This window comes from Pelodiscus sinensis, chromosome 6 (assembly GCF_049634645.1).
Source record: "Pelodiscus sinensis isolate JC-2024 chromosome 6, ASM4963464v1, whole genome shotgun sequence".
NCBI lineage: Eukaryota > Metazoa > Chordata > Testudines > Trionychidae > Pelodiscus > Pelodiscus sinensis.
The window spans coordinates 111,514,620-111,658,798 of NC_134716.1; positions in this window are offsets into that span (position 1 = coordinate 111,514,620).

Here is a 144,179-nt window from a genome sequence, read left to right on the forward strand (position 1 = left end):
GTATCAAGTAAGGTTACTTTGCAGGAAAGTGGCAGGGCCAGAATGAAGGAACAGGCTCTTTCTAATTTTGTATTTTGAAGGACCATTCCCCAGTCTGAAGGAGGGCGGAAAGCCAAGTGAAAGTACGTGTAAGGGGCACATCCTACCACCTTTAACTCATGTTCATAAGCACTTTATTCTGCATGTTCGTTCCATTGATGTCAATGACACTGCTTGTGGAATAAAGTATTACTAATGTGAATAAGGGTAGTAAAACTGAGCTGTTGAGGCAGTTAATTAGCAGATTCCATAGATAATTAGAAGGATTTTTCAGTCAAACGTATTAAAAAGCAATTATCTATGAAAGTTATCTATGAAAAAGTGCTCCTCCTGTTCCTCCCATCCCAAGTATGAAACACTGGTGGAAGATAGGGGAGGAATGGTTGGGATCTTCCATCCCAAGAAGGGAATGGTTGTGATCCTGGTGTTGGGAGAGAGGAAAGTTTTCCGGGGTAACTACTTAACTTTTACAAGTTGGAATATTCATAAAAAATAAAGTGCAAAGAAAGACTCTGTTGAGTGTCTTAATTGGATCCTTGGAAAAGATTCTGTATTTCCACTGATTAAGGCAATTAAAGGTGCAGATACTGTTGCCCAAAGCTGACATCTTCAGGTGTCTCATAACAAAAAATTAATACCACTGCTAGCTGTGCCACCTAGTCATGCTGTAAAGTAAATTAATTACCGCAACAGAACTAATAACAACAGTTCAGGCAGAATTGTAGCAATCTTATGGTTTACCATCAGAGACTGTGCCGAGACTTTTGCCTCTCTGCTGCCCATGAGTGCAACCCAGCAATTGCTGACTGTAACATTTCTATTGTATAGTTTATGCTAAATATGCATATCTTAATTGCATTAGTCAAAATAATTAGCTAATATATTTTTGCATAATGACGAGGTAAGCAAATATCACCATAGCTCAGTGCTTCTTGCATGAGTAAATTTGGAAAATTAATAGACTCCCAATTTCCTAATTATCTGTCTTTTATTCCAAACTCAAACAATGAAATGCTATTGCACACTCCTGGGCATCTTGTAATTTAGTTTGCACCTTGAAAATTTTAAAGCATCTTTTTTTTTTTTCCTGGAAGAAGAATGTGAACTATCCATTCTTTCCCTTGAATGCTTTTTGAATGAAGCTACTATACATAAAACAGAGGATCTTACTAGCTTCTTAATTTCTGTACACAGTTGGGAAAAGGAATTAGAATAAAAACAGTTTGTGCTTTAAAAAGTATAATTAAATTAAAAGGTATTAAAAAGTTAATTCTTCAGGCAGAGAAAATGAGCAATAATATTCATAAAACCTGGATGCAGTTAAGAAATCTGAGCAGAGACTGTTTTTAAATGTGTGTTTGCAGTATTGCCAAAATTGAGCATTCAAAAAACAATTCATCAGCCTTCCCCTACCCCAAATCATGGCAATAGGTGAAAAAACAAGATTTAAAAAAAATACCCTTTCAGGTTGTTTGTCTTCTGATGCTGTCCATGGATGCAGGGTTCACATTACCAAGTTTTTTTCTGCCACCACAAGAGCCTGGGGTGTCCTTTTTTTTTTTTTTTTTTTTAAATCAAGGCTGAGTTTCTTATATGATTGCAGGATCTAGGTCTTTAAGAAAAAACCCCATCAAATACCTCCTGAAGACTGGTGGATATGATTGTGAGAATTAGCCACAGTGTATTTGTACAGCACCGCATACAAGAGGGCCCCAATCCTGATTCTCTATTGCAGTTTAAATGATGAATTACAATAAAGGCATAGATAATACTTTACATCTTGACCGGAATGGGATACCCTCATCTCCCCAGTAACTCAAGTTGTAGGGGAATATGGTTTGTGCAAGGCTGGTGGAATACAAAATGCAAGTGTTCTTCTGGAAAGTGGGGCTATGGGCAGCTAGCTCCAGGGGATGCAAGCACCACTGAATAAACACTCTGGCTGCATTTAACTTTCTTGATTGGTCTCACTCCTTTGTATACCCTTGATGTTACTGTATTCACTGGTGAATGTGTTTTAAAGGTCCTCCTTGATGTCTGCTCCACAGATGATATGAATCTATAAGAATCACAGAGAGCTGTAGTTTAAGTGACAGGAGCTCTGAGGGTCTCTGGTTCAGTCCCCACTGTTCTGACCAATATGGTAGCCATCATGCTAGAGTGTGCATCTTGCTCTGGAATAAGTGAACACGGGATTACCTGTCCGTAACCTGCCCAGTATTTCTCTCTCAGTATCTTAACATAATAAACAAATTGTCAAGGGAAAAAGAGGTCTACCCAGCAAGAAATTCTAGCAATATTCTTATATAAGGCCTCATCCACTTGCGAATGGATCCGTTAAGAGACCCATGGATGTCAGTCAGAATTGGATTGGGCCATCAGATCTGATGATCACTGGCTGATTTAAAAGCATTCTCCCTTCATCATAGATTTAAAGTTTTAATCCTTTGAAAAATTGATTTCCAATTGCCCCTTTAATGGAGCACATGCAGGGACCTGCCACATGTTCATGAGAACATCATGCCATTAGTGGCTATTTCCACACACACACAAACTTACATAGTGCTGAACAGCCAAAAAAGGGTTCCCACCGGTTCCCAAATATAGTCAGATAGTCTGTGGTGTAAGGAAAGAAATTCAGAATCTGATAGAGAGTTCTCTGCTATGGGCTTTCACCCCCACCGAAGTCTTGTCAGATTGATCCCTGAGCTGATGAAGCAATGTTATTGATCCAGCACTGAAAGAAGTTGAGCTGCTTATCCATAAAGTATTTCTGAGTTGGAGTACCCAGAGCACCATTTCAGCTTCAGCAGCCTCAGAAACTACATGAACCTCTATAATAACATGCAAATTAAAACTTTATGGAACAGGGTGCATGTGTAAAGCTTGTAAATGAATAAACATAGATCATTTAAAAAACCCTTTGCAATGGCTAAGTGCTCCCTCAGTTTAACCTGTAGATAATATATAAGTATGAAACAGAGAGCCTCTCTAAGCACAAAATATAGCACACGTCAGCTAACCTGATTTTGCTGGAATGTTTTCATCACTGGCCTACAAACCAGTGGTTCTAGACAAAAAGCATGATGAAATCTCAACAAGGTGTCACCGGCATTCAGAAGAGGGATAATAAATAAAAAAGGGGGTTATTCTTTGTCTCCCTGCCATCAGGAAACAAGAGTCTTTCCCATGCCACAAACCAGTAAGTACACAGACACACCGTGACAGGTCCCATACACTTTAGAGTAGGTCATTTATGGCCTCAGATGCCTCAAAGTCACTGGATGTTGAGGATACTCTGGAGAACTGACCAAACAAGTTGAACATAACAGAGCAAATTCCATGCAAATGGGAAAGAGGAGCCTCACTCATCAGTGCTTTACACAGACATATCGCTGCATGAATGCTGTACTCTCATTCAAATGGCATGTGACTGTTGTCTTTACAAAAGGTGTTCCCAGAGAGTGAAGGCCTCTGTTTTGCCTACGGAACAGGAAGAGCAAGGGCAGAATTTTCATGGATGATTCCCCATGTTGTCTCACCTATACTTCCTCACCTCCTAGAACCAAGACAGGAGATACAAGGTCAGTCTTAGCCACGTTCCCATGACCTCATCAAAACTATTCTCCACCATAATCACACCTCTATGCACAAAGCTGGATGGAGGGTTCCCACATTCCCCAAATGTAACTGACTGCATTTTACTTAAGAACAATGGATCCGGGGTGCAGAATTACAGGTTTGTTTTCCCCCTTTGCTACTGTTGGAAAAATTAAGGCCTTCAGTGCAGGCAAATATGGAGTTGGCAAAGGATATACATGAGACGGATAGCTGAAGGCCCACAGTGAGTAGCTGACATGTGACGGGGGGGGTGGGGTGGGAGACTACTTTTTGTTTCGTGGCTACACTCTTATGATATGGGTCTGAGCTGCAAAAGGTAGTAATGCCCCTGTAATGTGGCAAGGATCAATACCCACTAATTCTAGTGGTTAGTATTAAGCAGGGAAATTATTGTTATTTTGTAGCTCCTGGCAATCTGCTGATAGGGTCCTTGCTGCCACAAATTTAGGCAAACCTGGTTAATTACACAACATGGTATTGAAAAACAGGAGGTGGCCTGGATCTGCATGTAACATGGGTGTATAGTAGCAGACCCTGTAGAACTTTATGATTTGATCAAAAGCCCAATCAAGCCAATGGGAAATTCCCATTGCCTTCAGTTGTGCCTTAGATCAGGTCCATAATGTGGCTTTTGTGCATATGAGGCAGTTTCTGGGAAGTGTCTTTCTTGGAGGACTTTATTCCTTTCCCACACTCAGTGCTCACACAAGATGGATTTCATAATGTTAACAGAAGTTGGTACATACGCAGCACTTTGATTGTAAAGCTCTTCATTATTATTATAATTTGCCCTGGTGTTATTAGAAGTGTCTCCATTTATAGACATAGACCTCTGGTATCATTAGATCTTTCTCATTTAAGAAGGGTGACACTAGAAAATATTGGCTCTGTAGAGATTTATAGAGTGAAATGTAATCATTTAGTGGGTTTACTCTTACATCAGATATTAATTAAAACTGGTCTTCAGAGCACATTATTACCAGTACAGCAGGGTGTATCTCTGTATGTTTCTCAGTATAATCATGACAGCCTTTTTTTCTTTCTTTTATTCTCCATGGTTATAGTTTTACAGAATAATTTATTTTGGAAGGAAGGAGGTACCATGTGCAAGTTCCCAGCTTAAGAGTGGTTTTCTTTTAAAAAATAAAATGAAGTGAAAAGTTTATCATCATTTTTCAGTTTTTTCTTGAATTTATGAAAAGTTTTCATAGCACTTTTCCCTTGTAAAACAGGGGCTAACTTTCTACTGAAAATATGTATTGATAATTTAGAGAGGAAAGAATAACCTCAATAGAATTACTTATTTAAAAACAAGAAGGATATGATTTTCAGAAGTGTAGAAAAACTTTCCACCCTAAATTCTGAATACCAGGACATTCAAATACATGTGAATACTTGTGACTTATCAGAACCCAGAAATGGAGAAATTGCCTGAATCAATCAAAGAAGTGCTCCTTAATTCAGAATCCTGTCTCTGAAAAGATAAGTAACAGATTCTTCAAAAAGAGGTACAAGAAACCCTGCATTAATGGAATAATCTGTCCATGGGGAAATTTTTTTCCTTGCCCAATAAGTTAGATGTTAATTTATTCATAGAAGTACGGGAGGTTTTTAAATCTTTACATTTGTTAGTAGAACTTGGAATCAGTGGGCCATTGGACAGAAGCAAAACTTTGTGATCTGCCTTTCATGTGTCTCCCTTTATATTAATATTCAATGCTAGGTATACAAAAAATAACCAAAAGCTATGTCCGCTGTCCTGAAGAGCTCTGTGTCATGTTGTCCATGTTCACATCCTCGGTAAATACCATCTTCAGTGCTAAAGGACTGAGAACCCTCAACTCATATAGCATTAAAAGTAACAAAGGGCGCTTAGCACCACTCAGGAGGATTTTTTCCAGAAAAATAATGTTATCAAGATAGTTGGGGCAAAAATTGCTAGAATTGTGCACAGTTCAGCTCTGGCCTAGAAATTAGTTATATGCATAACAGAGGACATGATGCTTGGCCAGCATGTCTCTGTAACTATCTTCCATAGCTGCATCATAAAACCAAGTGCCATTCTTATTTTATGCATGTTATAACTTCTAATTACAGACAGGCAGTGATCATAGTGAGTTTAACCTATGTTTAGTGTATCACTGTCAGTAACTGTTTTGTGCAACTTCTGCAATTTATATGAACCAGCTGGTATTAGAGGAAGTGTGAAGATCTTTTTTTCTTTAGGGGAAGGGGTGGGAGTGAGGGTTTGTGGGTGTATTTAAAGGTCTGTTGCATGAAACTGATAGATTTTGTTGTTAATATGTTTTTAGTTGAGCTAGATGGAATTTTTTTCTCTCTAAAGTGCCTCATGAAATCTGCTGATATCATGGCACCTATTTGGTTGGCAGCTGTTATTAAACCTTGTGGCATATTGTAAACCTTCACAACTGGGAATGCCAGTGGGAAAAGGGAGTTACACCACGGAGTATGTTCCTGTCTTCCTTCTCTTTGAGTGTGAGCGAGTGAGCTCGTGTGTTCAGTAGATATGCTGGGGATTTATCAGTGTTCCACAAAAGCTCAATAAAAGTGATCATTTGGAGCATGGAGGGCCAGTCTAGTTGTTAGCTGGGTGCACAGTACTTATGGGGGCTGGAGGGAAGCATTTAGACTGTCTGTTCACGTAGGGGGCAAGGATAAATTGCTGTCCCTATTCTAATAGGAGCACCCTAAAAAAACAAGATCAAGGCCCTGCACCCTGCAGATGGGTAACAGGGGAGGGATCATGTGAGGATTACCTGTTGTGTTCCCTCCATCTGGGGCATCTGGTATTGGCCACTATCGGCAGACAGAATATTGGGCTAGATGGACTGTTGGTCTGACTCAGTATGGCCGTTCTTATGTTCACCCTATACATTGACCCACTGAGCATAACTGGCACACAGAGGAATATAGCACTCGATAAAGATGTGTAAAGCAGATGTATTCCCTAATTCCTGACGGTTGGTCACTGTCCCGCTATCTTTCCCTCTTGCCATTTCCTCATATCAGTCCCAGTTTCCTTGTCCTAATCTCCCCCTCAGGGTTATCTATCCAAATCCCAGTCTTAATCTTATTCCAGCTCCCAGTCTATCCCCCTGTCCCCCGGGCTATGTATCCCAGCACCACTTCCAGGCTAATTGCCACTGTTTCTGTGCCCAGCCAGTCCTATTTCGTCCACTGACCTCTTTCCATCTCCCACTGGCACTCAGTTCCAGTCTCCTGGTCCAGACAGTCCTTGTCTCTCCCCATCAAATCCCAGTCCCAAGTTGTGCCCTTCACACCTGCTGCTTGTCCCCATCTAATCAAATGTCCCCATTTGCTTAGTTTGTTTAGTTTAGAAAAGAGAAGATCGAGGGGGGACATGATAGCCGTTTTCAGAGATCTAAAAGGGTATCATAAGGAAGAGGGAGAAAACTTGTTCATCTTGGCCTCTGAGGATAGAACGAGAAGCAATGGGCTTAAACTGCAGCAAGGGAGGTTTAGGTTGGACATTAAGAAAAAGTTCCTAACTGTCAGGGTAGTTAAACACTGGAATAAATTGCCCAGGGAGGTTGTGGAATCCCCATCTCTGGAGATATTTAAGAGTAGGTTAGATAAATGTTTATCAGGGATGGTCTAGACAGTATTTGGTCCTGCCATGAGGGCAGGGGACTGGACTCGATGACCTCTCGAGGTCCCTTCCAGTCCTAGTATTCTATGATTCTATGATTCTATCTCCACCTCCACACTCTCTGACCCAATCTATTCCCTCTGCTGTCCCCTTTCTACCTCACGTCTGGCTCTTTTCTCCTCTGCCTTTGAGTCAAGCTATTCTCTGCTCTGTGTTGCCTGGGTGCCAGCCTTCCTGTCTGTCTGTGTTCAGTTCCTGTGCCCAGTGGCCTAGTGGACAAATTGCTGGGAGAAGTTTGCTCATCCTCTGCAATGCTGGGCTGGAGTGTACTTAGCACAGATGGAAACTTCTGATAATTCAGTTGCTAAGCTCTGGGCAAGTCTCTATTGCATGTGCCAACTCAGATTTTTCAAAGGCCAATAATCTGCCCCAAATTGAATGTTTTTTTTATAAGGTCAGCAAAAGGCATATGCATGGCAACCCCCCTCTCAAATTTCTCACTGAAATAGTTATTGTGTTTACATAACAATGGCTACATCTAGACTGCAGGCTTCTTTTGGAAGAAGCTTTTCCGGAAGAGATCTGCTTGAAAAACTGAGAGAGAGTAAAAACACAGCAAAAGTGCATCAAAAAAGAGATCTGCTTTTTCGAAAGACAGTGTCCACACTATTTAAGCTGTGATTACTGTGGATGGAGTGGCCACCAGGGCACCTGTGATTTTTTTCTCTTTCCTCTTCTTTCGAAAGAACTCCCTATTGCCCATCCACATACCCCTTTTTCCAAAAGAGCTCTCTCAGAAAAAAGCTTCTTTCTCGTAGAAAGAGGTTTACCAATGTCAGAAAAATCCCTTTGTTCATTTGATTTTTTTTCCAAAAGAACGTGATTGCACTGTGGATGTAAGTGACTGTGACGGATCGGGCTGAGTCTGGGTGCAGCTGGGGGTGTCTGCTCTGGGAAAAATGCTCAAATTCAGGGCTCCTTACAGCCCCCAGACGGGAGGCCTTCCCAAACAGGCCACAAACCAGTCCCACAGAGTGCTTCAGCTGCCTGCCTGAAGCCTCACGAGCAAAACCACTCCGACATCCCAGCAATATCTGTGCCCCAGATGGTCCCGGGCCTCATGCACAGGTGAAGGGTTTTAGAGCCCAATCTCACCTTCCCCAAACAAGTTCTGTCCGGTTCCAAGAAACCAGCCACAGATCTCAGGTCAATTTACTCTCTGGACCTTACCCAGAAATCACTCTGAGCCAGTCCTTTAGAATCTAAAATCTAAAGGTTCATTACTACAAGAAAGAAAAGCACGAGAGGAAGATTGTTAAAGTATCATATATTACATGCATCAAATCTCCCAGTTCTTGATGCAGGCTCACAGCAGAGATGTTATAACTGCTGGCTTAAAAGTCTTTGGTGAACATCCTACATCAAGATGGGTCCACAGCTCTTTCCGGCTCTTCGATCCCTGCACTGCTGCCCCTGGGATGAAGGGCTGAGCTGAGCACCAAGATGGAGTCGGCCACATGGCATATTTATACCTTCTTCTCCTGTCTCTTAGCTGCAGCAGGTCACCTGGCCAGTGCCTATCCCTGTGTTCCCTGTTGGTAGCCCTTAGGTATCAGTTCCCATTCTTGAGGTGTATCCTTGGCCTGTGGAGGGCTATTGTTCCATAGAGACTTGCTCATTTGCATGTCCTTAGGCCGAACTCTGCCCATTGCTCAACCATATACAGAGAAACATTCAGTACCCATACGAAGTACATGCTTATAACTTCACACACAGACATTATACAATTACATGAATAGCATATATAGAATCAGAAGAAAGTAAGCTTCTATTTGACACCTCACATGGCTCGCTTTGTACCACTCTGGCTGGTTCCCTAAAATTCAGTGACGTGACAGAGACTTTTTTTGAAAAATGACTGCTTTTCTGAAAAAACTCTGCAGTGTAGACAAACTCAATGAAATTTTTCTTAGTCTCATTCTCAGAATCAACAGAACTGTTTTAACTGGAACTTTGTAAAAGAAAAGCCAGCTGGCAGACACTCAGCTTGGAAAATGACAGCTTCAAGGGTTAATGTTTGGCACTGTTATAAACAATGGAAAATAGGGTGTTATAAAGGGAAGTGTCAGGCAAACTTAACTAGGTGTTGCTACTAGTTTTGCGTATAATAAAGCATATGTTTGAAAACAGGTAAATGCCTGCCAGAAGAGACAGCAATATTCATACCATACACTCATGGTTAAAAATAAAGAAAGTAATTTAATTTCCCATAAGAACACTTGCTAATTCTTTGGAATGTTTTACTGAAGATGTCAGTGCTTGTTAGCTCATTCTGGTTGGCCATAGTGATACAAAATAGTAAGAAATCAAGGGATCTTAAACCTCATGTGCAGTACAACAGAGCTAACATTTTCAAATGTGGTTGCCTAGCGTTAGGCAACTAAATCCAAACTTCGGCACAGACATTTTCAAACGTGCCAAAAATTGAGGCTTAATTTTCAAAAGTGCTAAATAATCATAATTCTCACTGGAGTGTCTGGCATGTTGATTGTATGTCTTATAAACAATCTTCTATGAAAAGGCCTGGTCTACACTTAAAGGGAAGGTCAACTTAATATATGCAACTCCACCTAAATTAATTACATAGCTGGAGTTGATGTATCATAAATCGTGTTTTTATGCTGTCCACTCAGCGGGAGGTCGATGGGAGCAAATGCTTGTCAGCTTCCCTTACTCTTCATGAGGAGCAGGAGTACTGGTTCCGAAGGGGGAGCTCCCTTAGTTCAAATTAGTGGGTCTTCACTAGACCAGCTAATTCAAACCGTAGAAGGTTGATTGATGCAGCATTGCTCTTCCACATAGTGTAGACATGTCCCAAATGATTTATCTAGCCAGAAGAACCAGATTTATTACTACATAAAGGCAAATTCTCCACACTGAAATACAACCTATTGGACGTCAGCACAATCCCATTGATTTCAGCTGTGGCTTCACATGTGAATTGCAAAACAGAATTGGAGCTATAGCTTGTATCAAAAATAAAATGTATTTCTTATTAAGTTGATAGTATAGCTTATGCTCTTATGAAATATCATCACCAACAGATAACCTTTGCATGTTTGTTCTTTCAGGTAGGGGCAAACAGAAGTGTAGTTATGAGAATGAATAATAGCTCTCTGATGGTGAGACAGTCACTGAATGGGAGGAGAAGCATAAGTGCTATTTGTATGGGATTGCTCCTGCTATTTGTTATTATGTACTTCTCATTAAACACATTTGCCATTTTCTTCTCCTTCCTTTCAGACTCTTCAGAAGTTTGCACAAGAGACATTACCCCCAGGTAGTGGACTTTGGCCAGGACATTTGAACCCTTTCATTTCAAATCCAAGACAGATAGGTAATAAACAAAAGTTGTTTCCATCTCACACTTCTCAATGGCCTGTTAGAAATGAACTGATGATCACAGCACAGTTCCTGACTGCCAATAGGCCAATATCACAAAAGCCACAATCTAAATAGGAGCTCTAAATCAATGATCCTCAATCGAGGATACGTGCACTCCTGGGGACACACGTAGATCTTCCAGAGGTTTACCAACTCATCTAGGTATTTCCCTGGTTTTACAATAGGCTACATAAAAGCACTAGCAAAGTCAGTAGAAATTAAAATTTCATACAGAAAATAATTTGTCTCTGTATGGCGCACACTGAAATATACCTACTATATTCTAATTGATTTATTTTATAATTTTATGGTAAAAAGGAGAAAGTAAGCAATTTTTGAGAAATGGTGTGCTTTGACACTTTTGTATTTTGATTTAAAAAAAGCTTAAAAAGAAGTGATTCTGTAGTACCTTAGGGTATGTCTACACTACAAAGTTAGTTCGAACTAACGGATGTTAGTTCGAACTAACTTTCATAGGCGCTACACTAGCGCTCCGTTAGTTTGAATTTAATTCGAACTAACGGAGCGCTTAGTTCAAACTAGGTAATCCTCATTCCACGAGGATTAAGCCTAGTTCGAACTAGCTAGTTCGAATTAAGGGGTGTGTAGCCCCTTAATTCGAACTAGTGGGAGGCTAGCCCTCCCCAGGTTTCCCTGGTGGCCACTCTGGCCAACACCAGGGAAACTCTATTGCCCCCCTCCCGGCCCCGGACCACTTAAAGGGGCACGGGCTGGCTACGGTGCCCGTGCCAGGTGCAAGCCTGCCAGCACCCAGCCAGCAGACCCTGCACCTGGCACGGCTCGAGCCAGCCACCCGATGCCCCCCAGCCCTCCCCCTCTTCCCAGGACCAGGCTGGCGGCTCCCGGGAGCTTGCCCAGGACCGCAAGAGGCGGGCACCCGCCTGGGCTAGTGCGGACATCGTGGACCTCGTCCACGATCTCCACACTAGGCACAGGAAAGTGGCCGGCTTGGGCAGGAGAGCTGCCAGCCTGGCCACCCAGGAGCAGGTGTGCAAGAGAATCAAGGGGGTCTACTGAGACCCCCGACCCTGAGTCCTGACCTTACAATGGCCGTCCTGGGTCAGACCAAAGGTCCATCTAGCCCAGTAGCCTGTCTGCCGACAGCGGCCATCCCTAGGGACCCTGGAGGGAATGGACTGAAGACAGTGACCAAGCCATTTGTCTCATGCCATCCCTCTCCAGCCTTCCACAAACCTTGGGCAGGGACACCACTCCTACCCCCTGGCTAATAGCACTCCATGGACCCAACCTCCATGACTTGATCTTACTTCCCTTTAAACTCTGTTCCAGTTCCAGCCTTCACAGCCTCCTGCAGCAAGAAGTTCCACAAGTTGACTCTTTGCTTTGTGAAGAACAACTTTCTGTTACTAGTTTGAAGCCTGCTACCCATTCCTTTCCTTTGGTGTCCTCTAGTCCTTCTTTATGGGAACTAATGAAGAACTTTTCTGTATGCACTGTCTCCACCCAACTCCTGCTTTTAGAGACCTCTATCCTGTCCCCCCTCAGTCTCCTCTTTTCTAAGCTGAAAAGTCCCAGTCTCTTTAGCCTCTCTTCATATGGGACCTGTTCCCAACCCCTGATCATTTTAGTTGCCCTCTCCTCTCCCAGCCTCTCTCTTCCTCTCTCCCACCTCCTTTTCCCAGTCTCCCCCAGTTTTGTTCAATAAAGACAGATTCCATTTTGGAAGACACGTTATCTTTATTTTGTACATCAAGAAGAGGGGCTAGGGAAGGGTAAGTGGAAGGAGGTGAGGGAGGAATGGGGCACAAGCCCCCGATGGGGAGTACTGGGCTGGCTCTGCAGGCTTCTGGGGGTGGAAGCTCTCCTGCAGCCCCCCAATTGCCCCTTCTCCCCAGATGGCAGCTTGCGGCAAGTACAGCCGGGCTGATGGCCGAGTGCTGTGATGTGCCCAGTGTGGGCACTCAGGGCACTCCAAGCCAGGACTGCTTTGCAAGCGGGGCACCCCTGAGAACTGTCTGTCCAGGGTGGGGTCGGGACCCTTTAAGCACAGCCCTCGGCTAGCCGGAGACAGCATCTCCACGCTCTAAGTCCTCCTCTGATGCCCTGCCGGCACTGCTTCCGGCCATCCTTAAGCCTGGTTCAGGGTCCACTTAATGTGGACGCGCTTGTTCGAATTAGCAAAACGCTAATTCGAACTAGTTTTTAGTTCTAGAGGCGTTAGTTCGAATTAGCTTAGTTCGAATTAGCTAATTTGAACTAAGTTCGAATTAAGGTTGTAGTGTAGACGTACCCTTAGAGACTAAGAAAAAATATAAATAGTATCATGAGTTTTCTTGGTCACAAGTGATCAGCAGATGTGATCTGAAGAAAAGGGTTGTGCCCACGAAAGCTTCTGATACTATTTATATTTTTTCTTAGTCTCTAAGGTTCTACAAGAATACTCATTTTTTAGGCTTTTTTTTTAAAGTTACAGAATAACACAGCTACCTCTCTGAGACTTATACGTTGATGTCTGATTTTATAAGCAAGTAGTTTTTATCTGAGGTCACACTTGGGGGTACAAAAGACAAATCAAACTCCTGAAAGAGATACATTTATCTGGAAAGGCTGAGAGTCACTACTCTAAATGGCAGTCATAGTAGAGAGATCCAATAGTGTATGGGTATAAAAAATGAACTACCAACTTTCTCTCCTATGTGTGGTCAGAGGCAAAGGTGCTGACAGAGTTGCTATGCCCCTGGGCAAAGTGTGTGTGTTGGGAGGGGGTGGAGGGGAGAAGGCTTGGCTCCATGTTCCTGGAAGGGGAAGTGCTGGGGTAGCTAGACCTCAGTGCCACCTGAAGCGCACTGGACCCCACCTGGCCCCAGGCAGCCCTCAGCCACCAATTTAAAGGACCAGGGGCCCTGTCTGCTGCCACTTTTGGTCGCACTGGCAGCAGCTTGGAGCCCCAGGCCCTTTTGAATCACCTGGAACTGGGACAACTGCTCCTTTGCCTCTCCTGTCAGTAGGCCTGCTCAGAGCTGCCTAAGGCATGCTGGCAGAGTGGGATGGAGGGAGAAGATGGTGCTGTCAGTGACTGTTCTGTGGAACTTCACTGTCCAGATTTCCTACAATGACACTGTTCCTGAGCACTGACTGGTGATACAAAATCTGTTTTGGGTTAGTGTAAATATCTTTCTGAAGATGTGCTGATCCACTGTATCCAGGCAGTAACTCTAAACAGCAAAGAGGGTATGGAGTGGCTGGCAAATGATAGCATTCTTCAGAGTAGGCTTGTGCCCTATACTAACAAATTTCTTCAGATCTCAGTTCCACAATCCCAGCAGCGCTTTGCCCAGTTTAGAGACAGCTGTTACATTTTCTCAGAGGTGAAAATTGTACCGTCAGCAATATCACAAAAGCGATTTCTTTATCAAAGGTCATTACCAATTATTTTATAAAGAACTGACGCTTCAGTAATTACTTGATTTTATCTTTTTTTTATGTAGGTCATTTATATTTTATTATTGTCGTGTTATGTCCTATCTACTTGCAAAGAGGCATATATTAAACCCGGCAACTTAACCTTAGTCTCAGAATTATTGCCTAATCTTTCATTTGAAATTGTATCTACTATTCTGGAGGAGATCGTAGCCTGTTAGTACTCTACACACAGACACCCAGAGGTACACACATGCATGTTCTCCTCCCAACAGTTTCACTATGTTTTCGTTTGCTTCTACAGATTGAACGGTAAAAATATTTTAATCTATTTTTATTTTTGAATGCAGTTGATGACAGGGCTCCTAATTCAACTCTCTTGGCTATTGTTAACATCACTGTGTAAGACGAAGCCACTGTGTAAGACGAAGCCACAAGGGAGTGCCTGTGATGGCAATTTTTTGGTCCTTTCCTCATAAATCAAAAGGACAGCAATATCTTGCTTCTGCCTGGCTTGCATATGGCACTGCAGCTCTACCTCTAACCCCCCTTCCCCACACTTATGACCCCTCTGTAGGGGCCAGGCATAATTACAGTCCTGGTGCTTGGAGGATGCAGGGACTGCTGCTTCTGTGCTCCCCTAGGTACCTAGTATCCCAAAGGAGGCAAGGAGCCGTCAGGAAGATGTGGGGCTGTGTTCCTTTCCTCTGCTCACCAGCTGGCTGTGGGGCACTGGTGCAGCCAGGGAAGTAAACTTTACTCTGCAATGACAGAGAGGAGCATATGCGCTTGCCCTGCAAGCTGGACATCTCATGGAAGGTTTCTACTGCCCAGAAGTCTAATGACATCTCATATTTTCTCTGGAGTAGAGCGGCTTTGCACTTCCTTTATTGTGTGGTAGATAAATAGCATGAGCAGGCCCTTAGATTTTTTTTCTAAAATATCCAAGATTAAAAACCAAACAAAACTCACCCCACAAACACCTTTGCTACTCACCTTTCCCACCACCACCACACGTAAGGTGAAGAAAAATCTTTCCATTAGAGTATTTTCTATCATTTAACAGTAAAACTTTTTGATCTTGATGACCATATTCTTTGTCATTATTGGCAACCCCACTGTAGCAGCTGTGAGCTAATGGACAGGGGCCAGGATATGATATTGATTAGTCTATAGGTGGGTCAAGCACGCCCAGCCGCTCCTCATCCTCTGGAGAGTGGAGACACATTTTCTTATTTCCTTTGTCCTGTCTGGGACAAACCGGCTCTCATCTCTCTCTACTAATCCAGGTTGTGGTTGGGGATTGTTTGGGTGGGTGACTGTCTTCTTCTGTCTCTTCCCGATGCCTTTTTTGGGGGGAGAACTAAATCAGTAGAAAAATCCAAGGCAGGTCCACCAGCAGGGGGGCAAAAGGTGCAACTGCCCTGGGGCCTGGCCATTCAAAGGAACCCATGGCTCCAACCACCAGTACTGTGGCAGCGGCGGTGCTGGAGCCCTGGGCCCTTTAAATCACTACAAAATCCCTGCACCAAAATCCAGGTGGTGCTGAGCGCTGACTGCCCCAGTCCCACCCCTTCTGCCTGAGGCCCCACCCCCTTTGGGGGCCTGGAGTGGGACCCCCATGTTGCCCAGGGGCCCAGCAAGTCTGTTGGCTCTGATCCCAGAGGAAGCTGAATAATCATCATTAGTTGGCTCCTCATGCTGAGATGCAGAATGTTCTCTCTCCTATCCTGCAAAGAGGATTGGGAGTTGATTTTCCAGGCGTGCTCTTATGGCTCCTGGTCCTCTGTCCCTTCCTCTTCTGTTATAACCCATCTCCTACTCGTAAGTGGTTTCAGTTTTGTATTTCCAGACTATGAGCTTCTGTTCTGTCTGAATACGGGCACTACAAGGATACACTTCTTGCAATTCTGCATAGTGGCCAGGGTGCTAGAGAACAAAATGAATGCTGCAGATATCAGTGTTCTTCACAGTGCATGCCTGTTAATGGTGAAAATGGGTCTGATAAAATATTGCCTTTGATACTGGCTTAATAAATGTAGCAGGGCATGGCTGGCAGGGGGTAGCGAGAAAGGAAATGGAGGAGAATGTATCCCCTTGCTGATGACTTTTGTTTATGATATCGGGATTCTGTCCCATTGGATTAGAAGCACATCACTGCTGCCTGTATTGTTTGTAACAGACTGCAAAGGTGTAATTATGGGGGCTCTGAATATGTTGTACTGGTGGAAATTATTCAAGCAAATGTGTGCTAAATTGTTAGAGCTGAGTAAGAAATTTGTCACAAGTAATTGAGCCAATGACATAAGCCTCTTTCTCTAATAACAGAAAACCCATGGATATATCTGGATTGTAAGTTAGTCAAATACATTTTTTAGTTCTGTAGATTGACCATAAACAGTTTTCTGCAAGTATTCAGTATAAATCATCATTCATTTTTGGAAGATGTATTGTTCAGTTGTGATAGGTGAGATAGATCACATGATATTACTTTTATTTCCTGGTTGTATTGAGCTCTCAAGTACTTCAGGGCTGCATGCATACCTAGGAGATTAAAATTTGGTTTCTAAGGGTGTGTCTAGACTACAGAGTTTTGTCGACAAAAGTGGACTTTTGTCGACAAAACTATACCTGCGTCTACACTACCGCTGAGTTCTGTCGACATAACGTCGACAGAACTCAGCAGTTTTGTCGACGCTGGTAAACCTCATTTTACGAGGCATAACACCTTCTGTCGACAGAGTTCTGTCGACAGAAGGTGTTATTGCATGTAAACTGTCCTTGCGTCTACACTGCCATGTCGACAAAGCAACTTGCTTTGTCGACAGAACTGAATGTAGTGTAGAGCCTCATTTGCATATGTTCTTGCACAAGCTTGGGCAGTGTAGACGTAGCCTAAGGTTTGTACTAATAAAACTACTTTGGTAAAATAATCACACTTTAGACCAGTCCTGAAAAACGATGTGTGAATTTTTGTAGTCATTTTTACCACTATTGAGAGAGTGCAAAGTGGGTATAAAAAGCTACCAGATCAGAGCATTACTGTTTAATACCCCCTCTCCAGTGAAATGGCCAAATGAGATACACAGAAACAGCAGACCAGGTCCATTCAGTTTAATTAGGCAGCTAGCTATCAATAAACCACTCCTTTGGCTCCTTTCATGTTTCATGGGATACTTAGTACAGGCAGTCCCCGGGTTACGTACAAGATAGGGACTGTAGGTCTGTTCTTAAGTTGAATCTGTATGTAAGTCGGAACTGGCGTCCAGATTCAGCCACTGCTGAAACTGACCAGTGGCTGACTACAGGAAGCCCGAGGCAGACTTGCTCTGCCCCCGGCTTCCTGGAATCAGCCTCTGATCAGTTTCAACAGGCTGAATCTGGATGCCAGTTCCGACTTACATACAGATTCAATTTAAGAACCCCAGGCGTCCCCAAGTCAGCTGCTGCTGAAACTGATCAGCGGCTGATTCCAGGAAGCCCGGGGCAGAGCAACTCTGCCTCGGGCTTCCTGTAATCAGCGCTGGTCAGTTTCAGCAGCGGCTGACTTGGGGACGCCTGGGGCAGAGCAGCTGGGGTGCTGCCGGGTTGGTCAGGTAGCGCCCAGAGCGGCGCTGCGGGACCAACTGGCAGCACCCCAACTGCTCTACCACAGGCGTCCGGAGAAAAGCCTGGTCTGCTGGGGGGGGGGGGAGCATACTAGCTGCGCCCCCCCCCCCCCCAGCAGACCAGGGAGATGCGGGCGGCAGACCAAGACGCACCGCGGTCCCACCACCCGGCTCCTCCGCAGCTTTGCTCCCCGTCTCCCTGGTCCCGCTGCCGGTGTCCTCAGAGGCTTTGCTCCCCATTTCAGTAGACCAGGGAGATGGGCAGCAAACCCCATTCGTAACTGCGGATCCGACATAAGTCGGATCCGCGTAACTCGGGGACTGCCTGTACTCACTACAGGCATGCTTATCTGGGTATTAGCTCGTCTATTCCTGTGGTTGTTTGGTCAATTGTCCTAATCCCCCTTTCTAGCACTCAGGGTGGTCTTCTTGGTGACCGGACCTTTGGACCAGATCACTTTATTTCTCCCCTTCCAGGGAATCCATCAATGTCTCTCTCTGGACAAGCTGGTCCTCTGCTGTTCCGGGTTGTCCTCCATTCTATGTGCAAGGCTGTGCCACATTCCCCGTGGTTGGTAGGGCCATCCTCTACTCTCAGTTCCAACTCAGGGACCCTATGTTCTGTAACTACTTCCCCCTCGGCTTCTTCCCAAACCTTGTAATCTCTAAGGGTATGTCTATACTACCCCGCTAGTTCGAACTAGCGGGGTAATGTAGGCATACCGCACTTGCAAATGAAGCCCGGGATTTGAATTTCCTGGGCTTCATTTGCATAAACTGGGCGCTGTGAGGAGTAACGGTAGTTCGGACTAGGAAGCCTAGTCCGAACTACCTAGTTCGTGCCGCGTGTAGCCGCGCGACACGGGGTTCGAACGAGCGGGGATTTAAAAATGGCGGCGCCCAGTTTATGCAAATGAAGCCCGGGAAATTCAAATCCCAGGCTTCATTTGCAAGTGCGGTATGCCTACATTACCCTCCTAGTTCGAACTAGGAGGGTAGTGTAGACATACCCTAACAGACTTCCTTCCTGCTAGGAGCTGAGTGCAGACCACTTGCTCCTGTGGCCCCCTTCTATTCTCAACTTCTCACTTTTATAGAAGCTCTGTCTATTTTGGCCCAGGTAAGCTTCATTCTCAATTAAGAAATATTTATCTCTGGCTCCCTTCCAGGTGCAGCCTATGTGGTTAACTTGCCTATGTAGCCTACCTTGACTCTTTCAGGACTGGGATGGGAGTAGAAGCCCAAATATGTGGTTGTTATTATACCTAATAAAAATGGGTATTATACATTTATAGACAAGCTACATTCACAAATTAATTTATATTCTAAACTGACAATGGTGAACCAAGAAATAACCAACCTTCCTCCCCAATACATTTAGTATATCCTCTTTCGTCCTTGATATTTGTTTTATATTTAAACCATTACTATTTTTGTCTATTTCTTGTGGCACGTGCTTGATTATCACTTCTTTGAAGGGTGATCTAGAGTTTGTGAATTGTTTATAAGTTAATTAGTATTTTAGATCGATGCATAGATGCTGTAGGTGAAGGCTATGCTCAATACTTCATCCTTGAGCTGTGTCTTGTCTGTTATCTGTAGTCACACTTTATATGTCTTTTAGGGTTACCACTGACACACCTTAGCTCACACAGATGTCTGGTGTGATACATGGCTCCTCCTGCACTGGAGGAGGATCACTGAAATCCTAGTTGGGGATTATTCCTTGAGAGTCCATTTGTGGAGTCAATTGTTACCTGGACACGCCTAAGGTAACAGTGTTTCCTAATTGGTCACTAGCCAATCAGCCTGATTAACCTATTGGGAGATTACAGATGCGGACCCTCTCACATATCTATTCACCGTGTAGTCTGTGGAACTGGCACAGAAATAAAAACCTACAATTTGGTTAGTTTTTAAGACCACAGGACTATATTAACGAAGAAATAATAATTGAACATACACTCCTTGGGGAAGTCCCAAAGAGGAAAGAAAACACAAAGTCTTACGGCTCAGGGACGATTGTTGAGGTGCTGGCGACCTACGAGCCTTTCATCCTTTCGGGCCTCAGGTGAGGAACAGCCAGGAGTCCCTCGATGGATGTCTCAGGGTCGAAGCTGGTGACCTCAATCCGTTGGTCCTTCGGGCCTCAGGAGAGGAACAGCCAGGCATCCCACGAAGAGCTGAGAAGAAATGCTGACTTCACCTTCCATGAAGCGCGATTCTTCAGGCTTTTCGGCGCCGCTGGAACAGACGATGGTAGAATCCCTTGGGAGCTGAATCCTTGATAAATCTGTTTTATGCTGTATAGAGATCTCTACAGTGTCAGATCATGAATATCAGAGGGATAACTGTGATAGAAATGTAGCCGTGTTAGTCTGGGGTAGCTGAAGCAAAATGCAGGACAATGTAGCACTTTAAAGACTAACAAGATGGTTTATTAGATGATGAGCTTTCGTGGGCCAGATCTGAGGAAGTGGGTCTGGCCCACGAAAGCTCATCATCTAATAAACCATCTTGTTAGTCTTTAAAGTGCTACATTGTCCTGCATTTTGCTTCAGGGATAATTGTGTTAGTCTGAATCTGCATAAACAATGAGAAGTCCTGTGGCACTTTATAGACTAACAGATTTATTGGAGCATAAGCTTTCGTGGGCAAAGACCCACTTCGTCAGATGCATGTAGTCATGTATCTGACGAAGTTGGTCTTTGCCCATGAAAGCATATGTTTCAATAAATCTTTTAGTCTAAGAACATGAAATTTGCCTTCTTTCTCAATGTAAAGAGAGAGATGCACAGATTCCTTGTCCCTCCCTGCCCGTAGCAATTACTTACACTGGTATTATTAATAAACAAAAGTGGCTTTATTAAATGTAAAAGGTAGGATTAAGTGGTCATAAGACAGCACACAGAACAAAGCAGGTTAATAAGCAAAATAAAACAGAGCATGCAAGCTAAGTTTAATACACTAAAGCACCTAGTTACATGTAATAGCTCACCCTAAAAATTGTTCTAATAACCATCTTCACAGAATAGATAGCCTTCCAGACTGGACCCAGCTCCTTCCGTAGTTCAGTGCTAGTTGTTTCCAGCAGTCACCTTGGGTGAGATAGCTATGGAGAACTGACAACCTTGATTAGGGAGGTTTAGGTTGGAAATTAGGAAAACGTTCCTAACTGTCAGGGTGGCTAAACACTGGAATAAATTGCCTAGGAAGGTTGTGGAATCTCCATCTCTGGAGATATTTAAGATTAGGTTAGATAAATATCTATCATGGATGGTCTAGACAGTACTAGGTCCTGCCACGAGGGTAGGGGACTGGACTCGATGACCTCTCGAGGTCCCTTCTAGTCCTAGTATTCCATGATTGTATGATTACCTCACTCCCCACCCTTCAGTAGGATTTGCATAAGGCAGGAGTCCTTTCTTTCAGGTTGACCTCCCCCCTCAACTTCTCATGGAAAAGTTTCAGAATTTAGGATAGATTCCAGTATCAGATGGTATTGTCGTGTCTCTCTGCAACACCCTTGTCTCTATACTTCACAGGCTGACCCACAGGAAGTTTAAGCTCTATTGTTTTTTGCTAATAGCCATCACAGTCCTGAAGTTAATCAGTGGGAGTGACTCAATACAATGAATATGCAGTTACAAATATATAGTTCAATCTTCCTAATTTTATCTACAAATGAGATACTCATATTCAGTAAATTACAACCTTTCTAATGATATGTTACGAGGCATCTTTCATAAAGCATATCTGAGCAATGACATTCATATCTTAAACATATTTTCATAAATACGCCACAACTGGTGAAACAGTTAAAGGTGCAAGCTGGCATTTATCACCTCTTCTGGAAAAGTCCTCTGCAGGTGAATACAAACATCTTTTGTCTTGGTTATCCAATACACTCGAAGAGCAAATTACTTCACAGAAAGCCTAAATCTTCAGATTAAATTCTATAGGCTAAATCCCAGATGTGGCAGAGCAATGCTCAACATACTTTGGGGAATATCAAGGCTGCACACCACTTTTCTACCCATTTGATCCTGGATGCATGCTGACAGCCAGTGCAAGTTAGAGCAGACTCATGTAACAGCTATGTATGCTGACACATACTGGCTTCCATAAGGCCTTTTTCACTCAATCTTTCCCACTTCTAATATGCCCCTCTCATGTCCCCACCTACCTCAGAATGTTCTCTTCAGTGAGGGTTGGGTGAAGGGGGCTAAAAGAACTCACCTAGGGCTGGCTATGCCAGATCAGGATTCTGCTGCTGCAGGGGAATCCCCAGCTGGTGAATAGAGGGGCTCCAGGTCCCCTTCATATCACTTTACAGCAGGGGTGGGCAATAAAACAGTGGTGATTCACAAGGGTTAGCCCTTGATGGGCCACTGTCGCTATATTTACCTGCACCTCCACAGGTATGGGCGATCGTAGCTCCCATTTGCTGGGAATGGTGATCCGTGGCCAACAGGGCCTGTGATTGCCTTTAGCTGTGGAGGTGCAGGTAAATAGAGCAGTGTGGGGGTCCATCAGGGGCCAGTATTTGCCCACTCCTGCTCTAGAGGCACTAAGGCTTCAGTGAGGCTGTGGATCTAGCCTTATAGACTTCAGCATAATTTCCAGTAGAAACTATCCAATATAGAATTCTTTTAATTTAATGCTTATTAAATTCGAGAGGCCTTTTCCCATAGATACCATTTTTTAGTTTACAATTTGGCTTCCTAATGTATAATAGAAGAGAGGGTACATCTACACTGCAAAGTTAATTCTAAATAAGAGCTGTTATTTCGAATTAACTTTAATAGCGTCTATACATGCAAACCGCTATTTCGAATTTAATTCAAAATAGCGGAGCCCTTAATTTGAATTTGGTAAACCTCATTCTATGAGGAGTAATGCCAAATTCGAAATAGGGAATAGACACTTAATTTGAAATAGGGGGCCTCCAGCCCTTTCCAGGGAGCCCTGGTGGCCACTCTAGGCACAACCAGGAAAACTTACTCTCCTCTCCCCAACCCCAGAGCCATTAAAGGGGTAGACCCTGGCCACAGTGCCTGTGCCAGCTCCAAGCCTCTCAGCCCAGAGCCAGCAGTGGCCACTGGGGCCCCGACCCAGTGGCCCCAAAACATGAGCCAGCAAGCCACTGAAGCCAGACCTCCACCATTCCCCAGGAGCAGTCTGCCAGCTCCCAGGATCTGACAGGGGCTGGAGAAGGTGGACGCTTTCCTGGTCCAGGGTGGAGATCCTGGACCTTATTCAGGTTTGTCAGGGATGCCCCCAACGTCCGTGAGCTCCGCACTAGATGGAGGAATGCGGCCTTCTATGGCAGGATAGCTTCCAACCTGGCCACCAAAGGCCACATGCGAACCCAGGAGCAGGTTAGCATGAAAGTCAAATTGGTCCGGCGAGACCCCCCAACCCTGAGCCCTGAGCTTCCCCTCCCCCTTCTTTCCCTTGCTTCCTCCTTCTAGCTCCCTCCTCCCAGGTTTCCCCCTCCCCTCTCCCACCTTCTTTTCCCAGTCTCCCCAGAGGTTCATTTCTCCCCCCCCCCCAGTTTTGTTCAATAAACGCAGTTTCTATTTTTGAAAATGTGTCTTTTGTTTGACATCAGGAAGGGAGGCTAGGGAGGGGTAAGTGGAAGGACGTGAGAGAGGAATGGGGCACGAGCCCCCGGTGGAGAGGACCGGGGCGGCTCTGAGGGCTCCTCGGGGTGGATGCTCTTCCTCAGGACCTCCCAGATCCTGACAGTCCCCCAATGGACCCCTCGGATGGCAGCCTGCAGCAAGTGCAGCCAGGTTGATGGCAACGACCCCACAAGATGCACCGGCGTGCCCAGGGGCAGCTCTGGCTCCTTGTGGCCGAGTGCTGTAGTGTCCCAAGTTTGGGCACTCAGGGCACTCCAAGACAGGACTGCTTTGCTGTCCCTCATTGAGGTAGACAAGCAAGTGGGGAACCCTGAGAACTGTCTGTTCGGGGTGGGGGTAGGGTCCCTTTAAGCATGGAGCTCAGTTAGTCTCAGGCAGCAGCCCCACACATTAAGTCCTAACCTGCTGCCCTGCCAGCACTGGTTCCGGCCAGCCTTAACTTCGGTTCAGGGTTCACTCAGTGTGGACGTGCTATTTCAAAATACTTTTAGTGTATAGATGCATTATTTCAAATTAGCTTAATTCGAATTAACTATTTTGTTAATTGAAAATAGCGCTGTAGTGTAGACATACCCAGAGAGAGTAATTTTAATCATATTTTTCTTTGTAGAGTTCACATACTCTAGGTTTTCCTGTGTCCACAACTTGTGCGTTCACCTGCCATTTTTGCTGCAAAAATAGTGTCAAATTCAGACACACTTGTAAATCAGCAGGGCTCCTGAGAGAGGAGGGTACTCTTCAGCATGAATAAGACTGGTATAATCTGCTCTATGGTGAATCTCTGCAGGGAGAAAAATCATTAAAAGCTGCTTTTACTGCCATAAATTGTGTAATTTTAACCTGGGGCAAACTGTGGGATATTCATAAGAACTATCCATTTGGTACACCTCTGTTAGGTTTACGTTCCCCAACTCTCTTTACATTGAAATTATGAGCGTGCTGCATGTGAAACGAAAAGTAAATGTGGTGGGCTGATCTTTGGAAAAGAGGTAGCTATATCTCTAGGCATCTTGTTTACATGAAAATTAACAGACATCAATCCAAAGCAAATTTAGTACCATATAAATTGATATAGAACAACTTAAGGTTTCTTATTATTTAAAGAATAACATAACATGCTTTTCATTTCTTAAAAGCATTTATAATGTCCGTACGGAGTGGATGGCTGAGTGGATTAATGCATTGAAAATTTATCTTAGAAAACAGTTGAAATTCAAAAATGAGTAATATGACTAATAAATATTTTAATTGCTTGGCATTAAAGAAGTCCAACAGGAAGGAGTTCTGATCATTTTAACCAAGTTCACACGGTACATGAATCTTGGTTCTTCAGATTAATTTTCATATGGTCCATATCCAAGTGTACAGTTAATTATTGTATACTTTATTGTTGGTAACACCGAAGATGGGAGGATTACAGTCATTTCTATCCATGGCTGGTATTAAAGAAGAACAGTTGTCATCATCAGCAAGATCAGAACTTAGGAAATGAGTGACAAAATTCAAGTAAAAAAAATGTTTTCCACTTTGGGTAATATATTTAGAATCTTTGTTGGGTTCAAGAAGGAAAAAAGAATAAGTAGTTGCTTTCAGCTTTACATAGTCCAAATTCTTGTCCTATAAAACTGTGTTTGGCTGTAGACAGTTGCAGGTGAATGACTAGGTAGAGAAAAGGTGCTAAGCAATAAACTACTGTTAAAAATACAATTTTGCTCTCATTTACACTGGTATAAATCCGTGTTGACTTCAATGGATTTACTCTAGATTAACACAGATATAACCAACAGCAGGTTCTAGTTCATTTTTCTTTCCTTTCTGTTTACTATGTTGTCCCTAAGGACACATGTGGATATGCAAATGAATTTATTTTTTTTATTATTATTATTATTATTAGTAGTATTAATAATAACAATAATTAATTGTGTAGCACCAAAATGTGTACCAGGCACCTTACAGATGAGCTAAAATAGTCATGATCCCTGCCTTGACTGGTTTGAAGTGTGGGGAAAACATAAAGGTGTCTCTGAATCACCCTTCTTTCCTTTCAACCCCAAATTGTAACAGACAGGTTGGGGCAGCTCCGAATAAATTCCATCATCTTCAGGATTAGCCTGATATTTATAACAAAACCTCATTCAGTAGAGGATACTACACTCTCATAGCGTCTCAGTCATTAGCACCTAGCTGTTGTATATTGTCACTGACTACAGAGACTGGCAATGTCGAGTAGCAGAAAAGTGTTGCGTTGTTTAGCCCTCCTCTGTTTTTCAGCTGTTTCTTGCTTTATAGCCTACCAGAATACATAAAAGGAAGGGTGAGTCTGATTCCAGGTAGTAGTTCCACTGAATGACAAATAAAAGGGAAACATTGCTGGCAAGCTAATTCTGAAATGGGGTAGTCTAATGTTTCCTTATTGCTGTCACGGGGCTGGAGTGCCCCATGCCCCTTGGGGGTCAATATGGCTCAGTGACTTGGACTCTGCTACTGCCATTGCCATCAGCACTCTGTCCCCAGGCTTAAAGGTCCTTACCTTGGCTTCCCTATTGTACTGATAGGCCTGCTCCTCCTGGGCTCTTTGCAGATTCTCCTGAGCCAAATGGCCCAACTCTGTGAGGCATTCTCTTAGCTGCACTCCTCTGGCCCCTTCCCCAGAAGTCATTGCTCTCCATCACCAATGCCACTTCTTGCTGTCTAGTCCTCCTTTTGTCCTGACCCCTGTGTCTCTGTCTAGCAATGTTAGAATGGGTAAAGCAGAGCCTCCCTAAGCTGTCAGAAGATTGCTCTGATAAAGAACCTTTGATGGTAGAAGGGGGAGGCAGGAAAGGGAGGCAATGAAAGATAAATTGGATGACCAAAGAAAAAAAAGGAAGATGGATATGGGGATTGGGTCTGCTGGGAGCTGCTCCTACTATTACCATTTTGGCTGCAGACTTCATGACTTCATTGTGACAGTTTTGATCTGACAGCGCCTGGCTGCTTGGGGAACATTATAATGCTGGGAGGTCCTCAAGTGACCCAGACCTACATCACCTGGCCTCATGCAGGAGTACAAACCATAGCGTGCCCCTGTCCTGCTAATAACCAGAGACTGGAATAGCCCCAACTGAGCTAAGGGATTGAATGATCTGAGGGTTGAGGATGCATCTTTCTACCCCCTTCTTATCCTGTACTGAGGACTTACCAGCCACATCTCAGGAGATGGCCCAAATTGCTTTTCATAGAGGCCTACAAGCATTGGGAGCAAGTGTCTTGCTTTTAAAGTGCATCAAAAGAAGCAAAATGCAAACAGCTTCAACAATGTATCTTGACTTGCAAGGACCCATCTCTTGAGTGACATAGGACAGTCAGATTTCCACCTCAGTTCATTTCTTGGCCTTGCTATTAAGACTGCCAACAAGGTAGTTAGCATTGATTATGAGGGGTTTTTTTTCTAAATGAAGAATCATGTGCATGAGGAACAAGACTGAGACCATCCACTTATTTCATACAGGCCACCGGACAGCTGCCAGATGGTAATGAGCCGTAATGATCTACCTTTGTTCTAGTGCAATGCAAATGCATTTATAAGGGTTGGAAAATACGTGTAATCATCATCTTTTGCCAGATGTGCGAGTGAAATTAGCAGCAAGAGACAAGCTGAGAACGAATGCATGTCAGCTCACGGAAGGGCTGAGAAAAAGCAGCCACAGTTCAGGATGGAGAGAGGAGAGGTTACATACTACGTTGTTTCCTGACCTGGTTAAAGCAAGAGCTACAGAAAGGCTGCGGGGTGTGTATAAGTCAGCACAGTCAATCACAGCATGAGGGATGCTCTGTTAAAAAATAAGATGTAGAAATGATTGGTGATCTGACATATGCCAGAGGAAGTTAAGGAAGCAAATCTACAGATGATAGAAACTGTGAGTGTGAACAGAATATGTGAGACACAAGAATGTCTTCAAGAAAGGTGGCAACAGCTCTGAAGTCAGATGAGACACGGAAGGGATGGGGAAAAAAAGGAAGGAAATGTGAAAATATAAACACCAATGATTGACTGTAAATGTAAGAAATAACCAAAGATCATGAAGATCTACAACACTGACAAAGAAATAAAAAAACAAAAGGAAATTGCATAGTGCATATAGCTTTCAATGAGAAAACCCAGCTCAGTTCACCAAAGAGTGATGGGTCATTTCTATGAAATATTTCCTAATTTATTTATAGGCATTTCTATTATGCTCTTTGCTGAATAGGTATCTGTCTGTCTATCATCTCTATTCAAGTTTAAGCCATATCATCATCATATCTGTGTGTCCTGCATCATAATATATATCATTAACCTTTCTTTGCCTTTTGAACTGCAGATAGGTTGTGATAGTTGCTATGCTGTAAGGAACTAGACAATTATTTGGGAAAAGCTATTTTTAATAGATGTATCTTACCAACACTATCTGCTAAAGTTTGGAGCTAGTTTTCAGAAGTTTTAGGCATGATTTGTGCACTTATAGCTTGATTGTCATCTAATTAAAAACCAGTTTTATATTGATTTTCTGTATCATTGCTCCTGATTTACACAAGTGCAAGGGAGAGGAGATTAAGGTTTTTAATTCAGCCTCACAAATAACATGACTGAGAATGTAAACATGCTAATTGTGCATGCAAATGACCAGGTGGAAGCAGAAGGCCAGATTGTAATAATTGATACGACACATTCTGACAAAAGAGGATGTGATCATCCACGTGTCAAAAGGGCCTTTGGTAAGAACACTATTTTTTACCCAGCATTTGGGTGGACTGTATAATAAAAAGAAGGGTGTGCCACAGAAAATTGCTACTCTGCGAAGTGATTTTAATAATATAAAAGCTTTATCTTTTGCTATTTTTGGACAAGATTTCATTCACCTGACCCTTCTGCCAAGAAAGGCATTTCAGTTGCACATACAGCTAGATGTGTGACTATTGGAACTGTTACCATCCAGTTTGTAAACAACAACATATCTTGGGCCAAATTCAGCAAGGGTGAAATTTGCCATTGTATAGAAGACCAATGTGAAGCTTATGGAACTTCAATGGTGCATAGGCTTTTTCCTGGCTTTGAGTGCAGGGTTAAAATCCAGCTTTAAATTTTTTATGCTTGTACTGTAACAGTGCATACTTCAGGGAGAAACTTCCAGGCAAAGACATTTGTGTCTTTAATGAAGGGAGTTGGTAGTAATCCCTGTAACAGAATCTTGTGAGCTTTTCTTTTAGAAGCTATCATGTCTTCACTGCTTGCAAAAAGCCTATTCTATTTAGCAGGAGAAAAATCCTTAGGCTAGTGAAGTATCTTTTCTTTGTCCCATGAAATTCCCATCACTTTTTGCTGAGATATAAACCGTTAAAATGACCAGTTCCTTATTCTTGCTCGAGTTGCTCAGGAAAGTTTTGGCACCCTACAAAAATAACACAGAAATTCTAATGCTAGGCTTAAGTTACTGAAAAAGCTGCAGCAGCACACAATGAGAATCACTAGAGAAATCTTAGATAGACAGAGAACAGGGATGGCTGGGCCCCAGCACCCGCATCCTGGCACATGGTCTCAGGTGCCCATGCCCTCCTCTGAACACAACATAAGGGTTAGGAACACTCAACTTGCTGACATGAGGAAGATAGAGAGAGAAAGCCAGACTGAGTTCTTCCTTGGAAGTCGCCTTAGACTCAGCTCCAGGAGTCTTGTTCCTTTTCCACTGTGGCAATCAATTAGGGCTGGAACTCCCTGGGGCACAAATAGAGCTGAGGCAGAGGTCCCCACAACCATCCCTCCACACCTAGATATGACTGCAGCAGCATATCTTCCTATTTGAACCTCTAGGATAGGAGTTACCTTCCCTCTTGAGTGAGAGAGGGATGAGTGGGTCTCCACTCTGGAATAACAGCCATCTACTGCTGATAGCTAATATAGTATGTCAGGTTGTTTAGTTGGTAACATTTTGGGAATGTCTACACTACGGAGGTTTTTTTTTTGGAAAATGGCCATTTTTCCAAAAAAAGTCACTTACATCCACACTGCAATCGCATTCTTTCGAAAAAAAATTGAGAAGAGGGGGTTTTCTGAAAAGGCGTGTGTGGACGGGGAAGAGGGAGTTCTTTTGAAAGAAGGGGAAAGAGGAAAAAACACAGGTGCCCTGGTGGCCACTCTGTCCATAGCAATCACAAGAGAGTGTCCATTCAGTGTGGACACTGTCTTTTGAAAAAGCAGATCTCTTTTTCAATGAGCTTTGGCAGTGTGGACGCGCTCTTTTGGAAGAAGGTTTTTTTTTTGGAAGATCTCTTCCAGAAAAGCTTCTTGCGAAAGAAGCCTGCAGTTTAGACATAGCCTCAGTGCTAATTCAGTAATGCACGTGACAATGTGGCTGCTAGTTGCACAGAATACAATTTGTTATTGCATATTTGCATAACAAGACAAAAAACCCTTAGGAAATTATATACACATGTGAATATATTAAAAGAATGCTATTCCAGTTCCAAGGTCAAGCACTTGAAAGCTATGGAATGTCAGATTTATAGTTGTCTGGGTAATCTTAATTCTCTGCCCTCGTTCTTCTAAATTATAATGTTGTCTTTAATTTCATGTCCAAAGGCTTCTTCTACAGGATCTTACCTCATCCATTGCACAAAGGGCAGAATTAAGGTTGCACTGGCAACTGTGAATCTGGCATTTTCTAGCTTTGAGGACATTTTTTTGCAGCTGTAGTAGATATCTACTATATATTTAAGAGAGTTTGTCTGTTTGTTCAAGAACTCTTCTTAAACAGCAAGAGCTAGGACCACCAAATTGAGTATGCAGCTTCTCTTATGTCTGAAAGCAACATAAGGGTTTGGTCATGACAGGAAAACAGGATGTCCCTGGAATGGGATTTTCTCTCATAAAAACAAACAGAAATGAGACAGAATCACTAGGCAGGTGAAAGGGGCTGGCTGGGGGCATGCCCTTCCCCTTCTGGGACAGCCTCAGCCCAGAGCTTCCTACTCCCCTGGTGCTGTTTAGGGAGGGGCCTGAAACTTTCCCTTCCCCAATTCGTATAGAGACATTGCTGGCTGTTCCCCTTCATCAGGGAACAAGGGGAAAGTGTGCAGTTTGCTGCCTTCCTCTCTCTAGCTGGGGAGTGCAGGGGGTAGACAAACCTGGACCTGCTCTAGCCAGGGGACATGCACCCCTCTGCCAGCTTGCTGCAGCAGCCATGGAGAGGCACTTCTCACCTGGCCCCAAGCTGCTATGGTGAGAGAGGGCTGGGGTAATCCTCTCTCCCTTGGGCAGCCTGCATACTGAACTCCTCATCCCCTGCCCTAGCCCAGAGCAATGATTTCAATTAAGCATTGTGCATTTTCATTTTATTTTCCAAATCACAAAAATTATTTGAGTTTAGGATCCGAGCAATGCCAGATAAATCTTCTAGTATGATGTATTTTATATACAGTTATATTAAGAAGGTCTTTTGTAATAAACATGACATTTGCCCATTTGACACATATTTATATATATACTTTAATTTAAGGAGTGCACTTATTATGTTATCATGCAAACTTTTTAAATAAAAAAAAGTAATTTTCTTACAAACGGAACCCTTGTTAGATAACTTCACTAAGGAATTTACACAGTTTAATTAAAGAAGCAGTACTGCCTTGATCACCATGTACTATGAAATAAAGCAAATAGCTTTAAAATATTACACTCAATTATACTTATAAATCTTGCACAGGTAATGAACATATTCTTTAGATTGCAGGAAGAGCCGGACACTTATCTTACTCTGTAAGATAAAATACCACATCCATATAATGCATTGCTAAGCTTTCCTTTTCCCATACACATTGCCCAGAATCCCATTTTCCATTAAATAATAATCATTGTAATTAATAGACTAGTTATTTTATCTCCCTAATCTGGTTGCAGTAATTTATCAAAGGTATGTAAATGAATGCGAAAAAAGCAGTTCATTATTATTTTCTAAAGGGTACATGTCTCTTGCTAAAGCATGTAAAATGTAATTCTCTTGAACTTAATAAGATACTTGACTTCATGTAATTCTTGGAAAGAAAACCCATTCACTACTTTACTTTTTTATGTCACACTCAATTTGTTTTACTTACATTTCTCTTGCAGTTAATAATTGCTAATGGGCTGTTTTTCTGCCTGCACTTCTTATGACCATCAAAGATGCCACTGATAGATGGATGGGATATAATTCTTCCCTTTTTATAACATAATCCTCTATGGACCCTGCAGATAAATGAAACACATTGAGGGGATGCCAGCTTGGAGAGGTTGTGATGCTGCGTTCTGCCTTGCAGTATTATCAGTCTTCACCCTTTAAAACAGTGTGGAAAGAAAGAGTTTTAATGTGTGATTCATTAACACATATGCTGCTGGACTTCCCGTCTACTACCGTGCTGAGCTGCTGATTAATAATTGATGTTCCAATGAAATCAACAACGTCTCAGGCTGTAGGAGCTACTCTACAGCTGGCAGCACAGCTCATGTACCTCCTGGTTCATTTGGGAGCAGTTAAAGTACAGGACAAGCAGAGCTGGAACTGATGAGCAATGGGCTTAAACTGTGGCAAGGGAGATTTAAGTTGAACATTAGGAAAAACTTTCTAACGGTCAAGCTGGTTAAACACTGGAATAAATTGCCTAGGGAGGTTGTGAAATTTCCAGCACTGGAGCTATTTAAGAGCAGGTTAGACAGACATCTGTCAGGAAAGACAGTGCTTGGTCCTGCCATGAGAGCAGGGGACTGGACTTCATGACTTCTCGAGGTCCCTTCCAGTCCTAGTAATCCATCATTCTATGATGCCTTTGCCCCTGTTGTTTCCTTTGGCCATATACATCTGCTTTAAAAATGGTAGCACTATAAGGCCTCTTGCATCCATGGATTAAAAGTTATACATTACAATTTCTTGAACTGATCTGGCAAGCTTTACCAGTCAGTGGGACTTTTGCCTGAGCAAGAACTGTGGGTGCTATATGAGTGTCTTGAATGTTTGCATGTATCTTTTTTCCAAACCACTAATTCAAAGCTGGTTTAAAAAAAAAGGGAAAATATTCCATTGTATAATGTGCTTACTAATAGAGGATCTGTAGACACCCAGCTGAAAAGGATCTGATTAATGATAGCACCTGAGATAAGTGGCACTTTAACCAACTTTAACTGTTGATGTATGATGACATAATGTCCCCTCCAATTAATGACAAGGTTATAAAACACCTGTATTTAGCAGAGCAGATGCTGCTTTTATGGTTAAATGCACAGATGAAATTGACTTTTAAAGGTCCGACTATCACTTACTTTTCTACTATTTGTTTCTCTATTTCTTTCATGTTTTATGAGAAGAAAATGAAATCTAACCTCAAATTCCACACCTGTTTCAGTAAGAACTGTGTATACTATCCTGTAGTGGAACTAAGGGTGATATACATAGAAGAACAAGAGGAAGATTACACAGTAGCAAATGATGAATGATTATGACCTGCTACATTTCTATAGTGTCATCTCTCCAGAGGATCCCACAGCACTATGCAAAGTCTACCAAATGGAGTATACCATGGTAAACTTTCGGATAAACATTGGATAACACCTTGTCAGATTGTATGTTACACTTCTTTCTAGGGCTGGACCAGCCTACAACTGTACGTTAAGCAAATAAGGGAGTTTTTCTACTTCAAGTTGTAAAGAGCTGTGCTTTTGTGCTGAAGTTCCTGGTTTATGCTGTTGGACATTCATATACTCACAAATTAGGCATGTTATGCAACTGAGCTACTTTTACTAGAAAGACAAATCCTTCTAATCCTGGACTATGTTCTAATTAGGTTATATATGGGCTATTCATAGCATCCTTTTTCTTTTGGCACAAACCTAGGCTGATGAAAACAAACATATTGTTCCCACAATGCAGGTTTTTTGAGTGCTTGGAGCAGATTTTCTTCCCAAAATAAGATTAATACTTTGCATCGTTACAGTCTCTCTCATATTAGGATTTCAGAGGACTTGACAAACATTAATTATTCATCCACATCTCTCTCTCTCTCTCTCTCTCTCTCTCTCTCACACACACACACACACACACATACACACACACACTGGCAGTACTGTCACACACACATACACATACACACACACACTGGCAGGACTGTTTTATGATATACATTTTTACAGACAAGGAATATAGACATGGTAAGATTAAGAGATTTGACCATGGTTTCACAACAGGGCCTGGATCAAGTACCTAAAAGGGTGTTACAAGGAGGAGGGAGAAAAATTGTTCTCCTTGACCTCATGATAGGGCAAGAAGCAATGGGCTTAAACTGCAGCAAGGGAGGTTTAGGCTTGACATTTGGAAAAAATTCCCTAACTGTCACGGTAGTTAAACACAGGAATAAGTTGCCTAGGGAGGTTGTGGAATCCCCATCACTGGAGATATTTAAGAGCAGGTTTGATAGACATCTATCAGAAATGATCTAGACAGTTCTTGGTCCTGACATGAGGCAGGGGACTGGACTTGATGATCTCTTGAGGTCCCTCCCAGTTCTAGTATTCTATGAATCTATGATCATTGCTCCCCCAATTCCCTGTCTCGTAAACAGATCACATTTCCCAGGTGTGTCGTCTTCTTGGTATCTCATGAGGTTTAAAACACATTAACTGCATGTTGGCTTTATGGTGGTTAAAATCTCAGGTCCTAGAGTCACGTCATGTTACGAGAATCTGGGATTTCCTTTTTTAAACAATACATTTCCAGCCCTCATGGTTGTGGAGAAAATTTTAAAAACATTGCCTCAGTGCATCTAAAAGGTCTAAAAAACAAGAGAGCAAATAAAGAGGAACCCCTGTTTTTCAAAAATCTCATGATTTTTAAGCCAATCTTATACAATTTGGAGGGCCTGACTCTTATATTTAAAGGCTTGGGGTAGCACAACTGGATCCTAACTTAAAAAGCAACAAATAGTCTAGTAGCACGTTAAAGACTAACAAAATACATAGATGGTATCATGAGCTTTTTGTGCATAGTCCACTTCTTCAGATGACCTATTTGGAAGGATCAGAAAAGCAGTGGGAGAAGGTAGAACCCAGTTTTCTAGTGTTGGCAATTTGGAAGAGGGGAGGAGGTAAAGAGGGAAGGTGGAAAGGCGGTAAATGAAATTCATGTAAGGTGTGAATTGGGTATTTGAAAGTTTGGCTGGTGAGGAGAGAGTAACTTTTAGGAAACGTTATATAGGAACAAGCTACAAGATCTGGAAAGAGCCAGCATTTTAAAAGAGAGGGGCACAAGCCAAATAAAGAAGAGGGAGGAATCAAATGAATTCTAACAAATTTTGGAGTTGTGTGCTCAGGCTTATTTTGGGTGGGGTCCTGCAAGATGCAGCCAGAAAATAAACTCAAAAACCCAGTTTGATGTTAAGTACTGAGTCCCGAGAGATTAAAGACATGTGGTAGCCACTGTGGTTATGTCTAGATTGCAGGCTTTTTTTGGAAGAAGCTTTTCCGGAAGAGGTCTTCTGGAAAAACTTCTTTCGAAAGACAATGTCCACATAGCAAAAGCGCATCGAAAAAGTGATGTGCTTCTTCGAAAGATAGGGTCCATATTGATTGGACGCTATCTCACATTTAAGTTTTGATTAGTATGGACGGAGTGGCCGCCAAGGCACCTGTGCTTTTTCCTGGAGGCCTCTTCTTTTGAAAAAACTCCCTCTTCCCCATCCACATATGCCTTTTTCCAAAAGAGCTATTTTGGAAAAAGCCTTCTTCCTCATAGAAAGAGGTTTACCACTGTTGGAAAAACCCCTGGTTCTTTTGACTTTCTGTCAAAAGAACACAACTGCAGTGTGGACGTCTAAGTGTTGTTTTTCCAGAAAAAACAGTAATTTTTCCGGAAAAACTCTGCAGTGTAAACATTCCCTGTGTAGGACACGCACTCTAGCATTCCTGCACACACTCAGGCTATGTCTACACTGCAGGCTTCTTGCACAAGAACTTTTTGCGCAAGAGTTCTTGCAGAAGAGCGCATCTACACTGCCATGTGCTTTTGCACAAGAGCATTCATGGCAGTGTGAACGCTCTCTTGTGCAAGAAAGCTCTGATGGTCATTTTAGCCATAGAGGTTTCTTGTGCAAGAAACCCTTGTTCCCTTCCACACTAGCCTTTTTGCGCAAGAGCTCTTTTTTTGCGCAAAAAGCCCTCTCTTTTGACAATCTACTGTAAACTTTCTTGCACAAGAATGGGCTTGTTGTGTGGATGCTCTGCAAGTTTTTGCACAAGAACGGCCATTCTTGCGCAAGAAGCCTTCAGCGTAGACATAGCCCCACAATATGAAATGTGAACACTTCTTAGTAGCCCCAGATACTAACTGATGAAAATGCCAATAGCAGTGAATTTCTACAAATGAAACCTAAACAGCAGACTGAGCTGTTTTCTTTCCATTTTGTTGCTACCATGATGCAAATGAGCCTGGATGAGATTGAGAAAGGCAAAATGCAAGCTCTGTAATCCTTTCTGCTGTTAAATTGGCAATATCTAATACTACTGACAGAGGTGTAACAAACTATCATTTCTGTTCCTGAGACCAGAAACCTCAATAGTTGAATGTGATATGAGAAAATAATTATTCTGGGCCATGCTGTGCATTGAAATGTTTTCAGGGGATGGAATTAAAATCTAACTCAACGGTAGATATTTATATGACTATCAGTTTTGGATAGGTGCAGAACACAAGTCAGCATTGTGTATAGGTGATGCTTTCTCTCTCGTCATTTATTTCTTTAAGAGTATTTTAAATGTTAAAACATGGCTCAATACAGTAATTATACCTAAAATATGGAGAATAAGAAAATAATTAAAAATAAAAATATAGATATAAAGTCTGAACTTTTTCCTCATGCAAAACTCCCACTGACTTCAGAAACCAGAAAGGTAGTCATCATTTGTCACGTGCTCCAAGGATTCATTCTAGGGCCAGTTTTGTTCAATGTCTTTATTCATGACCTAGATGAGGGGATGGATTGCACCCTCAGCAAGTTTGACACTAAGCTAGGGGGAGAGGTAGATACATTAGAGGGTAGGGATAGGGTCCAGAGTGACCTAGACAAATTGGAGGATTGGACCAAAAGAAATCTCATGATGTTCAACAAGGAAAGTGCAGAGGCCTGCACTTGGGATGGAAGAATCCCAAGCATTGTTACATGCTGGGGACCGACTGGCTAAATAGCAGTTCAGCAGAAAAGGACCTGGGGATTATAGTGGATGAGAAGCTGGATGAGTCAACAATGTGCCCTTGTCGCCAAGAAGGCTAATGGTATATTAGGGTGAATTAGGAGGAGCATTTCCAAGAGATCTAGAGTAGTGATTATCCTACTTTGTTTGGTACCGGTGAGGCCACATCTGGAGTATTATGTCCAGTTCTGGGGCCCCCCCCCCGTTACAGAAAGGATGTTGTAGACACATTGGAAAGGGTGCAGTGGAGGGCAACCAAAATGATTAGGGGGCTGGAGCACATGACTTATGAGGCGAGTCTGAGGAATTTGGCCTTAGTTAGTCTGCAGAAGAGAAGAGTGAGAGGGGATTTGATAGCAGCCTTTAACTACCTTAAGGGAGTTTCCAAAGAGGATGGAGAGAGGCTGTTCTCAGTAGTGACAGATGACAGAACAAGGAGCAATGGTCTCATGTTGAAGTGGGGGAGGTCTAGGTTGGATATTAGGAAAAACTAATTCACTAGGAGGGTGGTGAAGCATTGGAATGGGTTACTTAGGGAGGTGGTAGAATCTCCATCCCTAGAGGTTTTTAAGTTCCAGCTTGACAAAGCCTTGGCTGGGATGATTTAGTTGGGGTTATTCCTGCTTTGGGCAGTGGGCTGGACTCCATGACCTCCTGTGGTCTCTTCCATCCCTATGATTCTATGATTCTATGTTATGTCTTGAATCTGGCCTCAGCCTTCCAATTGACTCTGGTCTATAGCCACCGATTAGCTCCACTGAAGTCCAGGAGATTTCATGTGAGTTAGTTACAAGTGAAACAGAATCTTAGATTGTTACTTCTTAGTCTCAGGGAGTATATCTTCTTTTGTGTCTATATATGGTTGGCATAATAATAATAATTAAATCTGGTCAACAGATTTCCAACTGAACAGTTTCCCAGTAGAAAATGCTGATTGGACAAAATAAAAATGTTTTGTAGGAATGGCAGTGTATGAATTTCATAAAACATTTAGACTAAAAAACATCAAAACAATTTAATTTTGATAAGGTCAAAGCACTTGTTTTCAAAGCTATTATATCATATTATTGTATTTATATTCTATTGGGAGTGAGTTCCTTGGGTAATAGACAGCAGAGAAGAAGATGACACTGGGTGGAGAGAAGACATACTTGTCATTAAAATCAATATATTTGAACACAAATACCTAATGAATATCCGAAATGCCTTTTGAGCTGTGTGGTTCAGTAGTGTTTCCTTGGCCAAATGAAGGATTTTTATAATTTCTTTAAAATCTTGTAGCATTTTCTCAAGAAACCCTGATTAACTTCACTTGCCTTGTGTCACTTTCCCACTGATGGTCCACTCTACACTTCACTCATCTTAGCATTTCTCTGTTTATAAGTTAAAATTTCTTTCTCTCAGTGCTAAATTCAGCCATTCTCTGCACACTGCGCTGCACTTTACTGAGTATTTCTACCAAACTCTATTGGTCTACTCACAGAGTAGGGTGCTATGCAACATAAATCAGGTGGCCCAGAGATAGCAAATGCCTACTATTTGCTGTCACAAGGCATCTTTATGAGGTAAAAGAGGATGAGGCACAAAAGCAAAGTCACACTAAAGCAAATATGCACGGATGGAAAAATAATATCCCAGATATCCTAGGCTTTCAAAAGATTCTAAAATATTGCTTCCGTACATGAGTTTAAGAACTAGAATTACATTCATTGTAATCCCCCTGAGATTAGACAAGTTCAAGTTTCTGTTGTTGATGAATAAAGATTTCCTTAAAGCATTTAACAGCTGCAAAAATAGTGAAGACATCCATTTTCTGCAATCAGTCTTACAGTGGCAGGTGCATGTTAAGGGGCATGGCCTTTAGCAGGACCCAAGGGTTGGCCAGAGCATTGCCAATTAATCATCCAGTTAAATGCACTTGACAGCTTGAAGACGTCTCTGATTCTTTTTCTCATGATTGCATTGCTAATTTTGCGCTTTAAACTTACCAAGAATAGGCAAAACTTAAGAAAAGACTGTCATTTTTTCATATGTATATGTATTTAAGAGGAGGATTTAATAAACTGATTTAGTTGTAGGACATGAGCTACTAATTAAAACATTTCATTCTAAAACATAGGTCTCAAGGTACAACTAATTCTCATTGGTAACAATCAACATCAGCCAATACAAATATTTTGTTAATGGATGTTTCCTACTCTCACCTATCTGCTACCTTGGCTTGCTTGTTTGTCTGATCCACCTGTTATGTCTGGTCTTTTAGATTACGACTTATCTTGGAGAGAAGATTTATATAGTGCCCAGCACATTAAGGCCTCTACTGGGTTTTCCTTTTAAGTGCTACCATGCTATAAATGTTAAATATTAGTATTGCTCCAATTCTGAGAGCTAAGTCATGTGGATAACTTCTGTGCCTTTACAGAGTCTCTGTGATGTCATTTGAGCTTTATGTGGCTGCAGGGGTCTGACTGCTCATGTGAAAGACCATTCAGGATCAGGCCTAAATGTGTAAAATGCCGTCTTTAAAAAGGCTGCTTCAAATAAGGAAGCGGCCTTTATCAGGAAAAGTCTGTACTCTTGTTTTGTTTCCTGTAAATTGTAAATAACTGAACTCTCAGAATCTACTGTACAAGATGGACACTGAATTTATCTCCCTTGGATTTTCTTTCTTATGACAAACTAGAGGGTTGTGCCCGCTGCTTGCTATGCTTGTCAACCCCCCTCTCTCTGGCAGCTTTCATGATCAGAGAGTGTGATGACATCATCAGGAAAAACTTTTATATATATGTCTATACTGCAGAGTTTTTCCAGAAAAACGACCATTTGTCTGGAAAAACTATACTTACATCCACACTGCTATTGTGTTCTTTCAACAGGATGTCAAAAGAACAGAGGGGATTTTTACAACAGCATTAAATCTCTTTCTACGAGGAAGAAGCCTTTTTCCGAAAAAGCTGTTTCGGAAAAAGGTGTCTGTGGACGGAGAAGAGAGTGTTTTTTCGAAAGAAGAGGCCTCCAGGAAAAAAGCACAGGTGCCCTGGTAGCCACTCCATCCACAGTAATCACAACTGAAATGCAATATAGTTTCCAATCAATGTGGATGCTATCTTTCGAAAAAGCAGATCAGTTTTTCGATGCACTTTTGCTGTGTAGATGCTCTATTTCAAAAAAAGTTTTTTTTGTAAAATCTCTTCTGGAAAAGCTTCTTCCAAAAGAAGCCTGTAGTCTAGATGTAGCCATAGAGACAACAAAAGATTTGTAATTTGATATGTGCACTCTGACAAGAAAGAAAGAAAGAAAGAAAGAAAGAAAGAAAGAAAGAAAGATTATGGGATAGAGGGCACCCATCCTCTATTGTACTTTCTGGGCAGTATCAGGACACATTTACAACTGTAGTTCTCTTCTGTATTCCTGACCAGTAGTGCAAGCCACTCAAAAATGGGCAGGGAGTGAACTCTGCTTGTGCGTGTTTGTGTGTGCTTGTGCACGCACATACCTATATACAGTATTAAATTACCTTGTGGAAAAAGTACATAAAGGGAAATCATGACCTTGTGCTTACAGCATTTAGAGAAAAGCACAAGAGTAGCTTTCTATTGTTTACCTGTTTTCTCAAAATAGTCATCTTGTTTGTTTGATGCCAATATCTCATAGACCTAAAAAGCTCAGTGGGGGATTTGGGCATGAGTTGGCACGTGTCACTTCTAGTTTATGTAAGGTTTTACTGCAGTTTCTATTTTTAGCCATGTTAATAAAAAGGATTGTTCATCATTATACCAGCTTAGCAGACACAAATCACATGCCTAGGCAAATCTTAGGGGAAGTAAGGTGATTCATTCCATTAATCCTCTGCTGTACAGAGTCACAGTAAATCCTGGTTCTAATATGTGGGTTGAAGGCAAAGACCTTAGAGTTCTACTGTCTAGCATTTGGCTCAAGTTGCCGTTGGAGTGCTGGATTTTCGTTTTTAATGTTAATTATGTTCTCTAACAAAACTAGTAGAAAACGAGTGTTCACTAGGTTCTCTACCAATACATAAGAATTGTTATTAGCAATGAACAAACCTTAGCAATGTGAATTCCAGATAAGCATCTAAAGTGATCTTGTGTTTTTCAGACCTTGTGTGTGTCTGGAAGTTTTTACAGAAGCATATGAAGATGAACCTGATTTTTTGGTTTTGGAAATTGAGCTAGACATTTTAAAAGATCCAGCATTACTCAGTTGCAGCTGAGCAGGAGATAACATGAAGTGGTATTTTTGTTTTTCCACTTTTAGCCAAAAATTATGGAGTAAAGTGTATGTAAAGTGAAAGAAGTATAGTTTAGAGAAGTAAGTTGTGAACTTAATAGTGGTAAATCAGACCTTTTATGTTTAGATGACCATTCTTGCAAAGAAACTAGAGAAAAATGGCATTAACTGTCTCAGACACTAGGAGCTAAAAATGCCACAAATACCATAAAAGCAAATGAATGGTTTTTATGGAAATGAATGTTTGAAAATCTTTACTATAGTCACTCAGCTCTCACAATGGAGAAAAAACTCTTTAGGTCAAGTAGAGAAATCCTAGCTCCTTAGTTTAACCTCACACTTTGGGGCCAACTCTTCTTTGATATACTGTAATTGTTTAAAGAATTCAGGAAGAAATAGGCAGACAAAGTTGGTTACAAGGTGAAGGGAAGTCCCGTGGGAATGTAATGCTAGCTCCTTATTTGGAAGACTCAGATCTGCTGAGTAGAGAAGTCAAGCAGCACCTTGAATGTCTGCTGAATAGCTTTTTATGCATTAGTGGTATCAGATTTGTCCACACATCTGCCATCTTCTCATGGGAACATCTCCACCCTGTCTCCCACCCTGCCTCTTACTTATGGGTCAACATTATCTAAAGCCACCATGTGCTCTTCTTTCGAGTCTCTCCTCAAGACCCACTTTGCTGCATTTGTCTTCACGCACAAAAATTATACTGCTTAACCTATACTAGAAATTAAAGAGATAGTTGGGGGGCTGCATCCCCTGTTCGCTATGGTCACCAACCCCACTCTCTGTGTGCGTAAGGAGCCCTGGCTCTTCTCCCAGGCTGCTGGGCCAAGGCTGTAGCACAGTAGCCCCGGCTCTCCTCCTCCTCTCTCCTGGCCAGCAGAATGATACACCCCCTAACCAAAATAGTTAAATAGATACAAACAGTGTCAGTAGACCAGTGGTAATGTTTTCAAAAATATCTAACTGTTTTAGGAGCTTAAGCCCATTTTTGAAAGTGATTTAGACATTTAGGAGCCAAAGTCAATGGGACATACACTAGTAAGTTACAGAGCTTTTAAAAATTGTATACTAGACTTGTGAAAACAATTAGCAATAGGTTAAGAGGCAGATGAGGAGAGGTGGCACATCATATCTATTGACTGTAAAAAGCAAAAAAAAGAGGGAAATTATCTTTATGAAAAAAACGCATTTATTTTATTAGATTCCTCTCTATCAATTATTCCTATATATAACTTGTTATCTTGGATTGCAAATGCTGGGGCAAAGCCAATGGGTGAAATCCTCAGCCCATTAAAGATAATGCGAGTATTGAAAGAAATGAAACCAAGATATCACATAGTATTTTTATTTGCGTTTATATAGCACTTAGAAAAAAGAAGCCCTATCCTGATGAAGAACTCTGGCTGTTATTGGAATATAAATTTTAAATGATAATGATGATAAATTTATGCATTATGGACCATTGAGTAAGAGATAACTACACTTCAGCATTCATTGATGTGTATTTACTACACATAGTAGAAAATAACGAGGCTGTTTTAGGCTATTGTCCATGTCTCATTATAATTAAAAATGTTAAAGAAAAAATATGATGAAACTTTTGGAAGATTTTTCTTTGAAGGAACTCTCATAAATTCCTCCCGCTGGCTTCTACACTCCAAACAAACAAACAAAGAACCTCCAAATTTCCCTAATTTCTGCGTGTGTCTTACTTTCAGAATTGAATCTAATAAAGCAAGGAATTTTAGAGTTAAGTCTGATACTCTATCCTTAGCTCACTTAGTAATAATAAAAAGGATCCAGTTATATGAGCTCTGATAGTCAGTTTGGATTCTTCCCTGCTTATTTTTGCTGCTTTTAATTAAGACCATTGTGATTTAGTGAATAAAATGTTATCTTTGGTGTATAACCTTTTTTGTGGTGGGGGAAGGGGGGCGCTGTGTGCTCAAATCACTCATGATCACAAAAAGGAGTTTTGTATGTGTGTCCTTTCTTGCAGAAGTACAAACAACTAGCATCATTGTTTAACGGTGATACATGGCCTTATTCCTTCTTCCCTGCTGCAGATAACAAAGTGATTTTGGGGGGCAGTAAATCTAATAGTGACAGTTCCACAAATCTCTAGTGGCTTTACCCTCCTGACTCTGCACTCACACTTCACAGTGACTGGGTCATTGTCTTCAGCTATCACAAGCAGGGTTTCTGGGGAAAATAATGGCCATGGTTCAGTAATTTGAATTCCCTCGTGGGCTATGCACATCTGCAAGCTATAGAATCTGTCCTGATTGTCAGGTCTCTGCCCCTTGCAGATTTTATATGGATGCAAGAGAGTCAATATCCCTAAATTATGATTAGAGTTCTCAACCTTTCAAAAACAGGGAAAGGATTAACAAAATACAGGCTTTACAGCATTGGGGAAAGAAATGAAAGTAAAGCTGCCAGTCCCTCAGATATCTTGGACTTCAGGGTGATGTAGAAATTTTGAAAAATTAGGAACGTGAAGGATGTTCTGTTTGCAGTACTTTGGCCTAACCATATGGCTAAAATAATCCTAATACATGAAATGTCCCAATACAGCATTGAGAGATCTTGCTAGCCTCATCACTTACTTGCTATAGAAATAAATTTTCCGGGCTTTAAGTGATTCAGGTACGCCATATGATAGAATACCTAAGGGTAACTAACAATAAATCACAGTGACACTTTGCACTTGTAATGGTAAGCAGCGGCACAAAGAAGATGATGTGCCCAGTGTCATCCTGTTGAGTTGTCAAGAGCAGTCCACAATTTCTCCTCATACTTCTGGAAGGAAAATGATGTGGAACTCAGCTGAGTGGCACGTAGAAAGTTGCAGAGACATCTTGTGTGTCTTCCCTGTTTCACCTGTGAAGCACAGGTTCATTTCCACTGCATTTTGGGTGTTGCGTGCACACAGCTTGCATATGTGAGTGTATGTGTAGTAGCCATGGTTTCACTGCTAATACTTAATGTGACAAGGGGTTTGTTGTCCTTATGGAAGATTCTCTGTGTCCTTAATAGATCTCTTCTCATTCTGCTAGTCTTAAAGCCCCATGACACAACACCACAAATCACAGAATCGCTTACTTATGCAAGTTTTAATCATTGTGTCAGCAACGTCTGGGTATGTCTACTCTGCTTCCAAGAGTAAGGCTTCCAGCCTATTTAGATAGACTAATGCTAGCAGGGCTCTAGCTAGCATATGAAAAAAGGCAATGTGCACATTCCGATTCAGACTCCAAGGGGTCCGGTGGGCTTGGGAGTATAAGCTGCTTCCAGAGCCAGAATGTTCACATTGTTATTGTTAGGGTGCTCACTTGAGCACCGACAGCACAAGTTTATTTAGCTAGGCTGAGAGACTTACTCCCAGATGTAGTGTAGACATAGTCACTGAGTTCTTGACCGAGTTCTCTGGTCAGCCTCCATATTAAACAAGGGCCTGACATGAGATTAGAAGCTGTAAATTCTAATATTTTCTCTCTCTCTCTGTCTCTCTCTGTCTCTCTCTCTCTCTCTCTCTCTCTCTCACACACACACACACACACACACACACACACACACACATATACACAGTCTCTCTCTCTTTCACACACACACACACACACACACACACACACACACACACACACACACACACACACATTTCAGCATGGGGCTTGCACTCAGCATACAAATTTCAACCTGAACAGTTAGGCTACGTTTAGACTGGCACGATTTTCCGGAAATGCTTTTAACGGAAAAGTTTTCCGTTAAAAGCATTTTCGGAAAAGAGCGTCTAGATTGGCACGGAAAACACTTTTTGCGGAAAAGCATCCGTGGCCAAACTAGATGCACTTTTCCGCAAAAAAGCCCCGATCGCCATTTTCGCAATGGGGGCTTTTTTGCGGAAAACAAATCTGAGCTGTCTACACTGGCCCTTTTGCGCAAAAGGACTTTTGCCCGAATGGAAGCAGCATAGTATTTCTGCAAGAACACTGACAATCTTACATGAGATCGTCAGTGCTTTTGTGGAAATTCAAGCGGCCAGTGTAGACAGCTGGCGAGTTTTTCTGGAAAAGCGGCTGATTTTCCGGAAAAATTGGCCAGTCTAGAGAAAGCCTTAAAGTTTAGCAAGTGCACATGCAATTGAAAATAGGGACTGTGATGGGGTGACGAAACCCCACACAGCCCCAGATCGGACCCCAGAGGAGGACGGCGGCTGGCCGACTGCCCCCTCCCCCCCACAGCAGGAGAAGGAACGGTGGCGGCTGAAACATGCCAGGCAGATGGCGTGGACACCCCCGCCTTAGGGCCCTGGGCTGGGGCCTGGAGAGAGGGAGGGCCGAGGCCCCCCTCACATCCCTGATACCCTCACGCTCAGGGTAATAGCTTGCTGGGAAGCCATGGCAACTTCCCGGCAGACCAAGGTTTGGCAATACGCAAAAGGGGAGAAGGAAGAGGTTCGGACCCGTTTGGAAGATCGCTCCCCTTCACAGGGACTTATAAAAGAGAGTGATGGACAACCTTAACTATGGGCCACTATTTCCATCAATATTACCAGTGGGCATACTTCATAGCAATGGATCAACACAAACTGATCCAAATATCACAGGCAGACACAACTATACCAATCCTTCCCTTAGGGAAGTCAAATGGGAAAAAAGCATTAAATGTGGCCTGTTGTCTTAAATGGGTTCAAGATTTGGTCTTCAAACCAAGAAATCAACAAAATAGCTTTCCACATGTGGCTTATGCCTGCAGACTTAGTCACACAGAGCATATATCAGCTAGATAAGAGAAGGGGTGACAAGGGCAACTTGAGTAATGATGGTCATAGGATATATGCAGCATTCTCCTGCCAGTGGAGAAACATTGTGCTGTGATCTCCTTTCATATGCAGGACAAGAGATGCCCTGATATTGAGTCCTTAGATGAAGACAGAGTGAGCTTTTTCTATGGTCTTTTTTATTGATCGACCTTGTAAGTCAGATGAACTGCTGTTGAAGGATGGGCTGTTCCCACCCATGGCTGAGTATTCTGCCTCAGCAGTGCTCTAGAGAAACAAGGGAAATGTCCCTATTTATTGTCATTTCAATTTGGTAACCATGGCCAACTTTAGAGGAAGATGAACTGCAGATAACTAAAAATTAGGAGTCATAGCTGGAGAGATACAGTGTCTAAATAGACTTAGTTGCTTAAGCAACTCTCGGACAAAGAATGATTTGCTTTGCTCTGACTCTCTGACTCTTGATCCTATTCACACCCTGGCACGTTCAAATTCAATTAACCCTATGGAACTATTTCCACCAAATCACTGTTTGTGTTTTCTGACACTTCCTTTAAGTAAAAGCAAACAAACGTTCCCCAAGCTCACATTTACATTTGGAGACTACATCTAACCTGTCCTGAAATTGGGGAAAATTCAAATAAGATATGAACCTGAGCGTTGTGACTCAGGACTCCCTAGCATATCAAATCAGAACAATGAATCTAAAACCACCTGATATTTTAAGGAAGACTGGACACTAAGCCATTTCTAGATCCAAATGCTACAACTTAGATCTTTTTGCAATAAAGAAAAAATGGTGACAGTGCAATGGTCGCTAGCATGCAAGAGATGGTGCTCCTAGAGGACTGAAAGCTTTAAACAGACTAGCATTCTCTCCTCTGTGGTTTGCACCATGCCAATGAGTGGTTATTAGTTCCCCTTAGAGTCTTAACATTCTTAATTCTACCCAAAGTGGAACAATAAATAATTAAAGTTTCTAATAATGTCTTATGGTGATGGTATAGTTATGTTAATATTGAAGGTTAGGATTCATCTTGTTGCTGCTACAAAGTTTAGGATAATACTCCAACCTTTTCTGAAATCCAGGTGACTGCTGTTATTAAAATGTCGTTTAAGAAAGTCTGGTGTCTGCCGTCATGTGTATACCAGACCCTTCATTTCAGAACCAATGTTTTATGAATAAGGATATTCCAGTGTGAGTTACTACAGTTCTTTCATTCTTAATTTCCTCTACTGTTTCAGTGGAATACAGTCTAAGCCATATCTTTAGCCTATGTAAATCGGAATGATTCTTTTGACTTCAGTGGAGCCATGCCAGCTAACATCAGGTGAGGATGTGGCCCTATTCTTATTCCCTTTATATTCTAAATTGAATTGTAGAGTTGCTGTGACCTGTTAAAGGGTTGCCATATTTCAACCCAGAAGTGGCTGCAATTTTTAGGTAGTCTGGTTTCATTTAGGTAGGAACACAGCTCTGAAAATTGTGTGCTTTTATAGGACCCAAATTTGGATGATCAAACCAGCATTTTGGCATATCCCCATATGTCAACCTCTCTGTCTCATTACCTTTGATATGAAACGTAACATATTACATGATTAAAATTGATGGCAATGTAATATTAATAAATAACAATAAAATGGCACATTTATTGTCTTACTATCCAGGTTCAACTAAAGGAGAAATATTATCAGCAATTTCTGACTGGTAAATGTAGCACAATTACTAATCATATAATAGTTAAGAAGCCTATGTTAATTCAGGACTGACCTACATTACATGACAAACTAGCAGGAATGTTACACAAGGCTTAAGCAAGTAAAGGTCACATAAAGGTTTTGTTGTCTTTCCCAGGTTTAAGTTCCTCTACATAGAGAGCAGACTCAGTGGAAAACATGGGTTCATATCTGCTTTTGGAAACACAGATGGATGACATAAAAGGCCATGCATCTTTATTAGCAGCCATTGTGTAGCATCTGGAAGTAGAACAGAAAGGAATGAGTAATTATTTTTCAGTATCTGTCCCAGGGACAGGTGTATTGTTCCAGGATGTTTCCATGGTTTGTGTAAGGTTTCCAGAGATTGATGAAAATCATTACACTTCTGTGTAGTCAGCAACCTGACTCCAATGCCATGTGATTCACTGATATTTTTTCAGGGGAACTATACATCAGAAACTTTGCAAAGAACATAGGGGATGTTTTACACACACGTTTTGTAAAGATTTGGTTTATTGCACAGTTTATTATTCTGCAGGCCAGCAGCGCTCAGGCTATGTCTACACTGCACTGCTCTTCTGGAAAAAGTGACGCAAATTGCAAATCGCAATTTGTGTCGCTTTTTCTACTTCTTTTTTTGGAAGAGGCTTTTCTGACATTTGGCCCGTCTACACTGGGCCAAATGTCAGAAAATCCCACTTTTTCAGAACATCCCTTTTTCCTTGTAAAATGAGGTTTACAGGGATGCTAAAAAAGCATGTCTGCTCTTCCGAAAAAAATATTCAGAAGATCAGACATGTTCCCTGAACGCAGCAGAGTTTTTCCAGGATATCAAAGATAAAACTCTGCAATGTAGACATAGCTTCAGAGGCTTCAGAGGGACCCAATATGCATGGACTGTGAAAGACAGTACTTGTTCCAAAGAGCTTAGGGTATGTCTACACTACTCTCCTAGTTCGAAATAGGAGGGTAATATAGGCATACCGCACTTGCAAATGAAGCCCGGGATTTGAATGTCCCGGGCTTCATTTGCATAAGCGGGGAGCCGCCATATTTAAATCCCCGCTTGTTCGAACCCCGTGTAGCGCGGCTACACGGGGCTCGAACTAGGTAGTTCAGAATAGGAATCCTAGTCCGAACTACCTAGTTCGAGCCCCGTGTAGCCACGCTACACGGGGTTCGAACAAGCGGGGATTTAAAAATGGCGGCTCCCCGCTTATGCAAATGAAGCCCGGGAAATTCAAATCCTGGGCTTCATTTGCAAGTGCGGTATGCCTACATTACCCCGCTAGTTCGAACTAGCGGGGTAGTGTAGACATACCCTTACAGTCTGTGCCTCCAGGCATTGGACACCTAAATCCTTTTGAAAATTTCAGTCAAATTTTCAGGCTTGTTTACATGGGTCCACTGAAAAATTAATCTGAATTAGTTTTTACAGTGCCTCAGTCAAACTTCCCTAAACCCCTGTGTGGACCCTCTTATTTAAAATTAGAATGATCTTCATTCAATTTGCATTAATTCATTTCCAAAGTGAATTTACAAATTTAATTAGAATTAACTTTGCTGAGTGCCTCATCTAGATACACACACTAAGACTTCCAAACAGAAACAGAAATAATATTACTGGATTTAGATGGCTTTCAGCCTTCTTTCTATAGACCTCTTTTGAATTCCAAGACTATAAGCAGGACCAGTCTTCAGTCTGTTTGCAAATAATCTGCAAACATTCATAATCATATGGCAGAATTGTTGTGCAATTAATAGAGTGCTTTACAAACTGTCTAGGAGAGCATATCACATAAGAATTATCATGAGACAGATATTTATATGGGTTTGTATTTGTGACAGCTTTGCTTTGCTGTCTATGAACAGCCTTTGGGTAAATTATATGGAATGAATGATTGCTTTTTGCAATCAACAGTATTCTTATCTGTTTGTCTAACTCAGAATTATATAAAGTGTCCGTTTCTATAGTACCTAAATATTGACCAGGTCAATTCAATCTGCATGACATTGCAAAAGCATTGTACTCTTGGAGATGTTTTTTGATGGAACAACGTTCCTTTTAGATGCTAAATAAATGATAAAGAACCTAACACTGTTGATATATAAGACATGTGAACCAGCAACAATTCCATAACTGACTAAAATAGGTACACCTGGCAGCATCAGAATATCACTGGCTGGAATGGTTTCCTCTCCTTTTTGCTTAGGCATGCCATTCAGTTTCACATTTCTGCAATACAACAAAAAGAATCCCATTTGTTGCTGATATCCTGTGAATGTGTAGTCACACACCCTCCACATTTTGCTTTCAGTTCTTAATGAAAACATATTGCACCAGTCATCCAGGTAATGCAGCGTGAGCAGACGGAAGGCTAATAAGGATATTATTGGAGAAAACATATATGATGCCAGAAGACACTTTCCTTTCTCAACATATCAACATACTAGAATGACAAAGATGCCTGCCATTTCCAGATAACTACAGGCAGTGTATCAAATGCAGTGGCATGGACAGTAATGTCATTCCCATGACTAATGTCAGAAGACTATCTAAGGAAATTAGACCTAAAAAAATCTTTTTTAACCTGAAATTTTATCTCCTGTTTCTGTTCTATCATTCAAATGTTCATTTTTCCTAATATAATTTAAAACTTCCTGATAAAATATTATTCACTGTATCTATTAATGAAAACAAAATTACTCAAATGATTCTATTAGGGCCTGACAGAAAATTGCTGAAAGTTTCTAGGATTAGTCTGTTTGGATTCATGTTTCCATTTTTCTTTATTACTGCTGACATTGCCTATCATACTTTGTACATGAGTATGGATGTGGTGCTGTAAAATCTGCCTACTGTGAGGAAGCAGAAGCATATCAGATAATTACCACAAGGATTTAGAGACCTCCTTTGCTCCTGACTTTTTCTTTTAAGTATGTAGCTGGTCTTTCCCTCTGCAGCAGCTTTAGTGCCAAACTTAGTGAACTTTACTCGAGATAGATGAGATCCATCCCCAGAGGACCTATATATCACCTAGGGCTCAGGTGAGACTTCTGCCCACCGATGAATTCCACCCACCTTATTTACACAAATAGTTCCATTTTTCAGAAGCAGTCTATTTTGAAGTGTGCTGCTGATATACAATGGACAGTTCCCAACAGTCTGTGTCAATCACTGCATGAAGCTAAGGGGAACATGATGGCTGCAGCTCATTGGTTAGGATGCATTTGCAGGAGTGGAAATGTTGAAGGTCACATTTTGCTGGAAAAGAATGTTCAATGAAACAAAGTTTTGCAAGATTGTGTGAGCCTCAGAGCTAGAAGGCTTAGGAGGATGGAACTCTCTGGTTCCTGTATAGGGGAATGACTGGTCTGGCCACCTTCATTTACATGAATTATAAAGATGCTAATCCATAGTTCCATATAATGTGCTTAGTTGTTTTAATCAAAGGCTGTGTCTAGACTGGCAAGTTTTTCCGGAAAATCAGCCGCTTTTCTGGAAAAACTTGCCAGCTGTCTACATTGGCCACTTGAATTTCCGCAAAAGCACTGACGATCTCATGTAAGATTGTCAGTGCTTTTCCAGAAATACTATGCTGATCCCGTTTGGGCAAAAGTCTTTTTTCGAAAAACTTTTGCGCAAAAGGGCCAGTGTAGACAGCACAGTACTGTTTTCCACAAAAAAGCCCTGATCGCGAAAATGGCGATCGGGGCTTTTTTGTGGAAAAGAGCGTCTAGATTGGCCACGGACGCTTTTCCACAAAAAGTGCTTTCACGGAAAAGCGTCCTGCCAATCTAGATGCGCTTTTCTGAAAATGCTTTTAACGGAAAACTTTTCCGTTAAAAGCATTTCCGGAAAATCATGCCAGTGTAGACGTAGCCAGAATGTGTCTATGTTCTGATTGAATATACAATACTAGATTATTCTTGTAAAGGGACATAGGCATTGTGCAAGATATATGCTGGAGTAAGTGGGACATCCTGGTTTTACCAATAGACCTTGATTTGGAAATGGGGAGAAGATAAAAGATTCTGTCTGAGTGACTGAACATTCTGTTCTAGGGAGCAGTCACTCTTACCGAGGGTCTTGTTTTGTTCTAGGTTCTCCATCTGGAGATTGTGAACTGTGGGTAGATTGATTCTGTGGGACTGGACCAGCCCAGCCCAGGCTAGACTGTGCTGCAGCAATAGTGGTGACAATGCTGACTTGATGTTGCAATGAAGTCCAACGAGATCAGCAGCAGTGGAGCAGAGTTGGTTTGTAGCAGAAGCCGTTCAACAGTGGCAGAGCTGATGTCATAAAACTAGATCAGATAACTACAAGTAAGAAGAGAACTTACTTGTGCAGATTTTTCTGGACTAGAGACGACAGGAAGAACCACTTCTAGATGCTCCTGACTACCACTAAATCTAACTGGATCTGTAAGTAGGTGGGTGAGGATTGCCTGATGAATATGAGTTTTAGACTGAAACAAGTCATACAGTGAATACTGGGATCTGTGATTTTGACCATACTTTCAATACATGTATTGGGTTTTGCTCATTTTATTCTATGGAAATATATTTATGGCAGTTGTCTTTCTTCTTTCTGTTTTTTCACCCAAATAAAAAGCATATTTGGTTCCAAGTTCCCGAGGACTTCTCAGTACTTGCGAATTGGAGGAGAGCCAACTAGAAAAGCAACCAGGTTATATTATATTTTAATTTCCCATGCGTAGAGTACAACTCTGGGAGGTGGATCAAGCCCTACTTTTATTTATTCTAAAGAAGGACCTAGAAAAAGACTGAAACCAGCCCTTCTTGCTGCTGTTGGCACCTAGCAGAAGGGTTATAGTCATTATTATTAGTTACAGGAAGTTTTACTTCCTTGCTAACTGGAGATTAATTCCTTGAGAATTCTTTAATATCTTCCAGCACTTTTTCTCATGCTGCAGTCCTTGCCAGTTTTCTTCATGTGGCCTACCATTCCCCTATCTTTGTATTCAGCCTGAATATCCTGGTGACCACAGCCCCTACTGCAGTCTGCACATAGGGAGGGGAAACAGAATGGAGTACAGTGTGAGGTGTAAGTCGATAGAGGCCCAAAGAGAATTTTGGAGCAGATACTGTTACATGAAGCTGTACCCTGATTTTTTCTCCTCAGGCCAGCTCTGTTCATGTGATTAGACATAGGTTGCCTTTCCAACTTTATCCTCCCTCCCTTGGATGTGCTCTGTTAAGTTTGTCAGCATCGAGCACTGAACCTCACTTTGATGTAATTACTAGTCAAGAGCTCTGGAAACGTAAAGCCCATGCTTTTGCAGATACATTCAAGGTACATGTCTGCTCTGGACTGTGCTGCCCACATGGTACAAAAGTTGCATGTTCTAGTATAGATTGCTGCACTCTCATTAATAACTGCATGTGTCGTTTCAGGGCCAGATTCACATAGGATCTAATCCTTTTCTGGCAGCATAGGTCCTGGTTCAGATCTTGGGCAGCAAAGGGACTACCAGGGGAGGTTATTGCTTCAGAAAATGATCATCATCTCCCTTCCCTGAGTGGGGTTGGGAGAACTGCATTTGTAGTGTTAGTAATGATTTTAGAACTTCATAGAGAGCCACTCAGTCCAAAAGCACAGTGGTGTTTGCTGTCAGTGACTGTGGTGTGGAGAATTGTGCTTAGTTGTTAGAGCAAGGGTCAGCAGCCAGGAATCAGAGCCCAGGATTAGAACTGGAGTCAGAGACCAGATGTCAGAGTCAAGGGTCAGAGATGAAGACAGGTGCCAGGAATCATAGCCAAGGCACAGAATCAGGATACCTGGAGTGAGCCAAGGCAGGGAAACAGCTGGGGACTAGCAGGCACAGGAGCTATTATATGGTAAATGCTTTGAGCAGCCACTGAATTGCTGTTGCTGATCTTCTGAGCTGTTGTGCTGCTCTTCCCAACCAAGCAGGTGGTGTAGCCAGTTAAGTAGCCTACCACAGGCCATGCATTTGTTAGGTTGCTTGACTCTGATGGGCCCTAAGTCCTGATACTGGCCTGGAAAGTACTGTGGTCAGAGTGACTGGAGAGTGAGCAGCCTGATTGCTTCCTCTGTGTCTCCTTCCAGCAAAGTGTCGGGCCAGCTTCTCCTGAAATTTAAAGGTGCTCTTCTCTGATTCCAGGAGGAGGTGCATGGAAATACAAGTTGATATCCCTCATTGTGAAAGTCCCTTCACCCAAAAAGGATTTGCTATTACAGATGGAGAATTACAATGATCCATTCTGGCCTTAAAATATTTTACTCTATTTTCCCTTGTTTTGTCAAATCTTTTAAGTTCAGAAGCTTCAGTGGGTAGCTGAGTTAGTCTGTACAGGATAAACTTAAAAAACAACAAAAGGTCTGGTAGCACTTTATAGACTAACAAAACATGTAGATGGGATTATGAGCTTTCGTGGGCACAGACCACTTCTTCAGATGACCGGAGTTATGAGTTTAGGATGGTCAAACCCAAAATAAATAGCGGGGGCAGGAAACAAGGATAAGAGGGAATAAAAATATCAAAAGGGAAAAACAAGTAGGCAGAGCTAGTGACATAATCACCTGAAAATTGGATAGCAATTCCTGAAAAAAGGAAGCAGATTAGAATCAAAGAGAATTAACAGAAGAATCCACATAGAGAGCTGTTGGCACCTTCATTGGATGTTAGCAAGCAAATGGTCTGGCAGCACTTTATAGACTAACAAAACATGTAGATGGGATTATGAGCTTTCATGGGCACAGCCCACTTCTTCAGATGATCGGAGTTATGAGTTTAGGATGTGAAGAAGTGGGGCTGTGGCCACGAAAGCTCATGATACCATCTACAGCTACATCTACACTGGCATGATTTTCCGGAAATGCTTTTAATGGAAAAGTTTTCCGTTAAAAGCATTTTTGGAAAAGCTCGTCTAGATTGACAGGACGCTTTTCCGTGAAAGCGCTTTTTGCGGAAAAGCGTCCGTGGCCAATCTAGACGCGCTTTTCCGCAAAAAAGCCCCGATCGCCATTTTTGCGATCGGGGCTTTTTTGCGGAAAACAAATCTTTGCTGTCTACACTGGCCCTTTTGCACAAAAGTTTTTTGGAAAAAGACTTTTGCTTGATCTCTTACATGAGATTGTCAGTGCTTTTGCAGAAATTCAAGCGGCCAGTGTAGACAGCTGGCAAGTTTTTCCGCAAAATCAGCTGATTTTGTGGAAAAACTTGCCAGTCTAGACACAGCCAAGATGTTCTGTTAGTCTAGAAAGTGCTACCAGACCATTTGTTTGCCGTTTTTTCTGTAAGGGTATGTCTACACTGCCACCCTAGTTCGAACTAAGGTGGCTAATGTAGGCATTTGAACTTGCAAATGAAGCCTAAGATTTAAATATCCTCGGCTTCATTTGCATGTTCCCGGCCGCCGCCACTTTTACATGCACTGTAGTTGGAACTACCTGCCCACGGCTACATGTGGCACGGACTAGGTAGTTTGAATTGAAGCTCCTAATTCGAACTACCATTAAACTTCCTTGCAGGAGGAATGGCGGCACCCGGGAACATGCAAATAGTTCGAACTAGGGTGGCAGTGTAGACATACCCTGGGTGTCTCTAGAGAGGTACAGGAACACTGTGGTTAACTCTGTGGGGTGGCCTTGAGGTCTCACAACCCTGAGAGTCCAAAGCCTAGGGTGAAGGCACTTACCCCAGTGCTGCATAATCTAATAGCCAGTCATTATAGAAGCCCTTTGCCACAGGGCAGCATGGCCTAATAGCCAGAGTCAGTATAACACTATCAAACTAGCAGCCCCAGTTGGGTTTCCCAACTCAAAGCGTAGGCAGTGGTAGAGCAATCCACCACTGACTCAGCAGAGAATCCCACTGAACCATGCAGATCTTATTTGGGTGGGAGGCACAACTTGCTCACCCACCCTAGCTCACTTCCTTCCATAGTCAGTGCTATGTCAGTCCATGAAACCTCAGGATCTTCAGATTCTCCAGATGCTCCCTGGTGCTTCATTGGCTGTGGAAGCTTAATCAGGTCCTCTGTGTCCCCTGCTCCTGCTGGGACAGTCTGCAGCTGGTTCTCAGTTGGACATTCACTACACATCCACTCTCAACAGTGTTTCTCCCAGATGGAGCCATGATGCTTCTTTTTATACTGGCCCAGCACTGTGAGCATGTTCAGTATATCCAAAGGGTTGGGACTTCCTCTGCCCAAAGTGTTGTGTTAACCCCTTCTGGCCTAGTGTGGAGTAGACACGCTCTGTGGCACACCCCTTTCCCATCAGGGCACTCTGGCACAGTGCCTATAATACTCTGCATTCTAGAGATCCATGGCATTAGAGAACGCACGTGGTGATCTCCTCTACAACACCTGTGCTATCCTCACTAAAATCCTTTTTTTACTGATGTGAATAGACATTGCTCATTTGTTGAAACTTGCAAGTCATCCTTTTTACTCAGTTCTATCAGTCTGAACATGAACTAGCATTATGGCTGTGCCATTTAAAATTCAGTGAACAACAATAACAAAGGAAAGAAATGGAGCGTTTTAACATGAGTAAATGTTTAGGATTCCATTCTGCCTTCAGCTAGGTGGATAAAATGCACATATTAATTCAAATTAGAATTAATTAAAATCTAACAACATCCATGAGAAGAAGGTAAATATTATTATATCCATTATACAGATTGGGTGCGTCTAGACTGGCAAGATTTTGCACAAAAGCAGCCACTTTTGTGCAAAAACTTGCCAGCTGTCTACACTGGCTGCTTGAATTTGCGCAAGAGCACTGATGTTCTAATGTAAGAATTCAGTGCTTCTTGCGCAAATACTTTGACGCTCCTGCTCAGGGATAAGCCCTCTTGCGCAAGAATACTTGCGCAAGAGGGCCAGTGTAGACAGGCACCTTAATTTTTTGCACAAGAAAGCCCAATGGCTAAAATGGCCGTCTGAGCTTTCTTGCGCAAAAGTGCATCTATACTGGGCACGGATGCTTTTGCGCGTGCAAAAGCATCCATGTCAATCTAGAGGCTCTTTTGCAGAAATACTTTTAAAATACTTTCTGTTAAAAGTATTTCCGCAAAATCATGCCAGTCTAGATGCAGCCATGGACTAATCTAGGCAGATAGGGCATATGGCTACTCAAGGCAACATAAAAAAAACCCCTCTAGAATTCTGTTAGCTTCCAAATAGGCTATGTTGGTGCAGGAAATGTGTATTAAAGACACATTCTGTCAGCTTTTGGGAACTTTTGTGGCAGGTTTTAATGAAACAAACCTCATTTCTTTCCTTTTAAATCTCAAAAACGAAATCAGTATTGTATTCCATAAATCTAAAATAAATGCAATCTAATCACAATATTAGAATAAGGAGTATTATAGAAAATAGCAACCATTGTGCTTTTTTCTTGAACATTGCTTTAAAAGATTTATTTTATATTTCTGATGAGGAGTGAAAATTTGTACTTAAAAAATTAATCAACTGTCGGTGCTAGAGATTTCAATTCTCTAGTCGCTAATGTTTAATAATACCATTATATAATAATACATTAAGAAGCAAAATAAGACAACCCACTTCATTTTGCTTTGGTCTGCCTTGAGGACTGGCACTTGAATCCCACAGATGAAAGGCTAATACTTTTATCCTTTAAACTACTCAGTCAGTCCCTGAAACTAAAGGACTTAAAGAAAAATAATTGGCTTTTTACAGAATAAGAACAGAACAATGTGCTCTTTGCCTCTCAAGCTTTATTCTGCATCTGTCTTCATATTCATTTCTTTGTATAAATAAATTAAATAATGCTACCTAAAGAATTAGATCACAGAAATATTCTCTTTTTACACTTTGTTAGGAATTAATTTCCAGATGGCCATTCTCCTTATGTCCTGACCCACAAGAAGGAAAAGAATTTGGCTGATGTGAACCATGGCTCAGAGTAGTGGAGGGAACTGTCACATCATCTTTGTATATCTTAATTGTAAGGACACTGCAAGCTGATGTCCATATAAACAAATATAATTAGGATAGAGTAGTGTTTGCTTTGAATGTTTTAAATCTGTGATGCTCAGGAAGAAAAGTGGAGGAGTGGAAAGTGGAGACAAAAGTGCAAGTCCTATTTTTATTCATTTCCTAAAACAACATTTTAGAAGTTTTATCTGGGTAATATCTAACTATTATGTAGTATTGTTCATTAATAGATTGGAAGATGCTTTGAAAGGAGGGCAGTTCATTGTTTCCCTTTTAGAGCTGAGGAAACTGGGGCCAGTTTTCCAGTCCAGTATTCTACACACTACTAGGCCATGATGCCTTCCAGTTACATGCTTTCTCCATTTTGCTTTAATAATGATAGCACCAGTGATCTGGTTCTTAACAGTGCTCAGCAAATATCTGTGAAATCTTGATCAAAGCTGAATGCCAGGGACATTTCATACAGTTGAAGCAGGGACTCAGAATATTCATTTGAACTGAAATCACACCTGCTAAGCTCATACATGCATACCCAGCATATTTCTTAAGTAAGCTCTATATTGAGATTTTAATACAGACTGAAGTCGTCCAGTTACTATATGCTGGTCCTCTGCATGGGAATTCAGGCCATATTTTCCCCATACTTTTTTAGTCTTAATTATTTTTCACCTAGTTGTAATGTTAAGTTTTTGCATTTGCTTTAAATAAAGAGTCAGCTATCTTCCTCCACTTGGAAGGTCCGGTGACTGCAGCATCTCAATGAATAAGCTTTGCAGCTGTTTCCTCATTCACCGGTGAATCTCACAATCACCATTGACTTTACCAATGAAGCTTGAAAGTTCTCCCTCCCCCCTTCCTATTTTGTGCAGTTAGTGTATGCTTCGCTAATAGCCTGGCCCTTGGAAGTTGTGAAATCTTTCAGCCAATAAATAGGCACACATGAATAGGGCATCCCTGCTTAGATAACAGCTCTATAGCTGAAGTCCCTGATCCAGCAAAGATGTTAGTAGTCCATTGAAGTCATTAGTACTACTCTCATTCTGGATCCCTTGCTTTCCAGGTACATGTTAGCAGTGTGAAAAAGACAAGACTTGAGCCCATAAGCCATGATTGACTAGGAAGCAGGAAAAGGAGGAACTGGCCCTAGAGTCCTAGATTCATTGTCAGCTACTGGGTTGACTCTAAGCAGTTGATTGATACTAGATGGGTTTGGTAAAAGAAGAACATTGAGGCCAGAACACATGCTGTTACTGGAGGGAGCAGGCCATTTTCAGCCTAAGCCTGGGAAAGGGGATTGGCTTTGGCGAAAGCTGGAGTTACAGCCACAGCTCATCTGAAAGATCAGCCCAGGCCTAGCAGAGGACTCCTGAGAAACACAGTGACCATAGCAGAAAGAGAAAGTCACCACTCTGAAATCACCCGCACCCACGCACCATCACAAGGGACAGGAAGTATCGAATGGGGGGCGAGGTGGAGGGCACTTTGGACTCTTTTCTGGGTTAGTTGTTTTTATTTTGTATTTGTAAATCCTGGGGACTCACTCGCTACATTGCACTTACTACTGAGGTAGTATATGTGAATCTCCACATGGACTATTATACGAATCAAGATTTTGTCCCTACTCAGAAACAAATCATTGGTATTATATCTTTGTACTACATTTGTTTCTGGGGATAATTCCTGCCTCCCCACTAGCTGTGGAAGAAAATCACAAAAGGTTTAGGACTAATGGAAGGCAAGTGTGGTTTTCCACTCCCAGGCACGTGGCTTAGAGTTTGGGGTTCATTTAACAGACTCCTCATGAGAGATGCTATTTTCTGCTTCTGGCATATGGGAAAATGTCTCTCAAATTTTTTTGTTACAGAGTGAGACCAGAATTAAAACAGCGAATTTCTGAAGAGCTGAATTAAAGAAGATAATACACCCACTGATGGTGAATGAAAGCTAAGAACATTTTAAGTATTTGTAATTGTATTTCCTTAAAATATGTTCTCTGGTTCTCACGGCTATAGAAAGTATGGGTAAGTCTTGACTATATTTCAATGGAAAGAGAAGAAGGTATACAATTTTTCAGGTGTTCAGTAGAGAACTATTGTGATGGGGTTTTCCTTCTTTATCAAAAGAAACCTGAATCTTGATTCAAAGTTTACAGAGAAAGATTTGTGATTTCCTGCTACTACATTTGGGTATCTCTGTAGTAAGATTTATTCCTACAACAACCTTTTATGTAATTATAAATGGAACTAAATATCTAATATTAACTCATGCTGCTCTTACACTGCTTCCATCCATTCACATCAGTAGTCTTTCATTCCTAGTTCCAGTCTGTAGACACCACCTCTGAAATACATTTCCAACCAGAGCACAGGATTATGGTCTGTCTTGGGGAGTGGGAAACCAAATTGTGTGCCTGAGGACAGCCTTGAAATCAGGTGTCTAATGTGTCAGCGAATTGCTCTAATAATTTACACCTTGGAGTACCCCAGGAAGATGCACTTATATATTTCAGGTGAGATTTTTTCAAACCTGATTGAGGGATTTGTCCCTCCCGTTTCCCTTAAAATTAATGGGAAAGCAAATTCTCTCGGTGGCTTAGTAAATCCAAACCTTATTTTTTAAAGGGTGGCTCTCAGTTGTTGTAGATGGGCATAGCTTCAATTAATGTCAATAGAATGACCTGGTTTATGCTAGCTGAAGCATTGTCTCTGTGCAGTACAGAAAGAAAAGTAAAGTGGTTAGCTATGTCTACACTAGACACCTTATAGTGTCACAGCTATATTGCTCCGTGCTTATGGGAGTGAGCACTCCATTGACATAATGAAGCTGCTCTCCAACATTCAGCAGTAGCTATGTTATCCAGAGAAGCTCTCCTGCTAACATAGTATTGTCCACACTGATAGTTATGCTGGTATAACATGTGTCTCTTCAGAGGGAGGGGTGTTTTTTCACATCCCCCAGTGACATAAGTTTTGCTGACATAAGTGGTAATCTAGACAAAGTCTTAGGGAACCATAGCAATCCCTATCTACAAAGTTAGGGCTGATCTTCCTATCATTTTTATACCATGTTATTCAATTACTTTCAACAGAGTTACTGATTAATGCCTTGTTTACACATCACAGGACTGGTATCCCAGGGAAGGCGGGTATCAATTTAGTGTCTCGAGTAAAGACTCACTAAATTGACCACTGATTGTGATCCCATCAACTCTAGTACTCCACTGGAGCAACAAGAGTAAGAGGAGTTGATGGGAGAACTTCTCTCATCGACCTCCTCTCAGTGGAGATACTGCAATAACTCGAACTCCAACTACACTATTCACATAGCTAGAGTCACCTACCTTGGTTCAACATTGCCCAATAGTTTAGATCTGATCTTAAATTGACATAAGTGGAAAATCCCTAAAAAGAGGTTAGGACCACTCTACTTCTACACAAAATCCATTTTCTTTTTTGGCTGGAAGTGAAGTGTAACCGGTCCTTTTGGCAAAGAGTCTCTAAACAGGATGCTGGGATAATGCAAGAAGGGTGCATTTTTGTGCCAAGAATCAGAAGAGACAGAAAACAGGCTGTGTGCAACTTCAGAGTATTAACGATCCTCAAGCATTCCAACACCAAGCGTGTCAGGCACCTGGGGAGATTGACATCAAACATCACTGTGAAATTTGTACATTCTTGAGTGCAAATGTTTGTACTTTCCTACACTCCCACAAGGAGTGCCATAGCAATGGGAAGGCCAGCTAGCATTTTTTTCAAATAATTGGTGTAATTTTAGAACATCTGTTATAGGGATTTAACAAAATCAAACTTCTTTGAACAATAAAATATCAAGCCTACTTTAGCTTATTGTTAACAAAGGAACTATAAATATCTATCTACCACTTCTCCAATGATCTCTTTTTGTTGAGGATTCTCTCTGATGCTCTTCAGGCTTCTGGGGCTGCCCCCTTTTGATCTCACTAATACACAACTCTTCAGTGGCTGATGTTATTTTTTACAGATCCATTACAGAAATCCTGAAGAGGCACAGAGCACTCAAATCAGGCCCATTAGCAATAAATGTACTGCCCATATTGGATACATGCAGCTAAATTATGGTGTTCTGCTTAATAGATGGAAGTATGTGCACTTTAGGCTTCAGCTAAAGAAGGCACTGCTCTACACTATACAGTTTGGCTGACATAAGGCTGCTTACATCAACCTAAATCTGGAAGCGTCTATGCTAAAATGCAGCTCCCACTGATTAATTCACCCACTACACTGAGGGTATGTCTACACTACAAAGTTAATTCGAACTAACGGACGTTAGTTCGAATTAACTTTGATAGGCACTACACTAGCGCTCCATTAGTTCGAACTTAATTCGAACTAGCAGAGCGCTTAGTTCGAACTAGGTAAACCTCATTTCACGAGGACTAACGCCTAGTTCGAACTTATTAGTTTGAACTAAGGGCTGTGTAGCCCTTTAGTTCGAACTAGTGGGAGGCTAGCCCTCCCCAGCTTTCCCTGGTGGCCACTCTGGCCAACACCAGGCAAACTCTACTGCCCCCCTTCCGGCCCCGGAGCCCTTAAAGGGGCACGGGTTGGCTACAGTGTTTGTGCCAGTTGCAAGCCTGCCAGCACCGTGCCAGCAGACCCTGCACCTGACACCCCATGAACTAGCCACCCGATGCCCCCCAGCCCTCCCCCTCTTCCCGGGACCAGCCTGACGGCTCCCAGGAGCCTGCCCGGGGACGCAAGAGGAGGGCGCCCGCGTGGTCTAGTGTGGAGATCATGGACCTCATCCAGGTTTGGGGGGAAGCCTCCAATGTCCACGATCTCTGCACTAGCCACAGGAAAGCGGCTGTCTACGGCCGCATGGCTGCCAGCCTGGCCGCCAGAGGTCACCACCGCAGCAGGGAGCAGGTCCGCTGCAAGATAAAGGACCTGTGGCAGTCCTACTCCCGGGCCTGCCTGCCGGGGGCCGACCCGGAGGCCTGCCCCCACTTTCTGGCTCTGGACTGCATCCTGGGGGCTCATGCCGTCCCTGCCCCCTGGGTGGTGATTGACCCCGGGGCAGAGGGACCACTCCCTGACACCGAGAAGGAGGAGGAGGACGCCGAGAGCCAGGAGCCTGCAGGCAGCCTGCCCAGGACCCAGGACCCCTGAGGAACCCCACTGAGCTGCTTGCCTGTGTCGTCCGAGGCCGGGGAGGCCTCCACATGTGAGTACCATCATGCTCCCCTTATGTGTATGGGGGGCTGGGGAGAGAGGGAGCCCAGGGACCATGCGCCTGGGCCTTGCCAGAAGGTGCAGGGTGAGCTCTGGCTCCATGTTGCCACCTGCGGCGGCGGCCCCGAAGGGAAGCACCGACACAGACGGGCACAGAGACCAACGCTTTGCTGTCCCTCGGTGAGGTAGGCAAGCAAGCGGAAAAGCTGAGAACCGGCTGTCCAGGGGGTGTCCCTTTAAGCACGAGCCTCAGATAGCCTCAGACAGCAGCCACACAACGCAACTACTGACCTGATGCCCTGCCGGAACCGGTTTCAGCCGCCCTTAAATGCCACCCAGCATCCAATCAGTGTGGACGCGCTAGTTCGAATTAGCAAAACGCTAAATTTGAACTAGTTTTTAGGTCTAGCTGTGCTAGTTCGAATTAGCTTAGTTCGAATTAACTAATTAGTTGGAATTAGCGCTGTAGTGTAGACATACCCTGACTTAATGTTTCCTCCTCCATGAGTGGCATTGTGCTTAAGTCAATGTAGGCAGGTCAACGCAGTGTCAGTGTAAACACTGTTGCTTATATCAAGCATTGCTGATTTTTGGAAGCCATCCAACAATGCCTCAGACTGACCATTAAATCGATGCAAGTACTCCTGGTGAGGACATGCACTGCCAACACAAGGAGTGTAGTGTGGACATGCAAAAGCAGTTTAATTACTGCAGATGCTGTAAGTCAATATAAATTAGGTTGACATAATTTTGTAGTGTAGACTTTCCCAGAGTTTTCAGAAGTCAGGCTGTACAGACCGTGCTCTGGGGATGTCTACCCCATCAGCAGAATACCAGGCATGTTGGTAGAAAGGCTGCAACTCACTGAACAGAAAAAATGGGTTAGTCACTATCTACCTCATAGTTGTTCTTAAATAAAATAACAGTAGCTGGCAATTCACCAAATATGAACGTTCATCTATTCCCCCAAGTAGGATGATTCTAACTACTGAAGAGGTATAATTTATGTAAAGAGTTGTTTAATAATTTATTAGCAGAAATGTTACTAGTGCCACAGCCCTAATTAAGGGATGGAAAATAAGTTGCATCAGCTCCAGAGAAACATGAAAGATACACAAATCCACTCAGGGTAACCCTTTGGTGGGCTGAAAGCGGAACTGTAATTTAGTGTAGCCCTTCTACATCAGGGGCAAGTAATTTATTTTTCCAACTGCTCTCTCCCCCTCTTAACCCTGAATTGGGGTTCCACAATTTGATCTATGAGGAAGAAGAAAAAGTAAATATTCCCAAATAATCTTCTGGCACTTCTTCAGGGATTTATACAGGACTCATGCCTGAGATCTGGGTAGTCCTAGTATAGTTGCATATTGAGTAATCCTTTGTTCTTCCTACTTCCCTGGGCACCTGCATTAAGGCTAGTTATAATCTAGATCTACAAGAGTGGTCAAAGTACTTGATTTAAAGCTATTAAAAGTGTTGTCTTTGCTTTCAGCAGGAGAAGGATTGGGACATTCAGTGACAAAGGTCAGTAACTAAAAGTTAAATTATGCCTTTGGATCCAGTGGCATTCTTAACTCGTGTAAATTGGAGCTATGCCTAGTCATACTAGATGAACATGTGCACACATTGCTCATTGAAGGCAGTGGGAGTTGTCTGTGTATAAAACAGGATAGAATATGGCCTGAATAATCACCATCAAGTGCAATGATTTTATAGGCACAATATGTCTTTAAATTCGACCTATAATGAGTGCAGGGAATTTTCTGATGTTATAAAATGAGTGGAAACTCAGGTCTCAGATCCAAATTTCTAGAGTTTTAAATCTGAATTCCCTTTTCTCAAATGTTTCTATAATGCTGTATTATTACTTGACTTTTCCAAAGCAATCTGCATATGGAAGTCATTCTTATTTTTACTTTTCTAACCCATTTTAAAAAGGAAGCACAGTCCATTTGCTGTTAGCCCCTGAGCATCTGCTGATTTGTCAGTTTTATTTAGTTAAAATGGATTCACTTTTGCTGCATAGGGGACCATTTAGATAAGCTAGCAAAAGAAAATTAGTTCTACTTTACCAACATTAACTACCCTGATTTTGCATTAATTATGATACGCTTTGTGACGTGAAATATCCTAACACAAAAATTTGAGGAATTAGCAAGTTTGGCAAACTAAAATAAATACCATTTCGTGGCAAAAATATTTCTACACTTTGGGTATGTCTACATAGCAGCGTTATTTCAGAATAACTGACATTATTCCAAAATAATAAAGAGCGTGTCTACACAGAAAGCCGTTCTTTTGAAATAATGTCAAGCTGGGGTACTTCTTAATATGACTCCTGTAACTCTCATTTTATGAGGAATAAGAGAAGTTGAAGGAAGAGTGTTCTTCCTTCAACTTCCTGCTGAGTAGGCAGCACCAACAGGCGAATTAAGCTATTTTGACTTCAGCTATGCAGTTGACATAACTGAAGTTGTGTAGCCTAATAGAACTTTTGTCCTGCTATGTAGATTAGGGATAATCATAGAAATTCCCTCGACCAGTCAATTAGTTGATTACATTAAATTTTAACTGACTAGTTTATTAGTCAATAAGCAGGAGAATTGTAGCAGAGTTAGCTCCCGGCAGGCTCTTAATACATTTAAACGGCTGGTGCTCAGTGCAGGGGACCAGGCACGAGCCAGGAGTCACCTGTCTCAGCTCGCACTGGGTCTTCCATGCTGCACTTCTGCTTTTTAAATGTACTAAGAACCAGCTGGCTTTAATACATTTAAAAAGCAGAGGTGTAGCATCCTGGGACTGGGTGTGAGCTGTGAATCAGCTGATTCCTGGCTCGTGCCTGGTCCCTACTACCTTCTGTTCCCCGCAGAGATGGTGCTGCAGGGAACCAGCTTTTAAGCTGACTTCCCCAGCACTGGCTCCTGCTCCCCCGCAACTTGCTGCCTCTAATAGAGGCAGCAAGGTCAGGGGAGTGACTAGTCAAGAGACTAGTCAACCAGTCACTTACATCCCTAATGTAGATGTGCCCTTTGTGAACAATATCTGCTCTGTTTTTCGCTTTTGCCTTTACATATTGAAAGTTGAAACTTTTAATGACAGGGAGGATAATCTATATAAACAAAAAAACAACAAATATACTAGTATCATCTTAAAGACTAACAAAACATGTAGATGGTATCATGAGCTTTCGTGGGTGCAACACACTTCTTCAGATCACTGGAGTATTAGAAGTCCAGATCCAAAAATAAGTAAGGAAAGGGGGAAGGAGAAAAGGGGGGAGAAAAAAGGAGGGGGACTGAAAAAAGAGAGAGCGCGCCAGGCTACGTCTAGATTACACCTTTCTGTCGACAGAGAGATGTAGATTAGGCACGTCGAAATTGCTAATGAAGCCAGGATTTAAATATCCCATGATTCATTAGTATAAACACGGCCACCACTTTTTTTCGAAACAGAGCTTTTTCAAAAAAAAAACAAGACAAAACGGCAGTCCAGACGCAGATCTGTCGAAAAATAAACCCTTTTTTGAAAGATTCTGTAAACTTCATTTTTTGAGGAATACAGGATCGTTCATAAAAGAGTTTATTTTTGATAGATCCGTGTCTAGAATGCTGTTTTTTTTTAAAAAGCTCCGTTTTGAAAAAAGTGGCGGCCATGTTTATGCCAATGAAGCATGGGATATTTAAATCCCTGCTTCATTAGCAATTTTGACATGCCTAATCTACATCTCTCTGTCGACAGAGAGGTATAGTCTAGACACAGCCCCAGTGAGTAGATGATTCAAATAATTAGAAGAGGCTGATAAGAACAATTAGCACCTCCCTTGGTTGATTGGTTGGGTGAGTAATTAGGATGTGGAAGGTGGTGTGCAAGCCAGCTGATGTCCCTGTTCATGCCATTTGCATAAGAATTAAACTCATAAATTAAGTTAAGTTCCAATCTTTCCTTGTGTATTTGGCTTGTGGAATTGGCCTGAATGGTGACTTGGAGATCCATTAATGAGTGTCCGGCAGATTAAAGTGTTCTCCAACAGGTTTTTGTATATTGCCTTTTTGGATATCTGATTTGTGTCCATTAATTCTTTCCAGTTTGGCCAATATACATGGCAGTGTGGCATTGTTGGCATTTGATAGCATAGAGCTCATTAGTGGATGTGCAGTTAAATGAGCCTCTGATTTGGTGGCTAATGTGGTTGCGTCCAGTGATGAAATTGCTAGTGTAGATGTATGGGCAGAGTTGGCACTGGGGCTGACTGCAGGGGTAGGTTCCTTGATGATTATGATGGAAGTGTGTTGTGTTGTTACTAGAAAGAATTTGTTTGAGGTTAGGGGTTGTCTGTAGGCAAGGACTGGCCTTTCCTCCAAGACCTCTGACAGTGATGAGTCATTTTCCAGGATAGGTTGTAGATTGTTGATAATGCGTTCGAGGGGTTTAAGTTGTGGATTGTAGGTAATGACAAGTGGAATTCTGTTTTCTCTTTTGGGCCTGTCTTGAAGTAATTCATGTCTGGATACTCTTTTGGGTCTGTTGATCTGTTTTTTCACTTCTCCAGGTGGGTATTTCAGTTTTAGGAATGCTCTATATAGATCCTATAGGTGTTTGTCTCTGTCTATGGGATCGGAGCAAATCCAGTTATATCTTAGGGCTTAGCTGTATTCAATAGATTGAGAAATGTGTCTGGGATAGAAGCTAGAGGCATGAAGGTAAGTGTAGCAGCTGGTAGGTTTCCAGTATAGGGTGGTGGAAATTTGTCCAATATTTAATTGTATTGTAGTATCAGAGAAGTGACCATCTCTCATGTGGACTGATCCAGGCTGAGATTGATGGCGGGGTGGAAGTTGTTGAAATCCCTATGAAATTCTTCAAGGCTCGCTTTCCTGTGGGTCCATCTGATGAAGATGTCATCAATGTAGCTTAAGTAGAGTAAGAGTGCTATTTGTTCTACTAATATTCTAATACCCAGGAATCAACAGCTCTCTCCATGTAAAATAACACCCAACCAAACTATTTTGCAGCTTTTTGCTGCAAATAGAGAGAATACTGGGTTGCTGGTTTAGAAAATGCTGGCACCAGTTCACAATAATAAAGAAAACATGGAAGCCCTTGTATAAAAATTATTTTATTTTTTCAACTCTTTTCCCAAAATCATGTACAATATAAAGAAAGGGCCTAGTGCAGGAGCAGCAAATTCACGTGGCTAAGATGTAGCCATGGTGGCTTGTTGAATGGATTTCCTTTAAACAGTCCCTTGCAAGCCTTCTTCCTTCAGCAAAGTTTTATAGGAGGATTTAGGCTTCTCATATCCCTCAGAATTGCATATTCCACCCTCATCCGTGGTTAGCCTCATGTCCTTGGACTTAAATCTATAAACCTTCTGTAACCTTCTGTTGGACATGAACCCAGTCATCTTGTTCTCAACTTGAGCAATGCTGCCAACTTTCCAGACTCGTCTAAGTTGCTCCTTATTTCACACATACAGAATGGAAAATGACTTATAGGAAGGAGCACTGCAGAAAGAGTTCTAGGGGGTCATGGTGGACCACAAACTAAATATGAGTCAACAGTGTGAATATGTTACAAAAAAAGCATACAAAATCCCGGGATGCATTAACAGGAGTGTTGTGAGCAAGACATGAGAAGTCATTCTTCCACTCTATTCTGTGCTGATTTGGCCTCATTTGGAGTATTTGAGTCCAGTTCTGAGAATCCCATTTAAGGAAAGACATGGAGAAATTGGAGAGGATCCAGACAAGAGCAACAAAAATGATTAAATATCTAGAAAACATGCTCTGCAAAGGAAGATTGAAAGAATCAAGTTTGTTTAGTTTGCAAAAGAGAAGACAGAGAGGACATGATAGCAACTTTTAAGTATCTAAAAAAGTGTCACAAGGACAAAAATATTCTCCTTAGCCTCTGATAATAGGACAAGAAGCAATGGGCTTAAATTGTAGCAAGGGTGGTTTATGTAGCATTTCAGGAAAAACTTCTTGTCAGGGTGGTTAAACACTGGAATAAACTGCCTAGGAAGGTTGTGGAATCTTCATCATTGAGATATTTAAGAAGAGGTTAGACAAACATCTATCAGAGATTATCTAGATGGTGCATGGTCCTGTCTTGAAGGCTTGAACTTGATGACCTCTCAAGGTCCCTTCCAGTTCTAGCATTCCATGATTCTGTGATTTGTGACAAAATCAAATCAATGGATGTTAAGAATATGCTGTCAAGTATCAGAGGGGTAGCCGTGTTAGTCTAAATCTGCAAAAGCGGCGAGGAGTCCTGTGGCACCTTATAGACTAACTGAAGTGTAGGAGCATAAGCTTTCGGGGGCAAAGACCAACGTTGTCAGATGCATGAATATAAGAATATGCTGTAACTTTTGACACAAAAAACGGTGAGGAGAGGAAACTACAGTTTTCAAACAGCCACGTTTCTTCCCCAAATAATAGAGTTGTCATTGCTACTGTATAAAACACCTATATCTGAGGGTATGTCTGCACTGCCACCCTAGTTCTAACTAGGGTGGCTAATGTAGGCATTCAAACTTGCAAATGAAGCCCGGGATTTAAATATCACGGGCTTCATTTGCATGTTCCCGGGCAGGCACCATTTTTAAATGCCCATAGTTTGAACTGTCTGCCCGCGGCTACACGCGACAGACTAGGTAGTTTGAATGAAAGCTCCTAATTCAAACTACTGTTATTCCTCCTGCAAGGAGGAATTTTTTGTATGTGAAAGCCCCTTCCCCAGTCCTTCTGCCTGAGGCCCTGCCCCTGGAGCCAAGTGCTGCTCAACCCTAGCCTGATCCCTCCTGGCCACATGGACAGCCAGGGTTGCAGTGCTGCGGACCCAGATCAGCCCTCCCAAGTGGCCTGGGACAAGCTGGGCTGCTGCAACATGGCTGCAGCCCTCCCCAGTGGCTGGGCTACCAAGCCAGGCTGCTGTACCATGTCTCCAGCCTCCTGCGGTGGCCGGGGTAAACTAGGCTGCTGCGCTCTTGTCCCATCCCTCCCCAGTGGCTAGGGAGTCAGGCTGCCACGCTATGGCTCCATGCCTTCCCCAGCAGTGGCCCCATCTCTAGGCACTCAGGCATGTTGGCAGTTTTGGGAAGGCTGTACCTCCCCTTGCCTACATTACCAAGCTTCCATGTTGGCAGGGAATTTGTTTCTATTTTATAGGAGGCATTTATAGGACCTTTGGTTTTTATCACTATTGATTGTTAAATCCCATAGATTCTTCAGTTTTTTGCTGTTCTCCCAGCTTTAGCTGTAGTTGGTTAGTACTTTCTTCAAATAAGACACTATCACCCACATACTCAAGATCCACCAAAGATGAATCTTTAAATTTCACACCTCCTACTTGAGTCTCATTCAGTCTTATCATCGGATGGTCTATTATAACATTAAAAAACACAGATAAGAGAACACATCCCTGACATTCTCCTGATTTTACTGAAAAAGTCCATTTTTGGGGACCCAGTGAACAATGAGTTATTTGCAAGCAATATAAAAAGAGTGATAAACCTTTGAAACATCTGCAGAGCGTTTTCCACATAAAACAAATAGATATAAAGCTTGTAGGGTTATTTTTTTCTTTCTGCGTATTTCTGCTTTTTTACAGAACAGAAAGCCTGACTAGGTAGCTGGCCTTTAAGCATTCAATTAATTGAACAAAGATTTAAAAATTGTTCAATTGGTTTCATTAGGAAGTGTATAATAGAATAATAAAGTAAAACAAATGATATAAAACAGACCCACTAATTAGCTCTACATGATTGATACAGCTTTGGACTAGGCATTTGATCTCAAACAAAATGCAGTTCCTTGTTAAGAGGATTTTTAATTGATGTGCAGAGAGGTATTAGATGATGTTGGAAAATAATTACTCAAAAGCTATTCATGCATTTGGCTGAACATAACAAATGAAGTTTGGGCTCTGGATCTGGCAGAGTGGACACATGCTAATTAATAATGAGGGGAACAAGCATCTTCCAGTAGTTTTTAACCCAGTATTTGCTAGGAGATTGCATAGCAATTATACACCATAATGAGGTTGTCATCTCAACACAATCAACATTACTCAGATGTCAGCTGAGATTGCTAAATGTTACAGCCCATATATATATTCTATTCCTTTTACAGATGGTTATATGGCATTAATCAACCAAAATTGTTGCTAGTTATCCAGCTGCCATTAACACACTGATACAATGGGATATCAACACTTTTACCAATTTCTGATTGTAAGCACTATGGGTATGTCTACACTACCACCCTAGTTCGAACTAGGGTGGTAATGTAGGCAACCGGAGTTGCAAATGAAGCCCGGGATTTGAATTTCCCGGGCTTCATTTGCATATTGCCGGGCGCCGCCATTTTTAAAAGTCCGCTAGTGCGGACTCCGTGCCCCGCGGCTACACGCGGCACGGACTAGGTAGTTTGGATTAGGCTTCTTATTCCGAACTACCGTTACTCCTCATGGAACGAGGAGTAACGGTAGTTCGGAATAGGAAGCCTAATCCGAACTACCTAGTTCGTGCCACGTGTAGCCGTGGGGCACAGAGTCCGCACTAGCGGACATTTAAAAATGGCGGCGCCCGGCAATATGCAAATGAAGCCCAGGAAATTCAAATCCCGGGCTTCATTTGCAACTCCGGTTGCCTACATTGCCACCCTAGTTCGAACTAGGGTGGTAGTGTAAACATACCCTATGTTATTGTAAAGGAGAATAGCAGAGATTCTAAAGTTCAATTTAAAAATCCAAGATATAATTTTTTTCTCAAGTCAAGCATAAGAAATTAAAATAGTTCTTGGCTTTAAACATTTGAGGAGCACCACTATATCCTGCACCTAATGTACTAACAGTGGTCACATACCATGAGTTTGGTCATCTGAGCTCTCTTCCCTTTGGATATGTGTCTGTCTGAAGAATCTATTACTACAGTAAGAATCTTTATCAGTAGTCTCGGCAAAGGCCGGATATAGAACCAAATTGAGAATGTTAGCCTAGACCTCTATACATGATTCTTCCAGACTAGATTTGAGATACAGTGGTGGGAACAGTGTGGGCTAGAAATGCTGCTTCTCTACTGTATCTCTGCTAAAGAGCAAATACAGTAGTCTCTGGGGCTGCCAAACTGGCAGCTTTCCTGAGCACTAAAATCTCATAAATTTAAAAGGAAAATATTAAACCTGATAAGAATGAGTTACAGAGAGGTTAGCCTATTTTTTCTGCAGTAATCTTAACTGTATTTTCTAAACTCCTTACAAGGTTTAAAGGTACACTACAAGGTAAAATTCATTTCCTTTCTGCTAAATCAGTTTCAGTTATAAGGTTACTATGATTGATTCCTTCTATGTTGCCTGGCTCATGATAGTAGTTTATGGAAATGTTTTACATAAGAACTGCCATACTGGGTCATATCAAAGGTCCATCTATCCCAGTATCCTGTCTGCTGACAGTAGCCAATGCCAGATGCCCCAGAGGGAATGAACACAACAGGTAATCATCATGTGATCCCTCTCCTATCATCCATTTCCAGACAAACAGAGGCTAAGGACACAATTCCTACCCATCCTGGCTAATAGCCATTGATGGACCTAACCCCCAAGAATGTATCTAGCTCTTTTTTTAACTCTGTTAAAGTCCTAATCTTCACATCATCCTCTGGCAAGGAGTTCCATAGGTTGACTATGCATGGTGTGAAGAAAAACTTCCTTTTGTTTGCTTTAAATCTGCTACCCATTAATTTCATTTAGTGACTCCTTAGTTCTTATGTTATGAGAATAAATAAATAACGTATTCACTTTTTCCACACCAGTCATGATTTTATAGACACTATCATATCCCCCGTTAGTCTCCTCTTTTCTAAGTTGAAAAGGCCAAGTCTTTTAAATCTTTCTTCATATGGGACCTGTTCCAAACCCCTAATAATTTTTGTTGCCCTTCTCTTAACTTTTTCCAGTGCCTTATCTCTTTTTGGAGATGAGGCAACCACATCTGTACGCAGTACTCAAGATGTGGGCATACAATGGTTTTATATAGAGGCAGTAAGATATTTTCTGTCTTATTCTCTATCCCTTTTTTAATGGTTCCTAACATTCTGTTTGTATTTTTGACTGCTGCTGCACACTGAGTGGATGTTTTCAGAGAACTATACACAGTGACTCCAAGGTCTCGCTGTTGAGTAGTATTAACCAAATTTGTTCCTATCATATTGTATGTGTAGTTGGGATTATTTTGTCCAATGTGCATTACTTTAAATTTATCAACATTAAATTTCATTTGACATTTTGTTGCCCAATCTCTTTTTTGGTGAGATCTTTTTGAAGCTATTCACAGTCTGCTTTGGTCTTAACTATCTTCAGCAGTTTAGTATCATCTACAAATGTTGCCACTTCACTGCTTATTCCTTTCTCAGATCATTTATAACTAAGTTGAATAGGATTGGTCCCAAGACAGACGCTTGGGAGGACACCACTAGTTACCTCTCTTCAATCTGAAAACTGACCATTTGTTCCTATCCTTTGTTTCCTGTCTCTTAACCAGTTATCAGTCCATGAAAGGATCTTATCCCATGACAACTTACTTTACTTAAGAGCCTTTGGTGAGGGACCTTGTCAAAGACTTTCTAGAAATCTAAGTATACTATATTCACTGGATCCTCCATGTCCACATGTTGTTGATCCTCCCTCAAATACATCTAGTAGATTAGAAAGGCATGATTTCTCTTTACAGAAACCATGTTGACTTTCCCCCAACAAATTATGTTCATCCATATATCTGACAATTTCATTCTTTACTATAGTTTCAACTAATTTGTCCAGTACTGACATTAGACTTACCAGTCAGTAATTGCCAGGTAATCACCTCTACAGCCCTTTTTAATATTGGCGTCATATTAGCTATCTTCCAGGCATTAGGTTCAGAAGCTGATTTAAAGGATACGTTACAAACCGCAGTTAATAGTTCTGCAATTTCACGTTTGAGTTCTTTCAGAACTCTTAGGTGAATTCTATTTGATCCCGGTGACTTGTTACTGTTAAGTTTATCAATTTGTTCCAAAACCTCCTCTAATGACAACTCAGTCTGGGACAATTCTTCAGATTTGTCACCTAAAACGAATGGCTCGGGTTTGGGAATCTCCTCAATATCCTCAACCCTGAAGACTGAAGCAAAGAATTAATTTAGCTTTCCTGCAATGAATTTATCATCTTTTAGTGCTCCTTTAGCATCTTGATCATCCAAGTGTCCCGCTGGTTGTTTAGCAGGCTTCCTACTTCTCACGTACTTAAAAAACATTTTGCTATTACTTTTTGGCCAGCTGTTCTTCAAACTCCTTTTTGGCTTTCCTTATATTTTTACAGTTAATTTGACAGTTTATGCTCCTTTATGTTTTCCTCACTAGGATTTCATTTCCACTTTTAAAAAAGACTTTTTATCGTTCACTTGATTGCTAAGCCATGGTAGTACTTTTTTGGTTCTCTTACTAAGTTTTTTAATTTGGTATATATGTAACCACCATCAGGCAGATTTGAACCTGGGATTTCTGGAGCGGAATATAGGAGTTTCTATCCTCTGAGCTAAAAGCCATCTGCCTCCCAGCCCCTCGTGTAGTGGTTTCTTGGTCTTTTTAGCTGTTGCTGTGATCTAGGTGCCACTGCATTGGTCAGTGAACCACACTAGGGCTATGTCTACATTTGCAGCTTTGTGTGCAAATACAGCCATTCTTGCGCAAGAATCCGCAGAGAGTCCACACTGTCTGCCGGCTCTTGCACAAGGAAATTTACAGTACGGCATGGTAAGAGAGGGCTTCTTGCGCAAGAGCTGTGCTCTTTTTTAACAGGTGTAAGCCCTCTTGCGCAGGAGCTCTTGCGTAAGAGGGCAGTGTGGGCGCTCGGGAGAGATTTCTCGCACAAGAAAGCCCTATGGCTAAAATGACCATCATAGCTTTCTTGCGCAAGACAGTGTCCACACTGCCATGGATGCTCTTGTACAAAAGCACATCTCCTACGCTTGCGCAAAAAGCCGCCAGAGTAGACATAGCCTAGGTGTGTGGGTTACATATAAATTTAAGTTGGGCCTCTATTATGATGTCTTTGAAAAGTTTCCATGTAGCTTGCGGAGATTTCACTTTAATCACTGTGCTTTTTAATTTCTGTTTAACTAAACTCCTCATTTTTGTGTAGTTTCCCCTTTCTGAAATTAAATGTTGGACTGCTGAGGTGTTTTTCCCACCACAGGGATGTTAAATTTTATTACATTATGATAACTATTTCCAAGTGGTCCAGTTATAGTTACCTCTTGGACCAGATCCCAAGCTCCACTTAGGACTAAATCAAGAATTGCCTCTCCCCTTGTGGGTTCCTGAACCAGCTGCTCCAAGAAGCAGTCATTTAAGATATCAAGAAATGTTATCTCTGCATCCTATTCTGAAGTTGGTGAGGTTTGAATTTAAACTGCTGAGGGAAACTAAGTGATTGCTCACATCACCTTGTTGTGTTAAAGGGAAGAAACTATCAGCAATATAATCCAATGGTTGGGGTGCTGGCAACCGGCTCAGAAGACTAGTATTCTATTTATGGTTCTCTGATCAGCCTGCTAAGACTCCAGCTCTATTTCCTCCTAGCTTTTGCTCATTTTGGCTATTTAGATTACAAGCTTTCCAGGGAAGGTACCTTTTTTAGGAGGTGTTTGTACAGTGTCTAGCGCAAAGGGGTGCTGATCTCAGCTGGAGTGTCTATGTGCTACTGTAATCCAAATTATCGTAATGAGTTTTCCTCAGGATCTCAGGGTGGCATGCCTTACATCATCCAGAACATCTGAATATATAGGAAATGTAGTCCAATGGATAGGGTACATGACTACAAATTAGACCTGCTTCCCTTTCCCACCTCTTTCATTTATCTGCTATTTGCACTTGGGTAAGGCTCATTGCCTCTCTTTCCCCTTCAATAAAATAGGATTAATGATATTAACCTTTGGAAAACAGTCTATACCTTGTTATGCTTTTGCCTAAATGTAAGAATTCATTGAAAAATGAAAAATAATTAGTTTTACAAAGATAGTTGAAATTTCTGAATTGTTTGCTTTTCAAAGGGCTTGAAAAAATATTTCCTTTTCTTTTTCCTTTTCTTTTCGTGGAATAGTAAATATCTATTAAAATATGTCACAAATTTTATATGTAAAATGAAAACAGTGATAAAGTCAACAATGTTTTGCCAAAAAATTAATTCTGTAATGTGTTATTTTTTTAACTAGCTCTACTAAATATATTTTGAATAGGCATAATTGATTCACAGTACTTCAAAATATCACCATCAACTTTCTAAATTTGCTTAGTACTCCCTGCTTCCCTCGCTCCTTCATAAAATGCTGGATCTTTTAGAAAGATTTATTTTTTGTTCATTTAAAAAATAAAATCAGGATATAACATATGGAAATGAACAATCGACTTTGGTATTTGAACACTTGGATTCAAATCCTACTAGAAGGTTCTATTAATAAGTTAGACTTAAATCCCTCATATCTAATAAAATCTGTGAGGGAGTTTATTTTGTCTATTGTTAGATGCAGTCTATGATGTGGAACTTGTCATACTGAGCTACACTTTTGTGGACTCTAGACCTGGTTATTATAATGCACTCTCTATAGGTCTACTTATGTACCGCAAGGGATCATCCTGTATTTGTACCACATTTGACTAAGTGAACAATGGAACTTTTCCATTATATATACAGACTACTAGAAAGCAACAGAATAGGGGAGCTCACTTACTTGATGAAGCTGGACCTCAGAATTTTGGGACACTGCTTCTTTTTTATTGAGTTCTGTACACATTTCTACTTACTCTTGAAAATAACATCCCTGAATAACATCCGCGGCACGGACTAGGTAGTTCGGACTAGGCTTCCTATTCCGAACTACCGTTACTCCTCATGAAACCGCACTAGCAGACATTTAAAAATGGCGGTGCCCGGCGAGATGCAAATGAAGCCTGGGAAATTCAAATCCCGGGCTTCATTTGCAACTCCGGTTGCCTACATTACCACCCTACTTCGAACTAGGGTGGTAGTGTACACATACCCTTAGATAATCAACCATGGGTGGCTACTTTCAGTGTAAAATCCTAGTATAGACCAGGCCTTAGTATAGTAAAATCCTAGTATAGACCAGACCAATTCTGGCCCCATTGAAGTCAATAGAAATTTCGCCATTGATATCAGTGTGGACAAGATTCCACCCGCTAAATTTAGCATGTGCTTAGGTCGTTCACTGAAATGGGACCAGAGTGCTCAGCACCTTGCACAATCAAGCCCTTACTTTGTCACCTTGACCCTCATCGCGTAATTGCTCTCCACTTTAGTTCATCAATCTATTCACTGGGTAAAGTATTCCGGTAGGGCATTTTGATGCCTACCAAACCCAATGGAGAGATTGATGATGCAAATCTGAACACATTTGTCATTAATAAATTGTATTCATCAACCCATAAGCTATTTTAAATTTAAGAAGTATTGTGAATGTCTTAATTAAAATTCAGGAAGTTTTCAGACTGTCATGGAGCTAAATTCTTAGCTCATTTATGCCATATTAGATGCCCAGTAACTTCATTAAATTCAGTAGAATTGCTATGGATTTGTTGCAACTGAGATCTGAATTTGGCCTCTTGTGTGTGAAGTATGTGCTATCTTCAAACCTCATAAGGCCTATTTTCCCATATAGATATTTTCCATTTGTCGCTGAAGTTCAGTTTCACTGTCTGCATAGGAACTAAACCACACTGAAAATATGATTCATTTCATTTTATTATTAATTAATACCTGGAGACCCAGGAGCTGGGTTTTCTCAAAATTACAAGTTCCTGTAACACCTAACAGGCTGACACGATTAATGTAGTCTTTTCTTCCTTATTACCAGAAAATGAATGTAGCTTTAATTTATAATTTTAAAAGGATTCAGAATTTAAAAATATTGAAGGATGGTTAGCCAGAAATAGGCAAAGTCTGAAAACCAGCTCATGATTTTGGGTGCTCAACTTGAAACACCTTGTCTGGGTTTGATTTTCGGAGCATCATCTTTCGAAAATGAGACCCGTCTACAGAGGCTGAATTTGGCTACCCAGAAATGAAGGTACCCCAAATTATTAGTTGCTGCTGAAAACATTTAATCATTGATAAATAAACTAAAATATGTGTCATCTTTCTTTGCATAAAATGGAAGCAGTCATAGAGCTAGTCTTAGCTGAAGCACATTATGCAAATATAAGCAAGATTGCCCTATCATTGTAAGTTTGAATATTACTTTCTTCACACCTTTAATTGAAGTTTGTCATGCCTTGCAGTAGATGAATTTAGATATGTATTATTTTTGAATTGCTTTGGAATGTCTATATTTTTACACACCCACCCACACTCGCTTCATTTATACATCAGAACACTACTAAGAACGTAAAGAATTTCTAACACACTCACTGTACGGCTGGCTGCACTGGGAAACCTAAGCTTCATTGTAATCAGGAGCCTGTTGTTCACGGGACTGATTATTTAAGACAACTGTTGTTCCTGAGCGGAATCTTGTATGCAATGTGCGAATTACATTACTAATTTACTATCTGATCAAATGTTATTCCTTTGTAATGTGCCCCATTCCCTGTAGCTGCAGTCAAGTAGTTCTAAGACATCTCACATCTTTAGTAAAGAACTTCTCAGTTGATTTCAAGTGGGGTGCCAAAAGTCTCACTTTTCAACTTCAAATAAATTACTCTCACACTTCAAAGCCATAGCTATATATTCTTTGTTAAATGTGTGCGTGTTTTGTGGGTGAGAGTGCAGTGTGGTTTGAAGAGTTGTCAGATGTTTTATTTTTAGAAAGAGACAGATAGTATTTTGTGATATAATTAAGGGTTAGTGAAGTTTCCTTGAGAAATAAAAAAAGCTCTGAAAGCTCATGTTTTACTCCTATATGTATTTTACATTCAATACCTCGTTTGCCACCTCCTCCTTTATTTTATAAATCTGTTAATTAATGGTGTTTATTCTCCTCTCAGTCTGGTCTGAGAAATGTTTTTATGATTATATTATTAGAAACTGATGATAACGCATGTGGGAAAAGGTATTTTTTTTGCATTTAGGATTGCCAATCACTATGGAAACAAGCAAATATTTGCAGCCCTCAAATACTGAATAATACCTACTGGATATTTGGAAAGATAAAGTTACTGTTTCAATACAACACTTTCTTTCTAATGGCGATATTATAATTTATTTGTAATATTCCAATCAGAAATTAGTCCAGTAATTTTAGAGTGCCATCAAATTCTATCAGTTTTTGAAACAGCCATTTTATCAGCTGTGATGCAAACAAAGCATTAGGCATTTTTCAAATCATTGCTTCAATTTCAGCAAAACCAGTTTTATTACAAAAATATTTTCCACTAAAGAGAGGAATGCAGAATATATATATATATATATATATATATATATATATATATATATATATATATATATATATATATATATATATATAAAATACGCAGATATATAGTAATAAAAGCAATATTCACAAGACTGTGAGGCCTGTTTAAAAAGATAAATGCATGTAGAGCACTACAAGAATGTTTTTCCAACACCACAAGCCATGAAACTCACCAAGACATGCCATATCTCCCTTATAATCTGGGAACGAAGTTTCAAAATAGTTCAGAGTATTTTATAGGACTCATCACTTCACCATTCTTTTTCTTTCCTAACATCAACATTTCTCTTGCTTCTGATAGAATCAGGATGAATGATGAAGGGTCAGTCTGTTTGTTCTATGTGGGTATGTCTACACTAGGTAGTTCGGACTAGGTTCCTATTCCGAACTACCGTTACTCCTCGTGAAATGAGGTGTACCGGTAGTTCGGAATAGGAACCTAGTCCGAACTACCTAGTTCGAGCCCCGTGTAGCCGCGCGGGGATTTAAAAATGGCGGCTCCCCGCTTATGCAAATGAAGCCCAGGAAATTCAAATCCCGGGCTTCATTTGCAAGTGCGGTATGCCTACATTACCCCGCTAGTTCGAACTACGAGGGTAGTGTAGACATACCCTGTTTGAACAGCACTTAGCACAATGTAGTCCTGGACCAGGACTCGGACTCCTTGTGCTATTGCAATACAAATAAATAAATAATCATGATCATTACAACAATGGTATATATGGAAGACTAGATATTAAAAATGAAGAAAAAAAAGGGGGAAGATAGGAGCTAGAAAAATCAATTTTTGAGTTCATTACATAAAACTCATTGAAATAAAAAGTCCTTTAGAATTTAATAGAACATAATGAACTTTCTGCTATGTTGAACTGGGCATTACATTCTTGCTATTGAATTCTGTGGGATGGTTTAAAAACTGTAAAAAGGAATTATTTTTTAGTCAGTTCTATAGCTTTTTAGAATAATTTCTATAGAAACCCTACTGGTTTCATACCTATTTCAATTTACTGCACTTTCCAAAGGAGTAAAATTTGACTTTCACTAAGATACTGGCTCCTAACTGCCTAAGTAAAATTGCAAAACTGTATGCAAGCTCTGAAGCTACTGAGGTAATTTTGAAAATTGTATCCAATATATCAAGTGTAAGAAGGACAATTATAAGACACAGGTTACCTCTGAATGAAACGTAGGGCTTCTTTATATGAGCAATTGGAGCTTGTCTACACTGGCAAATTATTGCATTGAAACATTTTCCTTCAGGAGTGTGAAAAAGTATCAGTGCAATAACTTGCCAGTGTACCCAGGCTCCATTGCTGGGAGCTACACCCCTCACGGAGGTGTTTTTTTCCCTAGAGCACTGAGAGAGTTCTCCCCAAGGGCTGACACCACGACTGCATTGTTGCATGAAAGCAGTGTTGTGGGAGCACTTTAACCATAAGCATAGTCAAAGCCTTCGTTTGTGAGAAAATGGGGTATGAATCTACCCCATACTAGCCCACTGCAGCCTAATTGTACAGACTTTGCTGATGCACATTAAAAGCTCACTGATTTGACCTGGTCCTGTTTGAAGTGGGCAGAGCTCTGCTGAGAAGCTTGCAAAGTACACATATGAATCCTAACTTTGCTTCAGAGTCTACTTTGCTGTAGACTACTTTGCTCAGCTAAATCTAATGTGTGAAGAATAGAAATACTGACTCTGTAATTTTTATTCACTTTAAGTTTTGGGCTCTCTTATTTTATGGAAGATTGTGAGTAGCCTAAATCATCAAAGTGATATCTATGAATGCATCCTTTGTGAGACTCTTAGTCTTATTTGTTGCTTGAATTTGTTGTTGATTATTTTGTTACACTTCTGTATCACCTTCCATTCACAGATCCTGATTTATTTTGCAAATAACAAATTTAGCCTCAAAATATCCTTTTTGAAGTAGGTGTTATCCCCAATTCACAGATGAGGAAATTGAAGCACAGATAGATTAAAGACTAAGTGTTCAGAAATCCGGCATTCTTTTGTTGTCACAAAATAGGAAATTGCATGTGTAAAAACTATCGTGCCTACAATTTAAAACTAGATGCAGATCTGAAAACAAGGAGTTTTTTCCTACCTGTAAATTGCTTCTGTAACTAGAAGGCCAGTCAAAATGACTTTACCTTATTAGTAATTACATAAGTAAATAACACTTCAATAATAAATACATATGATTGTGACAAATATAGTAATATCTTTCAATATCCTGGATAAATCTTATTGAATTATGTTTAATATCTTTAGGGTCCATTGTATTACAAATGCAATTGTTTATGTTATTGTGGAATTGTGTGTAATTTCACTAGATGTCATCAATACTGGACAGTACTGAGAAATTCAAAGGACTTTTTGGGACAATATGTATTAAATGGATTTCCTAAGAACTACTTGGGGTGAAGTTTCATATTGAGCAGAAGCTTCATCTTGAGCAGAAACCAGTCTGGCTGATTATCAGTGGCTTTTCATAAGCCCTGGATAAAGGAGTTTTTCCTCTGGACAAAAGAATGCAAAAACCACAGGGATATTCCTGAGTGGGATTTTGAATTAATGTTCAGCTACTGACATACATGTTGGAGCTGGAAGAACTCTGGTAAGTTTATTAGCATGTGTGTAGCTTTCTTTATTAGTTTCTCTGTAATGCTTTTATTATGAGAATAGAATGTGCTTGCTTTGAAAGAGTTGTGTTGTAATGCATATCTCTAGCAATTACACTTGTATACTGTTTCTGAAGAGAAAGCAAAAGAAGCCTGTTTAGTCTGCCTGCCTTTTGCAAGGAATGTCACATTATCATAGTGGAATGTGCAGCCATTCAGTATTCCATCAGAAGAGAGAGAAGGCAAGAGAGGCAACAGATGAGGAACTGGAAGCCTGGAGCGGGTACCATTACTGGATCATCAAAGGGGAATACAGGTGCACTTGCCCTGAACTATGACAATGATAACTTATCATCTCAGCCTGTCTGATAAATTACACCAAAGCGAATTGCTTGAAGACACTCTGGATGTCCATGGCCTAGCCAAAAACAGAGGTCTCCTGATTTACAGTCTTATACATTAACCACAGGACCACCTTTTCCAATCAGTAGTTTCATTAATCACCATTTAAGTTAGCTGGATGCTTTCTTCTCTAAGGATGCCCCAGCTGGTTTATTTCTGGCCCTGTCTCTGTTTTTAAAGACTGTAATCTATGTTTATATGAATTATCAACTATAAAATGTATTCAGAGTTCTCCTCTCCTGCTGCAACACAATTTTTTTTGTCCAAACAGTATATTTTATAGAGCACATAATGAAACCAAAGTGAAACTTGCACCGTTTTGCTAAGACAAACTGCAGACAAACAACCCTTGTGTCACCAGGTGAGTTTGCATTTGAGGGTTGAGGGCTCAGCTGCACCAATGCTGGTTTTGGCCTGTCTGCTGAGGCAGCAGCAGTGAGTAAAATTACCAGACAAGGAATCATGTAACTAGGAGCCCGGTCTAATGGGGGACAAACAAGAGGAGGTGTGGGAAAAGAAAGCAGCCTGGAAGCAGCCCGGCCTGCCTGCTGCATGTGGGTCTCTGATGGGGTAGCAAAAGGAAGGAAATGCAGTGGAGTGGTGAAAAACCAACAGTGATGACAGCAGCAATGGTCGTTGCTGCTATTAAAAGTGGCCGAAGAAGTGTGTGTTGCAGCTGAAGGAGCATGATGGCAGGGGGAGGAAACAATAGTTGGCAAGGTGTGCTGCTGCTGAAGGAAGGTCTGTTGCACACTGGGGATATGTCTACACTGCATGCTTATTTTGAAATAGCTATTTCGGAAGGAATAATCCATAATAGCTTATTTTGAAATAGTGCATTTACACTACAGAGAAGCCTCGAAATTAGTCAGAGGCAGGGTTCCCTAATATGCACATGCTACCTCTATTTAGAGCTCCAGGAGGCACTGGGGAGTAATTAGTTTGAATGGCCCTGGGGAGGAGCTATTTCGAAATAGCAGCAGTGGCTATTTTGGAATAGGTGTTATTCCTCATGTAATGAGGTTTACAGAGGTTGGAATAAGCCTTCCATTATTTTGAAATAACAGAATTGCTGTGTAGATGATTGCATTGTTATTTTGGAATAACAGCTGTTATTCCGAAATAACGCTGCTGTGTAGACGCATCCTGGGTGAGCCAAGCAGGGGAACCCCAGGAGTTGACGCTTGCCAGAGAGCAGACAACCAGACAGCCAAAGAGGCTGGTAGTATGGTAAAAAACCCTGAAGAACAAAGTGAATTGAATTTCCAACTCTGCTATAAGAGCAGATTGTCCAACTCTTTAGAAGCTCCGGAGCTAGAAAGCCATAGAAGAGGCTGAGTGGGAGAGGTCCCCTTTACTACAGCATTGTGAGATGAACTAATGACCCCTGAGGAGAAGGGGAGATGTGTGGACACTGACAAAGAAGGGATACAATGGAGGCCAGAAGGAGGACAGAAGACTTGTAAGACTTTGGTACTTCCAAAGGGATGGACTTTAGGCTTAGTTGGATGACCAGGTTATCTTAATGATTATCTACAAAACTTCCTGGGCTGGTGACAATCTATCAGCCCACGTGCTGAATGCACACATCCAATCTAGCAGATGATTAGCTTTACATTTGATGCCTATAAAGTATCTCAAGAAACAAATTAATGGCACACAAATGTCACTTGGTACTCACTGCCTGCTGTACTGGACTATCTGAAAATATTGGGCCAGATTCCTTATTATGATTGGCACAAAGGCTCAAGAGTCAAGCTGTAAAAGGCCAATGGAGTGGAATTCAGCAGGTTTAAAGACGATGAAGTTGGCTTTTATACCAACCTCCTCCTCAGGCTCAGCACAAGAGACATGCCACGATGGGAGGAGTGTGTTGGGTGTGGCAGAACACCATTCTGCTATGCCAATTCTGCAAGGGTCCATTGACTGCTCTAACTCATGCTAGGGCAGCACTGGTACAGATTCAAGGAGCTATAACTTAAACTTCCTGGCAGCTTAGTAGTAAGTGAAGATTGGCCCCAACCACAGGGAAATCTAACCTCACTGCAATATAGTATGCAGGCACATACAGCACATGTGTGTACATGTAGTACTATAAAATAAATTTTGGCAGCAAACTTTGTAAAACTAATTATGAAAATATTTTCTATTTTCTGTTCCTCCTTCCTTATTTCTAGTTCGTCCCACTGATTTTTTCTTTAGTCTTCCTTTTTTTCTTTCAGTCCCACTGATTTGTATCCACTCAGCATAGCTTTCTTCAAAGCTAGATTTCATGTTTTTTTTTACATCTGTGTATTCTCTGAGGGTATGTCTACACTACCCTCCTAGTTCGAACTAGGAGGGTAATGTATGCATACCGCACTTGCTAATGAAGCCCGGGATTTGAATTTCCCGGGCTTCATTAGCATAAGCGGGGAGCCGCCATTTTTAAATCCCCGCTGCTTCGAACCCCGTGTAGCGCGGCTACACGGGGCTCGAACTAGGTAGTTCGGACTAGGGTGCCTATTCCGAACTACCGGTACTCCTCGTTTCACGAGGAGTAACGGTAGTTCGGAATAGGACCCTAGTCCGAACTACCTAGTTCGAGCCCCGTGTAGCCGCGCTACACGGGGTTCGAAGCAGCGGGGATTTAAAAATGGCGGCTCCCCGCTTATGCTAATGAAGCCCGGGAAATTCAAATCCCGGGCTTCATTAGCAAGTGCGGTATGCATACATTACCCCGCTAGTTCGAACTAGCGGGGTAGTGTAGACATACCCTTATACTGTCTTATTTTTTTTCCTTTTTAAAATTCTGATGCAGTCTATAGTTTTTGGCTACGTCTACATGGGCAAGATTTTGCACAAATACTTTTAACGCAAGAGTTTTTGCATTAAGGTATTTGTGCAAGAGAGCGTCTACACTGGCATGTGCTTTTGCAGAAGAGATGTGCTTTTGCGTCAAAACATCCATGCCAGTGTAGACGCTCTCTTGCGCAAGAAAGCTCCGATGGCCATTTTAGCCATCGGGCTTTCTTGCGCAAGAAATTCATGTTGCCTGTCTACACTGGCCTCTTGCGTAAGAACAGTTGCGCAAGAGGGCTTATCCCTGCGCGGGAGCATCATAATTCTTGCGCAAGAAGCACTGATTTCACACATTAGAATGTCAGTGTTCTTGCGCAAGAACTCCCTGCCAGTGTAGACAGGCAGAATGTTTTTGCACAAAATGTAGACACAGCCTTTTTCTGGTACTGTCTCTTTTTTCACTCTTTCCCTCTTCAGTATATTATTTTCTTTATGCAGTCTTCATTTTATTCCTTTAATTCTATGATCAGGTTTTCTTCTTACCCCTTTTTGCTGGTTATCTACTAAAAATCACTTTCTTTGGAGTTAATATCTCTGATGCCATTGTCTTTAAAAATGAAGCCCTCTATATGTTATCATGTGTGCTCACACATACTCTTAAAAGTAAAAGAACGGGTTTAAATGAAAAATAAAGAGCCTTGAGGGGGTGAGATTTCCTCATTATTGCACTAATTCTGCTCCCATTAACATTTATGGAAAACTCCTGTTGACCAGAGCTAGGCTACTGCTAAGCACTCTTGAAAATTGGACAAGTGTTGCCAACTAATGCAATTTTATCACAGACCTCATGAGTGTTGGTGTTTGTAAAGCCACAACTCCTTGAAACAACTGATTGTGAGAGCCTAATAGTTATTGCTTTAAAAAAACATAATATTCTAGTCCTCACAGTTGCAAAGAAAAGATGGAATGTTTGCAGGGTTGTAACTGTTGGTTCCAGGTGTTCCAGGGACAAGGTGAGTGAGGTAGTGAAAGAGACAAGCTTATTATTTTTGTCTTTCAGGAACTAGACTATTGTCTTGTAATTGGTCATGATAATATAGCTTGGTTACTAAAGGAGGCTGAAATTTATACTTGGCAAAGCGCTTCAGATAATTGTGTGATAAACTTCGTATTACCTACAGTAGTAATGCAGTGTGCAGCTAAACCAGCAAGTAAAAAATAGCCAGGTTATTTTAGGGTGTGAAAGACATGTTGTGGAAAGGGAGTGTGAATCTATATTATGCAGAAATCAATGGATACCCATCTTTCTGGACCACACCAGGAGTTGTGTGACAAGGGCATAGCATTTTTCCTAATCAAGGAGGTTGTGTGAAAGCTAAAAGTCAAGCTGAGCTTGCTAAAACCAGCTGTAGTTTGTTTGCTACTTAATGGAGCAGATCATAGTTATAACCCCCCAAAGAAATCAACTAGTCTCAGCCTGAAGAGCAGAGAGGAAGAGTTGGAACTCCACGAGTTCTGTATTAAATCGCCTCTATAGGTCATCTGCAGAGAAAGGACTCAGGGTATGTCTACACTACAAAGTTAATTCGAACTAACAGCCGTTAGTTCGAATTAACTTTGATAGGCGCTACACATACAAACCGCTAGTTCGAACTTAATTCGAACTAGCGGAGCGCTTAATTCGAACTAGGTAAACCTCATTCTACGAGGACTAACGCCTAGTTCGAATTAAGCAGTTCGAATTAAGGACTGTGTAGCCACTTAATTCGAACTAGTGGGAGGCTAGCCCTCCCCAGCTTTCCCTGGTGGCCACTCTGGGCACCACCAGGGAAACTCGTCTGCCCCCCTCCCAGCCCCGGAGCCCTTAAAGGGGCATGGGCTGGCTACGGTGCCCATGCCAGGTGCAAGCCTGCCAGCACCCAGCCAGCAGACCCTGCACCTGGCACGGCACGAACCAGCTACCCGCTGCCACCCAGCCCTCCGCCTCTTCCTGGGACCAGGATGGCGGCTCCCGGGAGCCTGCCTGGGTCCGCAAGAGGCGGGCGCCCGCCTGGTCTAGTGCGGAGATCGTGGACCTCATCCACGACGTCCGCACTAGGCACAGGAAAGTGGCCGTCTAGGGCAGGATAGCTGCCAGCCTGGCCACCCGGGAGCAGGTGTGCATGAAAATCAAGGTGGTCCACTGAGACCCCCGACCCTGAGCCCTGAGCTTAGAATGTCCGTACTGGGTCAGACCAAAGGTCCATCGAGCCCAGAAGCCTGTCTGCCAACAGCCGCCAACACTAGGGACCCTAGAGGGGATGGACTGAAACAATGACCAAGGCATTTGTCTCATGCCATCTATCTCCAGCCTTCCACAAACAGAGGCCAGGGACACCATTTTTACCCTCTGGCTAATACCACTCCATGGACCCAACCTCCATGACTTTATCTAACTTCTCTTTAAACTCTGTTATAGTTCTAGCCTTCACAGCCCCCTGCGGCAAGGAGTTCCAGAGGTTGACTATTTGCTTTGTGAAGAAGAACTTTCTGTTATTAGTTTGAAGCCTGCTACCCATTCATTTCATTTGGTGTCCTCTAGTCCTTCTATTATGGGAACTAATGAAGAACTTTTCTTTATGCACCCTCTCCACACCACTCATGCTTTTATAGACCTCTATCATATCCCCCCTCAGTCTCCTCTTCTCTAAGCTGAAAAGTCCCAGTCTCTTTAGACTCTCTTCATATGGGACCTGTTCCAAACCCCTGATCATTTTAGTTTCTCTCCCCTCTCCCACCCTCTCTCTTCCCCTCTCCCACCTCCTTTTCCCAGTCTCCCCGAGTTTTGTTCAATAAAGAGAGTTTCTATTTTTGAACACGTGTCCTTATTTTGTACATCAGAAAGGGGGGTTAGCGAGGGGTAAATAGAAGGAGGTGAGGGAGGAATGGGGTACGAGCCCCCGATGGGGAGGACTGGGGTGGCTCTGTGGGCTTCTCGGGGTGGAAGCTCTCCTGCAGCCTCCTGATTGACACCCCTTCACCCCCGGATGGCAGCCTGCGGCAAGAGCAGTCGGGCTGATGTCCGAGTGCTGTGATGTGCTGAGTGTGGGCACTGAGGGCACTCCAAGCCAGGACTGCTTTGCAAGCGGTGAACCCCTGAGAACTGTCTGTCCGGGGTGGGGGTCGGGTCCCTTTAGCCTCTCCCTTTAGTTCCACGCTCTAAGTCCTAACCTGATGCCCTGCCGGCACTGCTTCCGGCCATCCTTAACCTCGGTTCAGGGTCCACTCAATGTGGACATGCTAGTTCGAATTAGCAAAATGCTACTTCGAACTAGTTTTTAGGTCTAGATGCACTAATTTGAATTAGCTTTGTTCGAATTAACTAATGTGAATTAAGTTAGTTCGAATTAGGGCTGTAGTGTAGACATACCCTCTGTGAATAAGCCAGTGTCATTGTACTTCTGTTAAAGCTAATCCACCTTCCCCCCAAGGGAGGAATGTCTGTTTCAGGTTGGGAAGACCAATATAGCTAAAGAAACAGTTCTTTATCTGTGATAGGACCCTTGAAGATGAGGTTTGCACCCCTTCTTCCCTAGCTAAGCAGAATGAGGGATTGTAAAAGAGGTTGAAGGATAAATTATTATTATTGTTGTTGTTTAATACCTCTACTGTTGTAGCACCCAGGAGCCCCAAGCATAATTGTTATGCTTAGCACATAAGAAAGAAGATGGTCTCTATCCCAAACATTTTAAAATCTATGAGATTAGTGTCACATCATACTAACTTCAGTCCTTTCCCCACAACACTATAAGTACAGTTAGCAAATATAGATGACTAATTTATTGCAAAATTTCACTTTTAAAAAATGCTGTATGAATCTTTAGTTTTAGTCTTTGTTTAAAACTATTTGCTAAGATTTAGGATGATCTGAATTTTAAAAAGCTACATCTTTGAACCTGATCTTAAAATATAACTTTTGGGTCACCCATTGAACTTTGACCTGCACTAAGGGCCTGCTTTTCAAAGAAGTTTGTGCCCCTAAAAATGAAGAAGGATTTTCAACTACATCAATAGGAGTTATGTGCTTTTGAAAATCTCACTTGGCACCTATTTTCATCTTTAGGTGCCTATATACCTTTGAACATCTACCTCTAACTCTCTCATCCAGCAAAGACTTTCACACATGCTTAATTTATATAGCACCACTGACTTCAGTGCAGTTATTCTCTGCATATAAAACTAAACATATGTGTAATTTGTCAGGGATGGTGTAGACGGAGCTTGGTCCTGCCTTGAGGGCGGGGGGCTGGACTCGATGACCTCTCGAGGTCCCTTCCAGTTCTATGATTCTATGAATTCTTTGCAAAATCAGAGTCAAATTTTCAAAGCAAGAGCAAATATTCCTTTATGTGAGTTATGGTGGCTGTAGTACTGAGAGTCATTCTTCTGGTGCTACTGAAGATGGCAAATGATAAAAGTGCACCCGTTCAATTGTCCACAAGACTGAGGACCCATATTATTAATAATGATGCATCATATCATGAAAGATCTAGGACCCTTCCATCACATCCATCCATCTACTCTACTCATCTCTTCCCCACACCAAAAAACATTCGAGAAAAGAATTGGCCGTACAGTTTGACCAGAAAGTCATCAGATACAGACTTTGGTGAACTGCCACAAGAAGTGAATTCCCTGGCTTACACTTTATCCATAAATAATTGAAGCATCATGTATCATGTGGCCATTCCTACAACAGCCAGCACACATTGAATAAATGGAGTCAGGTTCATATTCTGCCACAGAATGGTAACAGAGAGTAGTTCAGTAATCACTCAGAGTTGGAATGAATCTCTAGTATCGGCTCTGTGCACAAGCAGATGTACAGTTGCACCAAACTCAGAGGAGTCCCAGGCAGGAGCCATAAATCAGAGTCACAGCTTCTTCCTTGTTCCCTTCTCTTGCTGCATTGGGTATAGCTAACTTCCTATTTACACCAAGATAGCTATGCTGGCTGGTGAATTGAGGAAGCAAGCCAAAGCTCCCACTCACTCTTGCCATCCACCAGCTCACCATGCTCACCACCCACCTGTTTCTAGAGTGGCAGCCAAAGTACTGGGCACAGGGTTTCTGCTCTGTCTCTCCCAAGTGCCTGAAGTCATGATAAAGAAAATGCTCACACAGCTGGGCAGGGGGACAGAGTCTTGCTCTCCTTCATGTGGTCACATAGCTTTGTAATACAATTCAGCTCTTACTAATGGCCCAGTATCACCAACGTTGCCTTGAGCCAGCATGCTACCAAATCATTGGAAATGGCTATTCTATTTTATTTGTCTAACATAAAATAGATTAGTATCTGAACACCTTACAATTGTGTATTAAAGCCTGGTCTATACTAGACAAGACAGGTTGGCTTAGCTGGAGTCAGCTTACCTTAAGGTAGGGAGCATCCATACAGTGGGAGGCTGACAGGAGCACATGTTAGACCCGCTGAACTGAACACTAGAAGATTGACTTCCATAGCATCAATCTTCTTGTAAGGGTAGACATGCCCTAAGTAACATAATTGTGATTCATTTTTGCTGTCACCTTCCCTCTGGAGGAGAATTGTGCATGCAATGCAGTATCTTTTGGGGTTTTTTTGTTCCACTGGACACGCTGACCTTTGGAAAAGGCCGGTCCAAAGAAATATGTGATAGTCCTTAATTTCTGTTCATGTTTTTAAGCTCTACCCTGTGTGAATCCAGGTGATTGAATCATTCTTGAATCATTTAGTTTTCAGAGAAAAACACCATTTAACAATCTCCCTAATGCCAGGGATTTAAGAGTAAAGAATTTGAACTCCTTTTCAAAGAATTCATTGGTTGTTGCCATCCACAGAAAATGCCTAACCATCATGTTTTTACCTTTAATTGTCAAACACACTAATCACATATTCTCCCTCAGCCTTTTTGCTCTTGGTTGCTCCATTCGTGGCAGTGTATAATACTCAATAAAAGGCATTTATTATAAAGAACAAGAGATTAAAATAACTGATTTGATACCATTAAAACATGGTTAGCTCTAACTAAGGATGTACTCATTATACAAAATGTGATTTATGTTCTGCACAGAAAAAAAAAATCCAGTAAGCAGAAAAGGAAGTTTTATTGTCTTGCCAATAAATCACTGTCGTGCTTTAAAAATAAGTTCATAAATATAAAAATTATTATTTAATAAAATTAATTTAGCATTTCATTGTAAATAAAGCCACTGTAAATAATGGCTTTATTTTTCCCTAATGGCAATGGTGTCTTTTGAAATTTTAATCAGTTCTATAAAGTAGCTGCCTCAGTTTCCAAGATTTACATAAAAATAAATATCCTGTTATTAGTCAGTTTTATGTGTTACAAATTACAGAGCATGTCAAAAGCTTTTGTTTGCAACTGGGACTGAGGATGAGGCTATATGTACAGCCTGGGGGAGACCCCATACCACAAATGCCATCTGGAGATATCAATGAGTAATCTTTTTCTCATTTATACAGTGATTGAATGGAGATTCCATTTCCAATAGGAGTCTCATCTCCATAAGATCCACAGTATTAACATCTCAAGAAGGGGAAAATCCTGCTTTATTAATACAAGTAGACAGGGTGTCTTTCTTTTGTGACACAAGGTAGATTTTTAAATTGCCACAGCTTGCACAAAAGTCCAAATCTGTGACATACTCTTTTTTTTGTAGATTCAGTGAGACTTCTCATATGTGTAAGTGTTAGCGGGCCAAAACAGGGAAACATCCTTAGCAATTGCAGATAGAAGTAAAAAATTATAAACTGCACAGATACTTGCCTTACATGTGTGTGCAACTATATGTTTTCTGCACACAATTTAGGTGCACAGTTTTGAAAATATAACTTATTTTCAAACTGGTATGTTGCAAGTTAAGCAATGCAGTCCTTGCTTAATTAATGTATATTCTTGTATAAGTGGCTTGATTTTCAGAGGTGTATACAATAGCAACAGAGGTCAACAGCAGCTACAAGTGCCTTAATTTAGGCAACCATTTTTTTAAATGTTCAGCCAAATCCGCATTTAATGTTAATTGGAATAACTTAACTGACTTCAGTAGCACTATAGTGACTTACATCAGATAAAAATCCAGCCCCTCAACTCCCATGTCAACAACAGACAAATAGACACACACATTAAAATGCTAAATAGATGGGTCATTTTTTTTGCCCAGTGTAATGTATATTAGAATATAAAGTCATGAAAGGCAAGTTCTAGAAAGTTAGCTAAAGTAGTATGAGTATTCAAACACATTAGTTGCCTAATGGAGGATTCCACAGACATATTCTCAAGTTTATTCAGCTTAGTAAAAGGGAAAGAAAAAAAGCTGACGGTACTTTGTTGCAACAGGCAAACTGAAATTCATTTAATTTGTTACTCGCCGTTTTATCCTATAAACTCAAATACTTATTAACACTGTAAATATGCCTTTTTACTGGCTCACTGACAGCTCACATGCTTTCTGTGCTGTCTCCTTAAACATTTATGAGTATTCATGAATATGCAAATTCACAATCTAATGTCTGCAAAATGGTTGCAAGTACAAATGCTGTGTTAATATTTCATACAGTGATGGGAGCAAATCAACAATCATAAATTTTGAACAAATATGTTGCTTCATTAATAACTAATGAGGCAGTGCACGGAGCTCTAGTTTTGGCATTTAATAGTAAAAGTAGTGTTTAAAAAGAGCTTATCGAGCAGCACACTCATTTAAAAAGGTTAGCAAGCTCTGTGGCTTACAAAAAGGTTTCCTGAAAGCTACTCAAAGTAGAACTAAATAGAGTTATTGATAGACTCACCAAAATCTACTTCTCTTAACCAAATCTCTGCTGTTTCTTTTCAGATGCTGATTTTTTTCAGCTTTTATGGAACTAAACTCAAGCCCTCAACAATCCACAGTGTTATACACATCTTGGTTTGTAAGATCCAGATTTAAAAAAAAAAAAACAATGTGGATTTCTAGCACTACTTGTGGCTCTGTACTGCATTTTCCTATTCTTAACTACCACTATTTTTGTGATAGGTTTCAGAGGTAGCTATGTTAGTCGGTTTGGGCAAAAACAGTAGAGTCTATGGCACCTTAAAGACTATCAATTTTATTATAGCATAAGCTTTTGTGCAGTTTTTTACCAAGGAAATGATGAATGATACTATAACCAACTGATCACTGTGTATTACCGGTACCCAGTAGTTCCCTGTCCAGAGGGGATTTGGGTCCTGTGGCTCTAACAAGCAAGTATGGCTCTTTTGTTAAAGTTATATAAGCTCATATTTTTAGCTGTATAGGTCCCCATTCAGTCACCAGAATACTACTCAAGATGGAAGCCATAACATTCTGATGTAGAGTGAAGTCCAGGACACACCAAATCTTAGCTTTGCATGGATTGCAGGGGAGGAGGTGGGGGACTTTTCATGGCTTATAAGGCTGATCTTTAAATTAGGGAGGAGATACTAAAAAACAAGAGAGTGGTGGCTAACATAGATTGACAGAGCACAAGTCATCAAAGTGCAGTAGATCATAGGCTTGCCCATGAGTTTCCACTTATCTACAGTAGAAATGGTCAAAGCTATCCTGGTTTGAACACGTATGGATACTCTTTACTTGTAGAAGAACACATAAAAGCATAAAAGATAGACAAGTACTCATGAGGTGCATCTACACTGCAGTGTTTTTCTGGAAAAAAGGGGTTGTTTTTCTGGAAAAACAATACTTGCATCCACACTACCATTGAGTTATTTCAACAGAAAGTTGAAAGAATGGAGGGGTTTTTCCAATGGCGGTAAACCTCCTTCTAAGAGGAAGAAGCCTCCAGAAAAAGGTGTGTCTGGTCACAGAAGAGGGAGTTCTTTCAAAAGAAGAGGACTCCAGGTGGCCACGCTGTCTATACTAATCACAATTTAAATGCGAGATAGCATCCACATTGATTGGCCACTATCTTTCAAAAAAGCACATTGCTTTTTCATTGCGCTTTTGCTGTGTTGAAGATCTCTTCTGGAAAAGCTTCTTCCAAAAGAAGCTTGCAGTCTAGACGTAGCCTTATAAGCATAAGAATATTGCTGAGCATTGGAAACATCTTACTCAAACTTCACATTTTGGCAGCGCAAGTTAAATGCTCATCACAGATGAGACCAAGTTATATTTATTAATATTAGTAATGTTTGTATTGAAACAGTGGCAAGAGGCATCAGTCCTGTTGGGATAGCCTCTGTGTAATCACAACAAAGAGATGGCCACTGCTCCGATGTGTAACTGAAATAAAAGGTGACAGAGCACAGCTGGTTACACCAAACAGATGGGAGGAGAACATAAGGTAACAAGGAGATAGTTCTGATCAGCATGAGCAGCAATCACAGCACAGCTAGCTTTACTAGGATCAGGTTGGCCAAAAGTGCTCTTTGTTTTTATTAATTAGACCTGTGACATGCAGAGAAAAGGTCCCTCCTGGAGGTAATGCTGATCAACTACTGGTAGCAGAGTTATGGTTAGCAAAGAAGACAGAAATTAACAGGGGCGGATTGGCCTGGTGGGATACTGGGAATTTCCCCACAGGCTATTCTCCGAAGGGCCGGCTGGAGGCTGCTGGAGGAGGAGGGGATTATGATGGGACGCCGCTGCCCCGCACGTTAAATTTCCTGGCGCTGTGCGCCAGCCATGTACTGGGTACAGTGGGGCCAAGGGAGTGCATACGTGACATGCTCAAAAGCCACGCAACTGGTGAGAGGGGAGATGCTCGTGCGTGGTGTGGCAAGGCGTCACGGCCCGGGACTTTAAAAGTGCTCAGCCCAGAGTTGCACCGTGTGGCCCAGCTCGAGGCCTGGCACATGGTCTGGAGTCCCTGAAGCAGCTGGGGCACTATCACAGATTCCAGCCCCGCAAACTGGAAAGCAGAAGGTAGGTGGGGAGGGGAAATAGGAGGAAGGGGTGGGAGAGGAAGGGGCTTGTGCTGAGGGGAAGAGGGCAGGTTAGGAAAAGAAAGGGGAAGGCACCAAGGGACAGGTTGGAAAAGAGTCAAATGCCAGGGGGCCAAGTGGAGACAATGAGGAAAAGGGCAGGAGGGGAGGTGTCAGTGGGAGAGGGGACAGGGTGATGCTGGGAGAGGAGAGGGTAAGGACATTGGTGGCTGAGGGGGAGGTGCTGAGATAAGACTTGAAAGAAGAGGTGGGCATGAGGAAGGCGGGGATGGAGCAAGTCATGTGTGATGGCACAGGGGCATGAGAGGAACGGGGGGCAGAGGGTGGTGAGGGGGTGGGTATCAGGGAAAAAGAGGGCAAAGGGGGCAGGGGTAGTGAGGGAAGGGGGAGGCACCAGGAGGTGATGAAGAGGGGTAGCTCACATGATCAGAGTGGGGCTACTGGAGGAGTGGGCATAGGGGGGAGAGAAGGGCTGGTGCAGGGGGGCAGGTCTCAGGAGGGCTGAGGGCAGTGAGAAGGCTAGGAGTCTGAGTCAGGATAGCAGAGGAGGGTGAGGGGTTGGGGGGCAGCAGGCACCAGGGGAGCTAATGGAGCAAGGGGAGGAGACATGGCAGCAGAAGGAAAAGATAGAGGTTTATAAGATATTTATTAATAACTTGGGTGCCACAGTGGCATATCCAAACAAGCCACATGAACTCAGTACTGGTGCACAACAGAAAATTCATTCTGCTCATGGGAGGAAACTCTTACAGGGAACACTTCCCCCAGCCTCTCTGCCCCCAAGTTAATGTCACACACATTGGGTTAATGCAATTGCAGGATAGTTGCATGAGGGGGGTTTGGTGGGGGCCAAACTAATCCCTATTGGTAGGAGGATGGTGGGAAAAGTCCTTAGAGGGGTCACATGACACCTTTTATTTCTGGTCATGTGTCCATCTTGCCCTGAGAGTGTTACCTCCAGAGGCCTGGCTAATGGGGGTCAGGGGCATGGCTAATGGGGGTCTAAGAGTAAATTTTTAAAAAATTCTTTGATGTGAAAAAGTGGGGTGTTCTCAACCCATTTCCCAGGACTATTTTGATTGCCAGTCCGCCCCTGGAAATTAACAATCCCTGTCCTCTTCCAGGAGCCAGAACTGCTCAGATCAAAAGCTTTTCCAATTGCAATCAACCAAAATCTAAATTAAAAAAAAACCTACGGGAACAAAACAAAAATCAACAGGATTTAGGCCCTCTTCATGTCAGGAGTATTTTGAGTGCTACCAATTTTGTATGAAGAATGAGAAGAAGAAGATTTTTCTTTTTATATAGAAATGTCACCTGCATCCTATCAGATGGGGGAGTCCTTTCCCCTCAGAGATTCCAGGCATGAAAGGGAGATTCCTCTAGGTTGAGCCATAAGTACAGCGGAATGGACAAAAGGTGGAGGCTGCTGGGGGTAGAGAGCCTCTGTGGAGATGGTGCGTCTATGTGAAAGACATGATGACCTACTAGAAGCAGTGGATTTGAGGGTAGGTACTGTAGCTGATCTCAGAGATTGGTATATGCTCCTCATTCCCATGATGGAACACATGTAATAGAAATTCCATGCAGGAATTCTTGGGGTATTTTACCTTTGTGCCTCTTCCGCCTCACCCCCCGCCCATCCCAGAATGGTTTGTCACTGAGCCCTAGTCTACACTAGGACTTTATTTTGAAACAACTCCTCCAAGGTTGAATTTATAAGGGGAGTGTCCACACTGCCATGCCCATTATTTCTAAATAATGGGCTACAAAATTAAAAAACTGTACTCCTGCCTTTTATCAGGAGTAATGCTAATTCTGAATAGTTATTTCAAAATAGCAGTAGTGTGGACAGTAGTGGCTCCGGTACCACTATTTTGACATAATTACTCCCCAGAGTAATTCAAACTAATTCTCCCCAGTGCTTCCTGGGGTTCTAAATCCAAGGTAGCACATCCACATTAATGGAGCCTGCTTCGGACTAATTTCAAGGCTTTCCTGTAGTGTGGACACGCTAGTTCAAATTTGTTAAATTGGGGGTTATTAAGTTGAATGTACTAATTCTGAAATACTTTCCTACTGAAGACATGGCCTGTGAGACCTACAAATTCTGGTCCCAAATAAGTCAATGGCAAAACTCCCATTGACTCCAATGGGATCAAGATTTGATCCCGGATCTACAGTGTTTTTGATGGTCAGATATAAAACAAGACAATTCCAAAATGTTGCAGATAGAAAACAGACTCTGGTCTCATCACATAGGAATAGGAGACCCTTTCAATATATCTGGCAGTGGGGCATTTAATCTCTATGGGTATCATAACATCCCCATGCTCAGCATCTTGGGCTCCTTAGTTAGCTAGATGGATTTACAGAAAAATTACAACATGGCCTATGATCAGTGCTTAAATGGCGACCAAGAACTGGAAAACAAACATTTGGGCAATCATTAAGGTTACTGTTATCCATAATCTGTGTTTCCGGGTGTACCATATTCACTTGATGAAGAACATAGATTTAAAATTGCTGGTGTGACAAATTAGAAAATCTCAGTGTTCAGCATGAAGTGAAACAGTAGTTTGTATGGGGTTGTTGCAATTATTTGTACTTGGAATAATGTTGCAGAATTTATTGGGAGTTATAGCCAAAACCTAACCCTTCCGTGGACACTCATGGCCCAAAAGGCAAAAGAACCAGTGTATTGGTGCTTACTAGGAACCCTAAAGGAGCTAGAGTCTATAGGCCTGGCACTTTAATCACCTTCAAAACTTTTCCCCAAGTTTGTGTTACATCTGACAACCTAAAAAGTGTGTTCAAAGTACTATAGCAAGTCAACATCCTCACTGGGTAATACTTTGCAAAGACTAGAGGGGCCTTGGAAAAGAACTGTAGTGATGTTGCCATCCTTGACTTTCTTTATAGAAACCTAACAATCACCATGTCTGGTGTTCCCTCTAAGCTGCTTGGCAGCACAACTTCGCAGGTGATTAATCAGCCCTGCCCAGTCAGTCAACTCCTTGCCCTAATTAATCACTTGTGAAGCTGTGCTTCTGTGCAGCTTAGAGGGAACACTGATCATGTCCCCAAGAAACACCAAAGTTGCCGTAAAGTACTGTAATATATGTAACAACATTCATTTAATTGGACTAGAACTCCTAGTGGAAGAGAAGGAAATGATTGTGGATGCCTCCCCAGTTGCCCTGTGATTGAATATCTTATTCCAACATAATCCGCTTTATATATAGTTACTTTGATTGTGATTTAATTAAAGTCTGTTTTACTGCTTCTGTACATAGAATTGATTCTATTCTTACAATTTAATAGAGGAGAAACAACAGTAAAATTACATTTCTGAGTTCTGCTAGTAACACTAGCCTTTTTGATAAAATGTGGATTCATGTTCTTCCTAGTGGCACAGAACTTACTTGGTTAGTGGAAGCATGAAATACAGTACTGTGCTTTTAGGGAGTTACTGAACAACCAAGAAGAATATACATCAGTTACTCATCTATGTTCTCTCTCTCTCTCTTTCTCTCTCAAGTTTGGATAGCTGGGCTTGAAAGATGGAGTTATGAAGATCAGATATAGTCCTGTTAACTAAACAGACCTGGACAACTCTTTTAAAGTATTGTATGTATTATTTGCAGATGCAAGCCTGCCTCCTAAAACAACCACCTTGTTTCTTTTCATATCAACGTCCTTTCTCTAAAGGAATGGATAAATGATTTGACAGCAGAGCAAGACTTGGCAGTAAATGTCAAGGGAAATGGATTGGGGTCAAAAAGCTCACTTGTTTGAACTTGTTGATTTGTTTTAGGTTGACCAAAGCAGAAACCACCCTGTCATTTAACATTGAGGAAGGGTGAGTGAAGTAAGATGTGGAGCCAAACAGCAAGGGCTTGTTAAAAATCTCCAGATCCTGTCAAAATGCCTCCATTTTATGGCTTTCAGTTTGAAAGGTGAAGTTTTTGATGAGGTGTGTGAGCAGTGACCTCATAAATTGTTCCATAAAGTGTAAACATGATTTCTTAAAATTCGTTTTGAAACCCAACTTTAATAATAAGCCAGAGCTGTTCGAACTGCCTTAAATATTTATGTGCATTGCATGCTTTCCACACAACTTGTAATTATAGATTATTATTTCTTTTTTCTGGTACATTTTTAGCTGTGTTGCCACTATTTTTGACACTTTAATTTACACAGAGCTTAAAAAAGATTATTTCTTTTTTCCACCTTAGTATAAAGATAAACCAGTTAAATCATTCCTGCATTTACTGGTACAATTTCAGTTTTTAGCTATGTTGATAATTTACTTTTGATGCTAATTAATTACAAGTAATCATAAAAACAAATTAAAAGCATTATACTTGTACCAGGGTTTTTTATGCTCATGAAATAATGCATCTTTATGCATCTGTTTACTTGCTATGTAAAAAATGTAATCTATATTCATAGGAAAACAACTTTAGCACTCTACATTGGTGCTGTAAACCATTAGCAGTAACTTGTTCTGAGATATCATTCTTATTTTAGGGTGGCTAAATGGGAGCTAGTCCACTGATATGACATCAAAGTATGTCAGAGTGAGTGCTTGAGTTCAGAGATGGAGTCAGTGGTTCAGAGCAGGGCAACTAATTTATAGTGATACTTGAGAATATAGTTTTAGAAAGAAAGATAAAGATGAATTAATCTATTGTGAAATATATTCATTTATCTGAATGTTTTTCAAAGTAACATAAAGCTCATGAATAGTCTAAATATAGTTCATCTTTGCTTCTCTCTCTCCTCTCCACAAATATGTAGGCTTTCTTTCTTTCTTGCACTAAGGTAAAACTGAGCTGAAGAGATTGCACTTGCACTTCATCCAGACAGTGGCAAATTTGGTAGTGAAGTTTATCTCTTGAGCAAAGAAACTTCAGCTGTCAAGCTCACCCTAGTTGTTGTTAGTGCCATTGTTCCTTTTAACCACAGCTGGAACTTCTGACAGGGCAAAGAGGTGGTCTCTGAAGCAGGCAAGGTGCTCTCAGGATGGGAAGTGATCTCCTAGCTGGCCTTAGTTTTCAAAAGGTACTTTTGAGCAAATATTATTTGGGTATCCAGTAGCAGTGAAGAGCTTAGAACAGTCATGCCTGCTGTGGGCAGATACCCCTGACAGAGGGTGGTATGATAATTTGGGCTATATGAGGAGAGAGGAATTGGACGGTTTAGCTTAGCAAAGAGATGACTAAGTGGGGATATGATAGAAGTTTATAACATCATGAATTGTGTAGAGAAAGTGAATTGGAAAATATTATTTACTTCTTCACATAACACAAAAACCCAGAGGTCACCAATGAAATTAATAGGCAGCAGGCTTACAACAAATATAAGAAAAAAACTTCAGGGGGCTGCCAAGTTAGTCTGTACAGGATAAACTTAAAAAATAACAAATAGTCTGGTAGCACTTTAAAGATTAACAAAACATGTAGATGGTATCATGAGCTTTTGGGGGCACAGCTCACTTCCTCAGATGACCAGAGTGTTCCACCATTAACTTCAGGCTGGACCAGTCCACACAGGAGATCCACTTCTTGGACACTACAGAACAATTAAATAATGGACAAATTTCCACTACCCTATACTTGAAACCCACTGACCTCTACACTTACCTTCTATGCCTTCAGCTTTCATCCCAGACACATTTCTCAATCTATTGTATACAGCCAAGGCCTACGATACAACCGGATTTGCTCCGATCCCACAGAAAGAGACAAACACCTACAGGATCTATATAGAGAATTCCTAAAACTGAAATACCCACCTGGAGGAGTGAAAAAACAGATTGACAGAGCCAAAAAAGTATCCAGACATGAACTACTTCAAGACAGACCCAAAAGAGAAAATAACATAATTTCACTTGTCATTACCTACAGCCTACAACTTAAACCCCTCCAACACATTATCCACAATCTACAACCTTGGGGGCTTTGGGGGAAAGGCCTATTTTCGCTCACAGACAAACCCCCCAACCTGACACAAATTCTCTCCAGTAACCATGCTATACAGCTATATCATAAACATCTAGGAACCTAGCCCTGCAATCAGCCCCAATGCCAACTCTGCCCATATATCTATACAAGCTAATTCATTACTGGAGCCAACCACATAAGCCACCAAATCAGAGGTTCATTTAACTGGACATCCAGTAATGTGATCTATGCCATCAAATGACAGCAATGCTCCACCGCAATATATATTGGACCAACTGGGCAGTCCCTACGGGAAAGAATTAATGGACACAAATCAGATATCAGTAAAGGGAACATACAAAAACCTGTTGGGGAACACTTCAATCTACCAGGGCATTAATTAAGAGGTCATCAAGTGGCTGTTTTGTCACAGACCAATTCCACAAGCCAAATACACAGGGAAGAACTGGAACTACAGTTCATTCACAAGTTTGATACTCATGCTAATAGATAAAATAAAGATACTGGATGGCTGAGACATTATCAACATACCAAACAATGAAACTACCAATGATTCTTTGTCTGTATAGTATCTGGTGTTAGCACTCTTCTTCTCTATTTCCTACTAATGGTTCTTATCTGCCTTTTTTGACTATCCAGTCTTTAGGTGTTTATAGGCTATTTGTTTTTCCTGTTACATTCCAGCTTGGCTTTCCCCTTGATATTTTTTTATACACACTACTTCTTCTTGTCCCCCTCCCTCCCATTTCTTTCCTTCTCTCCTCCCCTCCCCCCTTCTCCCTTATTTATTTTAGTTCTGGACATCCAACACTCTGGTCATCTGAAGAAGTGGGCTGTCCATTGTGCCTCCCAGTTATCTAAGTGGTTTTAGATATATGGTGAAAACATTAGGAAAGAAAATAAAGACTTGAGGATACCCACAAGTGATAGCCTGAGATGGAGGTATAGCTGGTTATCATGACCCTTTGGGATTAGCCTGAGAGGAAGGACTAGAACCAGCTTGGAGAACTTCTGCACCACTGTTGCCAGGTTGTAAAACTGAGTCATCAAAAACTCATTATAAAGACCCTGAACGTTTTGCACCTAACTTGACCTAATTGCTTCAGCAAGACTCCTGGATTCTGTGGCACCTTTGAATATATTAACAGGGAGGATTTTATGCAATTAAATATGAAACTGAATAAAATAACAAGCACAATCTTCATGCTATTTAATTTAATATTAAATTTGATGCATTTTTGTGCTGTCTCTCAATTTTTCAGTTTTTAGTGTGTTGTAAAATGTTGCATAGAAAACAATATATAGAAGTTCTTGAGGGAAAGGTGTACATATTGGCTAGTGAAGAAGAGACAGTTGTGGCTTTGCCAACCATAAACTCTAGCAATTTTTTCCAGAAACATGAAAGCTTTGATTCTGCATCAGAGTTCCACAAACACTCAGAAGTCCCAAGGCTGTTCTTCCTTGCTTCCATTGGTTAGACACCATCTTAGAAATAGAAGCATGAGGGTTTCCTGCCTTTCCAGATCATTGGGGTTTCATTTTCTTTTGGAGGAGGGGCAGAAGGAATGAGGCATTCCTCATTTTTTTCCAAATGTCCTTATTTGTGTAATTATGTTCTTGTTACACAAGCGGTTGGAGTAGGTATGCCAAGAGGTCCCATAAACTCCTGTCATCCATCTATGGTTCCAATCAAATTAAATCTGTTCAAAATAGTCCAACTTGGTTTTCCTGTTAATCCTTCTCTGCTTCTTCCTTTCTCTAGTGCCAATGGTAAATACAATTTGCTTCCCATCTTCCTGGCTCATCAATTCAGTGTCATTCTTGATTCCCTTTTCTCTTCCTCTGCCCTCAGTTTGGGGCCTGTAATTTCCTTCTCTATGTTGCCATCCAAATTCATTGTCTCTTCCTAACTCTCTCTCACATGCTAGTCATTTCTCTCCTGATTACAATGTCCTTCTCCTCTATGATACCCCTGCCTTTTAATTCTCCCCTCTCCAATCTAGCCAAAATGCCGCAGCTGCATTGCCTTCTGCTTCTACTGATTACATCACATCATCAGCCGCTTTACTAGCTTCTGACCTATGGTTTCAAATTCAAGTTTTTTGTCCATACATTCAATACCCCATGGAATCTCATGCCACTCAATCTGTGACTTTATTTGTTCCCACAGTCTCTCATTTTCCAATCCTCTTCTCTTAATGCTTCCTTCCACCCCATTAAATACTCTTGCCTTCATACCTTCCTCTACACTTTAAAGTTTTTTCCCAATTCTGGTCCAAGTGTCCTGTATCTCCTTCAAATTCAACCTACACCCATTCATTCTGGAAATCCTTCCTAGTTGTGCTGACTCACACATAATCTGTCCACATCTGCCTTTACCTAAAGAGTTGCTCCATGTTTTGTTCTGTATTTCATTGTGTTGTATGTCAGAGATTGCAAGCTCTTTAGGACAGGGGATGTAACTGATAGGCATTGCAAAAAATTGCCTATATTTTCAGAACTATATAAAAGATTAGTAAAAATAACACTGGAAGTTTCAATATTATATTATTTTTGAGATTAAAAATGTTTTATATAGTATATAAAACAAATATAATATTTATAGATATGTATTTGTTAGATGGCTACTAACCTTCTCTCTATGGTAAATGCTTCTCAAAATCAACTGCTATGTAATAAATGTCCAATGGCCATTCAACAAATCTAGAAAAGTACATGTATATTCAATAATTATTGTATGTTAATTGTTAGCACCAAGTATTCAGAAGAGGTTTAACCATGTAATAGATATAGATCTAACAAAACACTGTTAAAGCTCAAGCAACAAGTTTTTGTTAATCAAATGGTATTGAATTAACATACTGTGTAATAATTGCCTTGTTAAATTTAAATTAAATCCTTATTTGAGACACATAATCTGGAGTGTGACTCACTGTTCTAACCACATTTAGATTGTTGTCAGTACAATTAGGATTTTGAATTTACAAGTTATTTTTAATTTAATCAATCACTATAGCAACTACAAAATTACACAGAAGATGTTCCCCTCCCAAGTGCATCAGTCCAGTTTGCTGTACACAGTATTATTGCTGGCAGAAAAGCAAATTTAAAAAGTTTCTGAAGTTCAGCAGTGTTTGGGTACCTATCCAAATCTTTTTAGTCTGTAAACCTGATTTACAAAAAATTAGAAATAAGAGTCAGGCAAGACGTGTTAAATTAATTATTCAATGTTGAACCTTTTTATACAGCATATTTTCCAGCACTACGATCCACCTCATTTTAAATGTATCAGGCAACAGGATTTTCTCCAGTTCCCTTGGAAGACAGTTCCACAGTCTTAGATCCTTCTCCTGTAGGAAGTTTTCCTAATATTCAGCTTTTCTATGCTTAATTTCATCAGCTAGATAGAGGGCAAATCTTCCAAAAATGTGTAAGTAACTTAGAAGCCTAAGGTCTATTTTCAAAACTGTGTAAGTTATGTAGGCTCTTAAGTCCCACAGACTTTCAAGGAAACTAGATCACTAAACCACTTAGGCCATGTCTACACTAGGAGATAAGTCCAAATTTACTAATTTCAACTTCTGGGCAGCAGATTTTACAAATCAAGATCCATGTCCTCACTATGGGGAATAATCAAATGAGGCAGGCTCCATTAATGTGAACATGCTACCTTGGACTCAGAGCCCCAGGAAGCATTCTGGGGAGCTGTAGGAGGACTTCCAGAGGTCAATAAGTTCCAATTAGTGGCACCAGATTGTCCACACCTACATTATTTTGGATTTACTAGTTCAGGAATAGAGCTATTCCTCATGAAAAGCACTACTACAGAATTTGAATTCCACAACCCCTTATTTTGGAATAATGGGCTTGGTAGTGTGGACGCATTGCTTACAAATTCGATCTTGGGGGGCTAATTTTTGACTAAGGTCCTAGAGTAGACCAAGCCATAGAGTTATATTTTTTACAATATTTAGGGGCCTAACTGTGCTTGATGGGATTTTCAAAAGCACCTATGCAGCTAATCCTATTGATTTTGAAATATTTAGGTACTTAATTACCTTTGAAAATGTGGCCCTTACACTTCTGAAAATTTTATCCATAATCATTAGTGTCATTTTAAATAATTTCTTTTACATCTTTTCTGTTTACACCCTTTAAATATATATGTAAAGACACTCTGGGCTTCATCCAAAGGTTACTGAAATAGGTGTGAGTCTGCTTATTGAATTTAGACATTTGGTCAGGTCTCATCCCTTTTAGTCAATTTATCTTAATCTGGCTAGGTTTTGGCTGCTTGGTGAGATTAATGATACAAAAAGAACTATTTGGACCTGCTACCTAAAACCACCTTGGAATATAGGGGCTACAGCTAAAAATTCAAGGACGGGAAAATTCTTCTGCTTACTACCACTATCCTCATGCACACTTGTCATGGAGCTGGACAGGATCTGGCCCTACATTTGCTCTTTTCTGGATCATCTCATGCAATTCCATTTAGGACAAACTGGGAAGGGCACAAAACTTGCAAAGGAAAAAATGGTGATTTTTTTCCCCCCATACTGAATAAAGAAGTTTAAGATTGGTTTGAGTCTTAGACAAACCAAGGTGGTTTATATTTCATGCAGCTTAGTTTGCCCATGTGGACAAACCTATGATTTGTGCTTTTATTCAAAGGTCAGTATATCCCTCAAGTACTATTAGTAGGGTATTCTTTAAGCAGCAGGGAAAAGATATTTCATGCACAACAACTTTACTAGTAATTTAACTATAGCTATACACTAAACCAAAAATTTTGGAGCTATAGTAATTAATAATCAGTTACCAGCATCTGAGCAATATACTAGTCCTTATAACATCCAACACCTGGCACCCTTAATAATCTTATTCATTGAATTCTTTATTACCATTACTGGTTTAAAATTTGACCTCAAATTTACAGGTGTAACTTAATGAGGCACATGTTGCAGCCAGATGTCCTGCAAAACAGATATCACATATACATCTTTGTACACTAATAATCCTGAAATATTCATTATGAGGCATATTCATGAGATCTGCCTCGTTATTTCAGTGCCAGTCTTGCACGTCAGTTGGAACAGATGGAAAAAACTGGGAAATGTATTTAACATTCCTGCTAGTTTCTTAAAAATAATTATCTGATTAAAAGTGCCAAATGCAATTTTTATTTTTCCTTATTCATCATCCTGGTGAACTTGTAGTTAAATTGGCAGTGATGCAACATCACAGCATTATGACAAGAATCATAAAAGGAGCAGGCCATCACAGGAATATTAACTGTGGAATACTGGGTTTAAGTACTGTCCAACCTCATTAATTTTCAACTGGAGTTTTGTACAATAATCATATAATAAATTGCACAATAGGCACCTTTTATGTGATTAATTTATTGAAGGTATTCTGCATGCAATCGCTGGCGAAACAAAATGCAATACATTGCATGAAAGTTGTCCATTAGGAACTCTAGTAAAACAGTCCTTGGTCCTAAGTATGTCAAGATGGGACTATCCAGTGGAGCACAAAGATAATAGGGTCAGTCTCAACTGTTTTAGCTAGTGATAGGACATACGGTGATGACCACCATGGGCTCAATCTTGTGAGGTGCTGAAGTCTCCATGCCCAATGCATCAAAGTGCTTCCTTTTCTTAAAGTACGTGATCTGTCCCAATGACATCAACAGGATCACTCATGTAGTTAAAGCTCAGCATTAGCTTACAGAAAGGGGTCAGCACCTTACAGGATTGGCGCCTTCAGGTATATGGGTGAAGTTACTGAAGGCTTTATAGACTTTTGTATCAGAAAACCTTGACAGAGTTTGTTGGTATATCATCAATTATCAGAGAAGATTTAAAAACAAACAAACAAAAAGCATTCAAAGGTAGTCACTTGGATTTCAAATTCTAGAAGATCTCTGTGTGAACTAAAAAGCTTCTCTCTCTCACCAATAGAAGTTGGTTCAATGAAAAATATTACCTCAACTACCTTGTCTCTCTAATAGCCTGGGAGCAACATGGCTACAACAACATTGCAGATGTTCAGATTTGTATTTGGAAATTGGGCATTTTTAGGGATGAAATGGCCTCCACTTATATTTGAGAAAACAGTTGACAAATTCATGATACTGCACTGTAGTGTATACAGACTTCCTGCATCTCTACCTCCTGTCTACATTAACCCAGTGATGATCACCTTCTTTCTTAAACACCCACACAGAGTACCTTAAATGTGTGGTTCCCAAGAGCTGTATTATAATAGGGTACAGCTTTAATTACATTAAAAGAAAAAGAGAAGTATGGCTTCCAAAAGGACAGAATACTCACAAAATTTATGGACCCATTTAACACACTGCTGTAGTTTAGAGAGGTGGGGATTTACATGTGTTAAGTACTCCTACAAATCTCCTTTACCCTTTCTCAGAAAAGGGCAATACAATAATAATTGTTAAATTTATGTGGAAGATGTCTGTACTGTAGAGCAGTGCAAATCAGCAAACTAAGCAGTTGACTATCTGCTTCTAATTTCTATCCTTTAACTATCTTCACTAAAATGTCTGATTATCCTGTGATCTGCCTAATAGAGTAACTCCTGACATGTACTCAACTGTATGGCTCAAACAATGTCTGGTTTTTATACCTGGTAACTGGGCTTTGAAGTTCAGAAAGCTTGGATTCCTGTGTTTTACAGTTAACAAAATTAAATTATGTAGTGAAGCTGTAATGATGTGATCCTAATGAGTAATAAATATATAAAAGAAAACATTAATTCTTAACATGGGAAGCAGGCTGCATTAAGACCAATAAAACCATATATGTAAATAAAATAAGTATTTATGGCTCCTTTCTCCTACTCCAGACAGTAGGATTTTCTTTATGAAAACACCTCAGGGAATATCATATTTAAATTGTTTTACAGATTGAGAACATAGCTCAGTTTTTTAATATATGAAAATACTTCATATTAAATAAAATCATTCAGCAATAATATTTATAATAGTATGTTGTGACCCCAGCCAAAACCAGGGCCTTATTTACTAGGCCCTATACATTTATAGTGGGAGACAGTTCCTGCCACAAAGAGTTTAAGGCTTTGTAAACAAGACAAAGCATGGGGAAAAAAGTATCATTAGCTCCATTTTACAGATAGGAAATTGAGGCTCAGAAAAAGGAAAGGTCACACAGGAAATCTGTGGCAGAGCTGGGAACTAATTTCATATCTCCTGATCTGCAAGACAACACTACCGTTAAGAATAAAAGAACTGAAATTACGTTCACTAAAATCCATCTTTAATAACCCATTTAGGGCCAAATGGGGGGAGGGGGGATAATCTGTATAAGGAATTGGAAACTCAAAGTTGTTGCTCCCAGAATTTCCTTCAAATAATTTGTTGTCTCAAACCGCCCTCCCACACACAAACAGTATGTGAAGGAGATCTGACCTTTACATTCAAAGGTCTTATAGAACCTAGGTAGCACTTGGGCTCTCCCCCATCTGTTGTATTGTCATTGATGGTAAATTTCCTGGACAGTGTGCCTCAAGCTCCCTGAAGCCTTCCTTTCCCCTCTACAAGAAGAGGGGGAAATGCCCATGTTGACTGGCTCTAAGTTATTTTATATCTATATCTTAATTGGGTTCCCTTAGGGATGATGTTATCTCCACAGTCAAGCCTCTGTCTTCCCAATCCATAGAAATGAACACATTTAGCCTGAACACTCTCCTCTGAGGAAGGGAAGTCACAGCACCTCCATTTATATATGAAGAAACTGAGATAAAGAGAGATTCCAGGCAAATGTTTCAAAGGTGTCCTCTAAATTTAGAAGGTCAATCTGAACCGAGGGCTTGATTTTCAGAGGTGTTAGGTACCCAGTACATTTGAGAAACCGTGGGCCAGAATTTAAAAAATACTTTGGAGCATAAATATGTAGTGGAGTGAGATTATCTGAAGTGCCTGAAATCAATGGGAATTAGGTGACCAGGCACTTTTGACAATCCCACAAAGCACCTATCTGTTTACGATCCTGTTAAAACTTGGCCCAGAGATATTATCATGCAGGAAGTAAACGCCACAGTCGACAAAAACTCCGATTTGCTGAACAGGAGCTGTGTGCACCCCTGAAGACAGGTGCTAAATTTCTGCCTATGGGAAGCCAACAATAGAGGCACTCCAGGATGCCGGGGTTAGTGACTTTGCCAAGATCATCCCAGAAGTCAGAGTCAAAAATTAAACTCAAGTCTTCAAGTTCTCACATCTAGCAAGATACCCTCAGAAGAGGCCATAATCCTGTGCTTGGCAGTATGCACACTATTGTGCCAGTCCAACTTTGCACATTAAGGCAGATATGCCAAATTTCAAAGCAATGCAAGCATGTTCTCCTGCCACTGTTAGGAATGGGCTGTGCAAAATAGCAGTTTGGTGTTAATTGCTGTTTGTTTATTCTCCTCCTTACCCTCAAATAAACTAAAATGAACTTTTATCACTGATAACACAATCTCAGTATTTAAATCCCTGGAGCCGAGCAGACTCTCAAGATCTTACCCTACGCTCCACACATGGCCCTGCAGAAAGCCTGTTTATAAAGACATTGATAGATGAAGCAGATATTCTTTAGGAAGCCTGTCTTCCCAAGGGAGGCTTCATGTACTGATCTTTTATCACATTGTGATTTTTTTAAATATCTTTCATTTCAGTGTTTTTAGAGTATTTTACCATGCAATGATGTATTACCTCCTGTGCACTGTCTAACTCTTGGTTTTATATATACGGTAGATCTATATTCATTTCACAACAGACACAACTGTTTATCTGTATTTCATTTGGAATATGCAAAAGCGACGAGGAGTCCTGTGGCACCTTATAGACTAACTGAAGTGTAGGAGCATAAGCTTTCGTGGGCAAAGACCCACTTCGTCAGACATGCATCTGACGAAGTGGGTCTTTGCCCACGAAAGCTTATGCTCCTACACTTCAGTTAGTCTATAAGGTGCCACAGGACTCCTCGTCGCTTTTACAGATTCAGACTAACACCTCTGATATTTGGAATATGGACTCTCTGCAATGTCTGGGTACTCAATGTACTTAGTTCATCTACATTACTTTATGTATAATATGGAGTCAACCTGAGGCAGTTTTGAAAATACCACTTTCTATACCATACTAATATGGTTCCCCCAACTTATATGGTTTCCCCCAACTAATATGGTTTCTATACCAGAGGTTCCCCCAGCTAATATTTCCCTGCCTCATAAATGGGTAGGGAGATGAATTCATTTGTGTGAGCTGTATGGATCCAATGGTGATAGGAACCATATAAATAACAGAAGGACGTGTTGCATTTAACATTGTGAGGTGTTCAACTATCTTACTGCTAAGTGTCATTGAAATATCTATAAATAAAAGTTACAAACACCTACAATAGACACCAATAGATGATAATAGAGTTGAAATGTGCCTTACTAAATATCCCCTGATGAGGTACCATGAGGCAGTGAAATACTGCAGTGATTCATATGCAATGAAATGTAGATTTAAAAACTGTGTAGAGGGCAAAAGAAAATCCTGTTACTTGGCTTAATGGTAAAGGTCTGCTGTAACTTCAAACCTATCAGCCAAGAAATTCAAAGCTAAGACCCCAGTTCTATTCTTAAACTTTTCCTGATGCAGCTAGTGTTTTGCATCCCATATTATTTTGGAACACACAGATTTTAAAGAAGTTTCCAGTATATACGGTAGCCACAATTAGCACAGTAAGCAGGAGTAATCAGTTCCCACTTTTAATTTTACTTTAATATAGTTAATAATAAGAATCACACAGTCTCCCAGTTTCACTGGGCTTGGGGTAGTTAGCTGTAGCTAGCACACACACATACCGAGCTAGTTAAAAGCAATAGAATGTAGCACTTCAAACTTAAACTCGAATTATTATAAAATAGCTGTAAATTAGAATAATCAGTTGCAGTTACAGAGGCCCTCATGAAGTTATTAGTAATCCCTTTACTCAGAAATACTCAGGGTCTTCATCAGCTGCAGTATGTTTGTGTCCAGAATCTCAAATCCTCCTCCTCCAATTCCCTCTCAGCTCTAGACCATAGAAGTTTCATAACCACAGACTAAAAATTGAAGGATGTTCCACTACTGCTTCTGACTCGTTGTCAAAGAGCTCCTTAAAGTTCTTTCTATGCCTCTTGCTAAATTTCCATTTAATCTGGTCCATCTTCAGATAGAACAGCAAAGCCTTCTAATTTAGGTAAGTGACACATATTTAAAATGGCATGTTAGTTATGACTATGTTAGGTTAACATTGAAAACTAGTATTCCTCATTGGTACCACCCTCAGTTGTTACCTTTTTCACTAAACAAAACATTAGGTGATCTGCAGCACTTTGTATTAATAAGAAAATATGCAAATTAGAATTATATATCCATAACAAAACTTTCAACAGTGGGTGCCTAAATTTATATCATCATCATCATCATCATCATGATATGATGGTCTCCTAAATTTATATCATCATCAGCATCATCATATGTTCCCAGTAAGCTTCTGGCATTCAGGTTAGTGATGAAGCTCTTCTCCTCCTATTTGTTTCTGACAAAAGTTATCTATGCCGGTGCCAGGCTGAACCTTGCCTACAATCTCCTTTCATATTTTTCCTCCACAAAGCACATATTCCCACAATGCCTCACATTTTCCCTCAGGTTTCCCGTCCATCTTGTGGCATTATCTAATCCTAACCTCATCTTCTACAGTCTTCACTATATGTTGGATGGATAACCCAGGCATGAGCAACTAAAATCATTTACAGCTGCTAACCATCATATCTGCATGTAAAGCTCCAAAGAAAACCCCAGTGTACAAATGCAATTGCAAATCCATATGATTCATCACGACTTGTGCCAAATGATTTAGTTTTACCATTTATGTGCAAAGCATTTGTGTATCATACACTGCTGATGTTTAACTCCTCATATTGCACACAAATCTGTGGCAGCTGTTCACCCCCAAGAAATCTGCTAGTGTAGGCCTCAGTGCAACAAAACACTTACACGCATGCTTAACTTTTAAGCATATGCTTAAATTCTTTGCTGAATAGGGATGGGCATAAGCACATGCTTATAATTAAGCAAGTTCATAGGTGACTTTCCTGAATTAAACCCTTCAGGTTTGGGCTCCAAATATAGGTTTTGTTAAAAACAAATGTGGCAGACAGGCACACCAATTTAAGTTTGTAAGGTTGTTCCTAGGTGATTCCTGTAGCGTTGGGTTCAGGAACTACAATTCCCAGGATGCACCATGGAGAGTGGGCTGCATGAGAAAAGTGAGGATGGAGGAAGAGAAGGAGAGATATGAATGTGAGCTGTGTGAAGAACTAAGGGGAATAAATCTTGCCTTTGGTTTTATGTAGCTTCCCAAGTCTTCCTCACAGGGCTCAGTTATAATAACAAGCTTTTATCAAATGAAAGCAAGATCAGCAGAGTATCTTTAGGGCTTTATTATGAAACAAAGGTGAACGTCTCCACTGCACTGAACAGAACTCGGGTACAGTACAGAGCCTGGCCCCAATGGGGAGACATTTTAAAATTACATACAGTATATAATAGAAGACATTCCATGAGTAAGAAATCAGGTGTGGTGGAGCTTTGTTTCTCCAGGACCTCACCCTTCACCTTCCTTTCCCTAATCTCACCCTGCCTCATCTCTGCACCCAAACCCACCCACTTCCCACCTTGACCTTGGGCACTCTTAACCTTGGGCACACTTCTCCAATGGAGGACTCCCAATGGACAATTTCCCTCTGCCAATTTTACACAACTGTAGACCCTCCCTACATAAGGGATATCACCTAGTTCATGTTAGATGTGATCAGATGTCCTGATTGGATAGTCCCAATATTTGGGGCTTTGTCTTATTTAGGCTACAATTAGCCCCTGCCCCTTTGTTCCAATTTTTCACGCTTATTACCTGGTCAGCCTAGTTCACATTGTATTATGTAAACAAAGTGAACTTAGCAGCCTGGAGAATCCAGCCCAATTTTTTTCTATACATCAAAGGGATGTTATTTTTTAGAAAAAAGATTTAGTTTCCCATTATACAGAAGCCAGCAGGTTTAGAGAAAAAGAAGCTGATAACTGAAAATATGTTTCTGAGAACATTTGCTCAGCTTTTAAAAATGAATTCTCTTTTCTTAAGCTGGCTTCCCTTTTGTGTCTGCTCACTAACTAACATGAACAAGAACATAAGAATCATATTTCAGATCAATAGTCTGTCCAGACCAGTGTACTATCTCTGACAATGACTAGGATCAGCTACACCTAAAAATGATGCAAAAAACCTTATAGTGGACATTTATGGAATAAACTTTCTGACTCTCAGCCTTTAGTGGTTTGCTTACACCCTCAGTCTTCCTAACACCAATCCTATTAAGTTATCCTGCTGTATCTGTGTGTAACTGCCATCAGACTGTTACACACAAAGGCTGTGTCTACACTGGCCACATAACCCGTAATAGCTATGGAAATGAGAGAAGTCAGAATAGGGAAATGCATGGGGGATTTAAATATCCCCCGCAGGATTTAAATAAACATGGCCGCCGCTTTTTTCCGGCTTGGGGAAAAGCCGGAAAAGAGCGTCCAGACTGGCGCGATCCTCCGGAATAAAGCCCTATTCCGGAGGATCTCTTATTCCTACTCCTCCTAGGAGCGCGGGGCGCTCGGGAACATTAAAATAAAGCCCGGGATATTTAATCCCAGGCTTCATTTGCAAGTTGGAATGACTACATTAGCCATTAGCCACGCCTGTCCACAAAGAAGTTTGGAGGCAAGGGCAGTGGGGCTGCATGATGGACGATCCCTTCGTACCTCTGGTCTGGGTCCAGATGAGGAAGTAGCCTCATGACTGTGTCATGCAGATGCAGCAACACTTGCAGTAAGATGGCGTGGGGCCATCGCCTGCCCAGGGGCAGCTCTGGCTCCATGCCGAAAAAACGGGTCTAAAACAGAAAAACCTCCAAACAAAAAACCTGCTGGGGTGTCCCAGGAAGCTGAGCACTCCAAACCAGCACTGCAATGCCTTGCTTACTTCCTAGAGGGACAGCAAAGGCAGCTGCAGAAGCAGAGCAACTTCTAAAGGGTGTTCAGGGGCGTCCCTTTAACCACGCGTCTCTGCAAAGGTCAGGCAGCAGCACCCGGAAGGAAATACTGCCCCCAGGCCCTGGCAGAAGCTGTTCTGGGTGGCTTTTAATTTCGAAAGAGCATCCAGCAGTCAGGACGCTCTTTTTCGAAAAAGCGGATCGATTTTCCGATCCGCGTATTGTAGTCTAGACTCGCTTTTTCGAAAGAGGCTTTTTCGAAAGATACTTTCGAAAAAGCCTCTTTCAAAAGAGGCTTGCAGTCTAGACATAGCCTTAGTGTAGGAGCCTCTACATCTTCAGATATAAGGTTAGGCTGTAGAGCTCACTCATTCTTATCTCTCACTGTAAGTGGTCTAAGTGCCATTACGTGGGACAGTGAACACAGGTGTATGGGTTACATGTGCATGTTTTGATTGTCATTATACGTGGCTAAGGCACTATTTTGTCTCTCTTCCCATGACTGATTACTTCTTTGGTAGATTGTTGTGAGATATTTTGTCAAAATATTTTGGAAGTTCAATACATCATGTCATCCAATTCTCCTTTTTCCAGTACTTGGCCACCATGTTCAAATGTTCTAATAGAATCATAGATAAAAAAAAAACCTGTGGGAATTAAAATTGAATGCCTACCAGTAATTCAAGAGTAAAATTATTACAGGTTGTAATTATCCCCTAAGGAAGCACCATAAATCCAGGAAATTCAGAATTCTGGTTAAATTTAAAAGACTATGGAATGATGTTACGGTGTGGAAATTGAGGAAACAAACTCAATTCTGTCCTGCCCAGATATCATGAGGAGAAAATACCAAATAAAGAAATGTAATGTGTCTTTAAAATCAGTTTAATCTAATCTGGGACCACAAAATCTACTATGCAATTATCACTGCTTCATGTGTATCACGTGGTATTGAGTGGTTGTTTAAGGATGGTACAGCATTATTTATTCTAAAAACCCTTTGTAATACATACATAATTTGTTTGTAGTCTGCCTATCAGTTAGTAATTATGTTTCACATGAAAATATACTTAAAGGAATAATATAAAATGCATTTATTTTTTGAATTATTTAAATTCTATGATTGCATTTACAATGTTACAAAACATTGTGTGACGGTCAAGTTGACACCAGGGAAGTACAAGTGTCACCATCCAGGATGCCTCAGAGCAGCAGTTCTCAAACTTTTTGCACTCCGGAGCCCGTTACATGCGTAAAAATATATGCGGAGCCCCAGCGGTCCACTGATTGTATGTGTTGTATTTATGCAGAGCCCCAGCAGTCCACTGATTGTATGTGTTGTATTTACACAGAGCCCCAACAGTCCACTGATTATATGTGTTGTACCTATCATTGTTTGCAGTTTGTCAACCTCGCAGAGCCTCTGGAGATGTCTCGCGGAGCCCTGGACCTCCACGGAGCACAGTTTGAGAAACACTGCTTCAGAAGTACTGAAGAGAGAGCCAGTAGACCAGAGAGGCAAACTTGATTAGATGGTGAAAAACAGGTTGCTATATTGTAATGCAAGAAGAGCTACTATGGTGAACAAGTAAAGTGGAATAGGGAGCAGAGATGTGGGGATGGAGATTGTGGAATGGAAGAAGGAGCAGCTTGAGTGCAGGAGACTCAGATCTATCTAAGAAATCAATAAAAAGAATCATCTAATAAACCATCTTGTTAGTCTTTAAAGTGTTACATAGTCCTGTATTTTGTTTCAATAAAAAGGATGTTTTTCTAAATGTGCGCAGCTTATAAGTAATGTGAGTGGGGTACGTGACTGCCTAAAGTGATCTAGCTTTGCTGCCATGGCTGCAGCATAGGACCCTCGATAACATATTATGTAAACCACAGGGACATAAACATGGTGTATATTAGAGAAAGCAGTGTAATAATAGTGCCATTTGCTTTAAAAGGTTGACAATCAGACAAATGTTACACTGCAACCCATGCACTATTAATCTTTTGAATACTACTGTTACTTCAAGTGGGTATGTCAGACACTGTGAATACCTAATATTCTATATACTGCACTTTATGTACTCTTCTTTCTTCTTATTTTTCTCTCTCCCCCCCCCCCCCCCCCCCGCCTGTGTCTCTACAATCTGTCTATTTAAGTTCCTTCTAAACAAGATGGGAATATCTTTATGCCTGTTTGTAAGAATATTCTACCTCCATCTGTTATTTACATCATTCGTTTTCCTGAGGTGTCTCCAACAAACCCTGGCTGGATGCTCTGTATATGTTATTAATAAAACAGCTGTAAAAATATTAACCATACAGCCTAATTGTCAGCCCTGATTAAGAGCCAAATTTATCCCTGAACGGATGCTGAGACACAGAATGTGGGCTCTTATCCAGATCTGACCCTTGCAGCTCACTTTACATTTTACTCTTTGAATACTTTAAACTGCAGAGCTGAAAGCAGAACTTTCACCCCCAAATCCCATTTCATTTTTTCTTTTGGTTCTGTGTGCCCAGCATTGGCTACATTGCTAGAGTTCATTTTATCCTTTTAATTCACCAATTATGCCCTCTTGAAATAAAATATCACCGGCAACTTTTAACCTCCACCTCATTTCATTCAGAGTAAAAGAGCAGCACTCCAGCCGTGTGTTACTTTAAAAAAATTGTTGGCATAAAGATAAGTGGAAATTCTATCAGTGTTATTTTTCCTTGTGTGGAGGTATGAAATTGCATTTTGATAGTCTGAGTCTAAAAGTTCAAATCCCCATTAAAAGTCATCAAGTTTTCCACAGAGAAAATCTGAAGGTGTTATATGAAAAGTAAATTCTGTACGCTCTCTTTCTGGGAAAGAGGGGGAGGGGGAACTATTTGAAGGCAAAAGATAGGGAGATTTGGTGACACAGCGGGTTGGTGCATTAGCTTTTCAGCTTGAAACAGACTACAAATTCTGACTTAGATCACAAGGCAAAACTAGATTGTTGGTTGTAGCCTTGTCTTCATTTGTGCACATAAAAAAAAAGCACCATGGAAATGTAACACTAGGTGGTTCGGGGAATTTGAATGCACTATGCAGGTCATGTCCTCACTAAACAGGAGATAGACACTTCCATGATCGATATTCTGCAGTATGATTTAGTGAGTCTAGTCTAGTTAAGACTAACTTAGAGGGTGCCTTAGTCGATGGCCAGTACACCTACTTCTGCGAGGAGTAAGGGAAGCCGATGGCAGCATTTGGCCTCCCACTGTGGGAATGTCGGGGAAATTCGGAACAAGATATGTTGAAACCAGCTTCATAATTAACATTGCAAGAGTTCTATATCTTGATTCAACCTTCCCTTTTATTGTAGACCTGGCCTGAATCTTTTGCAAGTAGGTCACTATTACAAATCCAGCTTATATCACTAGTGGCCAAGAACCTGATTCTCATTTACACTAAATCCTGTTTATACTACTCAGGCAGTATAAAGGGGCCCAAAAAGTGTTTGACTGTCTGTTGACCGTGTGTTGGAGTATGTAAAATTAATTTGGTGATCTCAATCCAGATCACAGTGGATATGTCCATGTCACAGAATCTGCACCCAGGTTTGTAGTCTCTCTAAATAGTCCAATGACTGACTGGGTAATGGAAAGGAATTATCTTGTCACCCCAAGCAAAAGGTCCTATGATCTCATGACTGAGATCTACTGTTCAGTGAAGAGAGGGAATCTTTCACTGCTGTATCAGTGGCTCTCAACCCTTCCAGACTAGCGTAGCTTTTCCAGGAGTCTGATTTGTCTTGCATACACCCAAGTTTAACCTCACTTAAAATTACTGCTTGTAAAATAAGACATAAAAATACAAAAGTGCCACAGCACACTATTGCTGAGAAATTACATACTTTTTCATTTTTACCATATAATTATATATTGAACTTACATTTCAGCATATAGTATATGGAACAATATAACCAAGTCCTTGTCTAGATGAAATTTTAGTTTGTAGTGACTTCACTCATGTTTTTCATGTAGCCTGTTGTAAAATTAAACAAATATCTAGATAAGTTGTTGTATCCCCCTGGAAGACTTTTGCAAGGTATGTGTTTCTCTGTTTGAGAACCACTGCTGGAGATAAACAGGCATTTGGTGTCTAGGCTTGTTAGGGCACTACCTTCCATCCAAATTAAATTCACATTGTATATTTAGAAAAGAAAGCAAAGCTAATCAACATGATACATTCTCGTGGGATTTTCCAGCCTCTGATGAAGTGAGGCCAGGAGCTGTTTTGAATTACATAAAGCAGTATTGGGGGTGATTCAAGAATATTGAATATGGAAAATTGTAAGGTACCATGCCTAATTCCAAGTATTACTTTTTTAACCTCTACTCTTCAGTGCCTGATCCTCTAAGATTCATTGAGCCCATATGGAGCTGAGACTGCTTGGTGTCTGGCAGGAATAGGCAAGAGATAGTCCCTAAATTTCATGAGCATTAAATTACCAAGAATATTTTTAAAGGTAAAAATTATATAATATGTGCGGTATGTGGGAAACATTTATCATGAGAACTACTGTTGTGATGTGTGTCAGCTTCCAGTCTCTTCAAGGATCCAGAGTTATTTAGTGCAAGGGACATAAGGACTATTATCAACTGTTATTATTGAGGACTTTAACTGAGCAATGATCAACTGATGAAAAGCAAAACACAAAGAAATATTTGCTGCAGGAGTTCCCCCCATTTCCAACATATACAATAAAAATGGACTAGAACATTTAATACATTCTTATGAGAACTATCTTTGTTTTTATTCTTACAACCAGAGTTGGAGCTAAACTTCTTTCCTTTCCTGTCCCTAAGGCTGTCTTGGAATATCTGTATATCTATTTGTCTGGTCCTCTTTCCCTCCCTCCTTCCTTCCTATCCTTAAGAAAGTCTAAATGCCCTGTAGCCTCCTATAAATCAATGCTCATCTGACATCTTATTTACTGGCTTTTCTGCCTCTGCAGTCTGTTGAACCTATTATTTGTTGGACAATTCAAAAAATACACTATACTGTTCGAGAATAAAATAATTCAATCCTTAAAGGCAATGTTATACATTTGAAAAAAATAAATTAAAGTCAATAAACTTATTTTTTAAAATCTATCATCATAGTAACAAAACCCTTAAATTCCCTAGACATTTCATTAAGTCATTCCAGGATTGTTCTTTTTCTGAAATTGTGTGATACTGCCTCACAACCATGTCCACTCCATTGGATAATATTTCTGAAGAACTGGCTCACAAAACTCATATTAAAAGTGCTTTGAGGAGCCCTGACTATTTGCTACAATTATATATGGTCTTTAATTGCCAAAATTAACAAATGGAAATAAGCCTTTTGGAAACCTTGAGCCAGATCCTCAAGTCTTGTGGAGATTCAAAAATCCAAGCTAGAGGCAAAGATATCTTAACCTGGCTTGATAACATTGAGAATACCAGGTTTTCTCTCACACTAAGGGTGTGTCTAGACTACATGGCTCCGTCGACAGAGCCATGTAGTCTAGACATACCCTAAGGTTACATCTTCACTTGCTAGTAGATGGGCAATGCTGCAATTAATAAAGTGAGTGCCAGTTCAGTAGGTCTGGTGAAGACAGACTAAATTGATGGGAGAGTGCTCTCCCATCGATTGGTAAACTCCACCTCCTTGAGAAGCATAAAGGAAGATGAGAGGAGATGTTTTCCCATCGACACAGGACAGGACAGCCACTGCAGTAAACAGATTTAACAATGTCAACTTCAGTTACCTTAGTCACGTAACTGAAGTTGCATAAATTAGATCCATTTACCACAGTAATGTACAGCAGCCCAGATACGTTTCATTGAAAAAGGATTGCTAGAGAAGAAGGCACTGACCATCCTTCTCTTGTCCCTACTATGCATCCTGATAAACCTCTGTACCAGAAATTGGGGAGAGGGTGAGAGAGTTCTGACTCAATAGGCAGAATTCTTTTCAATGTATGTATCCTCACAACACTACTGCGAGGTAGGGAAGTTCTATTTCCCTATTGAACAGAGGAGGAACTGAGACATAGCTAAGTAATACATCCAAGGCATACAGGAAATCAGTGCCTAAGCAAGGACTTGAACCCAGGTCTTAGGCAAGTGTCCTAGCCACTGGACAATATTTCCATTCCTTACATAAGAAAATTCTGTAATGCAATGGGGTGCAATGGAGGCCAAGGTATGCTCAGATAGGTAAGTTGAAAGGTTTTATGCCATAATTACTAATGCTATAAGCAGACATGAGAATTATATTTGCTTTCATCTATGATGATTTTGGTGCATTTTTTTGTATTGGAACAGCATGTATAGAATCATAGAATACTAGAGGTGGTATAGAATATTAGAACTCGAGAGATCATAGAATACTAAAACTCGAGAGATCATCAAGTCTAGTCCCCAGCCGTCACGGCAGGACCAAGCACCATCTAGAACATCCCTGATAGAAGTCTATCCAACCTGCTCTAAAATATCTCCAGTGATGGAGATTCTACAACCTCCCTCAGCAATTTATTCCAGTGTTTCACAACTCTGACAGTTAGGAATTTCTTCATAATGTCCAAACTAAATCTCCTTTGCTGCAATTTAAGCCTGTTGCTTCTTGTCATATCATCAGAGGCCAAGGAGAACATTTTTTTCTCCCTCTTCCTTGTAACACTCTTTTAGGGTATGTCTACACTACCCCGCTAGTTCGAACTAGCGGGGTAATGTATGCATACCGCACTTGCTAATGAAGCCCGGGATTTGAATTTCCCGGGCTTCATTAGCATAAGCGGGGAGCCGCCATTTTTAAATCCCCGCTGCTTCGAACCCCGTGCAGCGCGGCTATACGGGGCTCGAACTAGGTAGTTCGGACTAGGTTCCTATTCCGAACTACCGTTACTCCTCGTGAAATGAGGTGTACCGGTAGTTCGGAATAGGCACCCTAGTCCGAACTACCTAGTTCGAGCCCCGTGTAGCCGCGCTGCACGGGGTTCGAAGCAGCGGGGATTTAAAAATGGCGGCTCCCCGCTTATGCTAATGAAGCCCGGGAAATTCAAATCCCGGGCTTCATTAGCAAGTGCGGTATGCATACATTACCCTCCTAGTTCGAACTAGGAGGGTAGTGTAGACATACCCATAGAATAGATACTTGAAACCTGCAGTCATGGCCCCCCTCAGTCTTCTTTTTTCTAAACTAAACAAGCCTAGTTCTTTCAGTCTTCCCCCATAGCCAATGTTTTCTAGACATTTAATCATCTTTGTTGCTCTGAACCTTCTCCAACTTCTTCACATCTTTCTTGAAATGTGGTGCCCAGAACTAAACACAATATTCCAATTGAGGCCTAATCAGCATTGAGTAGAGCAGAAGACTTCTCATTTCTTGCTCCCAACACTCTTGCTCCCAACACAATCTATCCCAGAATCATATTTTCTGTTTTTGCAACTGTGTCACAATGTAGACTCATATTTAGCTTCTTGTCTACTATGACCCCTAGATCTCTTTCTGTAGTACTCTTCCCTAGACAGTCACTTCCCACTGTGTATGTGTGAAACTGATTGTCCCTTCCTAAGTAGAGTACTTTGCATTTGTCCTTGTTAAACTTCATCCTATTTACCTCAGACTATTCCTCTAATTTATCCAGATCATTTAGAATTTTGACCCTATCCTTCAAAGCACTTGCAACCCCTCCCAGCTTGGTATCATCTGCATCATTGATGAAGATATTGAACAGAACCAGACCTAAAACAGACCCCTGCAGAACCCCCCTTGTTATGCCCTTCTAGCATGATTATGCACCAGTCTCTGAGAATGGTTATCCAGCCAGTTATGCACCCACCTTATAGTAGCTCCATCTAAGTTATATTTCCCTAGTTTATTGATAAGAAGGTCATGTGAACCTATATCAAATGCTTTACTAAAGTCTAAATATACTAAATCCACTGCTTCTCCCTTATCCATAAGACTTGTGCAAAGTTAGTGGACTGAACAAAGGGTGGGAACTAATGTTTGTTTGCTATTCCATATCTTTTTATTCAACATTCCGCTTACTCAGTGAATTACCTTGAGCAAGATTTGAAGAATCTGTCTGTCAGTCTCATTTAAGTCATGGGACTATTTGGAGAGTAAAATTTCAGGGTATCAGAATCTGGTTCAGAATAATTAAGTCAGAACAAAAATATACTAGTTTTCTACTAAGTCAACAAGACTTTTCCTTATTTCATTCTGAAGTAGAAACCAGTGTCCATTTTTACTGCTTCCCCTATAAAGGTAGATTGACCCTATGATAAGAGTTGAATAGTTGTATAATCACTGTAGCTACGTCTACACTGGCATGAATTTCCGAAATGCTTTTAACGGAAAAGTTTTCCATTAAAAACATTTTCACAAAAGCACGTCTAGATTGGCAGGATGCTTTTCCACAAAAGCACTTTTTGCGGAAAAGCGTCCATGGCCAATCTAGACGCGGTTTTCCACAAAAAAGCCCCGATCGCCATTTTCGCGATCGGGGCTTTTTTGCGGAAAACAGTACTATGCTGTCTACACTGGCCCTTTCGGGCAAAAGTCTTTCGGAAAAAGACTTTTGCCTGAATGGGAGCAGCATAGTATTTCCGGAAAATCACTGATGATCTTACATGAGATCGTCAGTGCTTTTCCGGAAATTCAAGCGGCCAGTGTAGACAGCTGGCAAGTTTTTCCGCAAAATCAGCTGATTTTGCGGAAAAACTTGCCAGTCTAGACACAGCCATTTTGCATAGACATTAGGAGACTGAGGGAAAATATGAGTCCACTCCATTGGGAACATGATATCTTTTGATACTTGCTAAGTTGTTTCACTGCCAAAAAGAGAAGTTATGCAAGCCCATTAAAAGCACTACAGACATCCTGAGAACTCAAGGAAAATATTTAGTTCTATGATCAGTAAAAAGAAAGAAGCAGCAAAATACACCATTTAGAAATACTTGCAATGTCTGTGTAGTTATCAATGATAAATGACAGATGATTCTACTCCAAGAGACCTGGAGAGATTTCAGTCATTTCTATAAGTGAGAACATTAACTCTTCTTGAGTAACTTTAAAAACAACTTAAATTTTATTTCAATTCCATATTTCTATAGTTGAAGAGTGAGTCCAGTGTTTCACTCACACTTGAGCTCTTGCAGGAAGATGAGTGTTTGTGGCATTTTTATGTTACCATGGAGATTGCTATAGTAACAATTCACCAAACCCTTCATTTGTTTATTTACTTTGCTGTAAAACTAAAGGTAAACCAAATAGCCAAAGAAACAATAACTTTAAAGAGATTTTTCCATTCATGCAACCCATGTCTGATGTTCTGATGAAAGGGCCCTGAGTGAGTTTAAAGGACATTTGCCGATAATTTAATACAGTCAAAGGAATGAGGTTTCTTCTGAGACTGGAAAACAACAGATGATCTATGTCATAACACATTATAGTATTTGACAATTTAGCAATCCTTGTGTTCAGCTCTGCTAAGCAGCAGCTTACTCTGCCCTTTTTTCTCTTCTAAGAGCAGACAATGCTTTAGAAGAGATGGAGAAAAATAACAACTCGCCCATCATTGCTACAAGAAATTATTGAAGTAATAAAAGAGTAGATTTAGGGACATCCATTGACAGTTGATATTTAAATAAAACCAATACAGCTATATAAAAATTGCACATACTTTGATTGCATCCTTTTATGCTACCTTTCCTGCACTGATTGTCGTCTTAGATTGTAAACTGGCTGAGGCACTGTGCATATGAACACACAGCTCGGCTCAGATCCAAAGTCCATTGAAGTCAATGTGAATCTACCTGCTGGCTTTAATGAGCCTTGGGTTAGAATGCATTGTGATAGGTATAATTGGAATCCAAATAGATTCCAATAGTTACAAGGACATTACATAAAATCAATGAATACTGAAATCCCACGAGCTACATGAGCTTCTAGAGATTACAAGGGCATTGCTGAAATGTTCTCTTCAAACTGGACCTCCATCATCTTATGGAGGGATGACATGGTAATGAGCAGTTGAACCACAACTCTAGGGCCAGTCAGTCACTTGGTTCGCGTGGGTGTGCAAGGTAGTGAATGAAGAGGATGCAAGGTACCTTCACAGCTACTTCTGGTGATGGTGTGCAGGAGCCAGCCACGATCCAAGTTCTTCCAGATGCTAAGTACAAGGACCAGAAAAGAATAATACAAAGGATATGATGAGGGTAGGTGATAGGAGGTACAGTACACCTGTTAAACAGTGTCGCAGCCTTCGCCATTGCTTGTGTGTCCAGAATAGTAAAAGTATTCTTGATTCTCTAGCTAATTATTTATCTGGGAACTCCAGAAGATTCACAGTCACTCCATACATAAACAGCCCTCTGACTCTCTTCCAATATGAGCCATGTCTTAACATCCATAAACTAAGTTCTACATATTAAAGTTGGAAGAGAGTTTTGGAGCACTTGGATTCATTCATCTTCCATTGTCAACTGCAGCATAGTTTCCTGCAGCACATTTTCCAGCATTTTGAATTTTAAGAATTTTTCATCATGGAGGCTTCCACCATCTTAATATTTAAAATGAGCCTGTTGCATAACAATTGTGCTGAACCGTAGAATATTGACAGCTGTGCAAAACATTCATGTCATATCCAGTTGCCCACACCATGGCTTGGAAGGGTTTGTGAACCTCAGTCCATGTTCAAGAAGCTGGCAAGCATGGGCTAGGGTACTTTAGAAGCCTGTACACGCCATCCCCATCTATCTGCCCACTCACTTCTCAAGTGCAAAGAACGAGGGGGGGGAGCCCCCTTGCAAGATTCAAACATCCTAATGAAACAGTGGGGTTCACATTTGCATGGCTACATTTGCTGCCAATTCCTGCAAATCAAACTTGCGTAGTTCATTTTGCAAACTCCTACTGAAATAAACTCTCCATAGCATCATGATCAGAATGTGATATTTAAAAATTACCAAGGCAATGTTTAGAAAGACTGTGAGAAGGATTAGGCAATATGGACTGAGCCCCAAATGGACTCTGAAGTGCTGTTTTCCTCCCTTAGTCATCAGAAACTGAGAAGAAAACATCTCTACTGGCTTTAATTAAGCTTTCCCTCGGCTGGGGGTTACTCGCTAGGCAGATTTCTCTAAGCTCTGACTGCTTAAACAAACATATAGATTCTCTGGGCTTCAGAGACCACCAGAGTTCTCCTTCCCACACTGCCAGTAAATTTGGAAATCACAGGCATCATAAATAGAAAATTGATAATATCAGTGGACAGAACATGTTGCCAATCTCAAGAGATAAAAAATACTCACATTGCACAAACTTGTTACAATTATAAGGTTTAGGTGAAAAGAACCATGCAAAAGCATTACATTCTGGGAAAATGCAGGCAGAAACACAAAGAAAAGCTAGAAAGTAATAATATTTTAAATGCCTGTTTTATATTACAAGATGCAAATATTACACTTTGCAGTTACATAGTAAATACCAGAATATTAGGTAATTATGCTTAAACATTACCAAGCACCGTACCTGCAAAAATAATTGCCATATTAAGAGCAGTTATTCAATCCCTCAATAACTCTATAGTTTAATGATTAGAAACAAGTATATTATTTATTCCCTACACATAAAAGCTGCCTACCATTCAAGCCCTGCACATGATCAATAGAGGTTTATAATGGGAATGCTGCTGATCTAACCTAATAACCACAGTATCACAAAAGGCAATAAGAAGTTTACAACAAAATGAGAAAGTATATTCAGCATATGTGGGAGCTGTCTGAGGGTCCCAAAGGTCTTCTAGTTACTTTATCTTTATGGGGCACAAGTAACCATGTCAAAACTAAGCTTAGCATTTTAAAGTGGTTTAAAACTCCACTTTCAAAATCCATTCCAGGCTCAAACTTTCTCCATAAGGTTTCAGCCCTGAAACTATTGCTGTGTCTATATAGTTCTGCTTTGGCTTTTTAAAATTCCATATGTGGTGAAAAGAAAAGAAAAGAAAAGAAAAGAAAAGAAAAGAAAAGAAAAGAAAAGAAAAGAAAAGAAAAGAAAAGAAAAGAAAAGAAAAGAAAAGAAAAGAAAAGAAACATACAACAGCATTGCATTCTAGGACAATACAGTCAGAAACATAAAGGGAAGCAAGAAAGTAATAATATTTTAAATGCCTAGGAAAGTTACACTCCTCCCTAAACATCTCTAAGGTAGAATTCCACCCAGTCACTGCCTTCTTACTCCGCTGGGGCTGGGAAGAGTAGGGGCGGTTATGCAAATTTGTAAGGTGGAACAGTCTGTAAAGCAGTGTGTAAAGCCGAGCACTCTTCATCTCATATCCACCATGTGTTCCACTGTTCTATGTTTTCAGAAACAATTATGTGTTGTCAAATTCAGGCAGTGCACATTGGGCAAACAGCTCATCCTCTAGGGCACACACCATCTTGGCCTAACCATGAGATCTGATAAAGTCAGAAGGGAGGGAGACACGTGCAGACAGAAAAAGATGAACTGAAGGGGCAGAAAATTCTCATATTCAGCATGACTCCCCTTCCTGTCTAAATTCTCCCCTTTAAATGGCAAGGCCCTGGTCAAACAGATGAGGTTCAGATTGAAAGCAGGTGAGGATGTGTCCTGGGGAGCTCATCTCATGACCTGCTCTTTCCTTTGCTGTGCATGGTTTCTTATCACCAAGCACATAGTTTCAGTCTCCATTTATTTTTTTTAAAGGAACAAAAATACTGAACAGGGGAAAGATGAGCCTCACATTTCTGCAAACATGGTGAAAGGGCAAATGTTGGATGTTTATTTTTTGTGTGTGACTACTTTTTTCACAGCCCAAATGTAAACCTCACAGTGCAAATCATGCACTAAAAATGTATCATTAAGAAAAGCCCTAAATAAATCTCCTCCTCTGTAGATTAAATTAAATTATGTACTGTGAAGAAAAAATTAAAGTAAAACATTTTCATCTCTGATTCAATGCACATGCACAAGTACACAACCACACAGAGACATACACACTTCAGTTCCTTATTAAATTTGGAAGAATAGTGAGTGGAGGGGAATATTCCTCAGTCAAGACTCAGAAAGTAAGAAATTGGGCTCTCTGAAACCCTTCTATTTAGAGGGGATACAGACATACTAATTTGCAGTTGTGAACCTTGAGTTTTTCTTGTGTTTCAGGTTCATTTGAACAGGAAAAACAAAATACATATATACATACATACAATAACAATAGAAAGCATACCAGGGATCCCAATGCAATAGAGTCAATGGAGAAACTTCAGCTTTCTTTTGTGGACGTTAGACTCTGTTGGTTAAATTCATTAAATGAAAATCAATGTGTGAGGACTTGGGGCCCTAGGATGATGAAGACGAGATTTAGAAGTTTAACATGAAGTGAGAAAAGCTAATCACAAAGAATTATAACAAATCCTTTAGTGGATGGTATATAGCTGTCTGCATTATGCATAAAGCAATGACTGAGAATCTAAATTAAAACAGTGGTGAATGGATCAATGATAACTAAGATATGGTCTAATTGTTCGAGTGTGGAACTGTATGGGTATGAAGTGAAATCCTGACCCTACTGATGTAATCCACAAAACTCCCATTGAAGTACATGTAGTATTCTTATTTCTGTTTTACAGATGGAGCAACTCTAACACAGAGGCTACGTCTAGACTGGCATGATTTTCCGTAAATGCTTTTAACGGAAAAGTTTTCTGTTAAAAGCATTTGCAGAAAAGAGCATCTAGATTGGCACGGACGCTTTTCCGTGAAAGCACTTTTTGTGGAAAAGCGTCCGTGCCAATCTAGACGCACTTTTCCGCAAAAAAGCCCCCATAGCCATTTTTGCGATCGGGGCCTTTTTGCGCAAAACAAATCTGAGCTGTCTACACTGGCCCTTTTGCGCAAAAGCTTTGTGCAAAAGGACTTTTGCCCGAATGGGAGCAGCATAGTATTTCCGCAAGAAGCACCGATTTCTTACATGAGATTGTCAGTGTTCTTGTGGAAATTCAAGTGGCCAGTGTAGACAGCTGGCAAGTTTTTCCGCAAAAGCACTTTCAGAAAATTGAGGTGCCTGAGCAATTTTGCATAAACATTTACATGGCTACTTATGATCTAAGTACCCATTTCATTTCAGTAATTGCACATGTAAAAATGCATATTGACAATAGACTTCATCCTCTTCAGAATCAGGCCCTTAACTTTTGTGAAGTTTTCTGAAATCCACATGTGGCATTTGCTTTGTAAGTGAAACACTGTTATTATGGCGATAAAGGTCACATTAATTATGCATAAGCCAACAGGTTAATAGTCATGCTTACATAGTATAATTGTGTGCATGTATAAAAGCTATTTCTTAATTATTTGTTTTATTAAGCAGTCTCAGAGTTGTTAGCATGATCTCTACCCCAACTAAGACTGTGAGAGCTCCTTGCCCTGCTCATCAGCCATCAAATTGCCAGATCTTACAGTAGCAAGGATACAGGCCACTTGGTTTCATTATAAGCATCTACAAAATAAAACTAAAACAAAAAGAACCCTCCATGTTGCATCTCTATTTGGTAAATGCATGATTGGTTTGGACTAGGTCCTTTTTCCCATTCCAAAAAGAGAAAAATTAGACTGCAGATGAGATTTCCCCCTAAAGAGGACAATCAAAAATTTTAAGGCAAAACAATTACCTCACAATTAGAGATATGCCTTAAACCCACCCTTGAAATACTTGAAATCTAAACCTAGAGCCAAATTTCTGCAACTGACACCTGGCAAACGACCTGAAACAAGATTTTGGCTTCAAGAGCCAAGAAATGTAGGGTGTTCAGAATTTTCATCCTAATATTATAGTTGCAGATCATCTCTACTCAACTGACAGGAGAAAATATTCAGACCAGTTTTATATATAAGTTTTATACAGTGAATTCCTTTCTATGAGGTTTGGGCTTGGACAGACAAACTTGGACTGTGAATAAATCTCAGAGGGGTAGTCGTGTTAGTCTGTAACTATAAAAACTATGGCTACGTCTACACTTGCCTCTTTTTTGGAAGGGGCATGCTAATTTTGAAAGTGGAAATAGGGAAATCTGCAGGGGATTTAAATATCGCCCGCGGATTTAAATAAACATGTCTGCCGCTTTTTTTCCGGCTTGGGGAAAAGCCGGAAAAAAAGCGTCTAGACTGGCCTGACCCTCCGGAATAAAGGCCTATTCCGGAGGATCTCTTATTCCTACTTTGAAGCCCTACTTTGAAGTAGGAATAAGAGATCCTCCAGAATAGGGCTTTATTCCGAAGGATCGGGCCAGTCTAGATGCTTTTTTTCCGGCTTTTCCCCAAGCCGGAAAAAAAGCGGCGGACATGTTTATTTAAATCCGCAGGGGATATTTAAATCCCCCACGGATTTCCCTATTCCCACTTTCAAAATTAGCATGCCCCTTCCGAAAAAGGGGCCAGTGTAGACGTAGCCTGCGAGTAGTCCTGTGGCATCTTAGAGACTTTCAAAAATATACAGAATCATTAATTTTCATGGGTAAACCCACTTCATCAGATGATAGAATTCACTAGTAATCAAACACTTCCAAAACTCCACTTTAGTGCCTTTATGTAAGCTATACTGCCAATAGGTCCAATCATATTAAACAACAAAGCAAACAGCAGGTACTATTCACAGTCACAGGGTTTCACTATGGCTTTCTCATTCTCCTTTCTACACACCACAGGAAGCCAGTTTCTGTGAAAACCACCCAGTTCCTCAGAACAAAACTCTCGGTGGTGTATTTCTTCCCAAGGCACATTTTAATTATGCCATTTAACCTGACCACTTTCTATAATTAGACGATCATTCTACATGCTACATGTAAAGCAAGTAACTCTATGGGAGCAAAGCAAATCTACACATATGGGCTTATGAATACATGATAAGCATTAGATAAATGTAGAGAGGAAAACGAACATACGAATACGTTGTCTTTCCATTGTCCCTCTCTGTCTTAGAGGCCTTCTTTTTCTGCAGCTATATCCTGCTGCTCTGACCTTTCCCTTCTTTTTTTCTCCTCAGTCTCTTTCATTATTCCCTCCTCCATTCATTATTTCCCTCTCTTGCAGTGACAATAGACTACTGCTGTTCCAGTTCTCAGCTCTGGGTTTCCATGGGCAATAGATTCATGATCCAGTCTAGTCACATGAATGCTTGCCCGGACTACAGGACCCACAGGCAGGATGGGTAAACTTGGCATGTCTATAGTGCACTCACAGGATGTGGCTGCAGCTCGTGTAGATATACCTGAACTAAATTTAGTGTAGCTAGCTTGATTAACAGGCAGCAGGGAAGCTATGGCAGCAAAGGCTATACGTCAGTTTGGAACTTGCTTAGCCTACACAGTAGCTCATGCTGCCAATGTAGATGTAACCTGAGAAGCACAAATCAGCCATTTTTTGAAGTACAATATTTTTTCTAACTAACCTTAGGCTGAAGACAGAACTTAAATACACTTAGCAAAATAAGCCCAAATCTTCCCAGTTCCAAATTTGAAATCCAAAATATGGATTAATGCCATGAATTTCAAAAATGGGTACATAGGTATCTAGATCCCTATTTAGATACCTGTTTTTCAAAACAGCTGAACACCTAGCAGCTCCCACTCACTTCAATGTGAATACTCACACTTCCATCAGTAGTAAGCATTTGCTATACTCTGAATCGTATGGATACATTACATGCAAGTAAGGATTAGTTCCCTGAAATAGAAGGTGAGGGATCAGAGTTCTACATTTTATTTACAGAAATATCTTTATTCATAGGTACATTTCAGCAATTTATGCTTATACTAGAAGATTTACCCGGTGTTGCTTGGTCCTGAACTCAAATAAGTTTTTTTTTCTTTTAAATCATTGTTCTGGATGAGGGCTGAGGATGAGAGATTCAGTATGCAGGCTGCCCTGGGAAGAGAGAACAACCCTCTTTCACAGTAGCAGCTTGAGGCCAGGTAAGAAGCACCTGACCATGGCCTCTGCAGCAAGCACAGCTGGGGAAGGAGTTCATGTCCCCTGGCTAGGGAAGAGAGAGACAGGAAGAAAAACATAAACATGGACAAACTTTCTGAAATATGTAGTATATTGCTGTCCCTTTCTCCTGTTCCCTGCTGGCCCAATAGTATTATAGTTGTCCTAGTTCCCATCTCTGGCACCTTGCTACCACTCTGTGGTCATTCCACTGTGTGACTGTACCAGACTTCTCCCTTTCCATTTTATGAGAAACAACTGAATTCCACACACAGCCAAATCTTTACCTTGCTCTAAGTTATGATAAGAGGAAGCTGCATGCTAAATTGGGTAGTATTAGCTCTTACTGTTTAGGAGGAGATCTTGAACAAATGGACTCACAGACAGATGGACAAACATATAGATAGATGCATAAACTCTCTCAATATATTGGAGATGGAATACAGGTTCGCTTCTGCCATTAAGGGATAAGGATGGAATGGTATCTGCAGTCGAACTGCAGTTGCAAGCATTCTGTTAATTCTAACACGTAAAGTAGCTAAGAAGCTTGAGTTTCTAGAAGAAGGCCTGCAGGAAAATCTCCTTTGATTTCAAATCTATTAAAGATCAATTTCCACCAAAGTAGGTAGAGACATTATGAGTCATGTCCCTTAAGACTCTCAGTATTGCATCTCACTTGGCTTTGTAGGCCAAGGTATAGAAGAAAACAATAGCCACTGAATGGAGGTGGAGACTATATATACCTTTTTGATCTTGGTGGTTGCAAACAGAAGGACCTGGTCATTCCAGAAACTTCTTATTTTCATTCAGTAAAATGTGATGGTCTGATTAGTTGAACTCTCCTACAGAAGCTTGTTGTTTGGCAAGCTACTTGCAGTGAAATCAAGACATTTTCGGGCTTCCTGGAAGACCTGGTCAAAGGCCCATTAGTCTTCAGTGTGATTTGTAGGCATGCACCATTTGAGAGAAAGTACAAATTGTGTACAGTACATGTTAATAGCACCATTCTTTGCTACATCTCAAACAAACTGTTGAAGTTCCATTGTTTGCTAAGGAGAATAAAGCTATATGCAAATAGTCACACACACACACAAAGTAAAAGCATGAAAAGTTGAAAGTTGTCTTTTTTGTGAGGGTGAGCAAGTCACTCCATACATAATGCTACTTTGCATATTCTTATGTAAACATAAAACATAAAACAGTTGTCGGTAGCAAAAATTGCTTTTCTATGAAAGTTATGGGGTCACACTGCAGGTGGAAGAGCTTGAAGGTGAATAAGATCAGCTGTGCTCATCAATAATATCAGGCCAGATTCTGAGGTCCCTACTAAGTTCTTACATCAGATGGATATCAGAGTACCAGAGCACAACTATGTAAGCCCTTCAGGATTTTGTCCAATGCAGACACTTTACATTTATACAGTATCTCTCATGCACAAATGTCAAGGCTTTCTTTATTTGAAGAATATGAGGAAGTGCATTGTGGTTTCATGGATAGCACGTTAGACTAGGCATTAAGAGGTGTAAGTTCTGCTGAGTGAATTCAACAGGTTATTTACATCGTGTTTCTCAGTTAGCCCATCCGCAAGAGAGGGTTGGATACTTTTGTTTATCAAGTGCTTTGAAATGTATAGGCTCTATAGTGCTAAATATTATTATTATTTGCTAATAATTAATATGGTGGCTGGTGCCATACAACAGTGGTGCACAACCTTTTTAGATCTGCGACCCCCACGCCGCAGGAGCCGCCAACTGCTGGGGCCAGCCCACGGCTGGTTGGATCTAGGTGCCATGCCACAGGGGCTGCCAACTGCTGAGCCCACCCCCCCAGGAAGACATCCATGACCCACAGGTTGCTCACCACTACCGCACGACATACCAAACCAAACAGGAGTTATTTCCTTGGCTGGCTTACAATCTAAAAATCAGACACAGAGAAAAGAAGACAAACTAGGGAATTCAGGATAAGAGATAACTTATTATTTTGTATAAAGAAATTGGTTTTTAAATGAACTCACAAATTATGGCTATCACAGGAAAAGTGAACTTCTGAATGAGATGGGGACATGGCTTTTGACTGTGGATTAAAATAATGTTCCACACGGAAGAAACAGCATGGGAAAAAGTAATTATATTAACATTAATTAAACATCACAACATTCTATGAGAGTGATATGAGAACTATTTTTCAAGTTGTTTGGAGTGTTTTAAAATGTGAAGAAAATAAGTTTGGGGGTTAAGCCCACTTGATCCCAGGCTTTTCCCATTGTACAGATGAACTGAGGAACAGGTTGGTGAATTAACCTGCCTCTTACCACACAGCTGGTCATTTGCAGAACCAGGGAGAAAATGTAGGATTCCTGACTCTTAGTCCCTTCCTGTACATTTGCAGCTGAGCAGCACATGAGCCAAATGGTAGACCACAGACCAGTTTCTGTCTCTGTTTTGTATATAACTCCACAAGCAGATATTTAGACACCTTTTTTTAAGAAGTACAAGCACTGTAAAATCCATATGCTTAGCCAGATCAGATGAAGACAGTTACTAAGCCACTTACATTTCCGTGCTCAAATCTCTCCTCAAAACTCAACTCTGCTATGATCAGGGCTCGATAATTTAGGTAATCTATTCACCATGGGCGAGTAGATTATAGCCCGGCACGGCACCGCAGCGCGATCAGCACATGTGCAGCACTGTCTGCGCATGCGCAGCGTGCTGAACTGCACAGCTGGTGAGCAGGGCTCACCGCAGCTTGGCGAGCCCTGGCTATGATGCTTACAAAATATCTGCCTATCATGTTGACCAACATTGTCCCATACGCCACAATCTGTCTATATCCCTGTGATGTTTTTTGTCTTGTACTTAGACTATATTCCCCTTGGGGCAGGGACTGTCATTTTGTTCTATGGGTAACCCTTCTACCACACAGAGCTGGCAGCAACCAGGGCTGATTTCAATATCTGGGGATTCATTTACAACAATACAACACCAAACCAGCTTGAGCCTCTACCCAGTAACCTGGGAAAATTACACACCACCCCTGGGCACCTCTGAGAAGCAATACTTCCCCACTTGCAAGCATAGAGTCTGAGTATAGAAAATAAACTTTTAATGAAAGGAGAGAAACCATCCAGCACTAATTAAGGAAAAATGGGGAAGATTCATAAACATAAAACTGTAAGCAGGACAGCCACCCCAGAGTTTGTGGGGCAGAATCCTCTGCCTCATGTGTTTGAGTTCTACAATGAAGATTTCCTTCACTATGCTCACCCTTGTTCTCTCACCAGACCTGCTCTCCATGGTTGTCATTGAGAGGGAGATGCACTTCTGAACCAGGATCCTCACTGAGCAAGGACAAAGACACCTGGCTTGCTCCACCATCTGAGCACTTGCTGTGGCTGGCTGCTCTCACCAGCAGTCTGCTCACCATGTTCACCAGCCGCGGGTCTGTCATCTTCTACTGCCACCTATCTTTCTCCTGTGACCTCTGCAGGTCAGTCTCTAATGATCTTTAGCTCTTAGCAGGTGGGGCAGAAACATTACCTACTGCAAGTGATTTCAGCTCTTATTAAATACTTAAAATAATAAAAGGCAGAGCCTTTCTTACCCATATGCAGAATACGCAGCTGTGCTGGGAGACCAAGAATTTGGGGCACTGCTGGGTCTTAATGTCCACCCACCCACCTCTTCCCATGCTGTTCTGTGTATCTGCTTTCTCCAGAGAAGATCTAGTTAATTGAAAAGTGAAAAAGCCTGCCAGACTTATTAGCAGAACATCAAACCGCTGAAAGAGCCATTCAGGCAGTAGTGAAATCATGTAACAGATATTTGTCAATGCCAGTTATAGACTGTCAATTTCTGAATATATCGTGTTTGTCTGCAGGACCCTAGTTTAAATTTTGCTTTAAAATATTTCATGAGTCTGTTGCTAAAGATAATAAAATCATATCTCTAAAAAATTGTCATCCTCCCACTGGTCTGCTGTCTGGCAGAGGGGCACCAGTTTAATAGTACTGTGTAGAGCCTCATAAATCCTAAGGATGTCCCTGACAAAAGGCTATTAATGAAGCTTATTTATCTCTATTGTTGAACAGTAGGAAGGAACAGGTTAAACCAGACTCGGGACCCTTAAGGAGAGGTCACACCTCCCGGTTGGGACACTTGTCCCCATCCCCTTTTACTTTCACAGGGGTCTGGCATTCAAGCCCCTGACTTAGCAAGTTCCTTTCAGCTGATGATGACCCTCAGCTGGGACAAACTCAGCACAGTTCTGCTCTCCTTTAGTCAAGCAATGAGAATAACAACAAGGTTTTGTGACCCATACATTCAGCTACTACAGTAGCTGTGTAGCTCCAAGTGATTCGTAACCCAGCACCAGCCAAAGCTCATCACTTGGAGCTACACAGCTACTGTCTGCTAGATACCTATATGAAGTAGGTGTAAATACAGTTTGCACAGGTAAATACAGTTTGCACAGGTAAACCTGGTTTCACGAGGCATACCTGTGCCGATCAAGAAAGGCTTCTTTGTCGGTGCGTCACGTCTAGACTGCCCCGATCTGCCGACAAACAGCTGATCGGCAGAGCAGGGCAGCCATTTAAATTTAAATGAAGCTGCGATTATTTTAATCGCGGCTTCATTTCCCTCTGCCGATCTGGCTAATCTACATGCCTCCGTCGACGGAGGCATGTAGTTTAGACGTACCCTAATAGAATACTTTAAAATAAACAATCTTTACTAAGCTTAAATAAACAGGGATTAAGAGAATTAGAAGTGAATAGCATTTACAAAACACATAATAATTGAAGCTTATATAGCTAGACAACAGTGACTTCACCCCAGAGTGTGCACACCCTTAGACTCAGTCCCAGACACTTGCTTGCATTGGCGCGCTGATATTGCAGCTGTAGTGAGGATTTGGTCCAGGCTAAATGGCAGCTCTGTCCCAGGCAGCACTTTTCCAACAAGGCCCAAACTTACTGCCTCGTGCTGTGCCTATAGGAAGCAGCCTGCTAACTCCAAGTTACAACAGGCAATGGTCTGTAACTGCACTCCAACAGCCCCTGCACTGGATCAGTGTCCTTGGTAGCAGCCTGGCTCCCCTTTGGTTCCAAACTCCAAGGCAGAGTCCCAGACTGCTAGGCCTCTTTCTTCAAGCACATGGAGAGAGCCATCCTCTCTCTCCCTAGAGTCCTTCCTTCCTGTTTTTCCCACGGGCTCATGGGAATTGTAGTCTGGATTGTAGCACACAGGGTCTTTTCAGAATAAAACAGAGGCCCCTTTAGTAAGGGGACTACACTTAATTTATTTAGAGCTACAGTGCAGTGTAGACACACCCTGGGAGACCCAAACTGAGCTAGAATGAATAAGGGGAGTTGAAGTTGTTTATTATTTTTAATATTTGGAAACAGCCTATGGCAGAGGAATAATGCTGCTTAATTTGCATAAGATTTATGTTGGGACTACAGTATACGTGAATTAGAGGAATCTGAAATGGGTCAGTAAAGTAAGTCTCATTTAGGGAGGCCCAATGAAAAGTCAGAGAAAGAGAAGGAGAAGTATTTTTATGAGTTTTTAGTGGCTGGAATATTGACTGAAATATTCTAAACCCAAGATAGAAAATTCTATTAGTATCTCATTTGCATAAGTCTTAACTGTGAAGAATGAATTGGATTATTCTGAAGAGAAATGAAAGTTGTTAAATGCTTTAGATGCAATGAAGTCCTAAATAGAGTCATGGTCAACATACCCCACAATAAACATAAGCATTTACAGAGTAGAGTAGTCTTGTGCATGTTTTTAACCCATCTATGCAATTAAGCATCTTGGGTGTAATTTTCAGAGAGCTCCAAGAGGAGTTAGATGCCTGAGTCACATGTTCAAAAATGTGCCAGATTTCCAAAAGGTATTTAGGTGCCTAATGGAATTTTCTAAATTTCCAAAGCAGGTTAGGCACCCAATTCCCATTGAAATCATTGGCAGCTAGGACCCATATCCTCAAATGTATGTAGGTGCTTAAATCCTATTGAAATCATAGACTTTTGAAAATCCATTAGATGCCTATGTGAATCCTATTCACTGTAGAAAACATTGGTACTGCTGTTATGAAACAAAGAATCGTGGTATTGTTAACACATGCTACACATTGTTTATACTTACTCTTAAATGACCTATGTCTACAGATCACAAAAAAGAATATAAGGTGATAGATGCCCATCACTGTGGTATCTGTGTACTGTAAATAGCTTCAAGATATGTGAAGTCAAAAAGCAGTCCCATTTCAGCTGTTCTGGATTCATAGTGGAAATTCCCTTGTTATTCTGGAGTATGTTCTAGAATACAATTTAGTATAGTTAATTCACATTGATTTAGCCCATGCAAACAGAACCCCCAAAGAAGTTTCTGACAAGGTTTTTCCAAGCTTCAGGAACTAGTACAAGAGACATGTGAACAGAGTAATGGAAATAAATGGTAAGGGAAAAGATGCACAAGAGGTTGAAGCATACAAGCTGTCCAGGCGTATGTTTCATTAATGTCTCCCTTGCATAATATTTTCTCAGAACTTTTGAAAAACTCCATTAGCTCTTTCTGTTTGAAGGTGACATTTATTTTCAATTCTCCCTACAATATGATGATGAAATTACATGAACTTTAAATCAAACTTTAGTGCGACAGGATAAATAAGTCTTACAGCTGACTGCACTGAACTGGCGTCGGAACAATCGCACGGGCATTCCAATTTTATCATCATAACAAATGTTTGTTTTCCCTTCGCATTTGACAATGGAATTAATAAACTATTTTACCAATTTAAGATTTATGAAAAATGTATCTCCCTCCCGAGATCCCCATCCCACTTGTTTCATTTATAGAATTTGCAATTTGCATAATGGTAAAGCAGGGGCATTTTTGCTACAGCATTTCAAACACCTCAATTCTCATTTTCATGGTAATTGTAAATGCACTTAACAACAATGGTCCATTGATCCAGTTTTGTCTCCTACCTGCCCCAGAGCAACTGGGCAATTGTTAAATGTAGAAGCCACAAAACAGATAACAGAATAGACCATTAGTGCATAGGCTTTGGCTATAATGGTTTCAATAATAATTAATATGCAGGATAGCTAGTCATGTCACACACCATTTCAGACTAGAATTGCATCTGTCAGTCCAAATTCTGACTACGCACAAGGCATCCAGCACCGAATCTAGTTAGACAGCTAACTGAATTAAAACAAAAATCTACAGATGCATGATAAATGCACAGGATGCTGTGTCACACATGAATGACTCCTGTGCAGGCCAAATGACAGATGTATTTCCTCAACTCCAGGCCAGGCTCCAGCACAAACCACTCTTCATTTATCAATAATTGGGCCTTAATTTCATTTGGCAGTGGTGGAGCAGTGTGCTTAGCTTCCTCTCCAATAGACTAACACTAATTAGACTTTTTGGAGGGGGAGGGGCATCAATCTTTTTATTTTATCCTCTAATAATCCTCTATAAGCACAGCTTTATCTTGTCCTTTTCAAGGGACTGGGTACGCTTTACCCATAACTCATTACTAGCAATAATGGAATGGGAACCATTGTATTATATATTTGAGAGAGGCAGAGAGAGACACACAGAGGCAGGCGCATGGGATCATAATCTGCCTGTTCACATTGAATCAGTGTCTTGATCCATTTGCCACCTCTTTGGAATAATAAATGTCATGTTCTATTAGTACCTATGCACCAAAGCAGGGATTTTGTTAAATAAGTCCTATTTATCAGTGAGGTTCTAGGGCAGACTTAAGTACAAGCAGATTAATGCTGATGGAAACGCCCCACTTCACACCCAATCATCAGAACCTTGAGGTTCAATCCTGCAAAGCTGTGAGCACTCCTGAGAGTCGCTGAGCACCCTCAATTCCATGGGAAAATGTAACTTGATGGGAGTTATGGGCACCAGATGGGACTGAATTCTTAGTAAACTACATGTGTAAAGTCTCAGAGGGATAGCCATGTTAGTCTGTAACTTTAAAAACAATGAGCAGTCCTGTGGCACCTTAGAGACTAAGAAAAATATATTGTAGCAAGAGCATTTGTGGGTAAAACCCACGTCATCAGATATGCTCCTCTGATGAAGGGGGTTTTACCCATGAAAGCTGATGCTACTATATATTTTTTTTAGTCTCTAAGGTGCCACAGGACTGCTCATTTTTACCAGTAAAAGGCAAATTTTAGAATCTGCAGGACATCCATGCAGTATATACACATGCCAACATGCAGAAAGGGAATGAGACAGGCTAATCTTATGGCTTATTTACACTGCTCATCAGGCTATCAAAGGATTTACCCCCTATGGAGTTTAGTTTTACAGCTACATTTCTTGCTGTAATAGAACTACCCCTGGTTTATACAAGTTTTACTCTTATCACCTGCTTTTCCTGTAAGCTCAGAGACAAACATCGTTTCTAAACCCTTTCTTGCCTCTAAGTAACAGACTGAAATGATGGGTCCCATTTGCTGAGAAGACCTCAGCTTTAGGTAAGGGTTAAGCTCTAAAGATTGGCAGAGCTGTTCAGTGCCATTTATGTTCCCTTCAGTATTTTAGCATATAACACTGTGTCTATTGGCATACACTAAATCAGTGATGTGGTCCTGAGGGCTGATTGCTATGCCCAGCTGATCTGTTGGAGTTTGCTTCATGATCCAATCTACAGCATAATTGAAGAGGATGAGGAACAAAATTCATCCTTGTTTCACCCCAGTAACTACGCCAAATTCAACCGAGAGCTCTCCATATGGTCCAACACAAGTTAGGTAATGTGTAAATTATGCCATAATAGATGAAGTCTCATAGGTTTCAGTGGCTAGTTATTATAAAAAAATCTTTCATAGCAATTCAGTGTGAATGGAACAAAATGCAGCAACTGGAAAAATGATAAATAGTGCTGCAGTGCTGTTCTGATAGTGATGGAAAAATCTGGACGTATGCGGTCTTTGCAAAATAATGATGCATGCACATACACCTGAGCTTCACCTTGGAAAAGTCTGCCATTTTTAATTCAAATTTCCTTTTGGTTAGAAGAGTTAAAATATGAATAGACTGATTCTTCAAAGGCTTGTTCCTCACAGGTACTGAGCAATTCTTGGACATGCTAAGCATCCTGAACATCTACTGAAGTCAGTGGGAATTAAGGTCTGTCAACAACTTATGGGTGCAGACTTTGAAACTGTGAAAAATGAAAAAGTTCTTAATAACTTTAGTCTAGGCACTGGATGTACGTTTACACTACGGGACAAGGTCCAATTAAGATACGCAACTTCAGCTATGTTAATTGAGTAGCTGAAGTCAAAGTACCTAAACTCGGATTTTGGCACTGCCCACATTGCAGAAAGTCAAAGGGAGAACACTCTTCCTTCAACTTCCCTTACTCCTTGTGGAAGTAGGACTACCGGCATCAACCAGGGTGCCCCTTTCAGTTTGAATTAGCGTGTCTTCACTAGATGCACTAATTTGAATCCTGGATGATCAACAGTGGCAGCTTCGACCTTCCTCTGTAGCCTAGGGCTGTGTTTAGACTGGCAAGTTTTTCCACAATAGCAGCTGCTTTTACGGAAAAACTTGCCAGCTGTCTACACTGTCCGCTTGAATTTCCACAAGAACATTGACTTCCTACTGTCTGAAATCAGTGCTTCTTGCGGAAATATTATGCTGCTCCCATTCGGGCAAAAGTCCTTTTGCACAAAGCTTTTGCGCAAAAGGGCCAGTGTAGACAGCTCAGATTTGTTTTGCGCAAAAAAGCCCCAATCATGAAAATGGCGATCAGGGCTTTTTTGCAGAAAAGTGTCCGTGCCAATCTAGACGCGCTTTTCCACAAATGCTTTTAACGGAAAACTTTTCCGTTAAAAGCATTTGCGGAAAATCATGCCAATCTAGACGTAGCCTAGATATATCCTGGCAGAGTTATTATACCACTACATAGTTTAGATTTAAACCTCGGTAAGTAAGAAGAGCCTTTACCATATATTTTCTTGTTCTAAATTAAAGATTTGAAAAAATGCTTCTGATTTAATTTTAATAGTTCAGTGCAAGTACCATGGACAAGTGCTTGATATGTGCAAAGTAGCAAAAGACGAGAGGCATTCTCTTGAATGGTACAAAGGTACATAATATAACCAATTATATCTAAAGATGGGTATGTAACATTGCAAAAATAAAGGCCATTTCAAAGTCTATCTGCAGCAATTGATAAAAATACCAACTTTGCCTGATTTCAAAACCAGTCTCTGAGGTGGCAACTCCAGGCATAAGTGACAGTAATGTCATAAAAGAAAAAATAAATAAATTTAGTAGGATATGAAACTCAGATTCAGAACCTGATCTGCCAACAACCCAAGTTTAGCATTCTCCAGATCCCGGGTTTCTGTGGGGCATTTCTTTTGGCAAAATTCATATCTGAATCCAGATTCGGGACTCAAACATCCAGCAATAGAGTATTCCACTGGTTCATCCAGTCTGAAGCTCTATCTCCAACAGTTGACAGTACCAGTTGCTTCAGAAGAAGTTCCAGAAAAACCCAACCCATCCTTCATGAAAAATTATGGAATAGCCTGCCTCTGGAATAATCTTATGCTGTAGGATGAGTGTAGTTGGAGGAAGAAGGCCATTTTTCAGCAGAGACTTAGTTGAATATCACATCTGGGCTAAGAAATTCACATCTGCTTAGGTAACAAAAATAAATCCCCCCAAAGCAAAACAAAACCCTCTAAACCCTTAGCATGTAATACTGGCCATTCAGCATACTTAGTAATGATCTCTTCCTGTAATTCTGCCTGTGTGCTGCATCCCTTACTGCTAATAAACCACAAATACAGCGTATGTGTGTGGGGGAGGGGAGGAGGCGGGGGCGGGGGAGAGGATTCTAATCTCAGGCCAGTAGTGATTGTTTAGTTTATGCATGGAAATATGCACTATAATCATAACTAAAAGTAAAGCGGGTCAATACCCAGCGAATTTCAATATTTTTAAAAAGTTTTCATTTCAAGTTAGAACAAAAATTTAGGAATTTCTCTTAGGAATCAAACCATTTCTGTTTGCTTATTTCTATCAGAAATGAAGCAGTGAGAATATTCATACAGTCCTAACTGCCATGGACTTATCTTCCCCCAGGGTATGTCTACACTAGGACGTTAATTCGAGCTAGGTAGGCAAATCAGGCAACCGGAGTTGCAAATGAAGCCCAGGATTTAAATATCCCAAGCTTTATTTGCATGTTCCTGTCCGGCCGCCATTTTTAAATCCCCCTTAGTTTGAACGAACTGCCCGCAGCTACATGCGGCAGTTTAAAGTTAATCCGAACTAAGTCTTTAGTTCAGATTAACTGTTATATCTCATTCCACGAGGAGCAACAGTTAATGCAAACTAAGGATTTAGTTCGGATTAACTTTAAACTGCTGCGTGTAGCTGCGGTCAGTTTGTTCAAACTAAGGGGGATTTAAATATGGCGGCCAGACGGGAACATGCAAATAAAGCCCGGGATATTTAAATTCCGGGTTTCATTTGCAACTACGGTTGCCTGATTTGCCTACCTCGAATTAACGAGCTGGTGTAGACTTACCCCCAGAGACAAGAGGGTCCCTCACTGCAGAGCAAGGAGTCTAGAAGCCTTGAGAGCTCCCTATGGTAGAGAGCCTGGACGCCCTGGGGTCTCTGACAAGAGACACTGCAGAGCTACTCAGAGGCTATGGACCTAGGAAGACAAAGTTCCCCAGCAGCTCAAATATTTCTGTGAACCTTTTAGGTTTTGACAAGTCAAACACTGTTTTGTTGGATAATTCCTAACCAAGCCTAGCAGAAAATAGCCCTTCTCCTTGTGTACTTAGAAGCATTTATTTACAGTACCAAAAAATTGATTTTCGCATCGTTTTCCCATTTTGGGAATAGTTTCAAATCTGTTTATTATTTGATTGAGATTCATACTATCAAGAAAATTTCCTAAGGGTAATATCAACTAGATGTGGAATAATCCTCTAATAAAGTAACAGAAACACCATCATTTTAGATATTCAAAAGTTCACTAAAAGAAATCACTACCTGTAGGAAAAGGTTCCCTCCTCCCGTATCAACTCTTAATTCTTAGTGTATTAAATAGTCAGCTATTATATTGCAATTCTGACAAATTATGTCCACAGCAAAGAAACTCATTGTTCGTCTAGCACTTGCTGTATTTTATTTATTTGGATTGATGAGAACAATAAAGGGCACTCACATCCCATACTAGGGCTGCTAGAGAGATTAGCAGACTTTATAGTTCAGTGGCTGAAATGAAAAGTCTGAGAAAAAGCAGTCTGTTTTGAATCAAAACTGATTTTTTAAATATTTCTTAACAAAAAAAAGGGAAGGGTTTCATTCAAGTTGAATGAAATGTCAACTTAGACCAACATTTTCCAAACAAGATGGTTCATTTCTAAATGAAATGTCAAAAGAGTTTGTTTAGAAGATGTCGAAACAAACCATTTGGACTTTTTTGACCTCTTTTTCCTCATATTTTAGTCAGCCAAAGCAATCCTCCAAATTCTAAGCAAATACTTGTAATCTCCCCAAAATAATATTTACTGAATAATTTACTATTTGTCAAAAATATTTTTGCCCTGATCTACAACTCTGCTTACCCCTGAGAATTACAAAAAACAGAAAAGAATCACAAGCACTCTCACAAAGTGTAACAATTCCATCATAGATCTGCAGTTAACGTATGCCATCCCAACCTTAAGCATTATTTTCTTTCTCAATAGCATCCTTAAAAGATTATTTATTCGTGTTTTTTATTATACATGGTTTGATGTATCATTACTTGGAATTATAGGTGAAAACCTAGCACACTGACATATCATCCATTTGTGTGTAGGCAAATAGCAGAAAAACGGCCAATCTGTTTCTTTTTGCCTGTAAACTAATTTTATTACTTTACTATGGTGGAGAAAACTGCCACGTCTGTCTTGGAATGAAAAGTATTGAAGCTGATTAGCAAAATAGGGAGTGTTTTAAAAATTATTATTTTGAAATAAATAATAGTGCACTGGGCTTGGCTACATGAAGGAGTTTTGAGTTTTCTTTCCTGCTCTAAATTCCTCATGTAGAACACCTCACCCTAACATCTCATGTATTGGTTCCAGCAGGAAAAAAATAATAGACTGGAATATTTGGAAGGGTTGAAGTGTTTTGAGCTCTGCTATGTTTGCTAGTTTGCAGATGTGTCAAATAGTTGAAGGCTTGTTCAATAAAATAAAATTGGGTCAGCTGATGCAGGCTCAAGGAACTTAGTGCAAACAATAAAATTGGA